Genomic DNA, 121,896 nt, shown 5'->3' on the forward strand with positions numbered 1-121,896 from the left:
TTTGAACGTGAAGCTTATCAGGGCTCCTCAAACGGCACTTAAATTGTTGGTTGCAAGGTAGTTAACCCTAGCGGATGCGAGGGGCGCAGGTCGCCCCGCCGCCGCAAACACGCCGCAACGTATGCCGCAGTAGGTCGGTTTCTCCGCACATCTGCGGGGTTAATCCTGTCACTGTTGAGGCGTCACTTAATTGCTATTTTGTGCTTTGCTATTTGAAATGAGTGTAGAGTAGAATTAATTTAAAAATAGTTTATTTATGGGAAGCAGATAAAGGTGCCTTAATGCACCTGGGACTGAGAGCTTGCTAGTTCTAAAACTTTAATATTTAAGTTTTATTCATATTTAAACGCATCTACTTCCGAGCTAACGAAATTCACTTATAATTTATGGGTAAGTTGTATCTAGAGTTGGTCTCCTACTGTAGGTTTGTGAAGCACTCTGCTCGCAATAGATAAAACAGTGATAGAACATGCACCGCGCCGCCGGCATGAATAATTCATTAGTTTCACTTGCCACTTTTGTTGATATCAGGATTTTCAGCTTCGCACCGACAAAAATTTGCGTTCAGGAAATGGTTATTGTTAGACTTTGCTTAACATCTTGTTCATTTTAAATGAGCGACATTGAATAACTTGCCTTCTTGCCCTAAAATATATTTGTGTAGGTATATTATATATGCCCCTACAAAGCAGAATGGCTGGTACCAACACGCTCCGCGATTGTTGCGCTATTTAGGGCCCTAGCTAAATTGGTTGTTCAATACTTACTTACGTTATAGAATTTCCAATTTAGCAAGAACCCTAAATGGCATAACAATACCGTGTGGCGACTGTACATATCAAGGTCAGAACTATATAAATATATATCTAATATATAGATAATGTATAGATATATAACGTCTATTTCATGATCTATTAATTAATAGGTAACTTAACAATACTCGTTATTGCGCAGTGTACACCTCAGTAGGTAAAAGAAAACGGTACAAACCACAATCTTGAAAGTAGAGTTAATTCAATCGGCAGTATTTCCGCTAAAGTGATCTCTTCCAGACAACCAGAGAGTGCTTCTGTAATCTGCTTGATTACTGACTATAATCAGGCGTGGCTCACTCCGCGATTTCATCGCTTTGCTACAGGTAGCTAAAAGTACATCCGTTCGACCCCAATTTTGGGGTTTGCCATAAGCCGCGCGTGGCGCTGTCGCCACCTAGCGGCCATATCTGTGCTGATCGTGACAGACGCGTTTTGTTAGAGAGTGAGTCTTCTGTACCTGGTACTATTATTTATTCTGTGCTATAATTAATTAACGAAACAGTAGGTAGGTTAGAAAAAGAAGTGCTCTTTCTTTTTTATTTTCGTAAATCTTTATTGGAATGCGCTGAATGCCAAGCAATTTATTTTATTCTAATAGTCGAAATAGTCAAAAAGTCGTTTGGTAGTACTTATAACTTAGATCCCTATTGTTTCTTAAAATGTAGTTACCACAGAATTTCTAAAATTTTAATAAATTGTGTTGTTTATTTTTCATGGCTTCTGTTGGTTAGATTAGCGCACAGATTTAAGTGGAAGCTGAAATATTTTTCGTTCGTTTGCTAAGTCACAGTGTAAATGTTTGCAGATAACCGGTGTGGGCGCTGAAAGCCGTTAAACCAAGGCGCGAACATCTCAGCGCCCCACGGAGCCTGTTATAATTTACGATCATCCGAAAAATCCCTGGATTATTTTTATTCGATAACGATAAAGGTAGGGCGGAGGGTTTCTCTTTTATTATCACTCAAAGCGAGATGACTCTTTTGCAATTTTACACGTGTGGGGACATTGGAGCAATTAAAATCTGTGTTTTATGATTTAAAATATAGTGTGTCACATATTTGCCAACCTTACACACACAAGTACCTACTTACGCTTAGCTCTGCCGATTAAATCACTCTGTTTGTGAGAAGTGAGTGGTTGAAGGTTTGGCTATGTCTAATGGTAACATTCTATTTCTGACCGCAGCTGCACTACTGGTACTGAACGCGTCGGTGTTATTGTCAATTCCATAGTAAAATGAACAGTAATGCAGCTGTCGTTGGAAATGGACTGTCACCTGATGAATTATGTAAATATAAAGCCATACAAAAGGTAACCGCCAAAAACGGCCTCAGCTTAATATTTTATGAATTAGTACTTAAAGGGGACAATTTCAAGAATGCTTTCAGCTATTTAGGATCTCCAAGCAGTACAAACTTCTACGTATATTATGTTTTAATTTCGTTCCTCACCATCAAAACGGAATATGATAGTTTTCATAGTCACACAATAGTTATATTTATAAACGTAGGTATTATGTTCCTAATTTATTCAAGAAGGCGCATAATATCTACATAGTTATATACCATCGTATGTATTGAAGATGAAATCACATCACTGGCACGTGGTGAATGTATGTATGTCAGGCCATAGTCGGCTCTCTTCTCTATATTAGAATCGAATAGGTAACTATAAAAATTCGTATAGTTATAAATATGTACCAGTACCGTTGCCAGATTTGTCTGAATATAAAAAAAATCCAGGTTCTAGCTCCTTTTTGTCAAAGTATGTGTCGCCATGTTCTGTAAAGTGATTATGTAAGCCCTTATGCTGGTTTTAGAAAACGTTTCAATGGCGTTAAACAGACAAATGAACTGCCAGGTGGAAGGCTTTACAAGGATTTACAAATACACGATGTGTCAAAAAGATAAGTTCTCACCCGAAACTGACGCGACAACATGCGACGTGCGGTGAATGCAAGAAAAGAATTCCTATAGTTAGAACCTACACGACGTTCATATGTATGTGACTAGTCTGTCGCGCTAACAAAAGGTGTGTATGTATTCATTATATCAATATTAGTTTAGTAACAACCCCGTTTTTCCTTAAGTTAATTAACGCAATGATTGTACCTATTTTCTGGTAATGAACAGAAACACCGCGTTGTACTCCGGGCACGTTCGGTTGATCGAGGCAGCGCGGATTAGACGAGCCCGAAAGTGATCCGTTATAATTTCAAGGGTGGACAGTGACGGCTGGCGCGCACAGATTAGCTCCCTTCGATAAACAATAGCATTAGTATGCGAGGACGCGCTGACCGCCGATCAGCCCAGCCGTGCTTGGATTAATTTGCCTTCTGGAAATTATGGCGTCCTATATGAGGCCGACGGTAGCCAAATTACATACTCGTACTCGCCGGTGTTTTGTTTTCGTTCGAAGACAGGTTACTTTGCTTTCTGCTGCTGCCAGGGCAGTTAATGTGATGGAATATTGCAAGAGCGTGGTTAATTTACTTGAAGAAATGAAATTGAAAGTATTTAAATTAAAAAAAAACCCTCATACAATATTTTTGACTTTATTAAACTCTTAGAAAAAGTCTGAAAACAAAATATTTAAAATCTTGTTTCTTTTTAAAACAGGTGGACTATTAAAAAAAATATTTTAATTATTTTCTGAACGATTGATTCTTAGTAGAGATAAACAAAACTTGTTTAATTTTCGCCGAAAAAGGCTCAGCCGGCCTAGCCAAGGTGACAATCGCTATCGCTTCGACAACGAAACGCTTTATTAAATATGTCTCTCTATCACTCTTCCATAATAGTGCGACAGTGACAGTTGCGTGTCGATCGCTACGGAGCGTAAGCGATTGGCATGTTGGCTAGGCGGCCAGTTTCCTCAACGGCTTTTGTATATTGCAGCCTACAATTGCAGCGAATTGAGGGCTGCAATTGAAAATTGATGAAAACAGTAATAGCTATACAACTAACTACTTGTAGGTAGTTGTAGTAGCAAGAAAAACACACCTTGACCCAGAAACTTTCACAAGCATTGCTACAATATGATGAGGTCTTTAATTGGCATTTGAACCGTGTTGTTTTTACATACAATTGATATGTACAGTAGGTATACGTTAAATTGATACATTATTTAAAAGTTTAAATTATTTAATTGATTAGTGTTATTTGAACCAGGTCCTAGACTTTCTACGAATAGTTGTAGGTATGTGCATAAAGATAAAATTTGGGTTAGGTATTTGAATTTATGTTTACTCGCCATATTTTCCCTGTATCCGAGACGTTATTCTTCCACCATTGATTATATTATAACGGTTTGATAGATGACCAGAAAGCCTTTCGGAAAATGATGCATCTTTCTAACGACACGGATATACATATAATATATGTATTACTGTCACCGCTTAGGGAACAAGATTAAAGATAATAAAGATAACAATATGGAAAAGAATTAAAACAAGAACTTTATGAATAAGTATGTATGTAGGTATGTATGTATGCGGTGAACGGGTTAAGTAGATAAGTAATTTAAGTTACATAAAAACTACCTATTAATACTAATTGGAGCCTCGTCTGCCGACAGACCGCTCTGTGGTTTGGCAGAAGATTGTATGTATTTAAATGTAGTTGAGAATAAACGCTTTTTTTATGTATTTTCTGTCATGCAGTCTGGCTTCAATATTAAATTATGTTACAAAATACTAAACATACATTATACGTCTTTTTTGATAAGATATAAGATATATAAGATATTCTTTTTTGAAGTATGTACCTAAACCTAAAAATCAATCAAAACCGTTTAAGCTAACTCAGTAGCGAATTAGCAGCGACAAAGTGTAGCGGCACAGATTAACTAATAGTAACTACAGTTGAAAGTATAAAAATTGTTGTAATTGCTATTGCATTAAATTTTTTATGAGATCTATAGAGTCGGTAGAAATAATTTCTGGGGGTCATACCGGGTGTGGCCTGTAATATGAGCAAAAAATTAAACTGTAGGCTGTACTCCTCATACTGACCAACATTTATTCAGCGACTTTTAGAAATAACTTGTAGTTTGATTTATAATACACTTAGAAGTTTATTTAAGACGCAATGTATTGCGAATTTTGTTAAGTTTAAGGCGTGACAAGCAACGTCAATCACAATGATATGGCGTGGCGATGACGTCCATTGAAGGTAATATTTGTTTTGTATGAGAAATAGAGAATCTAAGTACTTCATTATTTTTAAAAGTTGTTGAACAAAAGTGTCACCGTTTGAGGAGTACAATCTATGTTTTAATTATTTGCTCGTGTTATAAGCCACACCCTGTATAAGTACAGTTTAAAATAAATTGTGCCAATCCATTTATTTAACGATCAGGATATTTTTGTACAGATATACATATACCCATATATCCCCAGATATGAACCCATATGGGTTCAGTCACAAAATTAGGCTATATTATTATAAACCTTAAATTTAGGCTGATCCACAAGTTAATCTAATTGGTGCGTATGGAACGGTTACATCTCATAGGTCCCCCTGTAAACATCCAAAACTTTGTATTTGTACTATATAGTAATATGTAGTAGATGGATATTGGAATTTAACTAGCAGTTTGATAAGGGTAACCGCTACCCAACCAATTACTTCCCCTCTTTAATCAGGTTAACCACCTGTTTATCCAAGCTTTTCAATTTGTTAACTAATTGTTTGATCCTCGAGTATTAAATTAAGGACTGTCTTCTACGTGCACAGCTCATTGCGCTAATTTTGTTTGTCCTCCGATATCCGGTTCCGGAAGCACGCACCTGCCTCCGTGTTGCGGCTAAGTAATGAAGCTACGGTTACAACACTGCACTCCTCTATTCTCAGCGTCACTGAACTTTAAACTTTATATTATATTCCGCACAGTACATATTTCAATGATAGCTACTGATCACGTACCTAATCATGATCAATTATTAATCGGATTTGCCATAGGACAATTAGGTTACGGTGGATAATTTATAAACAGAATATTAAAACTTGCTCTAGTGAGACTGGATTAACTAAACCAATTTTTTATTGTAGGAAGACTGGGGTGAGTTGACACAGCATTCATATCTTGCCAATTACAGACACTAGAAGTATGACCACTAAGAAAAAATGCTACATTGTCCGAATGGACACACCTCAACACCTTCACCTTTTTAACCGACTTCCAAAACCCAAAGGAGGAGGTTATCAATTCGGTTGTATGGTTTTTTTTATTTTTTTTTATTTTTTATGTTTGTTACTCCATATCTCCGTCATTACTGGACCGATTTTGAAAATTCTTTTTTTGATTGCATGTATATGCATACAGATTGGTCCCGTTTTTATCAAAACCCAGTTCTGATGATGGGATCCATGAGGAATCGAGGGAACTCCTCAAATCTTAAAGGCATACATATAGCGATTTTTAGGTTTTTATCAACAAATTAAGCATATACATCCAAAAAAGTGACATTTGATGAAGTGGAACTGCTGATGATGATCAGAACGGAACTCTTCAACGACGCATAGTTCACGTTTGGCGATTTGTGCTCTTCGTTATGTTTGTTAAGCAAGTTAAGTTTTTAAGCCACATTTTTGTCAAGCTTGAGTTCTGATGATGGGATCCATGAGGAATCGAGGGAACTCCTCAAATTTTAAAGGCATGCGTATAGAGATTTTTGTATTTTCATCAGAAAATCAAGCATTTTCATTAAAAACTGTCGCATTTGATGAAGTGGAACTGCTGATGATGATCAGAACGGAACTCTTCAACGACGCATAGTTCACGTTAGGCGATTTGTCCTCTTCGTTATGTTTGTTAAGCAAGTTTAGTTTTAAAGCCACATTTCTGTCAAGCTCGAATTCTGATGATGGGATCCATAAGGACTCGAGGGAACTCCTCAAATCTTAAAGGCATACGTATAGAATTTTCTGTATTTTCATCATAAAATCAAGCATTTACATAAAAAACTGTCGCATTTGATAAAGTGGAACTGCTGATGATGATCAGAACAGAACTCTTCAACGACGCATAGTAGACCTGGACTCGGACTCGGACCCGGACTCGGACCCGGACTCAGACCCGGACTTGGACCCGGACCCGCACTCGGACCGGGACTCGGACCCGGACTCGGACTCAGAGACCCAGACCTTGACCCGGAAAACCACTATGATACCTAAACTAAATAAACCGCTATGATTATTACCTACCATAAAATGTAGGTATAAAGTATGATGATGCCAAACCCCTTCCGCTCAAACCCCCGTACAACGCACCGCATGCGCCGTTAAGTGGGTTAGGTTAGGTTTGAACTGCGATCCTCACAGAACCGGAGAAAAGTGGGTTAGGTTTGGTTAGAACTGCGAGCCTTACAGAAACGAAATGCTACTAGAAAAGTGAGTTTGATTTAGGTTCGAACTGCGATTCTTACAGAACCGAACTGCTATCAGAGAAGTGGGTTAGGTTAGGCTAGAACTACGACCCTTACGGAAACGAAATGCTACTAGAAAGTACTGGTTTTACCTCCTTTTCTAACTACATAGTGCACCATCTACCATAATCTGTCACCGGGCCCCATAGAAGTCGGTTTTTTTTTCTTAAAAATTATTTAGAAACTGGTTAGAATTAACCAGTTAGTTACCATAATTCAATAGCTTAGGCCTCAGTTGAGTTTTACAGCGGTTGGGACCAAAATTATGCTTTTGGGCGTCTGCTACTCGTAGCTGGCGCGGGTGCACGGCGCGGGTGCACGGCGCGGGTGCACGGCGCGTGTGCACGGTGCGGGTGCACGGCGCGTGTGCACGGCGCGGGTGCACGGCGCGGGTGCACGGCGCGGGTGCACGGCGCGGGTGCACGGCGCGTGTGCACGGCGCGGGTGCACGGCGCGGGTGCACGGCGCGGGTGCACGGCGCGTGTGCACGGCGCGGGTGCACGGCGCGGGTGCACGGCGCGGGTGCACGGCGCGTGTGCACGGTGCGGGTGCACGGCGCGTGTGCACGGTGCGGGTGCACGGCGCGGGTGCACGGCGCGGGTGCACGGCGCGGGTGCACGGCGCGGGTGCACGGCGCGGGTACACGCAGCGGGTGGCGAACACGGGTGCCATTGTAGATAAAGGCGCCAGTTAGCGTTGCTTATAGAATTTTTCGTTATACTGCTCACCCCCTTCGTGAAACCGGTTGGCTAGCGGACAATAGATTATAGCGGAGAATAGAGTGAAAACAGGACGATAGGGTGAGGTAGGTTTAAACAAGTTGTTGCAACTCACCTTGCCAATTATTATTTGTAATTGTCAGATGCTGTTCATATCAGACTGCTGATTTTTTTTTGGCGCTTGGGTTAGGTTAGGTAAGTATAGGAGATAAACTAGCAGACACATCGCCTGATGGTAAGCTGTTACCGTCACCCTTGGACACCCGCAACGTCAGAGAGGTTACAAGTGCGTTCTAAGATATCGAATGGGTTTTCTTTTGATTTTCATTTACTATTTAGATATCAAATAATTATAATAGTTTCGGCTAAAAATCATGCATTTAAGGCTTAACTATTATTAAAATATTTAAACATCTTTTTCTGTCAAATAAACATTCATTAGGTATATATTTGTTTAAAGTTCATAAGACTTTAATCAATGTCATTTCAACGCGCTCTAATTGTGTATTCCTATTTTGCTAAAGCTTAAACTTCCTCAAAGTTCCCACGTCAAATTATAGGGAAGAAACTTAAAGCTCTAATTCAAAAGCTAATTTGCTTCAAAATTGGTGAGTCTGCGGGCGATGTATTGCGTAATGTGTTCTTTACATCAAAAACACATTTAAAAGAAGTTAGATTGGCTTACAGGAGTTGGCGTGCCGCCATACATAGTTGGAGCCTTTTCGGCGCCCCAAAGCCAGACCTAATCTTCAAAGATTCGCCACAGATTGTTTGCTAACATTTCGCCCCGTCAAATTATGACGGAAGGAGATTTTTTACATAAATTACTTTGTTGGACCTTCAAAAGAAACTTCAATAAGGGTAGTTATTTAAATGTGCGAAATTAAGCAATTTATTTTTAAAACAAGCTTTATTTAATTTATATAACCTACTCCTCTGGTACCGTGACATGTAGTAGTACATATTACAATTGCTTGCGCTTCTTATAATAAACTCATAGTTACACTATCAATAGATATACTCTCAGATACTAGTCACTTCATTGCTTTGGCTTAGGGGTATATTTACAACAACCTATCTAAGTAGCATTACAGTTTCTTAAATGTAGTTAGCAATTTGGCAACATGTTAACGATAACATTAACGTACAATGCATTATACAAACTTTAATTGACCGAAGAAATTTGATCAGTATCAGTAAAAAATAAAATGGTTTTTTGATAAAATAACGCCGTTCCAAATGACATAAACATACAATTTATGTCTCATAAAGGCAATAACCAGGATAAGATTATACCTACGTAGTAAACAATATGGGGAAACAAACGTGGGACTTAAAAATTGGACGCAAATAATCTAAATCAAATAAGAAATTATCTATGTACAATAATCTTGCAAATCCCGTCAATTTATCATTTGTATCACAGCGAACATGAGGTGTATAAATAAGCACAAATAAAATTTTAGACAACATTTTTCTAAAGATAATATTATTTTCAGTCTTAGTCTATTTGTTATCAAAATAACAGTTAAGATTATAGATTAGTGCACTTTATATTTATTTAATTCGTGTGCAGTGTTTACTAGAATAAAATTTACTATTCACGGCCCAGCAGATTTACTCGTACAGCAACGTTTAACATCTATTGGGGTACATTCGCTACTGTGCAGGGTCACTGATTACATACAAACACGGATATCGCCTAACGTGGCGTGGTCATCCAAATCTGCTACACCGAGAAGTGTTGTAAAAAGGTACGTATTTGTCTCAAACACTAGAAGTCGTTACATATTTTTAATCAATTGTTTCGATTTAAGTGGCCTAGAATTCATGGTTTTAGAATAATTCAAGAATGAACTCAGTGTCTGAGACATCCACATATAGTTCAAGGAACTGTCCACAATAGTTTAAACATTTATAATTAACAACAACGGTTTTTACACTACGTGAAAGAAATTTGATTAAATTAAGCACACCATTGTATAATAGATAATGTATATAGTACGATGACCATCTAGAAGTCATGATTCTAAGTAGATACCTGTTTTAAGACATTAAGTGATATTTGACAATCCATAAGCTCTAGCACAACATGGAGTAATCCATAGTTCCCGATATTATGAGATGAACATTGAAAAGTGTTCGCAGTATTAATACTTTCTTCATAAAATACTGCTCCATTAGTTCTGCCTATTGTTTAATTTGTTGCCTCAGTTTGCTGGCAATATTCCCATAGCCCATATTGATACCTATATTTGTGTCCTTAGAAATGTGGGTGAGAATTCCATTTGCGGATTACTATTTAGTTACGTTTTATTGGGTAATAGAGTCAGACCAAGCTAACTCTGCACAGACATTTGCAATGAAAAAGTGTTGAAAATGTCAACAGAGATGTCTCGAACACTAATATAATGTAATATCTGGTGTAATGGCACTTCCATACTTTTTCTGTCGTCCAGTATCATACGGTCTCTTAAATTTGGAGCAGAATTAGCTTGATTTGAATTGGTATTATGAAGTTAACTGTAATTCTGTAAATAAAATAAAATATAAACATTCTAATTTTCAATATACCTTTTCCTTGTTTTTTATTATAGGCATTATGCTCCTTTTAAGAGGATAGTGGACGAATGACAAACGTAGTTCCAATTTTCCTCCCTGAATATTAACACCATGGAAAATATTTTTACACAATTCAATAAACGTTAACCATAGCAATGCCAATTGTTTTTTTATAACAGCCACAGCTATGGTTAATAAATCAAATTGTATAAAAATATTTCGCGTCGGTTTAGTCCAATTGACTGTCCAAAATATTGTTTATAACTATGTAGCTTAAATACGGAAACGCCAGCAAAAAATTAAATGGTTCAAAGGTAATTAACTGATTAAAAATAAGGTAGTACTACTAACAAAAGTAGAATCCATGCTTGACTCCTCCTCCAATCAGCATAACCTGCGGAACAAACAGCCGGTGATAAAAGATATTTCTAACTGAGACTAACAATTTTTATCACTTATGGGTTTCCATTAATATTTATCAATAATTGTAGGCACTTTATGCCTTATAAAAAATAGATAAATGTAAAAATAAAGAAGTATAAATAAATGGAAAGAAGGTTGTCAAGTTTGAGAAATATTCGATTTGTCCTTAAGTTCAAAATTACAGGATTTCTTATAAAGTTTCCACTTCAATACTTTTTGGAAGGCTACATGCAAGTTTAATTTTAATAAAGTCTGCCTTATGGAACTATATTGAAAGCTAACGTCGAGGGATGATAGGTAGGAACAGCTAAATTTCTGTAGCAGTACCTGTAACTTGCGATGCGCCTCCGACCCAGTTGAGGTGCGACTTCCCACCGCCCTCGTCTGGCTTTTGCTTGCCCTTGTCGATCTCGTTCAGGTTGGACTGATACTTTGTACCTATGAAAAAGTAAAATAGTGCATCTTGAATTATCTAAATCAATGTGAAAATGATGCGATTATCTCCAATGATTAAATGAAGAGAAACTACAAGTATTTAAACTACGGCAGTAAACTCAACCGAATTAACTTTAGATACGGTCACTGAATTTTTATATTGTATGTAGGCATGTCACGTAAGTGAAACCCAAATGATATAAAGATTACATGCGGACATGATACTCATTGAGTAAAGGATTCAATATGGCAGGGAACGGCGGGCGGCCGGCCGGCAGTTATTGAAAAGTTGCGCAATATTGTCGAGTGGTCGGGCCGTAAATTCGTAATGGTTGCAAAAAAGAAAACAGAGGGTGGTGTCGACGCGCCGGCGGTGCCGCGGCCGCAAAAACAACCGCCCGCAAACTTGCGCCGAGACGCCGCATCGGTTAAATGGATTTTTCAAGTTCATGAGTGCAAGGAAAAATAAAATTGGTATGCATGCTTCGTCGGCATTTTTCACAAATGTCTGATTTCAATATGCATCGATGTATGCGTGTTGTATAGTGTTCCTATAGCATTATTTGGTCTCGGTGTAAATTCTGATGTTAATATATCTATTATTGAATTAAGTACCTATGTTAAGTTGCGGTTTACGCGAACAAACTGTTAAAACTTTCAGACAGGTCTATGTTATACAACGTGCGGTTTATTACCTTAATTTCTTGCTTAAACCACTTCTAGCTTCAAAGTAGACACTCAAAACTTATGATAAAAGTATCGTGAGGCTTAACGAGAGCGGAAGTGAACACTTGCTCGTAATAGGTTGTCGTGCAAGATGTTGCCATGGTCCGGCGGCAGCGGCGGCGGCGGGGAAAGGCCCAAGTTCCCAATAACGGGCGAGTAATAACGCGGACTTATGAATCCGCCCCCACAACATACAACGTGCTCTTTTAATCATACTATTATGATACTGTATTTTGGATATTGTTTTAGTAATATTGAGATACAGCTTGCTTTGTGATATTAAATCATGAAGGAGTCTATTATCGTACATACATACATACATGATTACATGAACCATACATACATACATGATTTAAGGTTCTCATCGAATGTTCCAATAAAGTATTATATTGGTATTCAATATTAGATAGAGTGATCTGACATTTGCGAGCGTGAATCTCACTGGATTATGTTGTACAGTGTACAGAAAGTAGTACTTAGTAATAGTAATCTATTTATGATCTTCGTTTGATTGATTTCGTATATAAATACATATGAATAGTATTTCATAATTTTAAGGTTATAGAATTTTATACCGCTATAAGTTTATCTTGTGATACCACTTTCGGTAGTTAACCAAATAGTTTACAACAATATATGTTAGTAATAAAATGTGATTAATATTTATAGTTAACACTACTGGATATTATTTTACAACACTATAATTTAACCGCCCATACAAAGTAATACTAACGCAATATAATATTTCAGGTCACTTCATAAAAGGTTTGTTTATAAGCGATTTGTTTATATTTTACGAGAGTCGTAACTTCTTGGCCTGTTAACAAACTACCAGTGGCGACAAGCAGATTGCCGTAACAGTTTACGATCAATAAACAATATAACGACCACTAATAATAACTGAAACAGCAGCAAACAACAAATATAGCTGAACGGTCCCGCGAGCATAACTCATAAAGGTACCATTATCTCTTAATAAACGAAACCGACGAAATAAAAATGTTGACTCAATACCCTTCCGTTTGCGTTCCCGGCAGCCGTACCGGGTAATAATAAATTTATTTGACCACGATATAACTTTGATTTTAATTATTATAAAATATGGACAGATTGCATAATTAATTAACGTTTCATTTATATTGTGTCTACCTATCTACCTTAAATGGGTTAATAATTCTGGGTAGGCAATCTGTTCTGCATCGGGCGTCGTAAAAAATATGATTTACATTTAAAGATGTTGTAAAAAAAAGAAATTTCACCACACCAACCCGAAGCAAATATTAAATGTAAAATATCAAACAAAATCATACCAAATCAAATCCAAATGAATGTTATTAAATATTTATCATCAAAAATCATCATTTAAAAGTCAATTCTACCGGCAAACATAAGAAAACAACTCAAAATTTGCATTTGATTACTTTGCCTCACATGTGGATAAAATGCAACTTTGCTATTCGTTTTTGAAGTGCAAAGTAATTCTTTCCGAGCTGGTGTGGTGAAAAAGAAATTGACTAGGTACCTTAGGTAGGTAAACTTTTTACAATAAATTAACCATATTAGGCCCACTTGCACCAATCCACTAACACGGGGTAATCCGTTGAACCTAGAGTTACCATGGTTACTATTGGCAGGCGTATTGGATTCCGTCGCTTTGCTACAGGTAGCTAAAAGTGCATCCGTTCGACCCCAAATTTGGGGTTTGCCATAAGCCGCGCGTGGCGCTGTCGCCACCTAGCGGCCATATCTGTGCTGATCGTGACAGACGCGTTTTCTTAGAGAGTGAGTACCTGTACCTAGTACTATTATTTATTCTGTGCTATTGGTTACCAGTACAATTTGACACTGGGTGAACGGTTTAACCACTTAACCCCGGGTTAGTGGGAGGGTGCAAGTGGGTCTTAATGAAATATGTAGTAATGTGCATTTATTAGATATCAAAAGTTAATTAGTAATTACCTTTATCTAGAACCGGCGTGTCTTTGCGTGGTGGCTTGGACGGCGGCGGGACGGTCGCGGCCCGTGGGTCGGGCGTGGTGGTCGGCGGTGAGGAAGCTGGACACACATTACAAGTTGATCACACCCATTATAATACTATGAATTATTACAAATAAATATGATTATGATTCCAACATTTTAAGTACTTGGGTACTACTCGTAACGTAAAGCGTCTGATTTGGTTTCAAAATTAACTTAACATTATCGCTGTTTCATATTTAGAAAATATCGCTAGGTAATGGGTCAAAATGTAGGAAGAGCTGATCTCATAAATATCAAGGTTTCATACTTGATACTTACATAAAACTTGTTATACACATAGGTATGTTCAGTAAGTAGGTACCTACTTATAATATTAGTGTAAAGTTTTACCAAATTGTCTCTATAAAGCACGGGTAATTGAAGTCTTTATGGTTGCCGAACTGTTCTAATAATTCTAATAAAAAAAGTGATTCTTGACCTACATAGCTTAACTAGCTGTTGCCCGCGACTTCGTCCGCGTGGAATCTTATCTTCAACATTTTACATCTTTAGTACCTATAATTTTCATATCCAAGCAATGTTGAAATTAAGTACTTTTCTTTTTTAGCAAGTTGTATGAAGTTTTAAATCAAGTGGATTTTGATGTTGGTTGCTGAAATTACTTTTCTTGTATTCTCATAATAGGTACCTATGCCCTTATACAAAGATTCAAGTTCCGCATTCCGCACTCACAAATATCTGATCTCCATACAAACTTTCAACCCCTTTCTCACCACCTTGGGGGATGATTTTCAAAAATGCTTGAATTAGTTTTCATGTTTTTTAATTTATTACCTTTTTTTCCAAAACGTTAAAGTTCCTAGCTTAAAATTAAATTTACACCCCAAGACGAATTTTCATCCCGTTTTTAGCCCCCTTAGGGATTGAATTTCCAAAACCGTTGCAATTACTTTTTTGTGTAATCGGCTATTATGTCTTTCTAAGAAGTTTTAAAGCATTTGTAATGGATTCAAACTTTGAACCCCATTTTAACCCTGTTAGGGGATGAATTTTACAAATCGCTGAAATCACTTTTATTGTCTTCTAATAATATACCCAAATACAAAGATTCAAATCCCGCGCTCGAAAAAATGCATGATATCCATATAAACTTTCAACCCCGTTTTCACCACCATAGGGATGAATTTTCAAAAACGATGAAATTAGTTTTCTTGTATTTTAATATAATACCTTTTTACAAAGTTTCAAGTTCCTAGCTTCAAATAAAATTTGCACCTGAAGACGAACTTTCATCCTCTTTTTAACCCCCTTAGGGGTTGAATTTCCAAGAACGTTGCAATTACTTTTTTTTTGTATTCGGCTATTATGTCTTTCTAAGAAGTTTTAAAACCACTTGTAATGGATTCAAACTTTCAACCCCTTTTTAACCCTGTTAGGGGATGAATTTTACAAAACGCTGAAATCACTTTTCCTGGCTTTTAATAATATCCCTAAATACAAAGATTCAAGTCCCACACTCGAAAAAATGTTTGATATCCATACAAACTTTCAACCCCTTTTTGACCACCTTGGGGGATGAATTTTCTAAAACGCTGAAATCAGTTTTCTTGTATTTGAATTTGATACTTTCTTACAAAGTTTCAAGTTCCTAACTTAAAATAAAATTTGCACCCGAAGACGAATTTTGATCCCCTTTTTAACCCCCTTAGGGGTTGAATTTCCAAAAACGTTGCAATCACTGTTTTTGTAATGGGCTATTATGCCTTTCTACGAAGTTTCAAAGCATTTGTGATGGATTAAAATTTTCAACCCCTTTTTAACCCTGTTAGGGGATGAATAATTACTTTTCCTGTCTTCTAATAATATCCCTAAATACAAAGATTCAAGTCCACCACTTGAAATTTTTTTTGATATCCATACAAACTTTCAACCCCTTTTTCACCACCTTAGGGGATGAATTTTCAAAAACGCTGAAATTAGTTTTCTTGTATTTTAATAATATATCTTATTACGAAGTTTCAAATTCCTAGCTTAAAAGAAAACTTTAACCCCATACAAACTTTCATCCCCTTTTTAACCCCCTTAGGGGTTGAATTTCTAAAAATCGCTTCTTAAGCCCCCTCCAGACTATGCGCGTGAATCGCGGGCGAAGCCGCGAACGCGAGTGTGGAGTCCTGAACGCAGACCTGCGAAATCGACTCCACACTCGCGTTCGCGGCTTCGCCCGCGATTCACGCGCATAGTCTGGAGGGGGCTTCATCTCTTGTACACTTTATAAATAAAATCTGGTGTGCAAATTTCAACTTTCTGGCTTTTGTAGTTTCGGCTCTGCGTTGATGAATCAGTCAGTCAGTCAGTCAGGACACTTGCATTTATATATATAGATGCATTTATATATATAGATGAAGGGTTAACTTACTATATAGCCTTATCGTTCCATCTGACTCTCCCCGCGGATTTTTGGCCACACATTTATATGTTCCATAATCTTCAGTGGTAATATGTCTGATTAACAGCCTCATATGTGTTTTGTAAGTAGGAACGCCGAGTGTATTCTCCATATGATACTTGGAGCTCTCGTGTATCATGTGGCCGTCGTCACGGGTCCAGTAATTCAGCGACGTGGGATGCGCCTCGGTGAAGCATTCCAGGGTTACGTTGTAATACAGAGGCGCCCCGACCAGCTGGTGAGGAATCCATAACATTGGGGGGACTGGAAGAAAAGTATTATACATGTACATAAATGGACACATTAATTTGGAATAAGTAGCTTAGCCAGGAAAGAGTTAAAACGAATTACAGCTTTACTCGTAATTATATCAAAAATAATATGTACCTACTATGTTCGCCTCGTACGACGCATGAATAAATCTATCTAACTACAATCAAGTCCTAATATTTGGGTTTTTAGACCGTACATATTTAGTTTTTATAAATTATAGGTACTTAAGTACGTTGTACTTACAATCAACGCTGACTTTAACCCTTTTGGACACGGTAGGTGGAACGCCATTACTAGCGATGCACAAATAAGCGCCCATGTCCAAGCGTGATATACGCGCCATCTCCAGCACTTCTCCTTCCCACTCGGACACTGAAACATAAAATCGGTTCATAGGGAGTACCACAAATTGCAAATTGATTTATTTTCTAAATTAAAAAAAAACAAGTTAATTTATGGATTAGCTGAATGAGGTTTATGGGAAGTTTTGTGGAAATGTTTTAGGGCCCATTTCGTAGTAGCTAACTATACCTAACTAGTAATCGATACCTAATTGTTTATATGTACACCGGCATTCAATAGTGCTTGGAGATATTTCAACCGTAATATTAAGAATAGAATAGAATAGAATAGATTTAAGGCATTACGGTCGACATCTATCCATGCACTTTTGAACGCCACTGTACCTATATTATACCTATATTATCACTGCTCTTGTTAGCACTTTATAACATAAATGTAGTCAATTAAATTAATCTCTAACCAGAATGTCCTTTTGTGATAGAGATTTTTGAGTTGTCATCCCGCTTCCACTTGATGGTGGGCTTAGGAGAGCCATTAGCACGGCACGTCAAGGTGACGTTCGCGCCCTCTCGGACGATCACGTCGCTCGAACTCAGAGAGTCGTCTATCGTCGGTGGTACTGTAAATAAAGGAAAATACATAACATTTCTTTCGTATGGCATAAAAAATGGTGTTTCCTGTTCTGATTCACAACACAAGATCTTGATGTAAAATAAAACTGAAATTACAAATTAAACAAATGAAATATTGGTAAAAAGGCTTTCGCCCCAAAGGGAGCGTTGTCCCTGATTACTAGTTATCATTCAGAATATGATTCAAAATAAAAGTAATCTTCCTGACGTGTATCCGTACTGTGTCTTAGCCGTGACAGTGTAGAAAGGGGTCACTCTTTCAAAGATACTGTACCTACAGGAACAACGTGCGGTGCACGTCGTGCTTGACGCCCACGAGCAAGAGCTATTACTTACCTACGACGTGCAAGTATCCGAACTGCGTTTTAGCCGTGACCGTGTTGATCTGGCACATGTAGCGGCCGCGGTCCTCTTCGCGCACGTCTGAGATGTGCAGGAACCATGTGCGGTGCTTGTCGTGCGTGACGCTGACGCGCGGGTTGCGCGTGATCACGTGGTTGTGTACGGTCAATATTGCGCTTTGCTCGAAGTGCATCCATGCTACCTGTTCAGAATAGTTTATGATTAATAGTTGTTGTGTAAACAGTTACTCAAGCGGGAATATTGAATCTGTATCCTGAATCTTATGCTCGACACCGACAGAAAGAATAGGGCATGGTATTTATTTACACTATTTACTGAGGCTACTTGTAATGGTAATGTACCGTAGCAACAAAAAATTAACCATTACCTACTAAATTAGGTACCTAATAATTTGTTAACACGCTACACTACCAAAGTAGGTAAGTACGTAAGTAGGTTAGTTAGGTTAGTTACAAAAAGGTACACATTTTTAAAGACGCATTATTGAAGGTAATGGAATTTCGTTAGATATGATTTTGCTTGTTATTTAAACGAAGTCATTCAATGTTCACTTCTTTATCGTGCACATCACACGTCACGTGATATTAAAAATGTGGACATGCCTTTCACGGAGTAAGCAGGGAGACGCAGGGGGAGATGCGGTGCCTCAATAATTTCCAATCGTTCTTCCAATTTGACGAGTGACGTAACGGAAATTAAAGAAAACGTCTCCCATTCAAGAATACAAGTCTTAATAAAAAAATAAAAGCTATCGTTCAAATAATGAAAGTACAAAATATCTACTGATGTAAATATCTACTATAAATCGCCTTGTAATGAATCGACTTCGAATGAATACAACAAGTGTTTGGACTCCAGTAGCGCGTAAATTATACGGACACCTTTCTAAGAGAAAACATTAGCAGTGATGGTTAAATGAAACAATAAAGGAAACATCTGAACTTGAACATTTACGAGTGCCGGGCGGCGCGGGCGCGACATCTGTGTAATTGCACGGAGCTGCCATCGCGTCCCCGCTTCACACCAATTTCCGCAGCATTAAGCGCTTAAAATGCATTTTACAGAGATTGTTATGCTTCCAACAACCCTGCTACTTTTAATCTACGCCCCGGAATGATTCAAACTTAATTATTCAGGTGAAATAGATCCCAAAGTACATGTTCCGAAGCAACCGAGCTCTGTGATCAAGTTTTGCTATTGGTTATTAAGAAAAGTTTGCGTATCTTGAAGTACAAAGTCCATCTTAATAAGCTATTAAAGTAAAAATTAAGCTGGTTTCAGAAGAAAATGCCTTAAGTTTGAGAAGTTCGACGCGCATCTTTTATCTCTTAATCCAGCTCTAAGTTTGATTCATGGGTAGGTTAGTTCTTTTTATCAAGATTGCGGGGGCAATATAGGGGAAGTTTGGGCGCCGAGACTCGTGCCGGGTCACATCTTACCTATCTTAAGTGATGCGGCTCTCAGCCGCTGTCTAATTTATAATGGACTTGAGGAAACTTTGCCCATTTTATTATGCAATGGGACGGTAACCCCTCTAATGATGACGACCTGACTTGCGGCGGAACCTGAGCCTTCCAACATGTTAATGTGTACGTACCTACCTACTTATATTATGAAATTAAAAAAAAATGCCTTGGATTATTTTATTCGATACACTGACATTGACACATGACCAATAGGAGTTTAACTTCGAGCAACACGGAAGGGAGGCGGCATTCGCACTATTTCCCCTCTGCCGAGGTACAAGATTAGCGCGTCAATATAATCTACCGCGGGTAATAAAACTAGTTGCACTTGGATTTTTCACTAGACCGAGTCCAGACGCGCGCGTGAACACCGCTGCACAAAAATGCCTGTTTGCTCGGTTTTTTGTTATAAAAAGAGGTCGGGGACGTCAAATTTACAAAAAGAAAGTGTTACATTTCACATGTAATATTTTTTTTACATATCATACGTTTAATTACATTTAAATACAATTATTATATTTTAGTCTCAAGTAATTGTTGGATTTATCGATTTTGCTCGCTCAGTACAAATTGCGAATCGGTCGAGCGACAAATCCGACTTCTCATCTCTCAGAATACAATGACATACTTCAACGGAAATGTGTTAGTGTGCGTGTTGTGACACTAGTCACTCGTCCGTACACAAAAAGAGATCGAGGTTTGCAAGATTTGTCTTTGACGTGTGTCATTTTGTATGTATTTGTGTCGTCATTACAGAGGGCCTACCGCGAACCACGTTCGACGTGTTGCCTCCCTGTCACACTTACGTATGAATTTACAAGTGCCATAGAGAGGCAACACGTCGAACGTGGTTCGCGGTAGGGCCTCTGATTGGATTTTGTATGTAAGTGTGTGAGAAGTGCCACTGTGTGCACCTTCCCCCCGCGAAAAATGGCAGAAAGATTTGTACGGTGAGATATCGCTTGGGCCCCTCCCTTCTGACGTGTCGGAAGCCGGTGTTGCTCGAAGGAGTTTAAAGATTAGGTATACAAAATACGTGTTTATCAAATTTTAATATGCTTATTTTAAAAATAGGTAGGTATTTTTGTACTTTATTTTAATTAACATATTTCAGAGCAAGTTGAACCAGGCATAAAACCTAGTTTAAAGTGTTCAAACGTTGATTTGACAGAGTTTATTCAAGTTCTGTCAGCATGCATGGCAATTAAACTTTCTCGAAGTACAATTTGCCCATAATATTTTATATTATTATTTTCATACAATGAACAGTAAATTATTTGGGTTCATAATAATCTAATCTCGAAGTTCGATGTATGGAAATAATGCAATATGTTAATGTAGAGTGTTATGAAACTCATGAAGCTTCTCGCGTCGGGCCTTAAAAGCCACGAGATAGTCCGAGATGTTGATTGTATTAAGTACTCAAATGCTTGCATTACCGAAGCAGACGCGGTGCAGGGGGTTGTAAATTTATTTTTACTTTCTCAGCGGCATCATCTATATCTAGAGTTTAAAGAAATATGAACGTTATTTGCCTCGTAACAGGGTTTATTTTTTAACTAGCTGCTGACCGAGATACGAGGTTCACAAGACAAGCGGTGGAAATCTGATCTGCTTAATTGTGGCCGGCGTCTAATCTAATCGTCGGTGTGTCCGTCTGAGGAGACCTGATTCAATTACCTCCCCCTGTTGTCGCCACCTGGATCGACAACTTTCCAGATATCCCTGTAATAATATTGACAATTTATAATTAATACCTTACTCAATGGAGAGATTATAGTCTAATAATACTGTCACTGTGGATATTGAATAATCGTAGGCCTTAAGAAACAAATAATATATAATTCATAAAATTTTAACCGGTATGTTTTTCGTGCTAACCACAAAACTTTAAATAAAAAAATACTTCCAAAGACAATGAATTGAATGTACCAATGTTTTCAGCTTTGCCTCTAGGTACAGATGTAGTGCATAATTGTTTTTCATCATATTTTCTCGGTAACAATCGTATTTGTCATGCTTCTTCAGTCAGCGTCAGTACTTTCTGTACCGAGACTGACTAAAATAGCAAGACACTTTCGTAAGTTTCCGTGAAAATAATTATGCACTACATCTGTATAGCTGTATTCCAACGCAAAGGAATATTTCTCAAAGTTACTAGGATTGTTTCAACAATTAAGATAATATTAAAGAGAAATCAAAATTTTATAAGAGGTTGAGAGATAAGCGTTGAGTGTTGAACTTTAGAAAGTGGGGCGCGTGGCGGGTCGGTGCGAAATGTTTTGTAATAACCCAACTTTCGAGGAATTTGGATTATAACATTACTTAGTTACGAAAAGTGTAAAATTAACAACGTTGCTGGTTTTATGTGCATAATACTTTTATTAATTATTCTCATATATTTGCTAGGTGTCATTTGTAAACGCCAAATTGCCTAGCATGCACATAGCGGCTTGGAGACTGACGAATGACACTGGTGAAGAGTGTCCATATTCGTTACGATACGACGAGGAAGAATAAGAATTTGTTAATAAGAATTAAATACGTTAAGTACCTATAAAGTACAAATTAGTCAACATCTCAAAGCAAGTCGACTTCAAGTTAAATGTTATTAAAATAAAACCAATTTCAAAACGGACCTAGTACCTATAAGAATTTAATCCCATGAAAAATGTAAATCTCAAAAGCGAAGTAGATAACGAGGCAGGCTGAGGTAAATCTGATATTAAATGGCCGCAGCAGCGACTAATCTCGTTCGTCTGAGACCCTAAGCGAGTTAATCTCAACGTCACCTCGCGAGAAAGTCCGTCCGGACGTCTCAAGTGCTGCAACTCCGCGCATACACTTAATGAGGCAGGCCTGCAATTTGCAACTAATTTTAAAATTGCTTGCCCATTAGCGTACTTGATAGAGGCTGAACAAGAAGATACTGGCCGCGTAGCCAAGATGCCAATCGCTTACGCTCCGTAGCGATCGAAACGCAACTGTCACTGTCACACTAATATGGAAGAGTGATAGAGAGACATAATGTTTGTCGTTGTCGAAGCGATAGCGATTGTAACCTCGGCTAGGCCGGCTGTACTCGATACACCATATTTTTCGAGGAAATTCGAAACGAGGGGCGATAAATTAAAGCACGACCGAAGGCAGGGTTTCAAATTGACACGAATTACCTATTTGCACGTGTATCGTACAATGTTTTACAGTACATATGGCCCTTTGAACTTTTGACATACGCACGGAAAGTGCTCTTTCTTGCACTAGTGTACTGTAAAAAAATATTATTGTTACATTAGGAATAAAGATGTGTTGCGATATATTTGATCTTTTTGACTGTCACTATCCATTTGACGCAGTATCTTACCATTTGACGGTACTTATCTTAAATATTGCAAAACATTGTACATAAAATAATGGCATTAAATTCTCAACTGTAGCCGACTTTTGTACTTACATGATCAAGTCTGAACCACAAAATTGTCTGAGCTTCAAAACTTTAAAATCTCACCGGTACACTGGGGTTTCGACGGTGAAGGCAAAATTGATGCATACCGACGTTTCTGTCCTAAACTTTGACGAAGGCGGCTATTAACTCGTTATCTTCTAACCACCTTTAATTTAGGCCGTTCTTTCTTTTTATCTTAATTGTTGAGGCATTTAGACGGCGAAGTTGAAGTTTGGTAGTCGGCGGCGCCCGGGCGGCCGGGTCCCTCAGGATATGCCTGGAAGGCGTCGTTTGATTTATAATGGACTGGTTGCGAACTTTGCCCATTCTGCCGCGCACCGCACCGAACCTCTTTAACGACGGACTCATCGCCGCAGGAGATGATTCGTGGACGTGTTACGACAGATTTAATTATGGAACGTTTAAGAGCGGTTCGTCTTATTATATTCATATTTTATACCTACTTTGGGTGGGGTTTTCATCTTGATATATCTAATTGGACTGGAAAAAGTTCTGCTTAACAACGTATGTAAGTAACAGGATAACTCAATAAGGACGTATTCTTTATACTCCTATTCCATATTCGCCGCGCTCTATTCTATTTCTCATACTTAATCATATTTTATTTGTGAAAATAAAATATGTTTTTGTTCTGATAAACGCATACCTAATTCAATAGGTTCGCGGTTCCTGCAAGTTAAACATAGATATTCAGTCATTATAAAACAATATAAAATGATTAGTTTAAATAGGCAAATTATCTAAAGGTACTACGAAGTACTATTTAATAAAAATTCTAAGGTCTACACAGAAATTCATCCTGATAAATATTTTATTCAACTTGATGTCGTAATAAAATAATCTGATTTAGAAAAATACATCAAAGCTAAAAGATATAAAAGGTCGCAAAACTACTTAAGAGATTTCGCAGGCTTTCAAGTCCTCAGAGATAGCAGATCCGCAGCATTGAGTTCAACTTGAGGACGTTTATTTGATAAATAATATTTGTATTAGCCAATATCACTATTTATAGGGTTCTGTAGGCACCGAGGTAAATTTAAAACCTTAGATACTATAGGTTGTACGTAATATCGTGACTCGCATTAGGTACCTACTTTTTCGTGAAATGGAATATGACTTTGAACTTTGAATTACAAATATGCAATGAATGATTGTGTAAAGTTAATTGATCCGTGGAGATACGAGTACTAAATTTTTTCTCTTTAATATAATAGGAAATCAACAGTACTGTGTATAACCAAAAAAATTGTTAATACTTGTGGCAAACGCAGGGCCAATGGAACGATGAACGACTAATAGCAACAACGTCTTCCTAGAGCTAATGCAATGGCGCAGATAGAAATGAGCGAACATCTTGCAGGAGACGGCTTAGCTTACTCCCACTAAAAGCCCACTTAGAGATCTCTTCGGGAACGGATTCGAGCCGAGGGCTCTCCAACTTTTCGCGGAATCTTCGGCCAATAAGTTATTTCGAGGTCGACGTGAGTAGTGTCGCCCGGAAATGCTTTGGCAACTTCAACAAGTATTAATGCAGGTACCTACTCTGGCACAGATCGTAGTTAAAATGTGTTTTCAATATGTTTATAATTTATATCGGATCAGCACCTTTCTGCACCTAACATTAATAGGTAATTAGGTTTTCAGATGCTATCGCTCGTATTTCAAAAATAGCATTGCACCGTTTTCCGCAGATTTACGAGTCACGAAATCAAGCGCTCGGAATTAAAAAATCGGCCCCTGATTTAACTCGTCAGGAAAGCAGCCAATTCTCACTAGTTTTCGTGCAGATTGTTAGTAGCACAATTGGTACAAACAAAGCTAACATGATGGGAGTGGAACTTGGAAAAACACAGCTGGAAACCATTATCCAATTTTGCATTTCCAAAATTCGTAATTAAGTACCCCTGTCTGTATTCCATATGTAATTGTGATCATTCCATTTCGAGCGGGCATTGCAACGAGTGCTCTAGTCGCCGGGTGTTTGGGTTCAGCCCGGCAGGCAGGGAAATACGCCCGTGCTCCGTCAGAGCAGCTCATGCGGCATGCGGCGCGAGTATAACATTGTTGCGACTCGTTGTGGCATGTTATTGCAAACCCACATACGTGATACTGCCGACTATCTGACATTTCATGCCGATGAACCGACTACGTGCGCATACTTCCCCGGCGTACGTATAAAATACCAAATGCATCGTGAATTCATGGAGCAGTAAGTAATACGAAATTGCAACAATGATTAACGAGTTTCTAGTATTACTATTTTGTTTAATTCAATTAATATGCAATTAAGGGCATTAATTATCGTGCAGTATTTACTAATATGATCAAAAACTTACAAAGCATGTAGGTACATACTTAGGTATGTAGGGTGCGTGTGATGTTGGCACTTCAAGCATAGGCATAAAGCCAAGCGTAAGCCCATGAAAGTTTACTGAGCAGAAATCAGACTATTCTACATAATATACAGTCGATATACACATTCGATAAAAATATTGCTTTAAATTCTCCGGAACAGTAGGTAGTTTGTTTTCGCAATATTTTCACAAGTCAATAATTCTATATAAAGACGGTCGAAGAGGCAAATCTTTTTAACCGATGCGGGAAACTAATGGCACAGGCGAGGCTTTCGGGGAAATCCGCTTCTTGTTGTCAATACAGGGCAACGGTGATGGCTCCCTCCGCTAAGCCTTTATTTCACAAGAGCGCACTATCTCCGCTTTTATTGCGGCCGCGCCGTGCCGAGCTACAAGCGTAAGTAAATGCAGTAAAAAAAAAACCGCCCAAGTGCGAGTCGGACTCGCCCACTGAGGGTTCCGTACAAATTTAACTTTAAATATTTTTTGTTTTACCAATTTATAGTGTTCAGATTTTTCTCTCTACTTGTCGTGTAAGACTAAATGACTTGCCAAATGTTATTGTTTTAGGTCAACGGGAAGTACCTACCCTGTAAATTTTGATTTCCTTGAGTGTTGAAATACCTATACGTTTTGAGGCATAAACGGACGTATCTCTTTTACGTTAACTTATAAATTTGAATTTTTCACAGGTTTATGGGACCTGCCTGAGTACCTATATGGTTTTAATTTCAACTCGATACCTCCACTCGTTTCCGAGATAAAGGGTCTCGACTCGAGAGACAGACGGACGGAAAACAAAGTGATCCTACAAGGGTTCCGTTTTTCTCCTTTTAAATTTAATCAAATTAAATTAAAATTCATTTATTTCGAGTATCTGTGACTCATAAGTACATACATAATTCGTTCGTTCGTTCGTTCGAGATACGTTCTTTTGAGGTAGGCACGGAACCCTAAAAAGACCCGTTCAAATAGGAAATCAATAGAATTCTTACGGATGTTTTTAGAGTTTTCTTTAAGTAAGTAAAGTAAGTATTTGGTCAGAAGTGTTAGAACATCCTCGTGTTTTTAAGGTGCTATGATTCTAAGCGTTAAGGAATTTATTTTGCTTGTAGTTAGGTTAATGTTAAAAACGGTTACAGTAAGTACAACGATGTGTAGCTTTCCAGGACGTTCCCACTTCCCGTAAAACAATAACAAAGATAAAATGTGTAAAGTGCCAAAGCTGACATTGATCAACGATACTTTCTAGTCTAGTTTAGCAACGCCAGGCGTCTGAGCGTAATATCATGTTTGTTAGCAGTAAAATAGTTTCAAGTTAACTAATGACTTTCTCAATCATAGTTGATGACAGCAAATCAACTAGACACGTTTCACGATAAGCTAATACTAATCTGTGTCTCAAGTGGGGTGCTGGGAGCACTGCCGGCTCAAATGGACCGCGGAGTCCCCCCACACAGGCCTGTGGGAGCATACGGTCCATGCAGTAAAGGTAGGTACATACATGTACACACATTACAAAATAATGTGAGGATTTTATGGAGGTGGTTTCAAAATACAAATTATACATAGGTTTATTATACATTTTTTCAACAACAAATTCGTGTACGTTACGTAGGTACCTACTTTACAAAATAATAAAATAGAATAAAATTGACCTTTTGCTTTAAAATGTAAATCTGTAAGGCATTTATTTTGTAAAGCGTGCTAATAGGTACAATTTCAGCCAATTTTACTGACACCTGCAAGACATAAAAAGGGTGTTAGAACGATGATTTAACAAAAACAGCTAATGGCAATAAGCCATACTTATATGTACTTATTTATAGTTATTCCAAATATGTACACAAACTAGAGTAGTTAGGTATCTTTCTTAGTTCACATATACATATGGAAGACGTACTTTAGCTGTTTTTGTAAAATGATCGTTCTAACACCCTTTCTATGTCTTGCAGGTGTTAGTAAAATTGGCTGGAGTTATGTACATAGTAAAGTAAGTTAGTAAGTAGCATATTTATGATCATCGAACAGCAAAAAGCGACAATTTATATCATAATAATTAATATAAATATGCACACTATATTCTCTCAGATATACAATTAAATTAGCCATCGTTAGTGTGGCCGACGTGGGCGCCGACGCCGGCGGTACGAGTACTCGCGGCTTATCGGCGTCCGGTCGCGGCGGCGGCGACTCGCCGCAGCTACCCGCGGACACACGGCCCAACAGCATTACCAACATTTTCAGTGCATCTCCTTTAAAGACTACTTTCAGATTGCGACGGTGCAACATTGCTGGTGTAGCGTTGCAACATCGGAAAACGGGCACTCTCAATCTTCTAGATAAAACGAGTGACGTTCGAACCGCAATAACAAAGTAGCCGCAACGTCAGCAACTCTATTTATCAAGGAAATTGACAGAGAGATCACCCATTTCTCATTGCTGCAGTCGCAAAACGAAGCCTTATTAGTAACAACCTAACGACTAGAATCGTTAACTATTATTAGGCAATATAAAGATTAGATTTTATGTTAGAAAATGCATATGTCGTGGCCAGATGCCATCCTTCGGGTTCTTAGAATTGATCACTTCATGATTTGGTCACGTTAGGTTTGACTTCTTCATGAATCGTGATGTGGATCATGGTGTGTGTGTGTGTGTGTTTCATGAAATAATTACCACATGATGAAATGATCAATTCTACGATCTGGCCACGACCCATATTGATATATTACACAAATATAAAAGAAGTCAAGCTTTGTTTAATTGTACCAGAGGGTGGCTATTAATCAAATTAATATGCAACACCGCCATTAATTACCGACGTTGCAGTATGTAGAAGGTCCTTTACTACCGATACATTATTAATTATGATATCATAATTATAAATATCAACACAACTCTGAGTAATACACGAAAGCTACGAGTAGGAACTATAAGTAAATATGAAATCAACGTAGGTACATACATATTATCTACCTATGTTGGGATATAAATGTATACATGTGTACAATGTGTGTTCCTTTTACTAAAGTGCGTTAAGCAATTATCTGTCAGGTCTAGAAATACAACATGCATGAAACATATATGTACACAAGACAGTGGACTATGTTCACAGGTTTAGGAGAGACAACTGGTGCAAACCGTAAGCGAGTTACTTTCTATGAAAACATTTATTTAATAGTACGTGAGCTTTCGAGTGTATTCATAATCGTATATGTATTCGGCATTTCATTATTAAACTCCAATGAAAATCAGTTATTACCTGCCCTGGATATCTTTTGGCATTTAAGTGTTCGCTAAAGATATTACATTTATGTGGAATTTGTGTTTCACAACTATCTCTTAGAGTTATCAATAAATCTAATAAAATCTAGCGAAGGGGCATGTCTATGGGAAATAAATATACAATAAACTGTGTAAAAATATTTTCCATGACGTCAGTATCCAGGAAGATAGTGGGGACTTTATTAGTATGATGTAGAAGCAGTCGTCAGAACTGCTTATCAAAAGTGATGATATGCTATATTTTATAATATCCATTAAATTAAATTGGTAGGTATAATATTCTATAAAACTCAAAATTTCTCCTACGTATTCCTAAAATGTAAGTGAACAAAACCAAACCTAAACAATACTTCCGCCGGTTAGATACTTTAGAAGCGAATATATTTGAACATTTCGAACAGAACTATCTACTATGCGGCTATTGCCATTTTTAAAATAGCAATAATTTTAAAGTTTGTAACAAACGCATCAATGTATGAAATTTGGTATTAATTGTAAAAGCAAACTGGATTCTGTTTAGTCGAGTTAAGGTTGAGTTCGCGGTGAGTAAGACTTGTTTTTAAATCATGTTGGTAACGAAAGCGAGGTGCAAACTCCGCGTTAGGGTTGTAAATCATATCTTCCTCCATTTATATGGACACTTTATTACGACGGCGCGTTCTAAATCAAATGATAAAATGCTTCTTATTTTATGTTTCCTTTCGGTGCTCTACGCATATTGTCGTCTTGCGCCGAGTAGGTGTCTGCTGTTAAGTGATGTGTCCTCAGAGTCGGCATGTCGCACATTTGTCTTGTAGATTAAAATCTCAGTACCCTCGGCGTTAGTATACGTTTGTAAATCTTAATAGTAATCTTATTCATTTTAGATAGGTAGAAAACTACGCTTGCTTATATGAATACATTTGATTTCAAAATAGGTTAGCAGGGGAAACGTGACACAATAAAGTACACAATGGTTCCGGTACACACCAAAAGTATTATATAAAATGACACCGCTTTTGTTACTAAAAAACCGGGCAAGTGCGAGTCGGACTCGCGCACGAAGGGTTCCGTACCATAAAGCAAAAAAAAAACGGAAAAAATGCAAAAAGAAAACGGTCACCCATCCAAGTACTGACCACGCCCGACGTTGCTTAACTTTGGTCAAAAATCACGTTTGCTGTATGGGAGGCCCCACTTAAATCTTTATTTTATTCTGTTTTTAGTATTTGTTGTTATAGCGGCAACAGAAATACATCATCTGTGAAAATTTCAACTGTCTAGCTATCACGGTTCGTAAGATACAGCCTGGTGACAGACAGACGGACGGACGGACGGACGGACGGACAGCGAAGTCTTAGTAATAGGGTCCCGTTTTACCCTTTGGGTACGGAACCCTAAAAATGGTCATCTAAATGAAGTAAATATATGTTTTATGTATGTTTAGTATATAATTTGTCATGTTTTATTTTTGTAAGATATATTATGATAGCTTAGAAATATTATGTAATTAAAAAGAAATGTTCAAATAATTACAAAATGTTGTAGCCACCAGACCATAATAATATTTGTACCTATATGTAACTCGCTCGAAAAACCATGGAAGTGGCAAAAAAATCTACGAGATCAGTGCTACCTATGTAAGTCAAAGATTGACGGAAAAATAGTACCTTGAAGCGTTTAATCCGCACTTTGTACCTAGTTATTATTATGTGCAAAATAATTTTATATTGGTAAATAATTAATATTAATATAATAATTATAAGTAGAATAATATAATAATATATAACATATTTTTACCCCATAGCTCAGTACTTAGTCCATCGCTTTCACCCAATAACCTAGTTCATTTTAGATTTCATCAACTCTCAATAGCCCTTACACCCTGGCGGGTGCTGCCTCTGCGTGCGTCCCATGACACGGGTAATATAAGGGCAGCATCCGCTCGGTGTACCCCTTACATTTCATTAAAGTGTCAAAAGGGCCTCTACGTGTAGGCTTCGGCTCCGCGCACGCCTCCCAAAGGTCCGGAACACCATTGTTCCGTGATGGGAAAGACATATAACATACTATAAAAAGATAAGTGTAATAATATTAATAATTGAGATAGTACCTTGTAAGAGCCGAGGTTTTTGACAGAGCAAGCAAGACGCACGCTCCGCCCGGCCGGTACCGTCATGTTCTGAATCACGTCCGTGAACTCTGGCTCCTCCATCACTGGAACAAACAAACAAACAATACAGTTACCCTCCAACACACTTGAGAAATCCGACGGGTTGCCTTCTGGAAGAGTTAGCTAAGAAAGCGTGGCTAATAGACGATTGACGCGATAGGAAGGCTAGTAATAATGTTAGACCATTTACATAGTCTAAGAGTATATAGTACCTATTATAATAATTCCAATACATATCTGTTAGACCGAGCTTTGCTCGGAAAACATATAAAAACTCAAAAATGCGCGTTTTCCCAGAGATAAGACCTAGCTAGATCGATTTTTCGCCCCCGAAAACTTCCATATAGCAAATTTCATCGAAATCGTTAGAGCCGTTTCCGAGATCCCCAAAATATATAAATATATACAAGAATTGCTCGTTTATAAATGTATAAGATACACTGCTCCACCACGCATAACAACAAACAAAACAAACAAACCTAAGTTCCTAGTTCCCTTACTCTTAAGTGACAAAACAGGTTGAACTTGGAATTTATTTCGCTAGTAAATATTAAGCTACTGGATGATTTTTAGAAAAACACTTGTACGGTTGTTATATTTACGCGGAGAGGCAGAACTGTAAGGAATAATAATTTGACCAAGTCCGAGATAGCTCGAGGCATTTAGTGTTCCGTACGGCTACCATCAGTTTGGCATTGACATAAACGATATCGTGAACGTAATTTACTTCCTATAGGTATATCTCTTTCGCACTAATATGTCAGTACGAGAGAGATGCATAGAAAGTAAATTACGTTCACGCCCACGGTAGCGTTTATGTCAATGCCAAACTGATGGTAGCCGTACCGCTCGCATCGTTACATTTTACAGAGGTTGTTTGCCTGTTTTTAGGATACCGTATTCAACTACACACACAGAACAATAGTACAAAGTGTCTAAGTGCGAAGGCCGAAGGCCGAGCTTTAGCAAAATGTCATCGCTTTAGCACAGAGCAATTGTACAAGTGTCTAAATGTGAAGGCCAAAGGCCGACCTCCGCGTAGCCCGAAGGCCCGAAGCGTCCAGGATGTCAGTGCTTTAACACAGAACAATAGTATAAGTATCTAAATGCGAAGGCCGAAGGCCGAGCTCCGCGTAGGGCCGAAGGCCCGAAGCGTCCAGGCTGTCAGTTCTGTGTTTAACCACTGACATCTTGCAGGCTTCGGGCCTTCGGCCCTACGCGGAGCTCGGCCTCCGGCCTTCGCATTTAGACACTTGTATTAATTACCTGTGTTTAGAACTGACCTCCTGGATGCTTCGGGCTTTCGGCCCAATGCGACTTCAGCCTTTGGATCTTGCGACTTAGACACTTGTACTTAAAAATACTTGGAAAATTTACGGGAGGCGCGCGTCTTTCGGACGCTTCGGATCTTCGAATCGCTCCTTCGGCCTTTGCATTTAGTTAGATTCTTGTACTATTGCTTTGTGTTTGAATACCGAAGTCGAGCATCTCGCGAATGCTTGATGTATTATAATATTTATAATAATTTTGAGTAAGGCCAAGCGCGCACCACGATTTTTTGTCCTGCGATAATTTTGTCGCAGATATGCAACGTATGTGTTTATATGTTAGTGCGCGCATATGCGACAAAAAAATCGCAGCGATTTTAAAATTGTGATTTGTCACATTTTTCCGCGATTGTTCGCTACGCGATTGTCGCAAAGTGAATTGCAGCATGCGGAGTTGTATGGCCCCGCGCGCACTATGATAATAAAATCGCACCCCGGCCGGACCTCAGTCGGCATTTCGCTCTCCAAACCCCAACATCTCGGCACCTGCATCTCCAATGGAGTCTCAAAATGAGACGCTAGATGTTGACCATTTAATTATGGAAATAGACGGGGATCACCTTTGTGTTATAAATGCTCAAAGTCATACAGCAATCGCATATTAAAGACACGTTTCATGACAAGCGACTGGTACGAAATCCATGTTGAGAATGAACAAATCGTCGACTTTTTCATAGCAGTGCGCGCAGTGAATTTTCTGCGATATATTACAGCGCGATTCTAAAATCGTGTCGCAAAAATTAATATCGTGGTGCGCGCTTGGCCTATAATACCTTAAATGTATACTCCTTCAATTTGAATTTAGAACTCATTATTATTTTTTATTTGATTTTGTTTCTAGTTCTATGCCAAATATATAGACTTTAATATTATTTAGAACTGCTAAAAAACAAGATCGGCTTACTTTAAATATTTCGTCAATTTTACATTTGTTTCTAAAAACTGTGATATTTAACTGTCATATACTATTAATGTCTTCCAAAATTATTTTCTCGTAACAGGACTGAGGGGCTACCGCGAAAACCGAAATTCGCAATTTGCGGGGATCTTTCTCTTTTACTCCAGTGAAGGCGTAATTAGAGTGACAGAGAAAAATGCTCGCAATTTGCGAACTTCTATTTTCGCAGTTATAACCCTGAATCTTGTTGCTCACCGATCCGTTCAAAAATATACATAAGTACTGAATATAATTAATAGATATTATAATTATACAATTAATACAGAAATGTAATGGTACCTACTTAATGAAAAGGAATATTATGTATATTGTTTCGACGAATCAGATACTCTCAATAAAATCTATACATGAGGCCAAAGCTGTTCATAAATATTAAATGACTTTATTATCTCTATACGCCTTACTAACTCTATGTGTCCTATTGTGGAAAAAAAAAACACAACGACAGTCAAGAACGGAATTCTTAATTTGAATTTTTCAAATTTTTGAGATGCCTAGTCCATTGGTTGGAAAGCCCGTTCGAAATTGAAACTTATTTGCAAGATAATAAGGTCGTATTTTGTAGATCTCTCTCATACTTATAGTAGGCTATTGAGATAAAATTAAATATCCCACAAAAATAAGCAAGCAGAATTAAACTTTGCGTCAAAGATATAAGTCACAAATTTCAATGCCAAAGTTTTAACTAAGGATGTTTCTCGCCTAATATGAATTGACCAGTGTAAGCATCAGTTAGCTAGCCCTAAGCAACCAAAGGTCAAGCTGCAGTTGAAAAACTAATAAAGATAAAGTTAAGCTGATAATTTTCCCGCCGTCTCCATGCTTCTTTAAGTTGGGTATTGACTGGTCAGCTGCCTGTTAGCTATAGTTTTCGCGAAAATCGCCAGGACAGAGGTGAAAATTTTTGTATGAAAACTTGCAACTTTAAATGCATTTTTTGACGAAACTATTGCAGTCTAAAATGAAGTCAAAATCAGTCCATCGACTCAATTTTTTGCAAGCTTTCTAATGGTACCCCACACGATTCTTACAAATGAAAAAAGTTTCAGCCTACCCCTCTCAACCCCCTAAATTTCCCCCTTTAATAAGAAATAAGCAGTTTTGACTTATTTACAATATGAGTGGTGGTAATTGCTATAACTGTTCCAAATTTTAGGTATCTATGTCAAACGGTCTCTGAGAAAAACGTATTTAACTGATTTGCAAGACCGAAGTGATCCCATAAATGTTCCGTAAACAAAGTTTTGTACGGAACACTAAAAATGATAAATGTTTCCTTTGCCGTCTATCAAAAGTTGACAGCGTGACACCCGTAGTTATGAGGACATTTTTGTGTCAAAGGTTACGATTTGTAATTCACAAATTATCAAAGCAGAACGCTTTAAAACAAATTGAGTGGGCGATAAGGAATAATGTCGTCGTTTATCAAGCTCTAAGATAGATGGTTGCTGCTCTGCTCTGCCCATTTTAAATGCGTTTGTCTTTTGCTTGCCAAATTGGCGCTCTTTGTTTCTTTCTCACTTTTACGAACCAACCGAACGAGGCAATAAAGGTTCAATAAGAGGGCTTTACGGTGGTTCCCGTCTCGGTTAAACCCGCTAAAATTTTGGAAACCTAACTGGGGCGTTTATGGCCGTTTTATTGACACAAAAGGGTGTCAAATCCAACAAAAAAAGATAAAAGAGGTGGCGCGATAAGGCAAACGGTTTAGAGTGTCGTAAAGGAAGAGTTGTCCAGGGGTTCAATGTAAACATTTGTCATTCAGTGAGTCGAGCCGGGTAAGCGGGGGCTGCGCCGGCTGCGAGCTCCGGTGCGGTGACAACGCGCACCGACCGTCTTGTTTGGAGAATAAACTTACTCAGGCTCTTCCCGATTGTTTACATATCACCGTCTGCCTCAAACAGGCTACAATAAATTTATCCAAGGAAGTGATTTGTTGATTCTATTTGTTTTCGTCTCTAGATTTCGTAAAATTCCTATTTGATTAAATTGGATAGCTAATTATTTAGCGATTCGAACCGATGTGGCGTATTTCTCTAAGTTTGCGTAGTGTCTACATTAAGTAGGTATGTACGTGGGGCGCGCGGTGAGCGAGAGATACCTGACTGAAGATGAAAGCTGCGTTTTGTGTTTGCTCACCTGATCGTATTAGCTCTAACCACGATGCTCCATTTTCTACTCCGCTGCTCCTGACTCAACCGATGTAGATCGCGCATTACCATCCCCTACGCACCCCATTCGCAGCGTATGCGTTTTCTCAACTGATATCTGTGTTCATTTAAATTAGGTATGTAATTTACTAATTTGGTTGATGAAATTATTCCGGTGGATTTTATTCTACACTTTAAAGAACTGACAAACGTACCTAATACTGTGCACAGATAATACAATTATTTACGTGCTTGGAAATGTTTTTGATTGTCAATATGGGTCATACAAGTACCTAACCGAAAAAAATATTGTAACAAAAAGTAGTTAGTTACCATACTTTGTGACTTAAAAAATTCCAATAGCAAAGCGTTTCTATACTATAAACAGCTATATAACCACGACGTCCACGGCAATAATGTGCAAATAAAAAAAACTATCTATTTTTGGATACTTATTGCTTATATTGGGCATTGTTATTTTGATAACACATTACGACGACAAAGATGTATTTAGAAAGTAAATACCGCCATGTTAACCTAATACCGCCACTAAAAACATCGCCTTACCGACCATGACAAAGGGATTAACCATTTCGCCGCTACCGCCGTCTGCGGCTTCTTAATTAACCCCTAAGTACCCGCGCGCCGCACACTCACCGCACGCCCTGCTTGCGAGATTATTGCCAAGGCTACGTATTATCTATCCTTGTTCATTTGTATCGATATTGGATGTTATTGGAAACCAATGTTTGTGACGTAGATTCAAAGTTAAATTATGTTTCCAAATGGGGATTACCTATAGGTCTTTGAGTGGTTAACATAACAATGTGACATGGCTACTATACATATATTGATTTATATTATTTATTAATTTCTTTATTGAAACAAAGGGTTGTTATAAAGGTAACGGTGTATTAAAGATAAATTAAATTCGTTTAACAGGTGTGCGTGTAATGCGTGTTGTACTTACCTACCATAATTATGTCAGACTTACTCAGGCATAGAAAACATTCAAACCTATTACTTTGACAACTCGAATAGGTAACATGCCCCCTAGTATAGTGATTGGTAATCATAACAGCGTCCATCTTAATCTCAGAAATAATAAGTTATTATTCATAAAATTCCTAGTACCTACCAATAGTAGAAATAAAACTATTAGGTAACTAACTAAATCACAACACTGATCTTACCACAATAGTGAACAATCATGACCTGGTTTTTTTATATAGTTTATTACAGGTGCCTACATCACCTGTAATAAATAATAGTTAGTTCTGAATATCTACTCTATCTATATGTACCGTTACTTGCGGATCCACGAACATCTATGCGTCTCGGGTATATTGAAGTACTTTATTAGTTTTACGACCGTTGAAGTATTATCGGAATTTGTCAGGGTGTCGAATACATCCAGCAATTCTATTAATTACGCCTGGAATTGGGTCGACTAAATATTCCAAAACTAATAATGAATGGGACCGCGTCCGATGTTCCTAACTCGAGAATAATCTCATATTAAAGCTGGCCCTTATGCAAATCAAAGGCGGTCACTCGGAAGTAATCAGGCGCGGACGGGACCGCAGCGCGCGGCGCGGCGCGGGCACGCTCCGACCGGGGCCGCCGCAAATTGACAGCCGACGCATGCCACCAAATTGATTGTGGCTACACAGACACCTCGTTATAATGCCAATGATGCAGCGTAGACAAATAACGTGCCATCCCCTGAGACTGGACTTCCATTCTTCCAAAACTCAGCGCAATAAATCATTTTAATTTGGTTTTTGCCCTGGAGATCGTATTATGTCCGCCATGCTTAATAAGCTTATAACGATTTTATAGTTTTTGGATTATACTCGTACTATTATTATATAAATATAGGATAGGAATTATGTACCTATTGTCTATTAGCCCAAAGTAATAATAGACAATGTCGATTAACTACTACCGTAATCACACGGTAGCTCGACCTGTAGGTTAACGGAGGAAAATGGAATTTCTAAGTAATTGGGAGTTTTTACTGCAGAGTTTCCACTCAGTCACATCCTCACACTATCCTTATTCTATTAAAAAATCTTATTTAATATTTCTAGTCAGAACAAACTAACTTGGCAGCGATTTTGATAGTACAGACTGTGCAAGTATTATTTTAAACACGAAACTTTTATGAAATGATGACATTTAAATACAATGTGAGTGGTGGTAATTGCTATAACTGTTCCAAATTTTAGGTATCTATGTCAAATGGTCTCTGAGAAAAACGCATTTAACTGATTTGCAAGACCGAAGTGATCCCATAAGTGTTCCGTGAACAAAGTTTTGTACGGAACACTAAAAATACTTTCACAGTCTGTGCTATAAAAATCGTTGCCGAGTTAGCTTGGTCCGGCTTTAATATAATTGCAATTAAGGGCTACTTGCACCAACCATGGAAGAGAGGTCAAAAAAGGCGAGTGGCGTAAGTAACAATTTGAGGCGAAGCCGAAAATTGTTAAGACGCCACGAGAATTTTTGACTCAGTTAAACAACGTTGCATACAATACTTTTTCTACGACAAACCACTTACTTTGAAATAAAATTAACCTGTGTATTTTGTACTTTATTGTTTAACTTATGATTATTCTTTGTCAATATTAAAATACCAAATAATACCTAAATCTTTTCTGTGCATAGGTACCTAACATGGGCAACAGTGATTATAATAAATATATGCAAGTCCAGCAACATATCCCACATATTTAATCTAAGTGCTAGAAAGTTTTGTATTCACGAATGTATACGTATTTGCTTTATCCTCGCCGATGGCACGGCTATTGGAAACTAATCAATTAGTATCACAGTAAGAGGTTTTTTCCCAATGCTCGCTGCGGCGGCGGGCCATGCTCTCTTGGTAATCTATTTGTTTTTCAACTGAAATAAAAAGGCCACTGGAAAAATTCCAAACGTTACTGATTTAATATACATCAATGCTATTGTCAATTTATTTTACGTTTATTAAGTACATATTTGTTTTTAGATTTTTTAATAAATATATGAAAACCAGTCACATGACGGGACCAAGATGATCGTTTATCAAACTCGCGAGCACGCTCTTGTACGGAGCCGAAACCTGGACGTCGTACGCTAATCAGGAACGTCGACTAAACACCTTTCACATGCGCTGTCTTCGGAGTATCCTCAACATCACTTGGAAGGACAGGGTCACTAACGAGAGAGTCCTGGAAATTGCACAGCTTCCTAGCATCACCGCCCTGCTGAAACAGAGGCGCTTGCGGTGGCTTGGGCATGTGCAGCGTATGGATAGCACTCGTTTGCCTAGGCAGATTATGTTGAGCCAGTTTCAAAAGCGCCGCATAGGACGTCCCTTGCTGCGTTTTAAGGACTGCGCCAAACGCAACATGGTCGCTTTTGATATCGATAGGGGCACTTGGGAGGAGCTCGCGTCAGATCGCGATGGATGGAGGGGTACCATCGCGAAAGGACGCGGAATCCACGACAACGTATGGTTCCAAGACCTTGCCCGAAAACGCGCAAAGAGGCAAAATCCACCTAATGTTGCCGACATGGCTCCCTGCTTCAGCTGCCATAAATGCGGTCGCAAATGCCGGTCCCGCATTGGCTTATACAGCCACGAGAGACGTTGTTCCTCGCTAACAGACGCTGCATAAATCATCTGTCAAGATGCTAAAGGCCTGAATGATGTGTCTCACGGAAGTGTTGTTAGATTTCTTTATGCTTAGTTGTGTTTATAGGCATAGAATAAACTAACTGGTTCAAATGAGATGGCCAGAAATATTGGATCATTCAATTACCTAAATTCCTTCTTCCTTCTTCCTCGCGCTATCCCGGCATTTTGCCACGGCTCATGGGAGCCTGGGGTCCGCTTGACAACTAACCCCATGATTTGACGTAGGCACTAGTTTTTACGAAAGCGACTGCCATCTGACCTTCCAACCCAGAGGGGAAACTAGGTCTTATTGGGATTAGTTATTCAATTACCTAAACTATGCACAATTAAGTTCTACTTATCTACCTTCAGATTTTATGAATGAAGTCACGGCGAAATTGACAAAGTGGTTTGTAGTAAACATTTAAGTTTATACGACGTCCCTTGTCACAGCTGTTGCTCGTAATATTCCCATATACGATCAAATTCTTTTAAGAGATCCGTAGATAAAGAACACTGCGTCGGGTGTTTGGGCGGTTTCGGACTTTCACTTATTTGTATGCTTCACCCTTCGCCGGGACGGGGACGTGACTATTCGAGATACATAAACCCTGAGTGAATACGGAAAATAGAAATAAAGTAACATATTCCTTTAGTGGACGGATTGTAGGAAAAAATATGTAGGTTATAATGTTGTTTATCTATAAAAAATATTGTAATAGGTACATGCATTTTAAAATTAAACAATTTCTTAAGCAAAAACGATAAGGGAGGTTATAATTTATTGCTTATCAATTTTATAGTGATAACAGATTATCGGCCTGATTCGAACTTTAAGAGATGTAAAATATTAGGTTTGGGATTCCTTTGTTTGACAAAAATCATTAGTCCTTAGTCCTAATTATGATACCGATTTTTTTTCAGGATTTTCGTAAGGTTAGGTTATAAGTGACGTTTTTGTTTGAAGAAACGTCACTTTTGATACTGACATAATATTTGATCCATAACGTAGGTATATCTTTAACTTCGAATGAGGCCGTATCACTTGGGATCTAACTCCTAACGAACACAGGTACATAAGATGTACGCAATTTTATAGCGGTATAAACAAGTTGAAAATATCCACTAGCATATAAGAATGTAATATGAAGTTGGGCGGGCGGTAATTCCGGTCAGCTCGGAAGCAGCGTCGACAGGCCCTCCTATCGCTTGTCACCGATGGTTACGAGCGAGTCGAGCGACACCGGAACACCCCTTCAATCTCCTCGCACTGCTCAATAGAAATGCCACTGCCGACTAACGATTCTTATTTCGTGGAGATGTTAGGGATAGTTTCTGTATATGTAACATGATGCTGTTATGTGATCGAAAGGGATATTTATTTACAGTTCTTTTTGCGGACAATCTACGTATCTATGATGATGATGATGACGTAGATATACCTACCTAATAATGTACAGTATAAAGTATAGAAAATATAAACAGGTACGTCCATCTTATATATCTCCCTACTGGAATTTGTGATTTATGATTTATTTGTTAGCAAATCTGTCAATAAAATTATAATAATACTTTCAGAGCGATAAAACACAATAGCTTTCCAACCAAGTAAATGATTTGAGAAGACAGAAAACACTGTAAAACACGTTTATTACTGTATTTAAGCGGGTGAACGTTTGCATAATAGAGTATCTTAACTCTGATCACTAATTGAACAAGTGTTTTGAGGCTTACGGGCGCGTAAGTCGAGAGATCTAATTAAAGCACCTGCCGCGGTGCGCCGCGCCGCCGCCGCGCTCGAGCCCCGCTCCGGCCCATTATCACGCCCCCACTTCCTATTAGCATTGTCTCCTTGAGGGCGATACTTATCTTTATTTAAATTCACTTCTTGGTAATTGGGTTGACGAGTAGACAACGTGATTTGCATTGATGAAAATTGGCCAGTGTACCCGGTTTCAGTAGCACTCGTCGGTTAATTTGTTTATATTACATTTATACGATGAAAACGATTTAATCAGCGATATGGTTTTACGGAAAGTCTCGTAGCTTGTTAATTTAATACGACATTTGGTTAAAATTGATTAGAGGTAGACCAAGATAAGTCTATAATAATTCAACATGGTATATTTATCAATGTTACAAATTGAATTAAAAGAAGTCTAAACGAAAAGCTCGACCTCATTAAATAGGTACTTCCAATTCGTGGCGTAGCGATGACGTCATGTTAGCACTTGTATCATTTTTTGATAGCTCTGTGGTGGTACAGTCAAAGAGGACGCGCTTGGTTATTTCTCATTACGGAACACGCGATAAAATCACACAGAGTCGTTGCCTCATTAAAATCTTCTGGTACGCGCATCTGCGAGCCTTTTGTAAAGGCGGCAGCGCGACGCTCTCGACGCCTTTCACGTGTCATTTGGGGCACAATGCCGTGCGGCGGGCTTCCCTCGCATGGCGCGGCGGCAGCACGGTGCTGCGCCGCGGCTGCGATACATGGCGCCTTCCCAGCGACGCGACATGACTCGTGGCTAGGGTTACCAGATGACAAGAATTTTCCTGACATGTCAGGAATTTTAGCCTTTTGTCAGGAATGGGGACGGAACACGACAATGTCAGGAATTTTTTGAATTGATAGACTTATAAAGTACCTTTTTATTTACTTAAATTAATACAAATAATAAACTTGATAAAACTTAAATTAATAAAACGTGGCTATCGGCTCAATCGGGTGGCCATCGCTAACGGCTAGACCCCCTCCCCCCTAGACCTAGAAAAATATGTATGTCAGGAAAAATATTCGGAAATCAGGAATTTTGTCAGGAAATTCTAAATTTGTATCTGGTAACCCTACTCGTGGCTCGTAGCCTGACAACAATGCGCTCAACGATATGATATGCAATTTTGAGCAGAGTTGCCTTCATGTCAGCGCGCTCTTTTACCAGATTATTATATTATATCGCAACCTCATTGACACTTAACTGCATACGTAAAGTAAAATCATCGTACAAGATTGAAAGTAAATCAAACGTCAACAAACAATTGGAAATGTCTACAATAGGCACGGACTTTATTTTTATTCAGCGAACACCGAGCAAACCATAATTAACAAGATAGTTCCTTCCAACATTGAGGCCAAGTTCCAGTTTGTCGCAAACTCTAACTAAGGGAGCAACTGAAAAGTTTTAGGTAGCTACTAATTTAATTGAAAGAACATTTCAGGAAGTAGCTCATACAAGTTTCAGGAAATATTTCAGAAGGATTTATATTATGATTTTTTATTGTTTTAAACGTTGTTCTAATTATTGTTAATAATAAATGCATTCTCGTTGCGATATTTATGAGAATATTCTGTATGAACATAAAAACATGGCTAAATTTAAGAAAAATTGTAGCATACATAACTTTAACATGTCAAAAACAATATAAAAAAAATACTTACTATACTTAAACTAACTAAACTTATTTAAATATTTGTTTCTGAGTCATGGTTGTTTTCTATGTATTTATATATATATATAATTATATTATATATATCGTTGTCTGAGTACCCACAACACAAGCTTTCTTGAGCTTACCGTGGGGCTTAGTTAATTTATGTAAAAAAAATGTGCTGTAATATTTATATATTTATTTATTTATTTAACTTAAAATTACTAGGCATTAATCGAAACTAAGCACATGTATAAAACTCAATCTAAAAAAGTACGGGGTGACAAGGTTCCGAAGATGCTGACAGCGTTATCCCACTGAACTGCGAGACTGATGCGTTGAGCGAGGTAATTGCCAGCTTTCCCGTCCCCAGTTGCGTCTCTGAGTCTTTTCGAAGGGAACTAAACTTTATTCGGCACCGAAACACTGTACTATTTCCCTACTGTTTGATCGGTTTGATGATAACAATAAATATATTTGGCCGTAGACAATCTGAGCGTAACGAGCATTCCTTAGGGCTGCAAAGCTTAAAGGCTGTACATCTTCGGAATTAAACGAACATTTAGGTACAATACGGCGGTTCAATATTTAGCGGTGGGTTCACTTTGCATATTCACAAGGCGGTCGGCGGGTTGCCGCTCACCGTTCACCTACCGACTTGGAATGGAAATGCGGCCCATTAGCCGCACTGGCCGTGTGCTCCCATCGCGTACCGAGTCAATGCTCCTATGAACCAGTGGAAATGTGCGCTAGACGTCTGTACCAACTATGCGTAATTGGAAAAATCGCTTATACATTTTTGTGAGCCTTCAGCTTGCTAGGTGTTCTCGGTAAGCGATTGTAATGATATTCGTATGTTATAATCACTTACATAGCGCGAGTAAGTCCAACGCTTGGCTTATCCAGTATAAATGCAACCTTGAGATTGTAAAAAACTGAGTAATCTAAAAGTACACTAATATTGGTTGGCGCACGAATTGCTTGTGCTCGGTAAATAAATGGAATAACACGTCCCGTGCGGTGCCTGTGCTCACTTCCAAAGCCGCTGTCTTCAACCAATTATTTGCTCTTTTAAACTATACGCTCGTCACCTCTAATTAAAGTTCCGTTTTGCCTAATCGCATTATCCTTTTTGCCGAGAATGTGATAGTTATTGTAATTAGGTAGGTAAGTATAGGTAGCTACTAAACGAAGCATCCCAAATTAACGAGCGTAACTAGGTAATTTTCTTAAATCCAGTTCGAAACTGGTTACAAAAACAGTTCCTGAATACTTATTACCATACGTCGGACTCCAGCGGGCATTTTCGTGGCATGTCAGAATGATAGGTAAGGTTCGCAAATCAATCAATTCACTTTCGAGTATTTGTACTTAGTATTTGGTACCTAGTATTTATAATGTGAAATTCCAAATATCATAGCAACTAACTGCTGTAAACACACTAAATAAATAAAGCACACATTGATAATTGTATAATGTTTATTTTGATATAGGTACACTTACAGTAGTAGGTACAGCAGCATCCAATCTTATAAGGCTCCAACCAAACTTATTGTGGGCTCACACCCGTAATCAAAACTTATATGGGCTCACACCCGTAATCAAAACTTATACGGGCTCACACCCGGACAAAACTTATAGCGGGCTCACACCCGGACAAAACTTATAACGGGCTCACACCCGGACAAAACTTATAACGGGCTCACACCCGATCAAACTTATATAACGAGGGCTCACACCCAGCAATAATCCTAATTGGGCTCACACCCAACCTAACTAACAATGGCACACATTACACTCACAGACTCAATGGATCGACTTACTAGAAATAAATCATAAATCTCGAATGGCCACTCGGCCTACTAAACTTATTAATCGTGCACGTCCGTACGGCTCAACCGCTAGAACCAGAATGGCCGCCGCATGGCGGATGGACACCTGCCTTTACCTTGAGAACCCCGCATAGTTGTCAGAATGGTCGATACACTTACTCTTTAATTTGTCATTTTACATAAAGTTGCATTTATTAATTCAAAATAAGGTGTTAAATAACGAAAATGATAATTATAATTTGGAAAACCTTACACTGCGTTATTCATAAACGTACTTGGACTACACGTAATAGTCAAAATGGCGAAAAAGTTCGTTTGGCTTTATCCGTCACTCAGACAATTGCAGCTGTGAGAAAGGAACAAAACAAATGAGTTAACTGGGCATGTCAAGTTCTATGAACACAGCTATGTTACAAATACTAGGTACATTATAATACTCGTAAGTTAAGATTTTTTTGTAAACCTTACCTTGCCCTCAAACTGCCCTCTGTAGTCCGACGTATGCTTATTACCTATGTACTTTAATGTCTAATTCTTAGTGATTTTATAAAAAGCCTCAAGTACAATGAATGGTGTTCGCTTTGTAATATTTAAATTACAAAAACTGATTTCATTGATTTTGAGTATAATAATAAATAAATTAAAGACTACTGATCTACAATAACTTGACTGAGTATTTCATCTTCATTTGTCTTCTTAAATGGTGTTATGTAACTAACTTTTCGATTACACGATATTTTATAACCACGAGTAAAATTGTATTCCAAGACATTCAAATATTTATAAGTAGGTAGGTACACTACGAGTATCTCATATACCTCGGTAAACTATAGGACCGATCTATATTTTATCGTATCCATACAACCCAATCCATACGGGAGGAAAATTTAATGCTGAATACTATATGTGGAGCAAGCAATATTTCAATAGCAATGTAATGTACCTTCCCGGAATACCTAGGACTCGTTACATAACTGTTTGATTTATGAACAATGCCGATACGAATAATGTTCCATTGTATCCCACTTATATTATTAATATAATTAAAGGGTAAATTTGTTAAGCCTGCAGGGGTCACGGCACTGGCGTTTGCTTGGTTTAACTTCTACAGTCAGGTTGTAAAAACGTAAAAAAATAGAGAGCAAAAACGAAGTGAAGAGAAGTCTCGGATGCTTGCAACACGTCGCCGGGTGCAAATGTACGCGAGCATCGTGATCGTTTGCCTTGGTTGTTCCTTGAAAACAAATACAGAAACTGGGAATTGACTTGGTTAAATAGGTACGTGCATTTTAACTTTGTAATCAAATACGAAATTGTATTAGCTATTCAATTCTAAAATTGAATTAGATATTTTTTTATTTGTCATTAACCTTATTAAATATAAATAAGTAAGTATAATAGATCTAGCTTGGTGATTTATACGGCAATAATGGCAATATGTGTTACAATCACAAAGTGCACTATCCTATAGTAGATTAGATCAGCCGGCCTAGCCAAGGTTACAATCGCTATCGCTTCGACAACGAAAAGCATTATGTCTCTCTATCACTCTTCCATATTAGTGTGACAGTGACAGTTGCGTTTCGATCGCTACGAAGCGTAAGCGATTGGCGTCTTGGCTACGCGGCCAGTAGTATATTCGCAATCATGCATTTACTCAGACTGCGGCGGAAAGCAGCCGCGGTGGCATTGCGACTCCGCGCACGATTCCATGACGCGGCGTCTCTGAGGAATCAGCGCCCCTGCTCCCCACTACTTTACTTGTGTACTCTCCTGTTTCACTTAACTCGGCAAATATAAAGCTCTACTAATGAATAGAATTTAATGCTCGCTGCGATATAGTCTTTATGAAATAAAATGGATCTCACTCAGTTCGCTTACAGATTCCGGAGAAAATAACTACAGCACAATATTTAAATGCGAAAAAGCCACTCTCAGTGACGCGGTGAAGCAAATGGAGCAGAATATCAATCTAGAGACAACCGTGACTGAGCGCTTTCTTTCCCTGTGAAAGAAAATCTGTTGTGTTAGATACCTTTGATAGTAGAACACACTGTTAGTATGTAGATCTATGCTTAGTGAGTGCAGTTACGTTTTCTGTCGTCGGCAGCGGATCGTTATCTGTTTCCACTGAAGGAAACTGGCTTTTCTGCGAAGAGCCCCCACGGTTTCGTCGGCCTCCCCCCGCTCGACTTCTTTTTGCGTTATTTCATTTTTCTTTGCTAACGTGCACCTGCTAGTTAGCCGCCGCGGGCTCTCATTGCTCCTGCAATGTTAACTGGACTTCTCCTTGTATCGTTGTAAAATATATCTTTTGATATAAATCATAAATCGATTGGAGATATGCTTGTTTGCGCTTATTATTTGGGCACATCTAAAATAATATTTATTTTTACATTTTATGAAAAAATACCAGTGGTTTATTATCCTAACAGCGACTTACTTATTTTAGAACCATTTTGTAGCACTTGCCAAATAGTTTCAACTAGAAAACTAAACAGTGCGCGGATATAGAAGTTTAATGCCCGCCGTCATTGCAATAGATGGTGTTCGCAGGAGCTTCCGCATAGCTTCCTGATACATTTGTATTCCTTACAGACAAGTAATCAATATCCGTTTGTCACGACTGAATAGCGCTGTCCTCGGTCTGCGACAACTTTTCCTTCGAAGCGACTCTGAGCTGCGCCAGCGCAATCACGACTAGCGGCGCGATTCGAGAAATGAATTAGAGATTCACTAGATGTGAAATAGTAAAGATATGTGAAGTTCCATGGCAAAAGGTACCTTATGGCGGCTGGCGCTTATGTCGCATAGCGCATAATATTGGAGTTGCGTTAATAATCGCCAACCGCCATAAGGTACCTTTACCACATTAAGGTTACCTTATGGACGTCACATATCTTTACTATTTCATACCTTATGAATCTTTAATTCATTTCCCGAATCGCGCCGTGAGATTCAATCGAAAAAATACTCAATACTTATAATTATTACCTCTATAATCAGAATACGAGTCGCGACCCAAATTATTAGCAAAAGATCTTGTTCTTATAGCATTTTTTAAGTTGTTAATACTATTTCCATCAACTCGATGCGATTCTCATTCTGGTAGCATTTACACATCGATACACGCTAGCGAGACAATATGATATTCTGATATCGCGAAAAAATAAAGCTGGTGTGGCGACATCACGCGTATGAAATAAAATAACAACGGCAGCATGGTGAGGATGGGGCTTGATACATATTTGAATACATTACCGAGCACGCAGATAATGCCGACAACATGCTGGTATTCATAATGCCTACTCGAACTCTACGTGAATACAGATACAACGACATGTCTCGGCGACATGACTTCATTATGCGATATGCGATCAACTCAATCTAGACAGGAGATGGAAATTTAAATGCTAATCTGATATGAGTAACGTTATTGCCAATTATGTTTAACTAAATAAAAAAAATGTACACAATATTTTTATTATTTCATATGGTTCATTTTAATATATCGCTCGAATGGCCCTCTTCAGAAAACGTTATTTATCTCTGAAGCACTGCCCCATAGTAAAATACCATAAATAAGACGTGCTATGGCTATGGAAGTAACTAAAATAAACTAATCGAGCTATTAGTAATAATTGTATGACAATCAAACAAAATAATACTCTAATAAGATGTCTGAACATAACACTTGAGTACAAATAGAGTTTACTCGAGTAACCATGTACTAAGGTTAAAAAGTAAATGGGAAAGTGACCATGGCGAGACGTCGAATGCCCAAGGCTGGAATCCAACCTTTTTTTTTTCTTCCTCCTTAATTTGCATTCGCGGTAGATGTCTAAACCGTTCTGCTATCTAGGTCATGCATTAGCATGAATTTTTCTTAACATATATGTACCTAATTCCTTAAGTACGACAGTAGTACATAATTTAATTTCCAATGAATAGATTAAAATATTTGTATTAAATCAAGTACATCATCATCATCATCTCAGCCATAAGACGTCCACTGCTGAACATAGGCCTCCCCCTTGGACCTCCATACGTGCCGGTTGGAAGCGACCCGCATCCAGCGTCTTCCGGCGACCTTAACAAGATCGTCTGTCCATCTTGTGGGTGGACGTCCTACGCTGCGCTTGCTAGTCCGTGGTCTCCACTCGAGCACTTTACGACCCCATCGGCCATCTTCTCTGCGTGCAATGTGGCCTGCCCATTGCCACTTCAGCTTGCTAATCCGGTGGGCTATGTCGGTGACTTTAGTTCGTCTACGTTCGTTAAATCAAGTACGTCTAAGAATTATTCCTTACTCGTTACAAATAAATATTAACTTTACACAACGTTATTGGAAATGGTGCAAGCTGTAGGTTTCAAGAACCTTGCAATCAGTTTACAGTTGCATGATGAAAAGGTAGGAAAACACTTCTACGCGCATTCAATGCGCTTGAGAGTGCCCAAGCCGCGACCGATACCTTTGAAACTCCTAGCTTGCTATCTGATTTGCTGGTTTCGCATTTTAATTTGCTTTTTTAAAGTTGAAAGAACTTTTTGCCAAGTAGCTTGATTCTATTTCTTTCCGGTGAAAAAATATTTTTTCAAATGCGAGTACTTAGTCGGTTTCTAGCTCAAAGGTACCTAAGACTTAATGTAATGAAGACACATAAATTAATTATATCCCATGCAAAACCAATTTGTCTGGATTAGATAAACTTTAAATTACTGCTATATTAATGTGATAAGTACTTTTTTTATTTACAATCATGTAATATTTATTTATGGATCCGAATTCCGAAAATCGTCGATGTTATACCGATTCGCGTACTGTAATCGTGCAATTAATAAAATTGAGTTAACCCCTAACATCGTTTGGATTATTTAATAATGAAGGTATGCGAGGTATGTACACACTGTTGAAACACAATAATATTAAATATTAATTAAAATATCAAGCCAAAATTGTTCAATGAGCAACGATAATTATCCAGCAATATATTTACAAGTACATTTACACCTGTATGTATGTAATTATGTAAATGTAAGTTTTGTTTTTAATTTTACACTAAGTGTCGGTTGCACCAAACCGTATGTCGTGATGTTGATCAGTCTGTTAATTGTGGTTGGTGCAACTGGCCCTAAGTACACGATTATAATGTTAAGATCTTTTTACTTGCTGTTGCTGCTTTTAAAAAAAAACTTAATATTAAGTTAATAGAAGAATAGATTTTTTTAAACACTGATTTCATTTAACTAGTGGTAGTTATTGTGTAGATACCTTAGGGGACAATTAGTTTCCAGGGCCCAGGCAGTGTCAACAAAGATGTTGTGCAACAATGTTGCTAGTAGTTAATAGGGAAGGATGACAAGCCGCGGACTCTATATCCGCAACAAAGAACTCCTCACAAAAGCAACTATTTGTCTCGGCTCGCGCGGGCGGTAAGGATGTTAAGCCTTTGCAGTTTAGCTTTTTGGCTTCTTATTCAGTTAACATATGCTTCCCGTCAAGTATATTTAACATTAATCTTGTACTATTTGGTTTATTTATAGGTAGGTATTTAATAACTTTTTAAGAATTGCGGTAAGGTGTGCGCGTAATGTGAGTTTCATAAAACTCATTTAGATGGATCAAGACCTTGCATGCAATATTCAGTACATTGCTAACTACATACGAGTATTAGGTGCAACTAATTCAGTCGATTGACCATATACCGCAATGTACCTAACGAAAATCACATGCAAGTTCTTGACCCGTCTATGGGGCTTTATAAATACATACCTAATAATACAAGAAAGCGCCAACATCATTTAGAGCAAACGAGAGAAAGAGAAAATGTTACTTCTATTCATACGCATTCTCCACTTAAAGCGCCCGGTTGTTTTATGCGATAAACGCAGCCGTGAACGCGTGCGATCGACGGAGTGTAGGAAAAATGACAATGCGCTTACCGCTGCGTTTACCGAGGAAAATAATGTATGTGACCATTAGATTATCTGATGTAAAATAATAGAACGCTTAATACATATATTTTTTTTTTAATTTGTCAATAAGTGATACTGAAAGGTTGATCACTTAAGCGATGTTTCGAGTTCTGGCTAAGAACGGATGTGGCGATTAGACAGCGCCAAGCTGCCACCTGGCGAGGGTCCTCCACGGCTGAGAGGTCCTTGAGACGAGCCCTCGCGACATTTCGACAAACATCCCCAACAAACAAGCTAAACAACTCTTCGATTATATTCGGTACTAAATTGCTGTTGAAAAACATATTTAGAATTTCAGTATTTCTCAATAAAAAATAAGTAAATAACGCATGCGTACATATATTATTATTATCTTATTAGAAAGGCCGAGACAGGTTGCCTCCAGAAACTCGCGAACTAAATTGACATGAGTTTGACAAATAAAATGATACCAGGAATAGCAAAGAAAAAATAGTCAGGGGTATATGTCGATAAAATGATATCGATAAGTAAGATGCACCCATACCCATACCCATGTGATAATTAATTATAAAGGGATCATAAACGATTTCGACTTGTATGAATGCGACGAGAAAAGTGGTTGATTCGATTGTAAGATTGTGACGTTACCAATCAAATCAGGAGGTGCGGATGTGAAACTGACAAATTTCAATGTTAAGACGAAACAGGAGCTGATTTTAGGTAAATATACACATCTCGCTAACGGAAGCGGCTCCTATAACTAGTGCGATAAGAACAAGGCGAAAAATCCTTCTTAAAAATCTCTAACATCGAGGTTTTGTACTCGAGTGTTTCCTCCTCCAAAACTTAACCAATCGTAACCAAATTTGGAAATCTAAATGATTATGAAATTATCTGTGCCGGACCGTTTTGCTTTTTTTGGCTAATTGATATCCGTTTTGAATACTACGTCTCTCATTGCGGCATAGTCAAAGAGTCCATTTTTGAAAGGCTCTAGGGCCTTAAATAACAAAAATATCAAAAAAAAGCAAAACGGTCCGACAAATCATTGCTCTAGCATCAAAACCCACGGAGGAAACAGTCGAGTACGTTTGTATGGAGATATGACCACTCCTGTTGGCTCTTAATACGCAGGTTTGGGGCAAGTTGTTTATATCAAGAGCTCGCGGTTGTCGCCATAAATCTAAAATTGGTGATTTAATTTTATACAATGTGACCGGTAGATGAGATTGGTCGATAATTAAAGTTAGACCAAGAAAAGTCTGCAGCGATTTTGATAGCCCACGCAGTGCAACTGTTATTTAATACGTCATAATTTCATAGAATTTTGACGTATAAAATAATACTTACACTGCGTGGGCTATTAAAATCGCTGCAGACTTTTTTGGTCTAACTGTATTTAAATTCTGACCTAATCTTATTTTCCCTTCTGGGTCGGCCTTATTTGTATTTTGAGCCAAAATCACTGTTTCTATGTTATCACCTACAACTTGTTACTCTAGCTGTAAGTATTCCTAACAAATAAAATAAATATAATAAAATATTTATTTAGTTACCTACAAAATGTTTATCCAGTATTTATTACTATAAAATTGCACAATTTTCGAAATACCAAGTAACATTTGTAAAATAATTTAAATTACTTAAAGATACATTTTAACTGACCGCGCAACAGTAGCGCCGCTAGCGGTGGATTCTCGCGATATTCTCTAATTCAAACTTTTTTGAAAATATCGATACGAACAGCACTGGCCAAACTGTGGTATCATTTGTGCATATTGACCTGTCAATTTAGTTCGCTTGTTTCTGGAGGCAACCTAGCCAGGCAAGTGAGATATCAAAGATGTAGATCAATTTATAGTATGTATTTTCTCAAAATTTGCGTGCAATTTCAATCTAGAAACTAAAAATAACATTAAATTTAAATGTACGGCACGTCTCGTTAAAGTGCCACAACAAGATGTTTTACAGCTTAATACTTCAAAGGTGACTACTATATTATATTTGATTTTCACCTGACTGAAAAAACATAATACTAAAAGTGTGCTTAACCTTCACAAACAAGATTACTAGCATTCCCTTAAAATTTACAAGATCCAAATCCTTTAAGAGTCGACAGATTTTCATAAACACTTGAAAAATGCAGGTGAAAACAGATTCAACTGGGACAATGCACAAAATCATCACGAATCGCTCCGGCGTGAGTGAACGTGTTAATAGTACCTCGCCGGCAAAAGCGAGGCGAATAATTAGAAATGTTCAGGCGCAGCGGCCGCGAGTGATTGATGTAGTGGAAGCACTGCGGCCCGCGGGCCCCCGCCTCTGCGACGACTTGGAGACATTAAAGAATATTTAAATTGTAAATTACTCTCCTGTACTGAATACCTATTTGGCAAACTTTGCCCGTCAAAACGCTCAGTACCTACATATTTACTAATTGTCTTAGGGCCACTTGCACCAATGACTAACCCGGGGTTAACCGGTTAAACTTGAAGTTACCATGGTTTCCAGTACAATTTGATACTGGGTTAACAGTTTAACCGGTTAACCCCGGCTTAGTGGGATGGTGCAAGTGGCCCTTAGGGTTTATTTTTTCCATATTTTTTACCGTTGACCATTGTACTCTTTTCCTTGTACTACGTAGGTACTATTTCCTCTACTTCTACAACAGCAACTGGTCATGAACTCCATCAGAATAGTATTTTTAAGGAAGGTTATTTAGTTACTTATTAACCCATTCAAAAGATGCATACCTTTACAGGGGTTGTCCAATAGTAACCGAATAATACAGAAACATTGTAATAAACTTCCGAAGTGAATGGGACAAAACTTGATGGTGATAACAATATGGCTCATAGAAACATGAATATAACAAACTAAAGAACTGGCCGGCTGATTGAATCATCCGGCGTTCTTTGTCATAAATCCGACAACGGCCACGGCTAGCCATCCAACAATGCGTCCTGAAATCGTTTCATTTCTCATTTTGTTACTCTCCCCTTTAATCTCGCATCCGTAGAAAAGTGGATAAACGTTGCAAAGGGGCATTGCATTGCAGGCAAGCGGCTGATTAATGTATTGTTCAATTGCAAGTCTGTACGCTGTTATTATCGCTAATATTAAATTAGTTGAAGTCGTATTCGCTCAATTAACATGAGCTTTTATTTATTTATTTATTTAAACTTTATTGCACAAAGTATAAACAAAAATGTACAAATGGCGGACTTAATGCCAAATGGCATTCTGTTAGAAAAATAAATTTTTTTATTGTTGTCTATGCTCCTTCCTTATAAAAAGCTAGGTGACCATAGACTAATTCTCTTTTCACATCTATAGCGCCTTAAGATGTAAGTCACCTGTGTCGTCCTAAATAATTTTAATTTAATCCTCAACTCCGAATTCAGTAATTTACAGTCGTTGTGTGATATTAACATTCTACCATGATATAATAATAAATTGTGCATGACAGAGGATTGTTTAATTTGTGTCCGCCACCATTAGAGAAAACCTTCCTGTGCATTCGACTTTGCTGAAAGGTTAGTGGTCCAGACAATGAAGGTTACTGTTTTATCCCAGGAAGGGTTTAGAAATTAGAATAACAGGTCCTGTGTGTGCTCGATAAGAATAAAACTTGATTGTTGTCGACTTAGACGAGCATGCGGGAAAATAACCTCAAAATGGCGGAATCACAAATTCAATCATCTCTGCTACGTCAATGTCAATCGGAAGATGAGATGGACTGACGAGTTAATGCTAACTATGCTGTTATCGTTAGAAGATTTGTGGAATTGCGTCGATGGCTACGACACGAACGGCGGCGACAATGCGAGGGCACCGGCGTGCATCTACCCTTTTCCATTCAACCGATTTGTATCAGCTAATAAGAAATTGTATGATTGTACGAAATCTAAGGACGACTGTAGAAAGCTCGCTGACGCCTTTGAAGACTACAGACTACAGGAAAGTACTCCTACTTCGAAAGTCACACCGAGTTGAGTACCACAATTGTACCTGCGTATCTGTCTACACTGAAGGTGTGATGAAGCTCGTCGCCCGGCGTGCTGATATAGGGAAGAATGTAGAGGATGACGAGGCAGCCGACATGTTGCTCTCCAGTTTGCCAGAAATTGTTCTAGTGTCCGGTTTGGAAACTGCTGGATTTACAAACACACTTACTATTGAGATTGTCTATGCATTTCCTTTACAAGAAGACCATCGAATGAGCAACGTTCAAACTGACTATGATATTTCATCAGCATATTTGATCAAGGAGAAGATTACCAAGCTTTTATGCTCGTGTTGCAAGCGCAATGGAAAAGCGGCCCGCAGATGTTTTGTGAAGAGGAAGCGTGAGGGAGCAATAGCGAATACAGAAGATAAAGAAGATAACGCACTGTGTGCTGCGGCTAACTTAGCTTGTCCCTGTCAAGATGTCATCGTGGCTCGTGGCGCGATTGTTCTCCTAGCTAGTAGTCATGAAGTTCTTCAAGAATATAATAAGAAGGCATATTTGATATCTGTTGCTAGTGGAGAACTGCTTATCGGTGAGCTTGTAGGTAAAGTTTCCCTTAGTAAGAAAACTTGTTTATACAATGTCATTTTTGTGCCACAGCTGGCCAGTAATTTATTTTCAGTTATTCAAGTCCCCGTAAAACATAGTATTGTTGTCAATGTTAAAATACACTGTAGGATTTATAATCAAATTTTATGTAAAATCACAGGCAACTGTTTCTTATCTACTTACAAAAGTAATGGGCTTTACAGTCTAAAATTGCAAGTGCAGCCCATTCCCGAATCAGGTCACTCAGCGTCCCTTCGCTCTAGGCAGGGACTACAGAGTGCCAATGCTGCTGTTCCCGCGCCAATGCATTTATGGTATAGTGTAGGCGTCTTGGGCTTCTGCATCGTGATGGTTTGTATGTCCTGGGTGGTGGAATTCAGTGTTGGTGTCGTTTTTCAGTATGAACACGATGTGCCAAGCAGCTGCGTACCGTGTCTTACTGGGAAGATGTCTGTGACATCTGTTCCCAGGCTGTGCATTGGATGTGCTGCTAAACCACTGGAACTGACCCACAGTGACTTGTTGACCAGATGCAAGTCGGCACTCGGAATGGAGCCCGCTTCTTGCTGACATTCTCTGATGACTGAGCCAGGAGGAGCTTTGGTCATCTTATGAAGAATAAAGATGTAAGTTCCCTTTTTTATTGATTTGGTAGAGAAACATACTGATTTACATATTAAAATCTGATGCAGTGATTATGGGACAGAATACTGTAACAATGACTTGTAAAGTTTTTTTCTTAAATTTCATGGTATGGTATAGGTAATTCACCTTGGCGATGGACTATTTTTGGAGCATTTTTATTTTAATGAAAGCTAGAACTATTTTGCAGGAATGTTGTTTGATTGATCATTACAGGGGCGATGCTGTAATGACAGTAGTCTGTTCCCCAGTAGATCGTTTTCAAATAAAATACCTTAATGTGAATGGACTGGATCAAATTTATTTGAGTCACTGGTGTGTCTGGCTGAATAACATTTTCCGTGTACCAAGAAATTATGTTTGTTGGTTATGGTGAAAATGTGTAAAAGCAAATACAAATATATATAGTGTAATTGATCCCAACCATTATCACAAAGTTTTTTTTTTACCTGTAGCTTTCTTAGAGGATAAATTTATGGACAAGACACCAGTTGTGAGGCGTGTGTAAGAGCATTTTACTGTACATGATCATTTAAAATTTTATAAAGTTTGATAATGCATTATTATTTTATTTTTACAAATGAATGATGAGCAATTTTAAATGATTTAAATAATTATGATCATGTAGTAAATGATAACTGTGATAATAGTGATAATGACAACTGTGATATTAGTAATATTCTAACATAATCTCTAAAAATGTTTCAGATGCGGTAGTAACGCCAGATGTGCAGTCTCCGCTCTCTGATCAGTTCCTGTCGCTCGATGAAGATGGTGGTGATGAGGGTGACGTGAACCTGCAATTCAGACACTCCATCCTCTCTGCCTGACCCTTCATTTTGAGGAGGAGAGTCGATTACATTGGTCACTGCCGATGCGTCGATGTCTTGCCCCCGTTCGCAGTACGAGAGGTATTTTCTCAGAGAAGGTAATTGTTTGTTAACTGTTGTCACTATTAGTTATCAAACTGAACCACTAATAAACATACACTGAGGCTATCAGTTTTTCCTTTTAAAACATGAGTGGCTTACCTGCTAATATGTATTTTATTGTAGCAGGGCCAAAGTTTTATTTTTTTTATTTTCCCGCAAGTCGACGTCTAGCGCCTATTTTGCGTGACGCGCTTTGGTAATTTAACAAGTAAGAAATCATGTATGGGAACTGGTAGACCGGGCTATGAAATTAAGTGGGTTCTTATTAGAATTTGCAGGTAATTTGTTGAGCTGTTAGATATAAAGTTCATTTTGTTGCCTGTGGTTACAGTCAAAAGTAGGGTAAAGTTTTTTTTTGTTTTGGATATCAATATGCCAATTGTAAGACATTAAACCCTCAGACTTTTGCTTAGTATTTCAAATCAGCCGGCGCTACGTTATGGTTCGTATAGACGTTACATTTTTTTTTTAACGGTAATTTTTGATGAACCATCTACCTATATGGAGCAACCAGCTGGTTATGAAATAATATTAAAGTATGTTTACTGAAAAAAAAGCATCGACGGCTTGAAGCAAGCATGTCATGTAAAATGTAAAAGTTTACAGTTTTAAATGAAAATGGCTGCAAACAAAGTTATTGCGAGCCTTATGTTTATGTTAAGATAACCAAAGATGAATCTATTATCATTATTATGTCTTAGCATGATTTGTATAATTTCGTTATGGCTGTAAACAAAGTATAATGTGAGCCTTATCTCTATGCTAAGAAATAACAAAGGTTTAAATATTTTTCTTAGCATTTGTATCTATCAACGGCTGTATTAATGAACTGCTTTCATTTTTAAAGACTAACTTTGAAATTCAATTTTAAAGGATGTTTAAGGATTGTCTTGGTATGAAAGTAACTGTAACATATAATATCACTGTATTAGATCAGTTTCATAAGGCGCATTTTGGCTAAATTTTACATGAGTAATTGTGAATCTGTATCTACTCTATTGCCAGTAAACTGCAAGCTGGATGAATCTGATAAGCTGTATTTACAAGATGAGTAATTTTAATCCAGACAGCTTTTAGAGCCACTTATGTACTTATTACTACTGTGCACCCACTCGGATGTATCTTACGCTTGCAGTCAGCTGATTTTGTATAGTACAGTCAGCAATGTTTTTCGACTAGAGTCATTGGCATGTCGCTAAACGGGTTCTTAAATATTTAGCTGGAATTCTAAATTATGGTCTTTGTTTTCAAAGAAGTAATGATTTAGATAATGTAGCTTATGCCAATAGTGATTAAGCAGATGACTGGTTAGATCGCAGATATACTGGCTATGTTATGAATTGGTGAATATGTGAATTTGAGTATATTGCCATGTATGTAAAGATATCTGTTTTGTTAAGAATTTCTTGTCCGAAATAATTGACAAACATTTTGATGTTATCATGTACATATTAATGACAGTGCTCATAAGTTGTTATTAGACTTAGAATATTCCCATAATAAAAGAACTTGACATATTGTTTTGCGATACAGGATAATAATTAATGTTTTTGTATTTATCTACAAATAGTGCTTGCTGATGTATTTACTATAAGCCTTTGTGTATTGAGAGACATATATGTTTTGTAAAGGGTTTAAAATTGAAATGTATCGAATGTTAGTGCATTCATTCACATTTGAAATTTTGTTTCTTCCTTTATTGATTTTATGTACCTGTATATCACGGAGCTTTTTATTACAGGAGCATATAAGGAGGAGTGTTAGAAAAATAATTTTTTTTATTGTTGTCTATGCTCCTTCCTTATAAAAAGCTAGGTGACCATAGACTAATTCTCTTTTCACATCTATAGCGCCTTAAGATGTAAGTCACCTGTGTCGTCCTAAATAATTTTAATTTAATCCTCAACTCCGAATTCAGTAATTTACAGTCGTTGTGTGATATTAACATTCTACCATGATATAATAATAAATTGTGCATGACAGAGGATTGTTTAATTTGTGTCCGCCACCATTAGAGAAAACCTTCCTGTGCATTCGACTTTGCTGAAACATTCTCTACCAGTCAACCATAGGGCCAAACAGACATCTACAATTAAATTAACTAAATTAGATTTTAGCCAAATTAAATGAACAGAATCACTACTGTGCATTAAATCTCGCGAGTATGTAATGGGTGAAATAAATTATAGATTTATAATTTACCTTATTATTTCAGGTAGGTCAGGCTACAGCGGAATCGATTACAGATGTAGACTGTGACTTGATGTAGTGCATTTTAACATGTAGCAACATTTGCTATAATTATTACCAATACAACTATCGACCCATGTCCTACACTAGCCACTAGTTTCAGTAAAAGTAAAGCTAACTAAACACAGCTCATAAAAGAAAATATTGGCCGATATTGCCACATAAAATCTTTTTATAATGCGGGACATACATAGATACCATTTGCATGAAACCCATCACACGAAGCTGTGGTCGGCACAGAAATTATTATAGAGAGCAGAAATATTTCCAATACAAACAAAGAAAAAACATACAGTTTGAGCAAGTTTCTCTACCCGCATACGAAATAAGCGCATGTCACGCGCTCCAAGCGCGGCTTGATACATACGTAATGTGGACATGCCACAGAATTGAGTTCCGCCACTACTAACATTTTTCTATGTGCTCTTTAATAAGAGTAGTTTGTATTAGTTTCCGCATTGAAACGAGTTTTCTTACCGGTGCATTTTTCTTTGCGAAATATAACTTAGCTAAAAGTTCAGTTAGGTATATGTTTTAAGTCGTGCCTTTCTCCATTTACTTTCCAGTTATCTTAATATTATGGAAATAAATATGTATCAGATTTAATCGGCAGCAGAAGTATCTTTTAAGTGGACGAGGTGTAAAATGATCTGAATATGACTGTGTAGATGCAAATCATTTTGAAATTGGAACACCCAGTCATCACACTACACGCACGCAGTTTCAAATCAATGAAACTGTTTTCACAGCAACGAGCGCCCGCAGACAGATGTGTTATCGACGAAAGTTCCAAGTGAGGCTCTCCACGCACCCCTGTCAGCTTCGCCAAAACAGGGGTTTTTATTTTCCCGGGCTAATTTGAGGTTACTGTTCGACTGACGGCGCCGGAATTCGGGGTCAGTGTGTTTTGTTTAGGCCCTCTTGACTTAGAGGGCAATTGAAGAAAGAGTTACTTTTTCTCAGTAATAAGTAGCCTTTATTCTCTTTATTTATTTATCGTCTTAGGTTAGGTATTTTTATAATATGAATATAAAAGTAAAACATAAAAACACTTACAAAACAATAAAAATACATATAAACACATTATAAAAAACCTAACCTAGGGTGCCGCCAGCAGCGGGGCAAGGCCCAAGCTACCGGTGGTCAGGGCTGCAGAGAGAGGAACCGACGTACTATCCGCGCCGTGTCCAAGATCACCGCCTTCTGCATCTGTCCCTTGATCCAACCACCTAGCGAGAGTCTCTCGAGATGTTGGTCGAGACTCTTCGCTATTAAACCGTTCACTGAAACGACTACTTATCGGGACAATGATCGTCGAATCAACATCCCACATGGCGGTTATCTCGTGAGCCAAGTCTAGGTACTTACTGGACTTGTCCTTCTCGGCCTTCACGAGATTCTCATCATGGGGGATGGTGATGTCAACGAGCATGGCCCGACGTTGCGATCGATCTATTATCACAATATCAGGCTTATTGGCTACAATAGTCCTGTCAGTGATGATAGATCGATCCCAATAGAGCGTGGCACGACCATTCTCGAGAACAGGCGCAGGTGAGTACTTGTAGTACGGTACTTCGCAGTCCACAAGGCCATATAGAAGAGCAAGTTGCTGGTGAATAATCCTGGCTACGAGATTATGTCTGTGCAAGTACTCGCCGTTAGCAAGATGAGAACAACCGGAAATGATATGCCTGAGTGACTCTCCGGGACGGCGGCATGCCCGACAAATGTCGACCGTACCGTCCTTCAGGATATATTTCCGATAGTTGTTCGTCATCATCACTTCGTCTGCAATTGCACAGGCAAAACCCTCGGTTTCTCCGAAGAGGTCCCCGAATCGTAACCAGTTCACCGACGCGAGCAGGTCCACATCGGGTCCCGTGAGGGCCTTGTAGAACCGCCCGTGTAGCACCTTACTCTCCCATGCCGCCTTGCGATCCGCAGTACTTAGTACCACAGGTTTGCGCCAGTTCTCGTTTGCCAAGGAAAGCGGCGTGAGGTTCCTATCTACTGCCACCACATCACGATGCATCCCACACTCGTTGTTAAGGAAATAGTTCCTGAGATTGTACACCTCGCGGTTGTGGAGATCCTTGGCGTTTAGGAGGCCTCGGCCTCCACACTTCCGTGGGATGTACAATCTCATAACTGACGAGCGTGGGTGTAGCATGCGATGTGTGGTGAGCAGTGATCGGACCCTCCGATCCAGGGCGTCCAGCTCGGTCTGAGTCCACCTTAGTATGCCAAAGGAGTATGTGAGTAGGGGCATTACCCAGGCGTTGAAGGCGCGCACTTTGTTGCCTCCTGACAAAAGACTGTTAAGGACTTTTGTGAGCCGACTGAAAAAGCGCTCCTTCACCGACCGTCTAATACCCTCGTCCTCAATACCCAACGACTGTGACATACCAAGGTATTTATAGGTTTCTGATTCAGAGATGGATCTGAAAGACATTGTCTCAGACAGTTGTAAATTTGTTGAATTTACAACCCTCCCCCGCTGTACATGCATAACCGCACATTTATCGACACCAAACTCCATGTTAGCCTTTATTATTGTTATTACATACAATTAGGTTGCCTTGTCACAACCCCTTGTTGTGTTGTGTTGTTGGTTGGTTAGGTTGTTGTTGTGGTTGTCAGGTTAGATGGTTGTCATTAGGTCACAGAGTTCCTATGGCCACCTCATGTCTCCATTAGACCAGCTCAATGGTACCAGATATTGCATTTTCACCCAACTTACATATATTTATTCAAATTTTCAGCTTCATTGGAGGTTGGAGGTTCAAATGGGAGAGGATCAAATTTAACTTGCAACATAAGTACATTGCAAGTTAATAAAAGGCTTGTAAAAAATGTTAATATAGCTGACATAAAAACAGATTGTAAAAATATTGGGATATCTTGTAAGTAATTGTATAATTTCTTCAAGGGAGCGGAAAATCCAAGTCATCCGAGATTACAACCGTTAACCAACTGATCCCGGGACGGAAGAAAACAGAATGTCTCGTGAGTTGGATAATGTTAAATTTATTGCAGTGCTAAAATGTTTACGGATATCGCGCGGGCGCGCCGGGACTCCGAGCTCTACTCACCCTTGTAAACACGTTTTATTGGCTTTATAATATGTTTTACGCGTGACGTTTTACAAACGATCCCAGAGGATCGTCGAATTATTTTTACGGCACGTATTCCGTGCGTCGGAAAATTCCAAACAACATGGATTTTATAATTACAGTACCTACACTTAACAAAAACAAATAACTGAAGAATTTATGCTGTACTAACAACAGGTGTAGGTCCTAGTGGATTGAATAATTTCTGGTACAAAATAGTTTTAAAACAAAGTTAAGTTTGCCAGACAGCTTCGGCAGACGAGGGTGTTAATGCGTGAAATCACAGTGTGAAATATTTGTTGTGTAGAGCGTGGAATGCGGCGCAGCGTAACAATTGCACGCCCTAATACCAGTCAAGCGCTTGATGAAGGTCCAGCCCTCTCAGGCTCCGCACCCTCGCGACGCCTTTCTGCTGCTTCGGTTGTCAGCCAAGCTATGTTTGTACTATGCTTATATGAAATTATATTACATTTGTATTGTGCTTTACCACATCAACGCATTCATTAATTAATCATTCAAACTTTTATTACATTTATAGCAAATCTTTAATTTCGGTCACAAACAAATATCAAAAATACCTGTATCCAGAGTGTGAACTTTGACACAAGATTTTTGACAATTTATTGTCAAGAGAATGATATGGCAATTTACAAGCGGAGTCATGGCGGAGTATTAATTTTAAACGAACTACCTTGGGAGGAAACGTTTAATTTATTACGAAGTCAGTAAATGTCATTCCAGCCAAATCATACATAGTGCTTTTCTCGCAAATGTTGCTAAAAAAATCAATACTATTAAGTATTATTCAACACAAGCAACATTTATAGGTTCATTAGGTTCCGTCGAAACATTATATCATTCAATTCAGTGCTAAAGTTAGCTCTATAATCTGCTAGCTCTCAATAAGTATAACGTAAATACAGGCCACTCATTTCCTTTGAAATCGTCAAAGTTATTTTTTATTTATTTCGCTCTATATAAATTAGTTTATATAACTAGAGCTAAATATAGTTTTTCTTAAATAAAATTGCTCTTTGTGTATGTTGCTGTTCAAAACACTTAGGCTATTTAACACACCATTGATATACCCATACATAATGTACGATACCTATTATGCCTACATATTCATTCAATTCAAAAAGTTTTTTTCTGCAGATTAATTTCACGAAAGACATTTCCGATGTCAAAATGTGTCTGTCAGCACAGCAGCGTATATTAAGGTAAGAGCTGTTTATATAAATGCAAAACAGATCGGCGGCTTGTCAGATCGGCTCAGAACCCGCTGATCGAATATGGATTTAGAGTCTTCCCCATTCCGTTCGCTCGTCGCACCCTCGTGCCCTACCGACGTGGTCCGACAGCCGAAAAGTAATCTCTGTCTAATAATAATAACGAAAATGACGAATATACGTACTGCCCTCTTATCATTCTAAGGTTCTACCAGATTAAAATAAAGGGTTGAATTTTGGTAACCGCGGAGTATAGGCACCGCGTATAATTTATAATCATAATAGAGATACAGTTACTTGTATATTTGTCAATTCTCCTTTCAGCTCTGGTAGTTGAATTGTTTAATTAAAAGTGGATGCTCATTGCTCATCATATCCTTTATTACGATAAATCAACTGTTACCTGTCACCTTTATATATATATTATGCCTAACTACTATTCATCTACAATCTACATGAATACCTATAAGCAAATTACGCACACGCACAAATATTTACATAATTAGGTATATTGTGATGCAAATAATGCTATGTTAATATGTATTACATTTTTACAGAAACATAACTAATTAGAACAGAACTCGTTAAAAACTGGAACGACGAAGACGTTTCGATGAGTTCTTCAAAAATTAGTCGATTTCTATATCGTTCGTTATTCGTATTCGTGTTCAATAGCAAAACATTTTCTTTCAATGCTTCGTCCCTTCCCTGGCTGCGGCTGGATCCAATCGAAGGTATATTAAAACTTTCCGTTCGCCGTAGCCCTTTGTACCAACTGCGCCCGCCGGCATCGAAGCGCGCCCCGCTAGGATCGGTTTGCGACTTTTTAAAGATGCATGGAGCTAATTTAAATTTACAAATTGGTAATAAGGAAGAAACAGAAATTGAGGAGATGTATTGTTAAATTAACGATGTGTTCACGATGACACGACATACGAAACCAAAAGACTAAACAAAAAAAAAACTTCCACATTTTTCAACAGTCGCTCTTAATTTTTCATAAAGATCGTCAACAAATCCAAGAAATCTCAGTACCTACGTACTTAACTAATCTCGAATCTAAATAGATAAGAAACATTCAGCTACACATTCAAACTTCAACCGCAAGGAACAACGCTGCTGCACGTAAATGAGTACCTAACTTATTAACTTAAGTCTCAATGATAGGTACTTGAAATATAAAGTTTAAGTAATATATTCGCGAATTGTGATACCTACATAAACGTAATAGAATAAACCGAAAAGACTAGCACAATTTTTTGCTGCGACTTTAACGTATTCTATACAATTTAAATTTTAAAAATTACTTTTGCTTAATCAAATATCCTAGGGAGTAGATTTATTAGACGCTGTAAACGTTTTCTCTCGTCTTTTAATTTTGGCGCAGCGAAGCAAATGTGTTCCTTATTCTGCCTGCAGCGCATAAATAATTAACCCTTTGACCGCCGTTGTCCGGTATAGAAGACAACGATAGAACGATACGCTGGCGCCGTCGTCTTGTATACAAGACACAAATTCAACCACTGAGTTAATGTGAAAATAATAACAATTGCAATTTCATTTACACTCGTGTTCATATTTAAAGTCTTTGTTTTTTCATTTATTTGCTTTTTAAGCCGCTATATAAATCCCTTCTTTTATAATAAGGCATTTAAAAAAATTGCTCCAATTTTCAACATTTTTCATGTTCCTCGTCGCCGTTGTCTTGTATAAAAGACAGCTAGGGATGGGAATGTTAACTCGATATGGGAATTTTTAAAGTAAATATAAAGTCAGAAATATGTTTTTATCTAAGTATTTGAACACTTGTTAATCGCCATTTTATTTCAACGAATAGTAGGTAACTACTTACTAGAATACGTAGAATGAGAGTCAGATAGGCATAACTATATTTAAAGTTCAGGAAGCTTCTTTAGCTCTATAAAGTAGAGTCAGACAAGTAAATTTGCCATTGTAGATTGTGGACTATTTAATTGCAGAAGAGATAAATAAAAAAAATAATTGATGTTATTTTATAGCTTAGTGGGAAGGGATACACCGCAGCGACCGCTTCGCACAAGTGTGGTACAGGGACATACCTGTTTATCAGACTTTACTTTTATTGTTATAACATTGAAGTTAATGTGTAATTTTTTTATAACAAGTCGTTGAACGTTTTTTTGATAAGAGTTTACCTATAGATTAATGTAAACCAAACTGAAATTATAATGATAGATTCTAATTCCGGAATAATATCTTCACTCATAAAAAATTCAACCCACGTGTAATTTTCACTAAAACAGTTCCGGTATATTGACTTTATCGACACATGATGCGCAGCTTTAACGTTACGCCAATAAAGTTTACGTACCGACAAGCGCTTACGCCGTTGACCTAGAGACTATTATTAATTGATCCGCGCGGAAACAGTCCTTGTCGGTCTGCACTGCGGGCAGTCCATGGGCGCCGTTGTCTTGTATAAAAGACTTCTCGTACAGCCTAGTGCGGCGATATCACGTCTTGAATCGACATTGTTTAGTGGTTGTTTTTTATGTTAAATCCCTATATTTTAAACATTTTCGGGTGTAAAACATATGTTTAATTTTGGCAATTTGGAATGAAATTAAAACAGGATAAGAACAAAGCTAAATTAAAAAGATTTTTATTAAATATTGTAAATATCGATATCACTATTTGCAATCCCTAAACTTTTTATTAGTTGTTTACTTAAAATTTGCTCTGGCGTGTGAGTGAGCGTCTTTGCGGACTAGGTCCGGCGGCCAAAAGGTTAAAAAGGCGTTCGACGCAGCGCCGGCACGCCCAAATGAGTACCTACTAATTTCAAAGCACCATTCTTAATGTATAAACTAATGATTAACGGAAAAAATAAGTTTAGCCTTAGTATACCTACTAAAATAGCATATGTAAAACATATGTCTTCCAAATATAGTGGGTAAATTTCGCCCTCTTGAGCCCAAACCCACCCCGCCTAAATGGATTAGAACAAAGATTAGGTAGATCTGGAAACCTCTTGGATTTGCACTTCAATATAGCACACGTATTCAATTATTTTTCAAATTAATAAAAATATATTCAAATATACGTAAAAAAGAAAATATTTTTAATATTCAAGATGGTTTTCACGACCAAGACAAAGTTTTCGGAACTATTTCAAATCCAGACGTTACTCACATTAACCAATTTGCTGAGAACGAAGTTTGCTTCTTAATTTGTATTCGGCCCTCGGGCCGCCCAAAAGGCGCTTCTTTTGTAGCTTCAGAAACCAATTTGTATATGTACTCGGAACGGCGAGAGAACTAAAACTTTCCAGTCTTAAGAGCTATCTATATAGCTTAAGTTACTTTGCTGCCTTCCAATGATTACTACTTCCCTACTTCTTTACATTTATTATCAAATGTCGTAATAAACTTTTATACCGTGAAGCTAAAGAATTTCTAAATTAAATTGAAAGTGACATTAAGACAGATGTTAAGAGCGGAAACAATAATTAAGAGGCTGTCGGTTTGAAACCGCGATGTCGCTGGCGAGATTTAATTAGTGAGCGAACAATTCAGCAGGCGCGGCTGCCGTGCCGACCGGTGGCCGCCGTAATGTACCGCCCGTATAATCTACGGCGTAGATGGGCATTTTCATTTAACTGTGCACCTTTAACGGCTGGTTAGCAATCGTTACAAAACTGACGGTCAATGTCAAATCCCATACATTTTGTCAGGAATGTAACGGTTAGACGTTACTGAAACACGACTTAATAAGTGGCGCTTTAAAGTACAATACAAGTCAAATGAGTATGCCTACATATCGCTCGCGTTTTGTAATGTCTTATAGGCCAATTCGAACGTACACTGGCATCAGAATGATAACTGAATGATGTCATTTAGTTATTGAAACAGGCCAATTTGAGTTTTAGTTATTCGATCTGTTTCCGATAATGTCACTTTTGATACTGATCTGCAGTATCATGAATCGAGGTTAATTTTCGTAAAATAAGTTATAGAAAATAAAACGGCAGCTTCACCGCTGGTCTCTGGTATCCAAATGAATATGAATGAACAAATATTCTAAAGTCCACGTATCCATATGGTGCAATATGGTGGTGGTGGTGGTGGTGGTGGTGGTGTTACTTATACATAAAATATAATTCCTACATTGAAAGTAAATACCATTATTTACTTCAATAGACATTAGTAAAGAAGACCATGTTATTAAACGCGTTAGCTTAGTGTAACAAAAAAGAGTCCGATAATACGACACGTCTGGGACTGCCGGCGAATCCGATTTCCCTATCTCCCCATATTTGTATTCGAAGCCCGATCCATCTAATATTTCCTTCCAACTCCGCCGACGCTATCTGCGTTCCTTCCTGACACTGAATCTAATCGGAATAGATATTAAAACCGTCCTTACAACCGAATCGATTCTTTCCAGATTTTTTCTATTATTAACTATGCATTATGTAAGTTACTAACATATTGATATGGGTACAACTAAAACTGATCAACGTCTACCTACTACATTACACTGTTTCCTATTGATTTCACTTCTGATCTGGAGTTAAAATCACTCATAGTTACAAATTAGATAGGTATAGCCTAGGGTTTACACACTAGGCTATAGACTAGGGTAGTAGACATATGTAGCACTAGATTACCTATGTCTACATATGTCTACTACCCTTAAAAAGGGTGTCTAATGCGTTCAACAAATCCTTAACTGACTAAGGCCCACTTGCTCCATTCCACTAACCCGTGGTTAACCGGTTAAACCTGGAATTGCCATGGTTACCTATACAATTATACCCAGACACTAGGTTATCGGTTTACCCGCTTAAGCCCGGGTTAGTGGGATGGTGCAAGTGGGCCTAAATAAATATAAATAGGTACGTACCTACATCAAAATGTACGTTTAACTGAAGCAGTAAATATGTATATGTACCTATCTAAAATATTATTCAGCGTAAGTACTTCAAAGTTTATCAGAAATTGAATGAACTCGTAGATACTTTGGTCAAATAAACACTCAAAGAACGAGGTCTTGATTAAATGAAGCGACCAAGTTTTAAAAAGCGAGGCAAGCAGACAATATTTCGCCTCCGCTCCCTCCCGAGGGCTTTGTAGCCTTCCCGAGAATCTGAAAAAGGAAATATCTCTCCTGTATCCAGAATTATGCAGACCATCACTTGGCCGGATTGAGATTTTCACCAACGACATAGATTATTCTATGATTAATTAGTAGAATAAATTTAATAATTTGTTTCGGTCTTACTCAAACTGCATAACCTCGCCTGCCATTTCTAACTTTGACTTAATAATTGTATTTTAGTAAATCATGAATATAAAATGTATTGGTACCCAAAATTATGCAGATTAACTAGGTACCTAAACATTGCCAAAATAACTGAAATTTCTTACTTAAAAAAATAACATGTTTTGCTAACTCTTAACAATTTGAATATTTGTCCGAGTTTCCGATCCGATTTACGTTCTACAATTTGGCAGTGATTCCATTAGTGTTAGAGTAAGTGTGGACCGGCTGCGTAATGGACCAACGCACACATAAAAGTGTTGACAACACAGAAAGTTGCTAAGTGCCCTCGTCAGCGTGTATCCCGTCTTATCTAATTTATTTAACCGTTAGAAGCCGCATCGAAAACAAGCTTGTTCCCCACACCCTTACTTGTGCTTGTGTGGAGAAATATTTGTTGTCGGGAAACTAGTTTTCGGGAAAGTAACCTTGTGTTTGTAAAATTGATCTCCTTAGCTATTTGTCTACACAATATGCATTTATTCACATTTGTTAAATAATATACCAATTAAATGTACTTATGCGAATGTGACGCATTGAGATTGAAATATATTTGTTATTTTATAATTGACCGAAGCGAAGCGAAGGTCTACGTTTTGACTCGGGCGTTTTGCTTTTGTATGTCCGGATGTTCTCCTCTACAGGTCGCAATTCTTAACCGATTCTCGTGAAATTTTGTAACCGAATTTTATGGACCGATAAAATTTTGAAAATTTTCGAGCCATTTTTTGAAAATTTTTCAAAATGGAAAAGTTGTGATAGCTCGCGCTTATACAAATAGTCGTATCGGTATCATAAGAAAGTATTCTTTTTGAGACATGTTTAGAGATTAAATGTCAAAAAATTCAGAAAATTTATTTCGCTGGTTTTGGAGATATTAAGATATTTAGTTTTGTATGTCCGGATGTTCTCCTCTACAGGTCACAATTCTTAACCGATTCTCGTGAAATTTTGTAACCGAATTCTTTGAACCGATAAATTTTTTTTGTCGAGCCGGTTTTTTGGAAATTTTTCAAAATGGAAGAGTTGTGGTAACTCGCGCTTAAACAAATAGTCGTATCGGTATCATAAGAGTGTATTCTTTTTAAGACATGTCTACAGATTAAATGGCCAAAAATTCAGAAATTTCATTTCGCTGGTTTTGGAGGTATTAAGATATTTAGTTTTTACTTGAGAATGAGTAGCTAAATTTCGTCACCTCATGTAAGAACTATCATGGTGTATTTTGCAAACGTTCGCTTTTTTTGTTTGCACGGAAGGTCTGGGTTCGATCCCTAGTAATTATATGCTGGGATATAACTTTTTGTATTTTTACACTTAAATTTCATATCGATTGTTGTTTTTTATTTTATTTACTCAGTTTTAAGCTCTGCTCGCGAGGTCTACAGCTCACAGAGCCACTAGTTTATTTGTTTTTATTATCTGTAAAGAGTCTGCCACATGCATGCACATGTAACAATGTAACTTCATCATTTCATCATCATTGCAGCCTATATACGTCCCACTGCTGAGCACAGGCCTCCTCTCATGCGCGAGAGGGCTTGGGCTATAGTCCCCACGCTAGCCCAATGCGGATTGGGGACTTCACATACACCTTTGAATTTCTTCGCAGATGTATGCAGGTTTCCTCACGATGTTTTCCTTCACCGATAAGCTAGTGGTAAATATCAAATGATATTTCGTACATAAGTTCCGAAAAACTCATTGGTACGAGCCGGGATTTGAACCCGCGACCTCCGGATTGAAAGTCGGGCGTCATATCCACTCGGCCACCACAATGTAACTTAATTATCATTAAACAAGCCGGATTTTGAAATAGACATCTATTAGACATATTTTAGACATCACCAAGATACGATAACGATATGTTTAAGATCTAACCTGTCAAATTTGACATTTGCGCGATTTTGGAGATACTCTTGAACGATTTCCACAGGATATGACTTAGAGATCTAACTCACATCTAATAGATATCTTACTCTATCTAACGTAAAAGTGACATTGGTTGCCCGAATTGCGCTCAAAAGAGAATTAGTTGATATCTAAACTATAACGTATCTAGAATGGATCTAGTACGTGTCGTCTCTTGTGAATATCTTGAAGTTCGAATACGGCAGCCGTTCTGTTAGCCACCGTCGTGGTTTAAAAGATCCAGGAGTACTATGTCCTTAATTACTTACAATAATTATGTTTTAAAGATTATCAACTTAAACAATTTAAATGCAATAGAAAGTTTCTTAAAAGTACTTAATGCATATAAATAATCTCACCTGAGAACACCGTCAAAGCTTCTAATACATTAACCAGCATATGTACCTGCAAAAAACAAGATAAATCAGTTTTTGTTATACAGATCTTCACACTTTAAGTACAGACAATAAATTTTGTATCTAGATATATTACATCTAGAAGAAGTAAATGGGTAATGCGCTCATTTTTACATGCTCGTAAAGAATCGAGATTATTATCACTATCAGACGAAATCATGCGACGCCGCTGCGTCATTGTGTGACACGTTAGCCAAAGCTCTAGAAGCCAATTTGAATTACGAGTAGGTAGATACTCGTTTATTACGTGTAACTAAATATTAAGAGAGATTTTTAGATGAGGCCTCCTGCACTACGGACACAGAATAACTAATAGTACTACCGTGTTGCGGTCTTGGGAAACGCTTAAAATTATTGGTCACTTTTATCGTGGTCGTCGACGGCAACGAACGACATACCAGGGGACCAAAATGGACGAGATTGTTATGGCGACGCTTTTATACTATCGTGGACGGTAACGGTTAATCGTGGACGATTTTTTCGACGATAGTATAAAAGCCGTGGACGACAAAATAAGATTAAAAGTGGCCAATGTCTACCGAATATGAAGCTAAGTAATAAAACTACATTATAATCTCACTTAAATATAGTGAGTTTTAAGTTCAGGAGCTGCAGAATCGCGGAGAGCATAAAATATTTATCAAAGGAGTCCCGAACGGTCTCGTCCCGCGGGAGCGCGCCGCGACTTCGCACTACTTCACACCCGGACTCTACCCGCCAGCACATAGCCTTACTCACTGCTAATAAATATACATGACGTCACTTACCGTTACATTTACTGCGCCGATAAACATGAAATAGATATATATAGGCTTCGTAAAAATAAATGCAGATATTGTTTATAATTACAAGGTAGCTGCCTACCTAATGCCTGCACGAAATTGGCATGTACATAATTTGAAATCAATTAATCTCAGTCATTTTGTTAATACCATTTTATAATATGAAATGTAATGTGACATTTAATGCAATGAAGATTTTATTTATTTACTTTATGTATTGATCATAATTATAATTAAATCATATTCGTAATCAAATATGTAAACGAAATATTAGTGGTGCTCGTAGAAATTCAAAGAATTGCAAGTCATTCCATATCTTCAGGTTTCGTACTTGTAACGTTGTAGCGCAATAATGTCAAAATAAAGAGTCCATGTTAGGTACAGCTGTTTCAGAAAATAACGTTTGTAAATAGAGGATTGAAATCAGGAAAACTTTCACCAAGCAATAATATTCTGTTCAGACTTATGGCTGACCACACAACAGTGGCCCTGGGCGTCGTCAGTAAAGTTGTACAGACCTATCAATATTCATGCCAGTATCACAGAATGGTATGTGAATAGGACAAATTGGGCGGTGCGAATGATTTTGTTTCAATTTAAAGGTCGAGGGTGGAAAAACGGTTCAGCGGAGCGGGTGAATGGCCGTTACCGTTGCTTTGTGAGCCGCTGTTTGGCTGAGTGGATCGCGCATTTGCGGCGCCAGGCCAGACCTGAACTACTTTCATATAATAAACGTAATACTAATTCATAAGTTTCTCATTTTGTTAACGACTTATGATGTAACCTATTCATATGAATACTAGTGTCCGACCGAAGACTCGGTCTCGGTTTCTTCCTGACACTGAATCTAATCGGAATAGATATTAAGTGGTTTGGTATTTTTTACTGTTATGCTGTTTAACTTGTTTTGAAAATAAATAAAATAAATAAATTAAAACCGTCCTTACAACCGAATCGATTCTTTCCAAATTTTTTCTATATGCATTATGTAAGTTTATAACATATTGATATGGGTAGGAACCTACAACTAAAACTGATCATCGCGTAGGTACCTACTACTTCCAGCCAGTTTCGGCCAAAAATCATGTTTCAGTAAAATACAAATATTTGCCAACTATTTTTATAGGTAGAAGGTAATACAGGTGAAAGGCTGAAATTAAATATGAGGGAACCTACCCTTATGTTCAGTTCAGACATGTTACCCAAGTGATCTGTTTAAACGGGCCACTTGCACCATTCCACTAACCCAGGGTTAACCGGTTACACCTTCAGGTACAACTTCACCAGTACAATTTGACAGTGGGTTTAATCGCTTAACCCCGGGTCAGTGAGATGGTGAAAGTGGCCTTTAGTGATATGAATCGGCCTATTTGTCACCTTTGTCAATTTTAGTAAAATAAATAAGGGGTCATTCGTGTTAATATGCTATACAATATACCTATATTCGAATACAGTGCGTGTAACAATAACAACTAATTTGTGTCAGGGTAATAAATCAGACAAACCCTTTCCTTAATTTGTTAGCACTGTAAGCAAGAGGCATTATTTACTCGAGTACATACGTAGCTATACAAGCGTCCCGCCGATACATCAATACCCTCGCGCCGTCACCAGCGATCAACCCGCAACTTTTTAATTGGTTTACTGTCAACAATCGAACACTGTCTTGTTACTCCCAATCTTCGCTCCCCAGCTATTACAATATAAGCCAACTTAAGAACTAATAACGTCCAAACTTTTCCCAACTAACTTTGGTGAACTATACTCATTTGTTTAATAAACAACTCTACTAGTTTCATTTCACTAATTAATTTCAATAAATCTATATAGTTTTTACTACATACACATATTACATAGAGTTCTGTTAACGTTCATAAAACTATACTTATATAAATAAGAAGTAGTAAGTAATCATTAAGATAAAACTGGCTCTATAAAATCTTGCTGTTCATAAATAAATAGCTACTAAGTAACTTATAAAATAAAATCCTCGAGCTTGTCTGAGCCAAATTGTTTTTATGAAACGAGGCTATAATTGTTTAACACTTGAGTACACGAGCGACGCCATGAATTTATGTATGGTGGTAAGGCGGGCGGCGACCGGTGGCCGGCGGCTCGCGAATGAATAGCCATCGGAAAGTCATCAGTTATGTAGGCCGTATCGTCGCGCGCCATGTGGCCAGCGCTTCTCTACGCAATTTTTCCGCAGGCAATTTTCCGCAATTCCCAAACAACCATCAGCACCGTTTTGCCCTCGCCCTTTATTTAAAAGCGTACAAAATGTAAACGCTCGAACGTATCGCGCGCTTTTGTGCGCATAAAAACATGCGTGTTGATTCCCTGACATGATGAATAATGTAATCTGAATACGTTATTTCCAGAAGGTTAACGAGGGTATATCACTGTAAACATGAAATAAAAACACTGTCTCTGTTTATTGTTGCGTATCTCCTATAGCAATAATGTGCTAAAAAAATACCTATTCACGTTATGAGCAGAAAATATATTTTTTAGCATATTAGTGATGGCTGGAGTATTTTTTTTCAGAAAAAAGTATCTTCTTTGTTGATTTACCTAAATATATCACTGTTTTCAATAAGCACAAGAGTTGACCGCGGTCCTGCAATAAAAATGGATAAAAACGGAAGCTCTGCATTGCACTAAAATTCATGCTAATTGAATAAAATGTATTGATAGCTCTTTGGAAATATTTCTCGTTTCAAAATAAAGTGCTTTATAGCGTGGACATATCGAAATATTGACGATACGAGTACAATAGTATTATAGTACACAGATATTTTAAACCACGATAGCTAGTTGTCTTGTTGTCATTTTTGCAAAACACGATAGTATATTTATAATCACATATCCTAATATTTGTAACTCGAACCTACTATTTGTAACTCGAATTCGAATGAATTTGTATGATAGCGCCATCTAACGAGAGGGTTGTTTTTCTTCAGGAAATTCAAAAAGTGTAAAGTAAGTTTTAAAGTAGCCATCTACAACATTGACAGGCACGCTGCGTATAGTTTAATTTACTACTCTCTGGGAAATATTGACTAAACTTTTACACGACGACATAAAATACGGTGATTTAAATACTTTGTACTGTAGGTATGTATTAATTCAATCAGAATTTAAAATGGTTTAGCTTCACGAATAATTTTGCTACTAATTAATAATACTATGTCAGACTACAATAATTTGATCTGCTACAGAAACGCTATGAAAGTCAGAGTCATAAACTAAAGCAATAGCTATTGTCATGTAATTAATGTTAATAAATTAATCTCCAGTTACAGGAGACAAATTAGACGCAGGCTGCTCTAACGAGGGACTATTTGGATTAAATGGAGGGTTGATGTTTATGATTTACGGGGGCTGGTGTAATTGTGGCGCCCGGCAGTCGGCTCTCGCGGCCTGCGACGTGCCCACAGTACACCTATCATCATCAGTACCTTGGACCACTACCTTACGTATAGGTATAACGCATCATGCTACTGTATTGTGATACTATTCGTATGTTTTGATTTGCTACGGGTAGAGGACTGGTGTGTGGAGTATTAAATGAAGGAAAATAGTCAATATACTGCCACTTTAATACTATTCCTGTATCCACTGTGTAATTACGACACTCCCCCACGTTCACCAGCTCGCCCTGTCGCTGACGCGACACAATTAACACTGAGTAGGTGCCTAGCTCGACTCATTTCAGGTTAGTACTTTATTAAACAATATAATGGTGGGCACTGGACTTTCAGTTTGTCCCATTAAAATATTGGTGCACTACCGTGCGATGACTTCTCTTACCTTACAGAGATTATTCAAGTTGAAAACTTTGAAAACAAAGAAAACAAAATGAGAAAATGAAATTTTATACATGGACATGCTACGGTTTTCAACTTTGATTCTGATTGATCCACAGATATACCTAATCATGGCTCATACATTTCTGATTATGACGATAGGGAATGTCATAAAAAATACTTCGTAATCATAATCATTCATAATTGATAAAATGGTCGACAATGTTTCCAGCTAAATGAATTAACCACGTGGGTGTGTACGATGCGACTTGCTACGGCCATGCCGGAAATCTAATAACATAATAGATAATAGAGGGTTGTTTGTCTTACGGTGAAATGTTATAATGAATAGTCAACATGCCGGCGACGTTGAGCTCGATCATTGTTTTATTACCGCCTCGCTCTTGTTTTCGCATTTAATAGAAGTTTATTCCGTAGTAATTCGTGAGCAGTAGGTATATTCATGTTACACATAAACTCGTGTTCTGCTACGTGCGATCAGAATCCAGTAATTTGGATTGACTGACCATCATAAACACATGTTTGACGAACCGATCAGACATATTAGTGGTGTAGGTTAGGTATATCCTAAGTCTGCTGCTAAACCATAATAACCAACTTTAGATGTATATATTTAATGAGCTATTTATTTATAACCTTGGAAATAAGGGAGAAAAAGCGATAGCCCTCTAAGAGGTTATGATGAATCTGATCTGATATGTCGCCCTTCACTCTACTAATCAGTAAAATATACAATTGAGAAATTCATTAAAAAAGTACCTAAGTATTCATTTCTATAGTTAATTCATTAAATCAGTTACAGTCACATATATTTGCGTATGACTGTTGAAAACAACTGCATTTAGCAATTCCCCGAAGTTAATATATTTCATGCAATAAATCATTCACAACAGACACTGAGCAAGTTGCTGCTGAGTTCTATTCGAAGGAAGGCAAGTACTTACATAATGTATCGAAGAAACTAGGACGACACAGCCTGTTTGTCCTGGCAGACTAATTAAAAAGTTTGTTTGCTGAAGTTTGGAGTGAAGTGGCGTCGCAGCAGAGCCCCCATTTAACATCGCGGTATAATTAGAATCTTATTTGTAATGCAGTTACAATTCACTCCGTAGCGCTGGACTTCGAGGACAATGATGCCCCCAGCATGTTTTTCAATACTGTAATAAAATACTGTAAGCCAAATGAATGCATGCATATGATAATTAAATAGATCTGCATAATTAATACAAAAATGCAATATTTGTCAAAAAGAAAAATGTAGACATTAGTGCATAACGGCATTGATTCAGTCGCAAGCGAGTCGGCGGGCATAATATGAATATGTATGGACAGCGGACACGATCCTCCAGATAATGGAATCTGCACACGGAAGCGGATCCGATTAGTCGCTGCCACAATTAGCGGGCGGCGCAAAAAGATTTAAAAGTTCAGTACTAGTCGCGATATTATTCTCTGTTGAATCTATTATGGTAAACGATCTCGTTGGATATTTCATGAATTTTATGACAACTTTTTTGTACTTTATCTGCCTTAACGTTCAGACTAATTGCAGAATAAAAATTTAGAAACCGCTAATAAATGGTGCATTATTGGTAATAAACTGCCACTAAGATATAAAATCCAACCTCTTAACGTAGAAGACAACAAATGGCAATTCATGGCAAGTTAACTATTATTTTGAGAACACCAATGGTCCAACGGACGAGAATGTGAAATATGTTGAACATACGAAGTTTCCTATAAAAGTTTTCCTAAGGCATGTAAAATTATAAGTCATAAAAAATTCTAACATTTGTTTTCGACACCACGGGCTGAAATGCTGATAAAAATCTCACATTTGATTAAACTTTGTCTTGCATGTAACGTTGTTGAAGACATTATTAAAAACATGAAAATTTAAAAATAACCATGTTGTGTTTATTTAATATCATATAGTTGATTAAAATAATTATGATGTAATAATGTTATTAGACGGTGTTGACCATTATAAAAGTTTACAAACATGCAAGTTCAACTACTTAGCTAAAGTAGTTGAACTCGCAAACCACAAATTTTCGGTATCTAAATATTTTCATACAACAGTTGGTGTAAATATATCAGGGAAATATGGACGCGAGGAAGTAAACATGGGGCATGTAAATAAAGAAGCGGGCGGAACCAGGGCCTGGTGTCCCGCGATAGTGGAACCCGGCCATGAGCACGCGCACACAGGTGACGGCACATGCTTCATTAAGGCTGGACTTATGACTTCTTTACAACATTCAAACAACGTGTACTGAACTAAAATAACTGACACCTTAAGCTATACCTAATTTAGATATTTAAAATGTACCTACAATAATAATAGCACAAGCACAGTGGTATACGGCCAGATTCGAACTTTAGGATACGTCAAATATTACGGCTAGATACGATATGGATTGAATATGCGGTTAGTCAAACAAAAACCTCACTTTTAACACGGACATATCTAATCCTTATCGTATCTAACCTTAACGTATCCTAAAGTTAGAATCTGGCAGACATTCTACATGAAACCAATGTTATTTGATTAAAAAATGTTATTTGATTAAAACATTACTGAAAGCAGTGCCTTCCTCGAACTGGAAGCTAATTAAGATTTAAATACTGAAAAGTTGTATTAATATCTGAATAGGTATTCTGTTCGCGCATTCCTCTGCGGTCAATGGGGTAGGTAAGAAACCTCACACCGATCTTACTACGCACATTCTTGTTACTTGCGGTTAGTGGTTAATTTCACCTTCGTATAGTGTAAGTATACTGCATATTACGCGTTTCTGGAAAATCATTATTAATGATTAAATATCAGAGACCTATTGAAAATTATCTAGTGCTATAAGTACACTACTTGCCTACTTAAAGAGTTTAAACAATAACAACTAGGTACCAACTTTTATTTCATTTTGTTTACCTTAACGTGAATTAAAACCTTCCAAATTTGAGGTTTTTCAAAATACATCAAGCTTATACTGTATCTATGCGACCGTTTTCCAATACAGTAAGAGTGTTAAATCCCAACTAATACGAGGGTGACAGCTAACATTGTCTAATACGGCGGAATCCGTAGGTATCAGTGACTAATAGCAGTATAATAGGTGGCGGATCGGCGCGGGCGCGGCATGTGCGCGGCTGTGCTCGGCGCGGGCGACGCGGGAGCCCTGCGCGCTAGCGGCGGCGCTAAGCCCGCCAGCACGCCCTAATAAATTGCGATTTAACTTGTCTCCCGGATAACGCCAACTTTTCCGCATTTGTTCCGCACCCGACACTTTTTTCCGCCTCTTCATTTCCTATCTCTTACTTTTGTATTTTCCGTTCTTTCCTCGCCGAGATAAACAGGCGAGAAACGCTGAAAGGGGCTTTACAAATTCAAATTGAACTTATCACACAACTTTTTACATTTGTTTCTGGTCTGGAGTTCGAGAGAAAGAGCGAAGAGGCATTTAATAGTACAATCTCGGGTAAGATTGATGATTTTGTATCACACCTCGCTTCGGGCGGCTCGTAACGAGTTGGATGGCTCTCGACGTGGGTCGTGCTGCGTCTTATCTGGAATGGGATGCCGCTTTATCTCAAATTACATATTTTACTTGAGACGTTCTCAGGATTTCTTTATTTTTTACAAGTTAATAGGCAATTCATGCGCATAATTTGAATTGTACGTGGAAATTAGAAATTTTCTCTAACACACAAATTCTTCATAATAATCTTACTTTTTATTACACACGATTTGTTTACAATTTTATTGGTTTTTCTGTAGGTATGGTACGATTTGTACATACGCAGAGAAAAAGCAATCAATTGTTCCTTAAGTCCTTAGGTATTTGTTACCAAATGGTTTACGTTTCTGAATCATTTTATTTAAAGATACACTTTAAAAAAATCGTTTTTAATATTTTTTCATTCAGAATTAAGAACTTTTTCGATTCTAATAGGATAAGAAAATTTCCTATAACATGACCCTTTTATGTAGGTAAGCATTGAGTTAAGCTCATATTCAAACATAGTTTGAACCTCTGTTTAAAATAATTCAAAATCTAAAGACCTAAACTACTTTGCTGCAGTACTACTATAATACTGACGACACCGCATGCTAAATGCTCATCTTGAGCAAACATCTTGCATTTAATGCGGGGAATGTAAACACAATCTTGTTAATCAAGCGGGTAAGGAAGTTTTCGCGCGTGCAGTAAATAGCGCTCGCTTAATTCGAGGGCCATGTGTGGGACATAACCGCAGCATATTTATCCCATTATGCACGGCACGGCGGGCAGCCGCGGTGATGCGAGTCACGTCGTCTGAAACGAATCGCATGTGACATTATTTGTGAAGATCGTGCTCTATCTTCGTCGCGACGTGGCCGGGACGTGGAGGGATTACTCACAAAGAAGTACAATTTCAACGGTGCGATAAAGAAGCGCGAAGTTACACCCCGACTATATTCTCATCGGGATTAACGCACTGTTAGACGGCTCAAAGCGACAGGGTTGCTCCTTCGACTGCGGACTTTTCGATTTTATCTCATAGAATAAATTGCGCTATCCGTATCGATTCGCCTTACCGACCGATTTGCCTAGTAGACCGAATGGTAAAAAGGTCGATTATAAAGATTTTACAAATAGCCTACAGCGAACGCGTTTTGTGCTTGGATATTTATAAGTTTAAATATGAAATTAAATATAATAATAATAACCTAAATAATTACCTACTAGACTACCATACTAGTAGTAATACTTTATACTTAAGTACCTGTTTATTTTTTGCACTAAGTAGTTGTAAGTTAAGCACTTACCGTAAAACAGTCTGATGATATTACTCTAGATTCTCTAGAAGGTAAATATTGCCATCTATCAAGAGCTTAATTATTAATTAGTACTTACTTAATTAAATCACGAATAAACCTAGAGCTGTCTTTTTCATCAAGTATAATATCTCCATGTCGTTTTTTTGTGATTTTTTCACGGTGTGGGTCTTTGTTTTCGTAAATTAATTTCGTCACTGAAGATTTTCATCCAAAGGACAAAAAGGTCAAAGGTCGCATGTTACTTTATTAATTTAAGGGAAATAACTAACTGTTAAATCATAACGCTTGTGTAAGGATAGCAGGCTCAAAATAGCACCCTACTGAGCCCCCACACTGCCAAGCATAGGTATACTTGCTAGGCTAGCCAAGCATAGGTATAGCCATTGTTAATATGATATAAACGCTGCGGTTGTAATTACGTGCAAGTCTTGAATACCACTCATGCACCAACTCACACTATAAACATGACCATAACGTATAACTGACAACGAAATTATGCAGTCAGGCCACGTACAACATTAGTGCGTGTGGCAAACTATAACCAATTGGAATACCGAAACATTCCAATTGACCGACAAATCATAACATCACACATGAATGCAATTTAAATTTTAATAACAAATAGGTACTGTGAATGAAATACGTGTTACATTAATGTATTAGGTACTAACATGACCGAAGCTGATATTCTAATGCATAATAACGTAGCAATGCCGATAGATTCAACATTATAAAATATGCAGAAGATAAGTTCTAATTGTTTGAGCTGCAATTTGTGACATACATACGTACCAATCAAAGTACAGATTTAAATATATACGTCTCGAAAAGAATATTTATAAAATTAACTTGGATTTTTAATCATAACATGTTGATTTGTCTTTTGTATTGTTTTTGTTTGTGTTTTAGTAGGGTTCCGTAGTCAACTTGGAACCCTTATAGTTTCACTTCAGTGACAAAAGAGATAGGTACAGAAATCAACCTACATACAAAGCGCGCTCGAGCAACGCACACATAGACACTGCTCACGGACACGATATCTCGGACCAGTTGGGACCAGTGCGAGCGCGAGTGCCATCCGCTTGAGACACGCGTCTGTGAACTTTTTTGTGCAATAATGGAGAAACAAAACAAAAAGTTATTATAACTGTACAGTGGACGGTTGTTTAAATTCAACATTAACAGGTGAATTGTCGTTTTTTAAGCTACCAGTGGTTTCAGAGAGAATGCGTATGCGAATTTATTACATTGTACATGAGAATGCGAATTAATTACACTTTCAAATATAATAATCGTGCATTTCGCCAATCTCGAAATCATCGCAAGATATTTTCTGTGGCAAATTTGTAATATAACAATGACATTAAAATGAAAATACCTATTTGAGTTATTAATGTTATTATTAATTTATATTTCCATTCTTCCCGTTTCATCCTCAACAATAAATCTAACAACTAGATACGAGATACGATACGATGGATACGAGTGCCACTACGACAATAGTTTTTTGTGCATAAGTCATAGTTCGCAACAATCGCAACCCTAGAGCGACCGCCGAGCGTAGGTATGAAAAGTAAAGTACATACATGTGATTGACTTCTGTACTTATCTGTTTTGTGCTTCAGTCAGTGCGTCCGCAGCGTTAAGCCATTTTTTAGGTTTTTTCTAACTTTATAAATTTGTTTTGGGATGTATTCATTTAGGAAATTTGGGGTGTTATACTACTAGTACCTTAACACATTCAGGGCCAAGAACCCGACTACTGTCGGGTACACTGTTCGTAGTGACTATGCGCTACATATGGCGAAAGCGTAGCTACGAGCTACGAACGTAACCCGTGGCGCTTAGTGACAATGAATGTGTTAACCCTTTACCAGGCTAAGGTATACCTATATATTTCCTGCATATATCATTTCAAACATGTGTTGTATCTTCGATGAGTAAGACCGACATTCGATTATCATTTTTGAACCGTCAGCCTGGTAAAGGGTTAAATAGGCAAGCCAAAACAAAACATATAGGTTTCTGGATATAGTATTGGGCAATCCAATTTTTTTTTTTTTTTTTTAGTAAAAGATACGGGAAGTTCATTTACTCTGTTCATTACGCCATCCCCATATTGTATTTTTCCTGCGTCGAACCTATAGGTATTCGATAGTTGGTATAGCACCGTAGTGCTTTGTCTAGTAGGAGCTAATGTCGGAGGCGCGAGCGCGCCGAGCGGACAGCGGCGGCGCGCGCCGCATACCAAGCAGGCGCTACCCAGGCCCCGGCTAATAATGTGCTGCGTCACATACTACCGCTAATGCTGCAGCCCCTTATTGTTTTACTTACCTTTCGGACAAAGCTCTTTTGATTAGGCTTTTTTAATAAAAAGAAAAAGACAAAATTAAAAAAAACTGCCTACTTATCGGACTCTTACTACAAGGAGGCCAATTCTGAATTTAATAATCTGTTAAAAGTTTTCATATCTCTCTCGTGACTCACTCGCTCCTGATCAGTGTAATTGGTGCGCAATTTAATTGGTGCGCGTGAAATGCCTAATGGCACGACTCATAGTCGTATCAAAACAAGATGTAAACCTTAACAAATAGTTAAAGCAGAATGTGTCTCCATGAGACGTATTCTGATTCAAACAACGGGTTATGAATTTGAATTTTGTTACGGATATTATCTGTCAGTGACATTTTGTCAATCTGAAACGTCACTTTTTACCTAATTTCGACACTGAAAAATCACATCCATAAAATATAAAGATCACATTGTTGTTACAATCAGAGTACGCCTCCAAGATTATGATTCCCAAAGAAGTCAGAATACATTCTTCCTAAAGGATGTAAGCACTATAAAGCCCTTTTATTTGTTAGGTCCATACGAATCTACAAAAAGCCCTTTTTCTATTTGCCTGTTGAGACGGACGGTCAACTAGTTACATATCCTTACACTCACATTCTCTTTGCCGTTTTTTTCCGTTAGGCAAAAATTTTGTATGGTACCTTATTTAATCAAGTTAAGGCAACGAACTCAATGTACTTACTCTCTAAATTACAACTCATACATATAATATTTCAAAATTATCGGCAAATATTATGAAGCAAAAAATATTTAAAGCATTATTAATGAATTTCTGGTATATTTTGTCTGGCCGAGGTATTATTGCAAAATAGCCATCCATTTTTCCGCCAGTTTGCCGCGCCCAACCATGCGTGACTTTGTTTTTGTGCGTTTGCTCAGTCTGTCCAATTTTCACTGTGGTTGTTTGTAGAAAAACTGTCTGTCCTATAATTAATGAGAGAATGGCGTATTATTGAGGTCCGCTCATTTACATAATAGATACAATGAATACGGGTATTCATAGTACATTGTACCTAGGTAAGAGCATAAGGTGCAGGTAGACAATTTCGACTGCGGATCGAAATATCTTCCATGTTTTACATTATTAATTAACTAGAGGTACATACTACACACACAACACATCTTTTTCGCTATCTGGACATACATGGCACTTTAGTTAATAATGTAAATTGTAAAACATGGAAGATATTTATTTCGCAGTCGTAATTGCCCCCTGCACCTTATACCATACCTATTAAGATCATAGTCCATGAACAAACAGATGATAGTTGTTATGTAGAACTAGCCTTATGAACCAATTTTGCATGTATAACTGGCCTTAAAATTTATAGTTTATGATGGTTATTTTGTAAGTGGGTAGTTTTTGCACAGTGCAGTTTTTCCTCAGGCACTCAGATATGGTCAGCAAAAATTATTTCTGTCAGTGTGCTGTTTTATGCAATATCATGGTGCCTGGTAAGTACAAGATAAATGATAGTACAATTTAGCAGTATAACAAATTCAAGTCCTGGTATGGATACCACGCCTCGAGCGTTCAGGCAGCGAGTGCGATGGAAAGATTGTTCGATTGAATAGAGCAGCTCCCTAAGTCCCAAATTAAATCATGGCACATCCCTGCACCTGCCGGCCTCGCGGGGCGATGTTCGCACGCTGACTTACGATTCGTTTCATTATTTTCCCTGTGATTTTGCCAAAAGCTTCGTTTATTACAATTTCCTTCCAAAGGTAACGCGCCAAATGTATTTTTTGGGCTTATATTTTCCCTTATTCGTTTTACTGAAGTAAATAAATTCGCAAGTTAAATAATTGCAAAATCATGTATTAGAATATTTACAATATGTACATCATATATCTCATGTATAGGTATTTAAACCTCAAGATTAAGATATATATTTAGGATTTACTTCGGCAATTTGTTGGAAGGGACTGCTATCTTTATCTGGTCCGCCGAATGTGCCGAGAGAGTTTCGGATTTAGCAGGACAAATCTTTTCGATTCAGTCACTTTGCGCCGAAATGGGAATCTTAGCAGATTTCGTTGAGCGTGTGTTTAGATTTCGCCAAGCTGTTTATTGAAAGGGATTGTGAGTGGCTCTTACCCGTGTGTGTATGTGTGTTTTAAGGGACAAAGTTTGTGGTCACCTTTTCGAAACGAAAATTTAAGAAATAAATGAACGAATATTGATTACTGAGTTTTATTTATAAAAAAAAAACAGTTAAACAGTAGAAATATTTCTATTGACTGATCTACTACTTATGACGGCGCGATTCGGGAAATGAAATAGTTAGAGATGCACTAGATATGAAATAGCAAAGATATGTGACGTTCCACGGCAAAAAGGTACCATTGCCCCAGCTATAGTTCGTTTTTTTAACATTAGAAAGAACTTGAAAGAAGGTAAGCGATCTTGACATGTCTTTTAATTGAAAAACGCTTTTTAAAAATCTGAAACTATTAAGTATGAAAGCAGAAGAATATAAATGATCGTATTAGATTCTTAATTGTTACATATTTGCCGTAACTTATTTTTAAAACGTGTTTTTTAATTAAAAGACACATCAAGATTGTTTACCTTTTTTCTAATGCTAAAAAAAACGAACTATAAATATTGGAGCGGCGTTAATAAATAGCGTAAACGCCAGCTGCCATAAGGGACCTTTTACCATGGAACGTCACATATGTTTACTATTTCATATCTAGCGAATCTCTAATTCCTTTCCCGAATCGCGCCATGAGAGGCAGGCCAATTCGAACGTACGAGTATGTACACTGATATCACAATGCCATTTAACTGATGTCATTCAAATATCGTGCATTCGGTCGTAATTGTCCGTACATGTATTGGCGCGAGCGAGACGCACGATAACTAAATAATATGATTCAAATATCATTCTAATGTCAGTGTACATTCGAATTGGCCTGTTTGTCATAGGTCATGTAATTGCTACGCCAGATGACGCAACACATGCTACGCGGCTACGAACACGAGCTACGCCGTAGACACCGCTCGAAATGTAGCGAACTCAGCCATTCGAGATATCACTGTTGTAGTTGTAGTTATTTTCCTTTACGGTAAATTTGGTATGGTTTTTATCTTCAACTGATAATAATTGTTTTAGGTCTCTTTTCGTACTAATTTCACCTGCTAATCGGATTAAAATCCTTGTAATCTGGTTAGCGATGTATGTACCATAAAAAAATATCTCAGTACAAATGTGAAGCTCCGGCGGCGTACAAGCACAGATAATTAAGCAGCATTGAAACCACTTTGAATATTTTATGAATATTTCATATGGATGAGGACATGGCTACTAGAGGGAAATCATATAAATTTGCATCCTTGATGAGCTTAGATGTATAAATATGTGAATACTTTTTTTGTAGGCGTTTTTACGCAAAATTAAACTAAAACAAAGAAAGGATTAAACAATTAGTAGGTATAACGTCTTTGAAACAACTACTGTTTTTTTACTAATCCTTAGTATAGCCACTAAATAGGATTAAAATACCATAATAGTGAAACAAAAAAAACGCGATATTATTTATTTAACTGATGCAACAAGGCCCATATTACAAATACCTTTAATACCTTTCATAGCTGTACTGAGCAAACATTTTTGACTAAACTACTTGATTTGATATGACAATAAATCTACGTGTGTCATATATGTATGATTTGAATTTTTTAATATGAATATCTGATATTAAAAAAAACTGGCACGAAGCATGTACGCGCCACAAGGAGAGACACAAACCAATTTAATAGTTACGGGGTTTCATTGACTAACAACACACCAGCTTGTATACGGTTTTGAAAATAATTTTGAGAAAGATCTGTCTAAGAAACGATTGATTATTCATAGGAAGGTTTATAATTTCCGCATCAATTAATGCCCCTAAAATGTATATGTTACTGTTTTCAGTGAAAACGCGTTTTTTCTAGTTAAAACTAGATTTCCGTAAAGCCTTGGTGAAAACTAATACTCGAACACTGCGAAATTTGGCTTATAAATTTTAAGACAAAATATACAACAAATCTACGAAAGCCGAATGTACCCAGAACAGAGTTTGGACAATGTTATGCGATAAAGTAATAAACCTTCGCGTGTCGGCATGACGTGCAAGCCACATTTCCACGGCGCCGGGCGTTTACGCGCGTCATTTAGAGAGCAACAAAACCATGATCGCGCTTGTCACATTGCGCGCGTAATTGCCGCGCGGCGCGAACGCCATTAATCTCGCCGCCACTCCCGATAAAGCGCAAGTCACTGGGTAGTGTAATACCTTCACTTTCGACGTGTGAAAAAAATCGTTCAGCTATTACTACACGGCTAATGTACGTAGTTTTTCCCTGTTTATTGCATTTTTCTGTTTCTGTTAGAAGAGTAAAATATTCATGGTTTCATCATCATTCATCTTAATCTGTCCGTCTCTCCTTTCACCCGTGTCTTTAGTGAGTAATACAACCAATAATTAGAAATAACAGAAAATATTGTTCTGGCATAAACTAAGTAACCGACATCGTGCGTCCCACGCAACGTAACTACATCGAACACCTTCTTGAGATAGCCTTAGTATTGTCTGTATCAGTGAAGCGTGCGAGGTGGCCGGGCCGGTAGTCACCGGTCCTGACAGAGCGTTCGAGACAAATTCAATTTGCCCCAACGCCGGCGACGAGCCAGTTTGCGCTGCTAACTAGCTGCGACGTGAATGCTGGCGCTCTTGTCTTTATGATATATCCACCTAACGATTCCGGTCCTCATTTTATACAACATAATACTGATCAGGCTTTGTATTTTAGAAGAAAACCCTTGGGAATTTGAATGAAGTTTTGAAATATGCCAATTGAAGTAGGTAATCGAATCGGTAATTTCATGGTACATTCAACATTTGTGCACAGACAGGTGTTAGGTTAGGTATTGCCTAACTATTTACTATCAGTATTTTCCATGAATGGGGCCTTACTTTGTTCTCCCAAGAGTTGGTACTGAAATCGCTTCCTATCAGACAGATCCATGGGCGGTGTTTATCTGCCCTATTCGAACTTTAAGATACGTCAGCTAATAGATCTTGAAACGATATGGATTAGATATGTCAGTGTCAAATGTGACGTTTCTTCAAAGAAAAATGTCACTTTTGACACTGACACATCTAATCCATATAGTTTCAAGATCTATTAGCTGACGTATCTTAAAGTTCGAATATTAGGGCCGTATATGTTGTTGACAAAATGTAATTTGCGCCGATTTTTCATGAAAATTTATCTTTACAAATACAAAAGATCAAAAAGAGCGGCAAAGCACGTCCCATCCATATAGGAATAACTAATTACAATACATTGTGTATCTGGGATAATATCGATACGTTATTTTGCAAATGAAACTTTTTTCGACACAATTCCTATTTACTTTGAAAATAATGTTCCTGTACATTAAATTATTTATTTAATTTAACAACAGACTACGAATTGAAAAGTTGGAATACTAGGAAACTTAGAAAAGAAACTGGGATACATATTGTTTTACTCAAATATACTTTAAGCAAAACCGGGTGCTAATTGCTTTATTTCCCTATTGTGAAAGAGTCATTAGCCATAACATACCGGGTGTGGCCTTTAACATGAGCAAATAATTAAAACATAGATTGTACTCCTCAAACGGTGACACTTTTGTTCAACAACTTTTAAAAATTATGAAGTATTTAGACTCCCTATTTTTCATAAAAAAATAAATATTATCTTCAATGGACGCCATCACCACGCCATATCATTCTGATTGACGTTGCTTGTCAAGCCTTAAACATAACAAAATTCGCAATACATTGCGTGTTTGAATAACCTTTAAAGTGTATTAAAAATCAAAGTAGGTACAAGTTATTTTCTAAAGTAGCTGAACAAATGTTGATCAATATGAGGAGTACAGCCTACAGTTAAATTTTTTGCTCATATTACAGGCCACACCCGGTATATCGATGTAAATAATATTCATTCAACTCTAACACAGTCATGGTGTTTTTAAACAAAGTTTTACTTTATCGTATACCATAGAACTAGCAAGATTAAGTTAAATAACTTAGCTAGCCAATTTAAGCTAAAACCTTATAGTTTAAGTTAGGTCGAGAAAGCAAGCAGCACGCAGCAGGCGATGTCCCGTAATATACGCTAACGGGCGGGACAAGACAAATGTGTTTTCTCTCGCTTGCTATTAGACGCAGCGTGCGCGACTATCCGATCTTGATTGAAAACGATAGCTTAATAGCTAAATACTCCCGTGTCATTAAATAACACCGGAGGCGGGCACAGCGTCGAAGGAAGCTCAATTTAAAAATAATGCCTATGTTGAAGATATAGGAACGTACAGCTTTATGGGCAGCAGCAGATATAATTATACTCTGGCAAACCAACTTTTTCAGTACCTAGAAAATTAGTATGGGATATCCTGCGCGCCTACTTTTTTTCTAATTTACCGCCTTTTTACAAGCTTTTATTTAGTTTCACCTGGCCGTTGTCTGTGTGTAATCAAATCTTGCAAGTTAAATTTGATCCACTTCCCGGTTTCCGATTGAGCTGAAATTTTGCATACATGTAAGTCGGGTGACAATGCAATATTATGGTGTCATCGAGCTGATCTGATGATGGAGACCGGAGGTGGCCCTAGGGACTCTGTGATAAAACAACGAAACCTAATTGTGTTTGGGGTTCTTAGAATTGTCTCGATGAGTATTAGCTGCCTGTGGAAAAAAAGTACAGTCGGCGATAAAGGCTTGTACCAAAAATGAAATTTTTGCCAATAACTTATTCTATTGAGATAGCTGGCTTGTCAGAGTATATACATAGATTAGGTAAAATATAATCTGAATTAGTAAATACGCAAGCAATTAGTAAATACGCAATATTGATGTTTAATTATTAACTAATATGTACAAAGAGTGAAAGAAATAGTTAACGATGTTAACATGGACATATTACGTAGAGTTCCTAAACTCTAAGAGACTACTAATATTTAGTCCGAGTTGTGGTATTATTGTCAACTACCTTATATTTTATTTATCGGCTTTGCTGCCGCGTCTCACAACTTCGCTTCTACTAAGTTCGTAATATTAACAAGAGAGCTTTCTTGTTACTACGAACAGTACGAACAGAACATTTTATTAACTAGATAACCAAAAATATTTTTTTACAAATTCTAGCAATAAGTATTTTTTATTGTTTTCTATTGTTATGCACCTCTAGGTACTCATTATAATACGAAATATTGCGAAACAAATGTTTAATAATACTTGAAATTTATTTTATATCAAGAAAAAAAAAGGGAAATTAGAATGTCTCAAATTGAAATAAATTCCAAATCTTCCTCCCGCGTTAAAACTTATTTCGGAGTTGGTTTCCTTTGATCCATCCGGAGATTTGGCTGTCATACCAAACAACGAGTCAGAAACAAGTTTTAAAGGCTTTTAGGGGTTCATATTTGAAAGTATGTAGATCAGTAGGTATATTACATACTTAACTTCTTTGAAAATACAAATATGAAATGGGATGGGTAATATAACTATTTCATATTATAAGTACAACTGCATCACGAGCTATGATAATAACGAACTGAACGTGTACATGTGAAAGCTGCATGAAGCGCAACGCTAACTTGCACATGTTAGGGTTGGACATTAAAGTTGCAAGCAGCAAGGTAGTTATGACATAAGGCAACGGCGCCACTTTGTCTCCTCACTTTTGTCCCCTCTAAATCTTCCAGCAACACGCCGTCATAATGCAAGCAAGACACAAACATGTCTACGTGCGCCAAGCTTGTTAAGTGGTTTGGAAGAAAAACATCTCGGAAACTTTTTTATTATCGTAAGCCATTTAAGCAATAGCTTCCCTCACATATTTAGATCATACATAAGATAATAGAATAACTGACTCGACACGCAATAAGTCATAAGTTGTTTTGACAATTCACCTTTGTTTGAAAAGTACAAGCAGAATCTTAAGTTAATTTCAACTCGCCATCTCCGAGACCTTATAAATTATAAAACAGGAGCGGGTAAAAAAAGAGTGGAACACCGCCCCTCGAGTCGAGAAGTTGGCAAACCGTCCCAAGCCGGTTTTTTGTTGTGACGTAATAATAACCTTTGTAATTCTTGAAGTGAAACTTCACCAACTTTACAAGTATACCTCAAAGCGACTTTGCCGTAGCTCTTCATAAATTATGAAAGGATCTTGCTTTCTTCGCCTTTGTACTGAAGGAATATTTATAATAATCGTTCTGGTTGGCCTACAAAAGTACGCTGTAAGACTAACACGGTATAAAATAAACATTTAGTTAATTGTTTAAGAAAGGAGCTTGTCGTTATAATCATATTATTTAATTTTAAATTTCATTAGGCGTGCTCTTTCATTATTTCTAAGCAAATATTAACAAAAAATGCCCTAAGTGCTCGTTCTTCGCGAGATACGTACCAATCTTACCAGCACATACATACATACAAGCTAATATGATAAACGTGGCACCAGTCATTTATGGGATGTATACCATAAATTCTGTAAAATTAGTATTTATCATCCATTTTTAAAACACTGGCTACCCTTTACTATAAACAAGACCCATTAAGCTACTTAGGCAAGTTTGACGTATCATTAATTATAATTCTTTTAAAATAAGTGGTGCCAAACTGCCCATAACTGGGCAAAAAATAGCCAGAAATTTTACAGGAAATATCAACAATAGCTACTATAATACTCTATCTCATGACAGTCATGACTGGTATTTTTTTCGAAAGAATAAATCACGTGTATTATTATTTCATCATAATCAAACCTAAAGTTTTATTTTACAACAAACTTAATAACTAATTAGTAATGTTCATATCTTCAATTACCTAAATTTTTTGGTGTTGTTATGGCAATATAGGTAAATAAGTAATATAATATGTGAAAGCTCAACTGGTTGTTGAACCCGATGTTGACGAAAGGACGGACCGCAGAAGCGTAGGAGACTTTATTTGTCACCCTTCAGGTGCGGTAAAAACAACGCTAGTATAAAAAAAATCATAAGAGGACGTAAAAAAATTAGTTTGCATTTTCTCGAAGTTTGATCGTGTATTAAATTTTGTAAGCATGACATGTGATGAATGCAGCCCGCACGGGCGCCCCCCGCGAGGGCTCGGCGCGACTACGCGCCCGCCGCTCGGCCACCCCTTGTGCCCTGCGCTGGCCTACACAACGAATATTTTTTGCGGGGACATCATAATAATAGCTCTGTATTACTTCAGGAGAAATTCCAAGAAGTTTATAACTCGAGATGAGTTTCGTGTTCCTTGTCATAAATAATAAAGCGGTCGTCGACTACAACGTTGTGCAGATTTTTAAGTGAAGTTAAATTTTAAGAAATAATTTTTCATTTTGGGGCCACGAGTCACGGGTAACTTTCTAGAGTATAATGTAATGCAGATTTTAGGATTCTACTAAAGAGTTAGGATTAATAACAAGTTACGACAAAAGTTTTAATTTAAATATTTTAACTAAGTAAGGAGTTAAGCATGATGTTTAAAGACAAATTTACAAAATTAAATAAGTAATCATTACGCCAACGATAATTATAATAATAAGAAATTCTACATGACATTAAAGCTCTCCAAGGGGCCTCTACGTGTTGGATCTATATCCCCACGCAAGCCTATCAAAAGACCGGGATTTATAGGCCCGTGAAATCTAAAAAGAAACGAGTCAGGAACACAAAGAGGATGATGATGTTGATGAGGGTGAGGATGTGACAAGTCAGGAATTCCAAGTGTTGCTAGGCTAATCTCCATTTAGGTGGACAAAACACTGATTATAAATACCTACTTATATAGGCAATGATATGAAAAACAGTGGTACGAAACCACTACGTAATTATTTACGAATTTTATATGCCCATTGAATACCTACTAATAAATTAATTAATTCATTAAGCAAAGTCAAGTCATGACAAGCAGAAAGATTCGCAAACATCCAACATAGCAGACTAATACCATAAATTTAGCAAAACGTTCAAACTACTAACACGGCAAAGGCAACGTTCTTCGTGCTGTCTACAGATTCTACTTAAGTTAATGGATAAGTTACGAAGGCGCAGAGTTTACTTTGTGTTTTCAGGTAGACGGACTTAGATCGAGAAGTTTTCTTCGTTAATTTACACAAGTCGGAGCTCCACAAAACTGTCAGGATAGTTTAAGGAACATTGTTCCCGGATTGACATAGAAATTACAATTACTTAACTATTTGACCTTTGACATTCCGGGGCTGAAAACAAAATAATTTCATTAATTATTGTTACAATAAATAAAAAGTTTTTATTTATTTAAATTGACCTGTGGAGTAGTGTTATTTTATAGCCATTTTCATTGCTTTATTTCCATAACATTCAGCATGGCATAACAAATTACGACAGAATTAGGTACAAGTTGTTTCCAAAAAAGCAACTTGCCCGAAAGTTCCCCGCCCAAAGAATTATGAAGATTAGCATAACAAAGTAAGCTGAAACTGTGTTCGGGGAATGCGTCGCCTTTCGGAACTTGAAAATCTTTTACACGCTTTATTTATATATTTCAAAGATATCCTTTACTCGAAACTTAGTGTCAACATTACCCGAATAACGATCATTTAAAAATCAATTATACCAGCAAACATAAGAAAACAACTCAACATTTGCATTTGATACTTTGCTTCACATGTGAATTACGAGTACCTACTGATAGGAAAGTGCAGCTGGTGTGGTGAAATAAATATTGTCGCAGGACGTGATTCGTCGCTCTTGTCGAAAATACGGCATATTAAGTAAAGTTATATATTCGTTAATTAATACTCGTCTGTAAAATATAATGTTCCAGAAAAAAGCAAGCTACTCTCAAAGAAATGTGGTATATTAAATATTAACGGTTTTTATTTATTTGACAAATGTTTATAGGTACGTATGCGCCGTAATATTATACAAATTTAAATTAACGAATGTTCGTAATATTCAAATAAATATCAGATAATGATATTAACTTCTTGTGACGGATCTTAGCCTGTGTCGCTTTGGTCGGTGGCGCGTGTCCCTGTTTGTGCATCGCATACCGCGCCGGGAAGGGCACTAAACCGAGGAGCGCTCAGGGGTGCTGTTCAAATATTTTACCGAGCACGTACGAATCAAACCAGTACAAAAGAGATATATGTTAACTCGTATTTTATATGGGACTCAAGGTCATCTCACATTGGTTCGCGCAAGGAGTCGGCTCGCCCGGGCTCGCGGAACTAATGGGAATGAATGGCTAGCAGCGGGAGCACGATCACTCTACTACTGCTACCAATTACTCTAATGGAATTTATTTGATTTCAAACGCATGGCACTCGGACGAGAGTCAGTGTGTACACTCGCCCTGAAGTGCACTTATTGAGACCCATATTGCATTTGGCTTCAGCGTTCGATTTAAGAAGGTCCTTTTTCGTAAATTAGAAAATCTGCAGGAAAAACAGTTAAAAAAGTTACCTACAAAAAACGAAAAAAACCGGTCAAGTACGGGTTCGTTTAATTCGCGTAAATAGGGTTCCGTGAAAACTTTCAATAATCTCATTAAGTATAAACACGACAGGCTTGACAAGAAGTAGACCTAATAAGTATAATTGTGGCTGCGCCATCTATCGGCAATTCTTACATTAGGTCGTGCAAATTGGCCGGACCAATTTATACGACCTAATGAAAGTTTTTTGTTTTTAACAATTTAACATTTTACTACTTAATTGTCCCTCACAAAATGTGTTTTAAAAATGTTAATCATTGAAAGTGAATATTGTACGAGAGTAACGAGAGTCTATTCACGACAGCCGCAGGCACGACGATTGAAAATTGTGTAAAAAAAATTAATAATTTATTAATAAAATTAAATATTTTTAAACATATTTAAACAAAACAATTCAATTTTAAACGTTAAATTAAAACTTATTTTATACCTTGACTTTTAACAAGTATCTTACCTAGAACATAGGTACCTGCATGGTTCATATGAGTTAGTGACATAATTTTAAAAAAGCTATAACTACCGTGGGAGTAAAATCGACTTTACCTCCCGCTGCGCACATGCGTGAAATAGCTCGCTTACTAAGCAAGTGTGATTAAAACGTCATTATCTTCAAAATATTCGAACGCAATGGTTTGTTAGAATTATGAACAATCTTCTTCTTCTTGATCGGGTCACTCTTGACAGAGCGGTCGTGGTCATCATTGGAAGTCTCCCTTTGTGACACGTTTGACGGCTCGCCTCCACTCCTCCATGAACAATATGCCACAGTAAAAAAAACGTTTACGTATTTTTTAGACCACCTGCAATGGACATAACCTAGGCATATATCGATGAGATCATAAAATGGCTAATTCTACACTGGGTGCGACTGGCTAGTTAGGGTAACAAACAGAGAGACAATACGTACTTGGATAAAGAACTACGGAACCCTAAAAAAACTAGAAAAACCCAAGTTCGCTGTGTAATTAAAACCACCAGCCAAAACCCTCGGCAGACGGTCATAAGGATTGGACAAGTTCTCGTATTAAAACTTAAAAAGTATCCCTTACAAGACCCGTACGTGTTCTTTGTCTCAAGTTTTGTACTCACCTCTAAGGAAGTTCCCCTAGCAGCAACTAATATTAGTCAATTAGGTATTCAGAGCGCGCTCGCCCACCCCGTGCGTCTGGCCATGTATTGTCATTAGTTACAGAGTCAGATGCTCGAACAAACCAATGTGACTGTGACACTGAGATCCACAAATCTATACGTAGTTGGAGGGCTAACTTATACTGGTTCATCTGTGTATTCGATTCGCCCGCGCTCGGGAAGCGGTTGCAAGACCTCTGCCGCGTCTCGCTTCCGCTGCCACTCAGCTATGCAACGCAGCATCTTCGGCCCACTTCGTTGCATCGATATTTGCTGACCGCACGCTCGAATTTGACCGCTGATTGCAGATCTCGATAAACCAAGTCCAAATTCAGTCAATATTTGCTGTTTCTATCTTTGAAATTGTGCAACTAAGGCTGAATTCAATAGTTTGTTAAAAATTACACAGCTGAACTTACAGGCAAAACCGTAACTCTTATAGTTTCATCATGTTATCGTCTGTCCGTCCGTCCGTCTATCTGTCGTATAAAGGTACGGAACTCTCCATAATGCGTGTTCTGGCTGGTTTTGGGAACACTATAGATGGGAAAGTAAGTCTGTTTGTCTATTTAAATATTACTTTTTCATGTTTCATAAAATGTGAAATCCAACCCCTGAAAAGAGGGATGGATAAAATGCACAAACCGCATGCACAGATTTATATAAGTGGGACATTTTTTAAATATATTTTCATATATAATATGAGATTTCATATCTCTAACGCTAATTTATATTCCGGCGATATATATTTTTCCTATCATACCCTAAGAGCTCTTTTTAGAACACTCTTGGGTACTTCGACTTTTATCGCAGGAAATCTCTCTCCTTTCTGCATAATTCATCGCTATGAAGTTGAAACCGAAGTCGTAAAAGGAATCGCTCTATGATTTCATGTCTTTGGCGGGAAACTTTCTACTTGTCTTTCTTTTGAATCAATCATTGATCGCCGCAGGCATGTCGTGTTCACTTTAAATTGCACTTGAGATTTGTAAGAGTGATAAAAAAGTTATTACTTCTGTTATCGCTTATTTTATAGCCTAGCCATCGAAGGTCTGTTAGATTTATTATAGTATGTACCGGGACCATTTTAAAATACACTTGATGTATCTTTACGCCAATAAACAGTCATGGTTGCTTATTTTAGAAACCTAAATTGTACCGTTTGGTACATTTGAAATATGATTAGGTAAATAAGTGTAATGCATTCCCACTAATATAGTGTTAGCGCGTATTGACGTATTGCAACACTTGCAAGTTACAAGGAGCATTCAGCATTGCAGTATCTACCTTGAGGCCGATTCGAATTTACTAGTTGCTGTAAATTTCATCTCATTTTGATATTATTTGCCCGTTAATCTCGATCGTACTTATATATTGGTGCGAATAAGATGTGCAGCGAGTATACTTATAACATATCCATGATAAATGTTTAAATAGTTCAAATGCAATGCCTTGCCAATGCCACAGTTGAGGCATGGTAAAAAGTCGCTAAATAACGTGAACTTAATATATTCTATTATAAGTTTATCGCGAATTTATTTTCTTATACTTGTTTCCGACATTTTGACGCAAATTACCCCGGTCTAGTTCATGTATAGGTAAATGGGGTCCTAGCCAAGATGCCAATGCCAATCGTTGATAGACAACGTTGGCAACGTGCGATTGGTAGCAACTTAAATTATTTACGGAAATTCACGTGACTTTTTGTAGCATCTGTCATCCCGATATTTATTTCCTTCGAGGCACCCTGGTGCGCCAGCAGCAACAGAAATCAAAGGTAAACAAAATACTCGTGATAAATATAACGCGAAATTTTTAATCGTTATAACGTGAATTTATCTGAACTTAAAATAAAATCCTGGATTTTACTTCGAACTAAACACAAGTATTTTAATTTGCACTTTTCTAAGTTGCCAAGTTACTAATGTTCTAAACTTTCATTTGCTCGAACTGCGATCAAAGCGTAAACGAACGTCTAACTAGAAACCACACCCACATACCTAGGAAACGTTTCTAGCATTCACGGCGGATACAATAGATATAGAAGGGTTCCGATAAAATATTTTAGTTGTTTTGACAATACCAGTAAGTATAAAATATTTAATAGGTATGTTGGTATGTATCATTAGCCGCGTAGGAGCCATTGAAAACTTTCCTTGTCTTCCCTATACAACCATCCATAATCTCTATCTTGCTTCTATCCTGATAATATATCCCACCTTTTTGTTTGTTTAATTTATTCAAAAAGAAAGTCGCATTGTATTGTTTTCCTAAGTTGAATTAGCCAGGTTTATCTAAAATATACTAGTAAGCACTGAACCCTGCGGCACACGCGTCTGTTTTTTCCTTGCCCATTGTGGCTGTACGCGAGCGTCGGAAGCTGTCTTTGCAAGAAATGTTTTAAAGCGAATTCCCAAAATTGCCCTCTGCCGCGATTCAAAGAAACAATCTTATTCCAAAGTTATTTAAAAAGCATGTTGGTTTTGCTTTATTTGTTTTCGGCTAGAATTTCATAACCCGATGTTGTTAAAAGGTGTTTTTTCGTTTCGAAATATTATAATAATTTTATTGATGGGAAAATAAAATGCTTAACATTGAAATAATAACTGTGTGTGCGACAAGGACCAAATCGCATGATACATTCTTTAAAACAGCACATCAAAGTGAAAAATAAATTAAAACTCGTCATTAATTAATGTATGTGAGAATTTTTGTAGAATAAAGTGACTGTTCGTAATTAATGAATTTTGAATAATTATCATTTATTAGCAGCTTGACACAAAAGAGGAAATCCTGTCGTTCACTCCGAGGGCGTTTTTGTCAAAATATAATTTGATTAACCTCGGCCCAAATTATGGTAACGAACACAAGCATCCCTCTATTGAAGCAAGCTGCTGCCAATATTAAATTCTTAAATCGTGGGAATATAAATTATTTTTATAGCAAAATTCAAATTAAGTTTGTAATGATTTAGAAACAAAACATTTTATACACTTAATTGAGAAATAAATTAGCTAATGTAAGATATATAATACAGTCAGCAGCAGTTCCTAAGCGGGCGAGGTATTGAAAATTACCTTGACAGGCTCTTATTCTCTTAACAATAAGTCGCGTCAAGATCATTTTGAACACCTCGCCCGCTTAGCAACTTTTGCTGCTAACTGTGCACAAAATTTGTATCTTATCTCAGATTTTCATTAAGTCGCAAGCATTTAAAGTGATAACGTATCATTTATAACGATAATGGAGACATTTATATTCCACAAAACCGATTTTTACCCTATTTAATGGAAAGCTGGCATTATACAATAAATAAAGGCAATCTCCCCATAAAATGGACCATGTGCCTTCATAATCCTGTAATAAATCACAACTTAGAGAATAATCATCATAAACCTTACGTCCGCGGTGTGGCGAGCGACGCGCGTGTCGATGGGCCTCATACATCACGCTACGATTACCTACATGTATCAAATAAACATTAGCTGCGCCGCGCCCGCCCAGTCGAGTCTCCCCCGTGCCAAAAGCTCACAAACTGCGTGCGAATCCAACGGTATAGATAAAGCTATTTTTTGATTTATTATTATAAACACAAAACAAGTAAAACAAGGGATCGCATTAGACTGTCAATTACAAGATGCGACCCAGATTTCTAGTGTTGCGTACCAAACTTGGGTCATGGAACACTTATGGGATTGCTTCCGTATCTAAGTTTATATACCAACTTACATATAGGTTTTGCTTACTTATAAAATAACCTAGTCATGAATGTTGTGAAAATGATCTATATGTACATTGTTATACATATGTTAGCACAAGTGAGAATAGTGAGATATCTCGTTCAATTAAATAGAGTAAGTAAATAGTACTTACAAAGGACCTAATTTATCGGAATTATTTTGAACCAATCCACGTCGAATAAAAACTGAAGACAGTATTTCAGTACTGATAGTACTAATATACCTACAAATTCAAGAGTCGTCGAGTAATTTTCAAAATAACAAATATCGGGTGGATTTGCTAACAGTAAAGAAAAGTACCTACATAATTTAAAGCGGTAGTATGATATGAATTTTAAATTGGCGTAACTCGTAGGGGTGTGTAGTAGCCCTGGAAGGAGCGCCCGCGGCCCGAGCTCCAGACAAACGACATCAGCGCTCGCGATTAAAAATTCGGCAGGGGTCTGCGTTCCCATTACTTAGCGAACACCGGCCAGCGACCGTTGAATAGGACCAGCATATGTCTGAACTTTGATTTCTTATTGTTGTTACCAGGGAGCGTACAATTCATGCCCATGACAGACAAATGACGTCAAGCTACATACAGCATGTCAGGTTCTATGTTTATTTGTCGTTACAATAATACATCAAGGGACACTGAACCACGAACGCCTTATGTTACCGAAGCGCATGCACGAGACGTTAATAAAATTCGCAACAAAACAAAATGGTCGCAGGAGAGGCGTTTTTGCACTGATTTTTAAGCGGAGATGTTACTTTTTTTCGTGCTATCATGGAAAAGCTTCAGACATTAAAATGTATAAGTGCATACTTACTAAAAGTACTAATTAGACTCAGACTACAATATCTATTTATTATGTATATGCTGAGGGAATATTCTGCTTCGAGCATTGATGAAAAAATATTATAGGACATTCTTATACAGATTGACTAGCAGGAAGCAATTACAATAATAGCAAAGAGAATAGATAGTATAGAGGGTTATTCTCATAGTAAATAAATTTTGTAGTCACATTAAATTTACTGCCGTCTATCGACACACGATTTAAACTAAACATGGAAATGTTTTCATTTTTAATTTTTTATATGACTTTGACCCGTGTTCTTTCAATGATATGTGTTAAAATTGTTAAATATGAATAGGTGTCATCAACTCCATCTAACTGAGTATAGGCAAAAGGTGTGGCGCCATCTATTAATATAATTATAAAAAATAGATGTTTAGTTTTGTTTCTACTAGTAGCTGTTTTAACAGTAATTGTCACTGGATATTTAACCCGAGGAACGCCCCAGTATCACAGTATTATGTGTGATAATAGAGCGCTCCGCGAATTAAATGGATAAAAAATATCATATTTAATAAAAAAAATACTTTAAAGTTTAAACAATTTGAAAAGCAAAAGTATCTCCTTGACAGCGACAAAGAGAAGTACCTTAAAACAAAACTGATTAAGGAACGTTAGGAATATGGCAGGGAGCCGGCACCCCTAAAAATGCTTGCAAATTAAAAGGCACGGTGGTCACAGGGGACTCTTATTTGAGTCGGTGAGATTTGCGGAGGGTTCGCCATTCGCCACGCACAAGCTCCGATCAATCATTAATTACATTCAGTCACATTTACGCGCCACATGTTACTCTGCTACCAAGATGACTAAGCCCTCTATTACCTATAAATAATGACGTGGCGGTTTCGGTACTAACGAAATTGAATTCATCTCTCATCTCATAATCCCTGAACGACATCGCCGAGATTAAAATTGGCTACTTTTAATAAATATGTTAATAAGTTTTATAATAAATATGTTCATGTATGAACGTGAAGATACCAAATTGGATGAAGATAACCCAAGCATATCTTCCAATTAACCTTTGAGTAACTTTGAGTACCTACTTATAATATGCGGCAAAGAAACAGTTACTTTTAGACTCGTTCCAGATCACGTGTTGTTCATACAACTTTTCACCTCAAATATGAGAACATATTAGACAACCTGAACCTGAAAAATGTAGGTAATCATTCTTCATCACTTCTTCACTCGTGTTTTCTTAAGATAATATAATATTATTGTAACAATTAAGTTTAAATACTTCAATCAAACGCAAAAACAAATGAGATAAATTTTAGTAAAATAATATGGAAATAACGAACACCAATTGACACACCAATCAACAACTTTTTATGTAAAAAAAAAACTTTAATTGTTGCTTTATTGGTTGTTTATTTATTTTGCGTGTCTATCTGTGTATTTTTTATGATCATTATTTTAATTGTACAGTAAAATAAGTATATTTATTTTATACAATTTTAAAATTTATTTTTTAACAACTCATACTCGTACGTGTTTTGGAACTATGCGTTCTGACGCTTTGAGGGGGTATTTTAAAACCGGCAATGTACCGTTGAATCTCGTTTGAACATTTTTGTCTCTTTCTTTTTGCTAATTAATGACGTGAAAGGGACATAGAGAATAGAATCCAAGTATTTCCAACTTGTATTAGGCCCCGCATGTTGAAATGACATAATAAATATGAAGGTCACTTGAATGTCATTTTGTCTCACTCAGTGAGCAAAATGCGTTTTTGCTCACGTACCCTTGTTCGAGCTGCCGAGGTGAAAACTTATTTTCTACCCTGAATGTGCAATTACTCGACATGGTAGTAAGTTCCCCAAATAAATGAACAACCGTGAGTTATGACAGCAAGGAGTTGCATATGTAGGAACTGGATTGTTGGCAGAGCGGGCGTGGAGATAAGTATCTGCTGAGTGGTCCCCTTGTGTTTTCCGATCGACGCACGTTCAGGGTTGCTATTAATTTCTGAATCCTGTCACAAAGCTAATACACGCGCTTGAACGTAATGTGGTTACATTTGCAAGTAAAATTCGCTACTATCCTCTGTTCCAAAGGGAAAGAGGGTCCGACTCTTTGATAATCTTACTGTGGTATAATATGTCAACGAAAAAGTGTGTTCTTTTTATGTACCTACTGAATAGTTAGAGGGTTAACATTATTCGCGCTGGTTTCGTTACAAATAAAATGACTCGGTTATACACGGTTTGCACTCGGTTTGCAGACTTACAGTGCATATTCTGATATGTGCGTCTTATTTTTGTTTTTGTGTCTGAATAAATACTGGAGTCGATATTATTAAAGGTTTCTTAGAAATGAAATAAACATTTAAAACTATAGCACAAAAGAAAACGAAACTATAATTTTATCAAGTGATAAGGGCTGAATCTGTCGATATGTTTGTACCAGTCATTGTAAATGTTTGTCTTGTTTTTTGCGCAAAACGCGAATAAAGCAATGTAAACTTCGTCTTCACCTTGCCAATAACAACTGCGCGTCCCTAAAATGTAAAGTGAGGGGAGACGTTAATAAAAATTCCACGCTGAAACAACAAATTAAACGAAGCCGAGCCACTCGAAAAGCCATAAGTACTCATCTCAATTGCCGCCGATAAGAAATCCTTGGCAATGTATTCCGAGCACGTTTCAGCTCACGGTTTTTTCTCGCTATGCTACTGTGGCGTTTAAAACGAATTGACTCTTAAATTCTTCAGAATGAAATGTTGTCGGAATTTTATTAAATCGAGTGTAACCATTCCTGGCATTACGCAAATGGCGGGTCCTCCCCTACATCTGTCGCGGGGATGCACCCCTTAATAAGTGTTAACGCTCGCCGGCTGCGATGAACACTCGCTGCTGGCTCCACTGCCGGCTCAAGCTAAATCTCTACAAATTCTTGATACAAATTAATGCCACAGGACGTCTCCCTGAACGTCTCTTGTAATTTCATTTCACATTACAATGTGCCGCCCCCACGGAACCCGAGACTAAGAATAAACAGCTATTCAAGTGCGTGTGTAGAATATACTCTAACACGCTTAATACCTACCGCGCCTACTGCTCCATTCTCTGCGAAAGCTTGACGAAAGTAATAAAAGGGATATGGCTTAAGTGAATAAAGATTTCGTAGGTAATTTAAGTACGAGTACCTAATCAAAGTAATCCGTGTGACCTAAAGTTTATTACTCTGATATTTCTATGACAGTAAACAAAGATATCTTTCAGATAACTTATAGGTATACATAATAATGTCAGGTCAGCTATCATTAAAAAATCTGGCCAAGTGCGTGTTGGACTAGGGATAATGGAGGGTTCCGTACCTTCCTACTATGTATACAGAAAAAGCCACACAAGGAAAAGGGCTTGGCGGCACTTTACCTACCTGCGTCATGTCTGCGTTAAATAAAAACAGAAGTTTTTTTGAAAAAAGTCATTAGGCACAAAAGATCAAGTTCAAATTTTCTTCATTCAAATTCATTTTGAACGGCCAGTTTAAAGTTAGACGGGAGGAGGGGGGAGGAGGGAACACATTAAATTCAACTTTTCACATAAGTACAACACACATTACATATTTTCAAACCTGTTAAAGTGAATTTTTGGCAAGGGTACCTACATCAATCACGCCAAAAAAACTGTTAAGTAAATTAAAAACAAGAAAAAAAAATTGTCTTTAACATTCACTATCATGATTCCCGTTATTGTTTGAGGCCACCACGGTTCAAAAGACACGGTTCATACCTAAGGACTGTATCGTTTATTATAAATATTATAGTATAATATTAATAGTATTATGTTTTTATTAAAAAATTACACATATAGTTTAATTAGTGCTTTAATAATAAGTAACATTTCGTCCTGGGAGATCACGTAAAGCATATGGTTTGGACAATATTTACCCAATCCTCCCGAGTAACTACAACGATTTCGGACAAATACTACAAGAAAATTTACGGTTTGCGAACAAGATAAGTATTACACAAAAAAAATCGTACTATGTAAACAGCAATTACATATGATTCGTAAAGCGAAACATCTGGGCATAGTCTAATCATTTCTTTTAGTTGGAAAAAAAGTTTTGGATCTGTGCTTGGTGGCCTTTTTGAAAATATGGCATGTTACTTACGACAACCCCGACTTTGGTATACAATATAACCATCATGGAGCGTTTCTATCGACCTGTTCTAGCCATGGTTCAACGCCATGAATGTCCGTTAGGCTTTGGATTTCGGTAGATTCTTTTAGCTGTTTCCGTCATTTCCCTGGCGTCAGAAATTGACGGGAATCCAAAATGTTGCATAAAAAGTCGTTTTCATGTAAAGATAAAATACACCACATTTATTCTGTGGATGTTCAATTGAGCAATCATGAAAAGGACACTTAGATGGCATATTTTGGCAGCATATTAACCTTTTGTTTCTTTAAATCGTACTAAGGAATCGGTGAAATAGTCTCAAATTAAGCTCGATAGGCTTGTCCGAATTACATTTGCTAGAAGGTATTAAAATCATCATAAAGTCCCTAAAATAAAATAAATGTAAAACATTCTTATATCAGATATGTCTTAAAAATACCCCCAGATTATACCTTAAGAACATAGTAATACAAAATAATACACACGTCAACAGTTAGACCAGGTTTTATCTGTATTTATAATAAACGATACAGTCCTTAAATAACCATGTTTAGGTTAGGGACGAAATGCCTCGCTTCTGGCAAATGATAGGCCTCACTACATTATGAATATTATGATATATATACGAATTGTCCTATAAACCCATTGATGTAGAACGTTTTCCATGTACAACCTATAGTTCAACTAATCCCTTTTTGAAATTAAACGGCTTGACTGACTTTGGACATTGAGGTATCTTTGATATACAGTGGAACCTGGATAATTGCAATCTCAAGGGACCGGCCAGTTTTTGTCAATTATCCAGGTGCCAATTAACCAGGTTTCACTGCATTAATTGGATTTTTAAATGTGTTCACAAGCTTCCGTGGTGCTGCACGTAAAATGATCTTAGAAGGCCTTTCATAATTAGGACCCCTTACAAATAAGGTAAACAAGGAACCCGTATGCTGCGAGTCTGTCCGTCTGTCTGTCACATCGCTAAATATCTCGAGAACTACTTACGCTATCGATTGAAATTTGGAATAGGTAGTAGCAACTCACATTTTATTTTGGTATGAAATCTGTTAATTTACTTAAATAGGTACTTATCCAATATTACTAATGTGTCCTTCAATTGACACAAATGACAAATATGTATGTATGTTATTAAAACATTCAACAAATTGTAGCACATTACTATTTTTCAGACCATTAACTCTGGATAATAACACGAGTAGAATGGGCAAGCAAAATAAACGCGGCGGACAAAATAGTTCGAAACTGGTATCATCGTTGCAAATGTAAATGAACAATTAAAGCGTTTGCAGGGGCCAGGGACAATGATGATAATTATTTTAGTTTGCTGTCGGCACGGTTGTCAGCGCGTCGCCCGCCCGCCCTGCCCGGCGCCCGCTGGAATGCTTCTCGGACCCCTGCTTTCATTGCCATTAAATTGCGACACTTCTGCTATTCGTAAATTATTATCAGCCAGCGTTTTCATTACTCGGTCTCCAACAAAGGAACTCTCCAGATCTACGTACTGATTTAGCTCGGATCCGAATGCGCCTTCGACTTTGGTCGGCCCATTGTTCAACTCGAATCGTGACTCATATTAGGCCCGAGGTGAAATTTTGATTAATTCGTTATACTGTTCCCAGTTATCGGTAATTCCAGTCGAGAAACTACGATGAAAGGGCGTCGGTGGCTTTAAAATAATTGCAGTGGAATAGTTTCGAATGCCACTGCGCTATGCACTGTTAAACTAGATCGATAGGCCCCTCCGTCACAATACCCTGATAATACGTTAGTAATTATGTATCCGCGTTCGTATTAATTCCACTAAATGCACATGGCTTTATTTCCCATTACTTTTATAGAATCTATTCGCTTTTACAGTACAAATTGCGTGGATATCATTTGTTCAATGGGGCAGTAAACATTTACCTTTCGTGTAGGTGCCTACTTAATATTTTTTACATTATTATTTATGAAAATGAATGAAAGTATCTAAATATATAAATGATTTATTATTATTATTTTTAGAACGCCATATGACTTTGACCCATGTTTTTTCACTGATATTGTGTTAAAATTGTTAAAACGGTGTCGCCATCTACACGAGAATATAGGCCTAATGGCGCTAATATAATATATTCGAGCATAATTTTTAGGGTTCCGTACCCAAAGGGTAAAACGGGACCCTATTACTAAGACTCTGCTGTCCGTCCGTCCGTCCGTCTGTCACCAGCCTGTATCTCAGGAACCGTGATAGCTAGACAGTTGAAATTTTCACAGATGATGTATTTCTGTTGCCGCTATAACAACAAATACTAAAAACAGAATAAAATAAAGATTTAAGTGGGGCTCCCATACAACAAACGTGATTTTTGACCGAAGTTAAGCAACGTCGGGCGGGGTTAGTACTTGGATGGGTGACCGGTTTTTTTTTTTGCATTATGGTACGGAACCCTTCGTGCGCGAGTCCGACTCGCACTTGCCCAATTTTTCTTGATTTTCCGAGATAGGTTTTGCTTAGACTTTTGTTAGAATAAGTTGCTATGTTACCAATACCAGAGATATACATATATAACTCCGTATAAGATAAATAAAGTGTAAGAAAAAAACCTGCCTCGGAAATCAAGATAAAGGCATTCTCGAATAGATGGTGCCATTACCTTTGGCCTATTCTCGGCTAGATGGCGTTGACGACACCGTTTGATATTTAACAATTTTAACACATATCAGTGAAAGAACATGGATCAGTATGGAACAATAAAAATAAAAAATCATTTATCCGTAAACATATTTTGATTAATTTATACATTTTCAATTTTATTGTAAGTTTTAATCGTGTGTCGATAGATGGCAGTAAATGTACCGTGATTACAAAATTTACTATGGCAATAGCCCTCTATACTATCTATTCTCTTTGCCAATACCTGGTTTGTTAGTGCACGACACCTTGCACTTTGTGACTATGCGCTGAAACTTGGCACAGTTGATTCTTAGCTGGTCTTGAGCAGAAACAGACCGGTAGACATCGAGAACCACGTCTCATTTAGTGGAGGGTGAGGGGGGAAGTTCGAAGCCGCCGCGCTTCACTTGGAGCAACATTTCTCTAAAACTATACCTATTAGGGCATTTGATACATCATTTTCGTATAAATGAAGGATGACGAATCTAGTTTAGGAACAAAAACAATGCACTTTCTAACAAAAAAAAGCATAAAGTATAAAATACTAAAAACGTATTTTTGAATTTTTTATAATTTACAATTTTTTTTTAAGTGTAGCAGGAATCTGAAAACAAAAAATATAGTTGTAAAGCTACACTTATTACGTTTAAGAAACTATATAGTTTATTATACAAAACTATTGATAAATGGGAGATAAAAAATAATATTAAGCATGGGTCAGAGTGATCTCAATACAAAATATTATTAAGGTGGGAAAGTTACTTATAACTTGTTCTACAATCGTTTATTTTTTTAGTTTTTCATAAATAACTCGTAAACGGTAGCCCACAGCAAAAAAATATCTTTTACGTAAATAATCTGTTTCAGATTTCTTATAAAATAAGTGCTACTTTTTAATAAGGGAAAAAGTTTGAATAACCTTTTTTGTAGGAAATTTTATGTAAATTATTCATGTAATAAAACATTTTTTGCTATTGGCCATCGTTTACGAGTTATTTACGAATGACTAAAAAAGGGGACCTTACAATTTATTTTCTCCCTTCAATTTTTTTTTTAATATTGATGGTAGCGAAAAAAAGTAGCGCTTATTTTATAAGAAATCTGAAACAGATTATTTACGTAAAAGATATTTTTTTGCTGTGGGCTACCGTTTACGAGTTATTTACGAAAAACAAGAAAAATAAACGATTGTAGAACAAATTATAAGTAACTTTGTAACTTTCCCACATTCATAATATTTTGTATTGAGATCACTCTGACCCACGCTTAATATTATTTTTTATCTCCCATTTATCAACAGTTTTGTATAATAAACTATATATATTTTCGTAAACGTAATAAGTGTAGCTTTACGACTGTATTTTTTGTTTTCTGATTCCTGCTACACTTTAAAAAAATATTGGTAATTATGAAAAAACCGGGCAAGTGCGAGTCGGACTCGCGCACGAAGGGTTCCGTACCATAATGCAAAAACAAAAACAAAAAAAAAGTAAAAAAAAAACGGTCACCCATCCAAGTACTGACCACTCCCGACGTTGCTTAACTTTGGTCAAAAATCATGTTTGTTGTATGGGAGCCCCATTTAAATCTTTATTTTATTCTGTTTTTAGTATTTGTTGTTATAGCGGCAACAGAAATAAATCATCTGTGAAAATTTCAACTGTCTAGCTATCACGGTTCGTGAGATACAGCCTGGTGACAGACGGACGGACGGACGGACGGACAGCGAAGTCTTAGTAATAGGGTCCCGTTTTACCCTTTGGGTACGGAACCCTAAAAATCAAAAATACGTTCTTTAGTCTTTTCTACTTTATGCTTTTTTTTTTTTGTTAGATAGTGCATTGTTTTTGTTCCAAAACTAGATTCCTCATCCTTAATTTATCCGAAAATGATATATTACAGATAAAGATAAAGATAAAAAATAGTTTATTCAAGTAGGCATATTACAATGCGCTTATGAACGTCAAATAAACCTTTACCGGCTCCAACCGTACACCTCTGCCCCGAGAAGATTTAAATCCCCCCTCAATTGGAGGAGGGTATCCCAATATGGGACCGGCAACAAACTCGGCGGGACACATCTTTTCAAAACATTATTACATCTTATAATTAACATGCATTACGAGTAATTAAGAAAAATACAATTTAAATTACTATAGAATTCATGCAATTATACTCAGTGAGTACATAACTTTATAGAAATTGATATAAAAAATAAACATATATGTACATGAAATCACAAATACGTAGCTCTTTCAGAAAACATACCAAATCTTACAAAAGGAAAAGAAATTAAAATCAATAAAAGAAATGAAATGAGCCCCTGCCCTAATAGGTATAGTATTAGAGAAATATTGCTCAAGTGAAGCGCGGCAGCGTCGAACTTCCCCCCTCACCCCCCCCCCCCTAAATGAGAGGTGGCTCTCAACAGCTCCCGGTCTGTTTCTGCTCAAGACCAGCTAACAATCAACTGTGCCAAGTTTCAGCGCATAGTCTCAAAATGCAAGGTCTCCATACAACGGTGTGCAGTAACAAACCAGCTACAATACCAATCGTTTAATCTCATATTTGACAGCTATGGTGAACTAGCGTTACTTGGTTTGCGTATGTAACAGCGCCATCTTTTAGGAAATTTGGATATCAAACTAAACAACTTTACTTAAATTTTTACATATATCTTTGATGATGCTTTTCAAATGTACACTACATTAACCTACGGCACCGACCAAAAATAATGACTACGTAAGTACATCAAGTAATCGTAATCAACCACCTCTAGTAAAAAATAAACATCCGTCACGTAGTAACCTGTCTGTCAAAATAGCGGGCATAAAATGGGGTACTTTGTAAGTACTAAGGTCAAACGAACAAAAGGAATCATCTTCGCAATAAGTACTTACGTCCTGTTACTAAAACAGATAACTTTATCAAAAACTCAAAAAACGGCGTTGCCGATTTTGTCCAAAATCTATCTATATATATAAATGCAAGTGTCCTGACTGACTGACTGACTGATTCATCAACGCAGAGCCGAAACTACAAAAGATAGAAAGTTGAAATTTGTACACTAGATTACATTTATAAAGTGTACAAGAGATAAGAAGCGATTTTGAGAAATTCAACCCCTAAGGGGGTTAAAAAGGGGATGAAAGTTTGTATGGGGTTCAAGTTTTATTTTTAGCTAGGAATTTGAAACTTCGTAAAAAGATATATTATTAAAATACAAGAAAATTAATTTCAGCGTTTTTGAAAATTCATCCCCTAAGGTGGTGAAAAAGGGGTTGAAAGCTTGTATATACATATAATTACGCCTATTTCCCGGAGGACTAGGCGGAGACTACAGATTTACACTTACTACGATCCTGACTCCTGACATACCTCTTTCGCTTCCTTCGCTTTCATTACATTCCTCTACACGTTCGCCGGTTTAGGGTGTTCTTGACCTGGCCTTTCTTCATATTTCCCCTATCTGAACAAAGAGAGTCCGTCCCTTCCAACTCTACGAGTATGCACAAAATAGGTTTCTTTAATGGTACCTATACTACCTATTTATTCAATTTTTTTTATCTTGTTTTTGGAAGAATGGGGACACATTTTTGGTCTTACGGAGCGATTGCTTCCAGAAAATTATTTTTGAAATAAAGGTTTTGTCACCCATTTATTTATTCTCAAATACTATCCCACTTAACACTGTTGAAGCGAAATAAAATCATGTCCACTTTACGCGCGATCTACGTGATTAATATAAATAGGAATAAGTAGAGATACCAGATTTCATTCTTATACTATTAATGTCGTGAAGACACCCCGAAAAGACAGACGAAATGAAACTATAACATTCCTAGCTGAGTAGTTGCAGAACCCTAATTCACTAATAGTCTCTATACAGTGCAAAATATTTTTTACGTGATCTTTGAAATCACTCTGTGCATGTGTAGTATACTCTAGGTTATACGGAAAAGGAAGAAAAATTCCTACAAAATTTCCAAAATCACCTCTGCCATATCTAACTAAACAAGTATTTTTGGTATCACATTAAATACCCAAACTCTCGCAAATAATACCTTTATAGCCAGCAAAATAATTTTATTTTCCGCTGCTAACCTCGTCACCAATTACCCGTTAATTAAATGTCATTGATTCAAAGCTCATTTGTGAAGAGACCCGGATGCCTACATATCAGTGGCCGCACGAGAGTTGTAGGGGAATGAAAATGGATCGCGTTGGATAGCAGAGGAATGCTTTCGGCTCAAATAATTCAGTTAAACGAGTAATTTATGACTGGCCAAATTACTGACATCGCCACGACTGGCTATCAGCGCGTTAACAGCGATGCACTTGTGCATTATTAGACGAGCTACGTACCTACCTTTTTACGTTTGTTTCCATTTATGCTATTTAAAAACTAGTAAAATTGTGTAGATTAAAACGTACAGTCAGGATCAGACTACACTTATAAAGTATCCACCAGTCTCCAATAACTTAACAAAAAGAGGTATGTCTCTCATCTCATGTAACGTAACGTGAGTAGGTACTTTTGAACGCGAATTGTAGAGATACATACATATTTCTCTAATTGGAAAATAATTCCAGGGTGGCAGATACTTTTAGCGCTTTGTTTTATCCGCTACTATATGATGCTAAAAAGTAGGCTCGAAGAATACTATAATAAGTATCTAGTTTGCTACCTAGTTGGGGTAGCTCTAACTACAGGGTGATTCAGGAGACGTGAGCAGGACTAACACTGCGTATTTCGTAAATTATAAGCAACTGTTTCCTATCAGTATTAGTGAGGTTAACGTTAATTTTCTAGTCGCGTTGAAAAAAAAAGTTATTAATTTATTTACGACATGGATGGTCACCCTAACATTAGAATACTAAACCAATACTAAACTACCGATATTCTGTGTCAAATTGAATGTCATCACTGTCATCACGGTCTGGTTACTTTTGAAAACTCGTATCTCACTGAGGTTTGACATTTAATTTTCTTCGTAAAAGAGGTTTTATGTTTATTAATTAGGTCTTGTAGAGCGACCATGATTGTAGAGAATTAAATTTGCCCTCACCAAAAAGTTGAAAAATAAGAAAAAGTGTGGTTGTTTCACCTAAATACGACGATGATTGATCAATTACCAGTTACCGAGTGTGCAGGATTATTCCTGCTCACGTCTCATGAATCACCCTGTATATATCAGTGATGTTAGAAAGAAAAAAAAACTGACTACTTGTTACCGTTAAGTTAAAATGTTATAAATGTTGGATGTTGAAATCCCACGTAATTATATAGGTATCTAGCACACAATCACATTATCTAGGTCACAACATCCCGGAAACATAAGATTTCAAAATTAAAAATGGACCCTGCACATATTGATACGTCAACAGCTCTGTAAACATATTGTTTACCTACTGCAGAGAATGACAAAAGAAAAATTCTCAAATTAACTGAAATGTCGGCATAAAGACAGATTGGACAATTATTTTTTCACCTCAGCAGCTCGAACAAGGGTAGGTACTTTGCTACTTAAAAACATTGAGCAAAATCGCATTTTGCTCACTGGGTGAGACAAAATGAAATTCAAGTGATTTTAACATGCGGGGCCTAATACAAGTTCGAAATACTTGGATTCTATTATCTCTGCCCCTTTCACGTCGTTAGCAAAACGATAGAGACAAAAAAGTTAAAACGACATTCAACGGTAACAGGTATATTGTCGGTTTATAATAGACCCCCGAAAGACGTCAGATTTGGTCAGAACTAGGGTTTGCAATCCGGATCCGAAATGTATGAAATTATCCGGATCTGGATCCGGATCCGCGGATCTTCCCATACATTTCGGATCCGTCGTGCAAACCCTAGTCAGAACGCATCGTTCCAAATCACGTACGAGTATGTATTCTTAATAATTAATTAATGAAAATAAACTTTGAAAAGATAAAAAGCACTATTTTAAGTATTTTATTGTACAGTTAAAACAATGATGAATGAATAACCCCAATTACAATGTCACTACCAGCAAGGTAGTGGTGGATTAGACACTGGTGAAAAATAATCAGATTTTAACACGATTATACTTAAAAAAAAACAACTTGGCGGCCATTTTTTACAATCTTTGACTACGAATTCATATAAAGGTATCTTTCGGATCCTTAGATGTAATTTTTTATCATGATCAGAGCAAATTTTCCGTCAGTCCGTTTTTGAACTACAAGCAAAGAACTGAAAAAGAGCAATTTTTTTTCTACTACGCCTGGAATGGGGCAAACTCGGCTTACGCTAATTTAGAACCACATGAAGGTATTAAGACTATTTCCAGCTTGCCGGGAATTAATTCCTGGAAAAAAAACGAATTTGATTGGCCTAATTGGCATTTCACGATGAGGCTCATAAATCATAATCATAAGTGCGAGTGCCGAGATGTGAGGATGACGTCAATAACAAGTGTTGAATCAGAATTGGCCTCCCAGTTACTTAAACACCTATTTCATACACGGTGTAACATGAGAAAACCGAATAACTTTAACCACGCATTTCTGAGGTCAAAAGAAGGAAAAAATGTAATATGAGTTTAGGTCAATTTCGCCAATTTTTTTTTTGTTTTTTTTTTCAATATTTTTAATGTATTTGTAAATAAAAAATAAATGTTATTGGTAAACTTGTCACTTAAAATAGATTTTTACATTTTTTTTTTATAAAACCTACTTTTTGCAAAGTGTTACTTGTCACTTTTTGGCATCTATCAATAGGATATAGACTACGTCCCATAGCAGCAACATCACCCTCAATAAGGCCTTTTGCAATATGTAACAATAAAAACTGTTTTTTTATTTAATTAATATTATCTCTGAAACTAGGCGAATTTCAAAAAAAGTTTATAGGACATTTTTGTCTCTAAAATTCTAAATATGATCAGGAATACGCTGTTAAAATTATTCGGTTTCCTCATGTTACACCGTGTATTGGTAGAAAGCTGAATAGCAAAGTTACCTGACCGCGCCACCCTACAGAATCATTCAATCAAATTAAATGAAAGTGGGTTTTAGATTTTCTCCCAACCCCATGCTGCATGGATTTACTAGCAATCTCGTTATGATTTATGGAAAATGTAATACAAGCAAAGTAATGTGTCGCACTCGCGTTCCGAGAGTTCCGTAGTGGTAGTGCTTATAGAAATATTTGACACAATTTGTAAAATGTCGTTTAGATCGATTTACATTTGACCGGCTTTTATTAGTTCTTGTTAAAAACTATTATGTTTCTCTACTTTTATCAAGTTTGAAACTTATAAGATTACCTCTTTATTTATATTTTTTCAAATTGAAATTTAAAAAATTTCAGTGGGGAGCAGAATTTGAAACAAAAACCCCCGGCTTGGCACGGGTTACACAAAACCTTAACAAAATATACCTACATCTAAACCTACCTCAAGAATCACTCTATTGATAGGTGAAAACCGCATGAAAATTCGTTTAGTAGTTTTTGAGTTTAACGCAAACATACATACATACACACAGACAGACGCGGCGGGAGACTTTGTTTTATAAGGTGTAGTGTTAATATTATTTATGAAATAATAACTCAGTCAGACTTCCGAACCTCCGAGCCGCTGCGGCTGTAACAGCCGTTTGTCAACCTTTAGAATACAGAAAAGAAGGAAAAAGTAACACAGGTACATTCTCTAAATACATATATTAACATATTATACTCCTAAACCTTCCTCAAGAATTACCCTATTGATAAGTGTAAACCGCATTAAAATCCGTTCAGTGGTTTTACAAACACACACGGCGCGGCGGGGGACTTATAATATGTAGTGATAGTTTTGCCGACAACTTAGAATATTTATTTTAGACAATCGTAAGATAAAACAAAACGGACTTAATTTGCAATTACAGTCCTCAATATTTAAGTTCCTGCTAATTAAGACGTAGATATGTGTTAAACTGTTAAAATATTAATCTTAATTATAGGTAGTACACTAGGTACACTATAGTTAGCAAAAGCTACGACAAATAAGATGCTCATCACCATCAGTTTTTGTACTCTATCTACTTATAAATCTTATAATAAGTATTGATTAAATAGATACACGTTGAAAATAACAATATACCTACATAGGTAGTGATCAATGTTTCTCTATTGAGTAAAAAAATAAACATTTCATACAGTAAAATGATGAAATATAAAAATAATTCACCATTTGCCCAGTAAGTAAGACTGAGCGATCTCAGATTACGTACATAAGAGGTGTTGTTCTATTCCGTCTCCGCCCACCGAGATTAATAAAACAATTGGAAGATAACTCAGTATTGGATAAATAATCAAATGTATTTATTTACTACTAAGGTTAGGTACCGTTAGTTTTAAGTCGTTACCTAGTCTAGTTGAAATGACTAATATTATACTCTACACCCGTATACCGGGTGTGGCCTGTAATATGAGCAAAAAATTAAACTGTAAGATGTACTCCTCATACTGACCAACATGTGTTCAGCGACTTTTAAAAATAACTTGTAGTTTGATTTTTAATACACTTTAAAGTTTATTCTAAGACACAATGTATTGCGAATTTTGTTATGAATTGTGTCATGAATTTTGGCATGACAAGCAACGTCAATCACAATGATATGGCCTGGCGATGGCGTCCATTGAAGATAATATTTATTTTGTATGAAAAATAGCGAGTCTAAATACTTCATAATTTTTAAAAGTTGTTGAACAAAAGGGTCACCGTATAAGGAGTACAATCTATGTTTTCATTATTTGCTCGTGTTACAGGCCACACCCGGTATAGTCCGTTTTTTTTAGCATTAGAAAGAACTTCGCAGATAAAGATAAAGATAAGATAAAAGATAAAAAATAGTTTATTCAAGTAGGCATATTACAATGCGCTTATGAACGTCAAATAAATTTACCGGCTCCAACCGTACACCTCTGCCCCGAGAAGATTTAAATCCCCCCTCAATTGGAGGAGGGTATCCCAATATGGGACCGGCAACAAACTCGGCGGGACACATCTTTTCAAAACATTATTACATCTTATAATTAACATGCATTACGAGTAATTAATACAATTAAAATTACTATAGAATTCATGCAATTATACTCAGTGAGTACATAACTTTATAGAATTTGATATAAAAAATAAACATATATGCACATGAAATCACAAATACGTAGCTCTTTCAGAAAACAAATCAAATCTTACAAAAGGAAAAGAAAATAAAATCAATAAAAGAAATGAGAATACATATTATATGAATCTAACTGATTGTTATGAGATGCTTTCATACAATTTGATGTGCTTTCTTACCTGAGCTGAGTCACCTTTAACTCTACACATAATACAATGTTTTTAATTGCTACTTGTCGTTATTACAGTTTCTGGTTTGGACCATGCATGTTTGTCTGTCAAGTAGTCCTCGACTCTGTAATAAGCCTTCAACATCAATGACTTTTTTAAGTAATTCTTAAGAGCTGGAAAGGGTAATCTTAAAGCATCCTCAGGTAACTTGTTATAAAAATGAATGCATTTCCCAACGAATGATTTCTGTACTTTACGAACACGAAACTTTCTGATAGCAAGCTTATTTTTATTTCTAGTATTATAGTTATGGACATCAGAATTCTTAGTGAAGGAGTCTAGATTCTTAACAACATAAATAATACTATCATATATGTATTGGGAAGCTACAGTTAAAATATTAATTTCTTTAAAAAGTTCTCTTAATGATTCACGCACCCTTAAATTATATATAGAACGAATGGCTCTCTTTTGTAAGACAAATATAGTCTGTATGTCAGCTGCTTTGCCCCAAACCAGAATACCATATGACATTACACTATGAAAATAACTATAATAAACAAGGCGAGCTGTCTCAACATTAGTCAATTGTCTAATTCTCCTCACAGCGTAAGCGGCCGAACTTAATTTGTTTGCTAGTGTTCTTATATGAGGACTCCATTGTAGATTTTTGTTCAATGTTAAACCAAGAAACAGTGCTTTATCTACCATCTCTAAGCATTCATTATTCAAAAGTATCTTAGTATCGACTGGTTTAACATTCGGCAAAGAAAATCGAATGCATTTAGTTTTCTTAGCATTAAGAAGCAAATTGTTCATAGTAAACCAGTTTAGTACATTAACGAGTGTGCTGTTAATTACACTGTAATCGGTAGATTTACGATCAACCTTAAAAAGTAATGATGTGTCATCAGCAAAAAGAACAATTTCACAAAGATTTTCTACTACACATGGCAAATCATTTATATAAACCAAAAACAGGAATGGACCCAAAATAGAACCTTGTGGCACTCCTAATTGGACTACAGTACCGCTAGACCGGGTTTTGTTTACAACAACTGTTGCTAAGGTAAGAAGACATAAAGTTTAGGGCATTTACTGACAGACCATAGTGTTCTAATTTCAAAATGAGCGTTCCATGATCCACACAATCAAATGCTTTAGAAAGATCACAAAATATGCCAATTGCATCACAAGAATTTTCCCAAATATCATAAATATGTTTAATAAGTACCGAAGCAGCATCGGTCGTGGAACGGCCCTTAGTGAAACCAAACTGATTGCTTGTGAGTAAAGTATGTCTGTTGAAGTGACCCAGTAGATCATTTAACATTAACTTTTCAAAAACTTTACTTAGTACAGGAAGTATTGATATTGGACGGTAATTAGCCATATCACTCGAATCACCCGATTTAAAAAACTTTTTACAAAAAAAAGAAAACCGACTTCAAAAAGGATGAAATAAAATATTATCCTTTTTAAGTCTATGCGTTACCAACTGATATGTTTGAAGTCGGTGCCAAGCCAGCTTTTGAAGCATACCATGATTTTGGTGCAATTCGATAAGGATGTACATTGGATTGCCTTACAATGAACGTACTTTCTGTAGGTACAGTCGACGTTAAACATATGTTTACACTTTTCGTCTTATTACAAAGGAGTAAGGTGCAAAAGTGTATAATACATATCTTTGACGTCGACTGTACCTTCTTAGGTTCTTAGGTACACACCTCAGAACACACGATCAAACCTTCTTGGCACAGTCCGTACCATGTTTGTCGGCACGCAAGCGTGGGATTGGGACTGAAGTTATTTCCCGTCCCTTATTCAGAGGACTACATTTCAAAATATAAAACAATTCAAGGAATTTACGTTCTTGCCAAATTTCACCTAAAGCGGTTCAGTTGTTTAGCCATGAAAAGGCGACAATGAGGCAGACAGAATTACTTACACATTTATAATAGTTCTAATGGTACAGTTCTAATGGGATTTATAGTCATAAAGCTGATTGTTTTTGACGGGTATTCTTTACTACTTGGCTTGGCACCGACTTCAAACATATCAGTTGGTAACGCATAGACTTAAAAAGGATAATATTTTATTTCATCCTTTTTGAAGTCGGTTTTCTTTTTTTTGTAAAAAGTTTTTATTTTTCCATTTTTAGTTTTAACGCATTGTTAATAGCGCGACGCGTGAATGAAAAACAATATCATGATTAACACTAAATTCGTGTATCTACTCTAATAAATATGTAATCTGGAATTTTCTCGAGTCCGTCTGGGAAATTATAATTCCTGTCACTACACTAAATCCATCCTCCGCCCCGCCACTGACCCAATCCCTCAACCCCCCCCCCCCCCCCGATCACTCAACCTCATAGCGTATCAACCCCTGATCCATGTACCCCTCGGCCCTGAACCAGCACCCCTTCAACTAGCATTACCCGACCCCTTAATCCCCGACCCCTTAACTCCTAACCCTAACCCCCGATCAGTAGCCTTACCAGCTTACCAAGAGTTTGACATTGATTTATTCGCTAGCGTGTGTGTAACTTACTTTCTTTGCATCTCGCTCGTACTGGCATATTAGTGCGAGCGAGATGCAAAATAAAAAGTAAGTTACGAAGACGTTAGCATCGCTAACTTGTCTTGTAACGAATATGTCAATGTCAAACTCGTGGTAAGGCTACACTTGCACTACATCAAATTGGAGGTGTTCGGAAGCAAATGCTCGAGTTACTTTAGAAAACACCGAAATCACTTTACACGTGCCTTTAAAAACTGAGGAGTTCCCTCAATTCCTTATGGATTCCATCATCAGACCAGAACCAAAAATAATACGGAAACACCTTGGAGGCAACTCCTTCCAAACAAAAAAAGAATTACTCAAATCGGATCACAGGTGCCCGAGTAATCGCTGAACATACTACATTTAATAAATCATCATCATTATCATCAAAACAATCATCATCATCAGGTCTACTTCATCAAAGTGGTGGTTTTCGGGAGAAAATGCTCGAGTTGCTTAAGAAAACACCCAAATCACCATGCATGTGCCTTTAAAAATTGAGGAGTTCCCTCAATTCCTCATGGATCCCATCATCAGAACAGAACCAAATTAAAATGGGACCAACTCGGAGGTAGCTCCTTTCAAACAAAAAAAGAATTACTCAAATCGGACTACGGATGTCGGAGTAATCGGTGAACGTACATAGAAAAAAAAAAATATAGCCACAACCGAATACAGAACCTCCTCCTTCTATGAAATGGAAGTCGGTTAAAAAGAGGTATGACTTTGCTATATTTCATAAGATCTGGAAAGACTCCTTGTGAAATTGAAATATTATAAATTACGGCTAAGTAAGGCGCTATTACGTCCAAGACATGACTAATGACTCTAACGGATGTTCCCCATAAGTCTTCCGTTTTCTTTAAATTGAGTGACTTGAATGTTTTAACAATAATTGCTGAATCTACTAGACTAAACTCAAAGTTAATATTACATTTCTTAACATTAGCACAAAGTAAGGAATGAGCTCGAGACGAAGATGAATGTAGACATTTCGTGGTATTAATAGCTATTTTAGAAAAATAATCTTCTAATGCCGAGGCAACATCGTTGTTTGACATGGTCTGTTGTTTATCCGAGACAATGTTGACTTGACAATCGCGTGATTTACATTTACCAGCTTCCTTATTTATAATATTCCATGTTGTCTTCACTTTGTTGTCCGACACTTTCAGTTTAGAACTTGTATAGTTTGCTTTGGCTGTTAAACACACTCTCTTGAAGATTTTTGAGTAGTTCCTCACATAGTCCAGGAAATCTGTATTTTTGTTCAGCTCTCTCTCACTATAAAGTGCATAAAGCCTTTTTCTACTTTCATAAATGCCTGCAGTAGCCCATTCACTAAACTTTGTTCTAGTTTTTGACCCACTAATAGTTTTCATACTTAAATTTTGATTAAAATGATAAAGAATTACGTTAAAAACATCTTCATACAGCAGAAGTAAGCTTGTCGTTCCAAATCCGGCACTTTTAGCGGTAATCATTTGAAGTAAATTATAAATATGTATTGACTATACATTAGATAATTCAATTATTATTAACAAATAACGAGTCTGATAAAAACTGCACGCTTGCTTCTGTGGAGTTCTTTCTAATGCTAAAAAAACGAACTATAGAAAAAACATAATAATTTAGTTTTACTTATTGCTTGCCTGTTAAAATATTTTTGATTCATACTATAGAAAATCAAATATTAAATCCTAAAGTCTAGGTGCGAATCTAGATTGCACTATGTTAAACTTACTGATCATTTTATTATAAGCTAGAATAAAGTTTTAAATATCCTATAATAAAGTTATCTTACTTCGCCCAAGGTTTTTCATGTCAAGCAACATGAGCAAATGCAACAAAGATAACCCTGCCTAAGATACGTTATTTATTATACTTATTATAATACCTTGCCTACATTAATAACTAGTACAAATGGTTGTAGAATGTTGATTTGGCGTTTGTCCATTGATCTTCTTGTGGACCCCTCTCTTTATTTAACAACACGGCTTGAATTACAAGTAGGCCATCTCCAGCTGCCTAACGAAATTATAGGTACAACTCGATAGCAGACAAGTTGTTATTAAAACTGCTACATTTAATTAGCTCTAATTCTTACACTTTCATACTATCTATATTGTAAATGTCTATAATTATTATTATAACCTAACTCCTTCCCCTTAATATGTACCCCACTTAATATGTGTCCCACGCACGTTTGAAAACAATCAACTTAACTGGTGTAATAGTATGGTTACCTGAATTAGTCAGTGTGTTGTCTCCAAGGCCCGTTGAGGTGTCGACATCCGCATGAGCGCTCGCGGCGGCGGCGAGCAGCGCGCATGCCCAGGCGCACCAACTCACCAGCGGCCGCGGCACCGTGACCTGCTTGCGATGCCAACCCATTTCACATCACCAAAGAGCCAGATAGTTCACTAATACTAATTTCAAAAGTTTAAGTCCGCGTAAAAAGTTTTGAAACTTTTTAAAACAACAATAACTTTTATAACTATTATTTACAGAGTCTACTTGATGAGTTAATGTCTATAATTAGTTTTTGAGAAGTTTTACTATAGTTTTGGTACAGTGAGCGCACGGTCTCTGCGGACTGTGCGGAGCGTCTGGTCCGCGCTGCGATGCGATGGGGTCGCGACAGCACTGTCGGCGACACATCGCGGCCGCGACCGGCTCCTCCGGAGTCCGAACATCGCTCCAGACGGCGAGGAGGGCCGGTGCGCGCGCACCTACCGCTCCGACCAATCGCGCCACGGGGGAGGGACCGCGCGTAAGACGCACGGAAGTATATGCGAAGGCCTATGTACAGACAAACGATAGCGGACAGGTGGTTTCGCGGCCGTAATTAGGCTCCTGATAACTTATTGCGACGTAAATATATCTACCGCGGCGATTAAGATAGCACCCAAAACGCGCCTACGGATTTACGAGTGCGGGTTTAAGTGTCAACCTTAACCTTTTATGTAGATTCTCTAAACAATGGTAAAAAAAAACTCGTACAGCACACGACGTGTTAACAAAATATGTATAAGTACATATTACCTACATGTGTTTTTACGACTCTCTATTTATTTATGCAAACCACTTTTAATACCTTAAATTTTGAGATAAATTCTGTTCAAATCAGATAATCACTACAAATTACTTTTTTTTTAGTTTCTATATTTATTATGGGTTTCCCGGTATGTAATGAAAATACTTCGTAGGTACGAGAAGACAATGTACCTATCGAAACCTATAACATAATAATAGTACATTATTGTCGAGGCTCGGAAGTAGCTACTTGCAGGCTGAGGATTCGTTTTAAACGGACGACCTTGGGAGTCCGTTTAATTGAATCCGAAGCCAGCAAGTAGCCTTCCAGCCGAGTCATATATAGTGCTTTTCTCAAAAATGGTGCAAGAAATATAAATATCATAGAAATATTTTACAAAAGCAACGTTCTTCCGTATATATTTTCACAGAGAAAAGCCGTTGCCGCCTTTTCATTTTTTTAATAAAAAAATAGAAGTGTATTTTTCTGCCAAAAATACGCCAACCTATTTGAGACACCTAAATAGTCGCGGTACTAATCATCTGTTTGGCTGTTTATTGGGCCTGTGCCTTCATTTGATATGGCCATTTCAACTTTTAAAAAGTTTGGAACTCGACAAATAATGGAATTTGTATGCAACATT

The 121,896-nt window shown here is 37.3% G+C and overlaps 3 protein-coding genes across 5 annotated transcripts; 1 reads left to right on the plus strand and 2 right to left on the minus strand.

Annotated features, from left to right (window-relative positions):
* Positions 1-7,524: 7,524 nt before the first annotated feature.
* LOC134680443 (uncharacterized) lies at positions 7,525-7,914 on the minus strand. Its single transcript, XM_063539574.1, has one exon. It carries the CDS (start codon positions 7,912-7,914, stop codon positions 7,525-7,527), a length of 390 nt encoding a protein of 129 aa, XP_063395644.1.
* A 2,794-nt stretch (positions 7,915-10,708) lies between these two features.
* Positions 10,709-121,151, minus strand: LOC134680091 (lachesin-like). The gene is made up of 9 exons (XM_063539131.1): positions 120,463-121,151; positions 30,774-30,877; positions 18,081-18,288; positions 17,573-17,731; positions 17,053-17,181; positions 16,507-16,800; positions 14,067-14,162; positions 11,274-11,384; positions 10,709-10,917 (listed from the first exon to the last, which is right to left on the minus strand). The coding sequence occupies exons 1-9, from the start codon at positions 120,608-120,610 to the stop codon at positions 10,850-10,852; spliced, it is 1,317 nt and encodes a 438-aa protein (XP_063395201.1). The 5' UTR covers positions 120,611-121,151; the 3' UTR covers positions 10,709-10,849.
* Positions 53,403-57,237, plus strand: LOC134680530 (uncharacterized). 3 transcript variants are annotated; one of them, XR_010100462.1, is made up of 3 exons: positions 53,403-54,690; positions 55,095-55,321; positions 56,046-57,237. XR_010100462.1 is itself a non-coding variant. In XM_063539650.1 (3 exons), exons 1-2 carry the CDS (start codon positions 53,931-53,933, stop codon positions 55,263-55,265), a joined length of 927 nt encoding a protein of 308 aa, XP_063395720.1. In that variant the 5' UTR covers positions 53,403-53,930; the 3' UTR covers positions 55,266-55,321; positions 56,046-57,237. The 3 variants fall into 3 exon arrangements, 1 of the variants encoding a protein (XP_063395720.1); XM_063539650.1 differs by having other exon boundaries at positions 53,403-54,686; XR_010100463.1 differs by having other exon boundaries at positions 53,404-54,678.
* Positions 121,152-121,896: the final 745 nt, after the last annotated feature.

Source organism: Cydia fagiglandana, chromosome 3 (assembly GCF_963556715.1).
Source record: "Cydia fagiglandana chromosome 3, ilCydFagi1.1, whole genome shotgun sequence".
Taxonomy (NCBI): Eukaryota; Metazoa; Arthropoda; class Insecta; order Lepidoptera; family Tortricidae; genus Cydia; species Cydia fagiglandana.

Bases quoted from the DNA above. Each gene is read 5' to 3' on its own strand.
- LOC134680443 (XM_063539574.1), bottom strand. From the start codon at position 7,914: ATGGCACCCGTGTTCGCCACCCGCTGCGTGTACCCGCGCCGTGCACCC.
- LOC134680530 (XM_063539650.1), top strand. From the start codon at position 53,931: ATGGCTACGACACGAACGGCGGCGACAATGCGAGGGCACCGGCGTGCA. The intron at 54,687-55,094 runs GTAGGTAAAGTT...GTCGTTTTTCAG, and splicing joins AACTGCTTATCGGTGAGCTT to TATGAACACGATGTGCCAAG.
- LOC134680091 (XM_063539131.1), bottom strand. From the start codon at position 120,610: ATGGGTTGGCATCGCAAGCAGGTCACGGTGCCGCGGCCGCTGGTGAGT. The intron at 18,289-30,773 runs GTACTATCTCAA...TATTCTGAACAG, and splicing joins AAAACCTCGGCTCTTACAAG to GTAGCATGGATGCACTTCGA. The intron at 11,385-14,066 runs GTAATTACTAAT...ACTTTTTCATAG, and splicing joins CACGCCGGTTCTAGATAAAG to GTACAAAGTATCAGTCCAAC.